The sequence below is a fragment of the Poecile atricapillus genome, chromosome 3 (assembly GCF_030490865.1).
Source record: "Poecile atricapillus isolate bPoeAtr1 chromosome 3, bPoeAtr1.hap1, whole genome shotgun sequence".
NCBI classification, from domain to species: domain Eukaryota; kingdom Metazoa; phylum Chordata; class Aves; order Passeriformes; family Paridae; genus Poecile; species Poecile atricapillus.
The window spans coordinates 11,968,428-12,112,606 of NC_081251.1; positions in this window are offsets into that span (position 1 = coordinate 11,968,428).

Here is a 144,179-nt window from a genome sequence, read left to right on the forward strand (position 1 = left end):
CAAGAGGAAAAATACAGACTTAACATGAAAGTCCCTATGAGACTGTTTATGTTGTCAACTATCTTTGAATCCAGGATCAGGTACCCTTTCATCCATTTTGAGAATCTACCATACTCATTTCATCACCTGGAAGTAGTTTTCTTTTTCCATGCTTGCAATTATGAGAAAACCTTTCATAAATTTAATATCATCTTTTTAATTATAATTTTTATAAATTCTTCTCCTTTAAGTTTTTCAAAGTAATTTCTTTCAAATGTCTAATTGCTTTGAATAGATGAAAAATAAATGGCAAGTTGCAGCAGAACTCATTGCTTAACCATGCCAGATATTTTAATTATTTAAACAGCTTCTCTCTGAGGACTTCCTTTCATTAGTGTAATGTTTTTGTAGGCAGAATTCTCTGCATGAGGATTTGTGAAAGATTGAATTCTTTATATTGTATGTGTCACAGAAATTTTATCCTCACACAGTCAATAAAAATAAATATATTAAAAAAACTAATAAAAACTACTCCAGAAATTTCTATTGCTGAATCTCATCTTCCTTTCCTCAGCAGTATGATGATAACACCACTTTTCATGCACATACTGGACTTGTTTTCTTTTATGCTTCCTCTGTTTCTGATGGGTTTCTGGGAACTTGTATTATTCTAGCTCTTGTGAAGGGGGCACAGAATCTCTCAGAGTATGGATAGGGACAGTTAATAATGTTTCTGTCTATTCCTCTGGGCTCGGTTAGAAATAAATCCTGGGTTCAGCAGTTGGGGAAACAAGACTCACCCATGAGGGAGTCCTACATGGTCTTTCCCCAGCACCTTCATAGTCCCACACAAGCAGCAGCTTCCTCCCCTTGTGCCCTCCACTGCCCTGGCTTCACACATCAACAACTCTTATTTCAGCCTTCCTAGGTGCAAGCACATTCTCACAAATCCAAACTCAGTAGCTGCCCTTTGAGACATCACTTGCATCTGTTAACCCTGAAGAGTCTGTGAGAGACTGCCACTCTGTGGGAGAAGAAATTTTCCAAATTAACCTTCCAAAGTTTTTGTTGTTGTTTGTTTTGTTTTGTTTTTTTTTGACACAGACTATGGAACATAGAAAAAAATTACCTGTTCTGAAGTTAGCAATTATTTTATTCTACATTGCTCTTTGCCCTGGAGAATAAAGAGAGCTAATTGTCAGGGTAAGGTCTGCAAAAATACCTGTAGCAGATCTTGATACATTATTTCAATACAAGAAGTACAGGATTCATGTTCAGAAACGATAACAACAATAAAGACACCAATCTTCTGAAAAGAAACAGTTTTGGAGAATCAGCTGAACAAGAATAAAGCTTATGGGAAACTCTTACAGCATTTTCAAGGGAATCCTTTCAATTCACTATTGGCTTTAAATAAACCCACTGAAATGCAACACTCTACCCCATTAATGGCCACTGTCAAATTTCCACAGAAAACTTGTCACTAAGGACCCCAAAGCGGGGAAAGAGATGGATCTGACTGGAATCCTTGCAATTGCTTGTTTCAGGGATGCAGATATGAATGTGAACCAGTCATGAATATGTTCACCCTTTACCCACCACACACTGGGAACTCCCTCATTTGCAGAAATAAACCAAAGAAGCATCTGAAGATTGGGGTGCTGCTTGGCTGAAGTCATGTGCAGCAGCTTCATTTTCTGTTTCACAGGGCATCACAGACAGGAGAGGACACAGGAAAAATGAGCATCCAATTCATGTAAAGGCAGCCTTGCACCCTAGATGTTTCTATACCAGTACTTGAAAGCTGTGTATTGCAAGCTTTTGTTTAGAACCCATAATTTTGATCAACAACATTGATCATTCATCCATTGAGTCTGAAAATAAAAATATGCCAGGCCACAAAGAGGGACTCTTGTCAAACAGGAGCTTTTGACATGGAAGGAAATGGTTACTTTATCTTGCATTTGAGATATTCTGAAATTTTCCATACAGATCACAGGAACCTTGAATTAAAAATTGTTCCTTCTGAGTCTGAACTTTCAGGTTTGAATGTCCAGCAGTATATCAGCTCTGAGACAGAAAGTAATAGTATCAGAGGATGAAAAACATATTTCACCCTTTATATTGTCTTGAAAAGATGAAAACCACTGTGAGTTATTGTGAGCATACATGGTTAAATTCAAGCATAACTTGCTTACATTTTTCAAATTACCAACTGTGTAGTTCTATTTTTTTTAACATTTTCTAAAGATCTCACTGCCTTTTTCACATTCACTAAGAGTTCAGTAATGCCCCTTTTTGACATAGATGTCATTACACATGAGTAATTGAAGATGGATAATTTTTTTGACAAAATCATCCAGCAAGCTGATAGAAGCTTGGACTCTTTTTCTCCCTCGGGGCTTTCTAAGTATAATTAAAAAAAAATAAAATATAGTCTTATAAGTAATCTGTGAATCTCTTTCTTCCTGAGAAATAACAAAATTTATAAAAGGAGTCTTTTCTTAGTTTGGCTTGTTTTGTTTAGTAACATCTTCTTTTGTTTGGTGAGTGTTGTAGGATGACAAGTACATTCTGCTATGGAGATGCTCTGAGGTTTTCTGTGGGGAAAACAGTAAATCTCCACTTCCCATCTACAAATCCTAAGCTGATTCTACCTGTCAGTACTTCATGTTTAATGTAAACAACTCCAGACTTCTTTTTGAAGCCTCTGGTCTCCTCCTGACTATTGAGGTAGGATTTATGGTTATTCAGCATTACAACTTCAGTGGGGACCTATTTGAACACATTTATTCCATCAAAAGAAAGTGCACTGGAGCACTGTGGTATAACAGACAAACAGTTGTTGAGTATTACTGAATTTTTTTTAATCTTGAAGAAACTTGTCCAGTTGGTGCAGTGTTGCAGAGACATTTTGTGTGCAAACTGGAGCACTCAACACTGTTATTTTTGAAACAAAAATCTAAATGCTGTGACAAAAATCTAAATGCAACAATGTAACACAAGTTAGGCACAACACTTTGTGGATTTTTGCTTGCTTTCTTTTGTCAGAACTTAATGAAAATCTATAATTTCCAGGTTCAACTTCTCTTATCACAACGGGGACACCAATGGACTTGGACTATTGATGGAGCTGTTCAATTGTAGGAGCAGGAAATATTTACATCACTGACTGAAATCACTTGTGAAGTATTGCTGAGTGTTTTACTTCCTCCACAAGGACAATATTTTGCTATGCCTGATTTTCTGTTTGCTTTTTAGTTTAATTTCCTACATTTATGTTACTTATACTTGCCTAAATTTCAAAATCAGACAACATGGTATTAAGAATCCTACGTTTGATTTTACTTTATTATAACTAACTTCCTTCTGGCAAAATGAATCTTGCTGCACCCCAGCTGCTTATCCTGTCAAGCAGGAGCATGGGCATGTTCCTGCTCCATGACTGGAATATACATTTGGCAGGCTCCAGACAGAAGCCCTTTCACAAACAGATGTATTCCTGAGGTGCATTACCTGGGGGCTTTAAAAACACACACAGCTGTTTGAAATTGCTGTTGTCCGAATTTCTGGGCTGATATTTTGTGAGGTGAATTCACGAAACAAATACTAAATGCATTGTGTGGCTTGTAGATTTGTGAATGGTGCTTTGGAAAAGCAAAACCTTCGATATGCATTTGCCTGTTTATCTGGACTAGATACCAATTAGCCAATCACTTCAGCATGGTATGTGCATTAAAAAGATATATTTGAAATATATAGAAAATAAATAAAGTCCTATATAATAAGCATTCAAAAATGATGGTAAAAAGGACACTTCTAAGGACAGTATTTACTAAATATTTCCTTTTTCTGTTTGGAAAAGAGAAGGTTTATGTCATTGCATCATCCATAATATGAGTAAACTCTTCTTAATTGCTGAGCACAGAAAGTATGTTAAATATCAACTATCACAATTTTCAAAAATACGATTAGATTTGACAGACCAATTGAACAAACTGACTTTTCCAAGGCCAAATAATGTCTTCTATAATGAAAAAGACATATCACATGCTTAGAATGTTTAAGTACAAATTGTACCTTATTTTTCAAAACATTGTGTGTGTTGTGTTTATTTTAAGGGAGAGCATTCAGTGAGTAGCAAACAGAACAATTACTTACTGTAACAAGTCATTGGTCACCTAATTGGAATAAGTGTCATGGGATATGGCAGATTCTTCATCACTTGAAAGCTTTCAATCAAAATAATATTTTGTTTTAAAGTGTTTCTTGCTCAAAGAATTGTCCTATGACTTTGGTTATGCTTGAACTTTCTTGAGATCACCAAAGTTTTTTTCTGAGTTTTTTTCTAGATTTCATGATAAATACTTCATGAATAAACAAACAGGTCATGGGATAAATGTGTCATGAAGGAATATGGTTTAACTTCCATATGAAAGTAGCTTTGGGTAGCAAACAAAAAACATTTCGTTCTTCTAACAAGTGAAAATTGGCTGTTCATAAATCAGAACTACTATCTTTCCTGACTTAATATGAGCAGTTTTTGGGTTTCAGGCTAGTTTTATGAATAAATATTCAATATAATGCCATTGAAGGATAAGTTGGCATTTTAACTGATAAAGTAAATTTGACAGTACACATGTAACCATGACAGGGTCATAGTAACAATGCTGGTTTTGATACAGCAGGCCTTCAAGATATTTTTACTGCTCTAGAATTAGAGAAATGGTCCCAAACTCATCACCTGTTAATTTCTTATTTCAAACGTTTTCAAAATATCCATATTAAAAAACAAAACAAAACAAAACAAAACAAAACAAAACAAACAACAACAACAACAACAAAAATCTATTAATTATACTTTTCTATTCCCAGAGAATTATGAATTACCATCTGAATCTAAGACAAATTCTCCACAATAGGACTATCTTCAAAATTATTTAGAATGTCAGATGTTGTTGAACTTTATCACATGTCTTTGAATGGAGTGGCAGTGATTTGCATTTCTTCCTGGATAAATCTGGTTTTAGTGGGAGTTTTGTCATGTGTCTGATCAATGACTTTGAATATATCTAACCCTACTGAACTACATACACTGATTTTCTTAGCATTTTAAAACATGTTCCTACCAGCACAAATTCTCTTTTTTTTTTTTTTTTTTGTGCTACCTGACACTGTACAAGCATATGGTAAGATACTGGAGAAGAATTGCATCTTATCTGACATGTGTCAAACATTTTACCTCTATTTAGTTTTCTGAATTAAATAATATTTGGGAAAGGTAAACTGATGCCACAGGGAAATAAATATTTTAAAAGTAAGAGGGAAAAAAACTGGCTGAAATATTCAAATATTGAATAAATATTCTTCTAAAATATTGACAATGAGAATCCCAAAAGAGAAATTGATTTTACTTTTTGAGAGACAGTTTACCTTTGCACAGTTACAAATCCAAGAAGTCTCTCCTCAGACTGAAAGGAAATTGTTCAAAAGGGCCAGACAAGCTGGTAACAGCACATGCATTCTCAAATAATAGTTTCCACCCTCCCTTCAAAGACATCTGAGAGAGTGTGTCTCCTTTAGCATCAATATCATCAATCACACCAACAGGGAAACAAACTTAGAAATCCAAGTGTTTGAACTGTCTCCCAGAAAAATACCCAACATTTCTTTTAAAGTGACCAGAAATGAGTTGGCAGAAATTGCTGGTTAGCTCTAGGGCAGTGAAAGAGCAGGAGGTTTGTCAAGTATTAATGAATTCCATGTCCTTTTGGAATGGTGGAGCATGAAAATCTATTTTAGATGAAGGTGCAAAATTGAAAAACATGTACTGCCAAAAGTCTGGAAAAATTATTGCATCTTCTATGCTACCATTCAAAGTATTTATTAATTTGTAGTAATAATTTTCACTCTTTAAGTTAAAAAATATGTTTTTCCTTGATTTTGTCATAAATTTTCCATAAACAGATGAACACATCATGAACTTACGTAATTAATTTTCCCAACTATTTTGCCTTTAATTGGTATTCTAGTTGTCATTACTTTAAAAATTATACGTAGTTTCTGTTTTATAAATGGAATATTAGGCAGTTCTTGGCTGGGGATGGAAGAAGTGCTGAGCAGGCTGAAATGAGCTGATTAGGAACTCCCAGAGAGGGTGGAAGATGAAAAGCTGAGTCATATCTTCTACAAACTGTTCCACTGTATGAAGGGCAATCATTCTGCCAAACTGTCAGTAGCTAAAAGTCTGTTGTTCAGGTCTGAGTTAGTTATCCCAAACCCCATTCTGAATTCAGTGGAGAAAAAGAGAATTTCTAAAATTTGTTCTGCTGACCTGTTTTGGATCCCTTTGAAACATTAATTCCTCAGTTTTCTTCACATGGGACAAATTTGTGCAGTGACCTTCCAGATGAACCCTGATCCATGTGCTCCTGGCAATTTACTAAACCATCAGACACTTCTCATGGCCAAGACCCGAATTAAAACTGAGATGTTTCACTATGTACTATGTTCAGCACTCTGCCAAAAATGGCAATAGGTATTTACCTTACATCACAGTATTTATTTACCTTACATTACATATAACAACACCTGATTTTTTTATCCCATGTGATGCTGAACCATTTTGAGCTCCTTCTTTCATAAAGCTCAAAGGAACCCTGAAAGTTTTTAGTGACTTGCCATTTAATGAATATTACTGGAGAATTCAGATGCTCATGGAAATCTGCCTTGAGAAAACTCTGCTCTGGGCTCTAAGCCGTACCTGAGTCCCACGGGGAAGTGCAGCAAGGACAGACACAGTGAGTGACTTCTGTCACAAGAGATTTCCAGGATGTGCATGCAAATGAAACCTAAAAAATAATAACCCTGTTAGTTGTTGTTGATGCCAGGACTAACAGTTTTAGGTCAACAAGGAAGCCTGAAGAATAACAAAGAGAGTACAGAAACAATGAAGGGTAACCCACATCTCAAATGCTCCAAGTGAATGGGGAAGATTTTTTCCAACTCTATTCCTCATTCTGCTTTATTTGAGTGATTGATCAAGTGATCAAGGATCAGATTTTTCTAAAGGAGAAAATTTGAAAGTAAAGTAAAGGGGCCAGATATTTCTCAAAATCTAAAATATAAATTTTGTTTGTTTTTTTTTTAATGGAGAAAAAATATTATTCAGGGACAGTTTAACCTCAGATTTTCTTGCATGCAGAATTTGAGTAATAGTTGCATTTATTTCTTTGACATAATTGGGAAGATTTGTAGGAACTAGCTACTTGACTTCTATGCACAAATTGATTTTTGTCAGGAATCTCTCACAAAATAAATGAGAAAACAAATTCCATTTTGTTTTTCTATGCTGGTATTCCTCATAGAAACTGGTTAATGTGTTGATAGAGAGTTCATTTTGATCAACACTGTAATACATTAGGAAAGATAACAAGTAGAAAATCTCTTAATGAATCCCCTTAATTTCCTGTTTGTGAGGCAGAAAATGGCCCAAAGGTTAGGACTTTTCCAGAGGTATGAGGTATTTACTTATTTTATTCCCACTTATATCCAACAAAAATGGATTTCAAAAAAAGGCTCATGGATTTTATGTGCCCTGGTTTTGAAAGTTATACATTGTTAAGGTTTCTGATTCAAACCCATTGATTGATTAAATAATTTTGCTTCCAATAAAGCAGGGCAGAATTGGTTGTCCAATAGTTATAATAAATTGTTATTTGTATATCAAATGGGGGAAGTAACAGCAGCCAAGACAGGTGCATTAGCCAGGAAATCCTCACTCATTAGGTCTAAAGCAAGCCCACAGAGATGGAGGATGACCCAATATAAATAGCTGATGCAAGACTCAAGACACAGAACATGATGTCCATTAATTAGGGTCCTAAAGAGCTGTGGTCCCAATCTCTTAACACTGAGATTGAAAAAGCTGGTAGTTTCTGTGTACTGTATCAGCAGTCAGCAGCAGCAGTGCAGTGAGAATATCCAGAAGAGTCTGGAACTGCATGGCCATGAATCAAAGCATGAACAGACCAAGGGGTGTTGGCATCACTGAAGGCTGGTCTCAAACTGACCGATGCCATCAGTTCATTATCCTGTAGCAAAAAATCTCTATCTTCTCTGAGTGTATTCTCATGGACGGCTCCGAACCTCTCCGAACCTCTCCTCTCCGAACCTCTCCGAACCTCTCCTCTCCTTTCTTTCTCACATGCATAACCCTCGAGTTCCCTTCTACTTTTTTGTGGCTGGTCAATACAAATCAGCATTCCACACTTCTTCTCCTTCAATGCTGTTCACCTGTCTAATACAACTGCACCCCGCTGGGGATGAGGCTCAGCCTCAGCCCCATTCCTAATCTTCCACAATCTATTCTCCCATAAGGAGGTTCCTCTATTTCTATTTGACTGGTACCAAAAAAGGGCTCCAGGGTCTGAGAACACACTCAGGGGCCAGCAGAAAGTTGCCTTTCAGAAGTAGGCAGGGATGTTACTGCCCAAAGGTTCAGGTTTGGAGGCTTTCATTTCCACAAATAATGCTGACTCTCTGGATTGATTGGGCTTTCCCACTTCCTGACAGAGTCATGATAGGGCAAGAACTGAATTACATTAAACTCTTAGATAGCAAAGCTGCCACAATGTCCATTGACTATACTTTTTCCATTGAGGAGTGGAAAAAAATATTTTTGTCATCTACACTAAGTTCCTAAAACAATAGGAAGCTTATCTTAATATCTTTCATTTCTCTTTAATGCCATTAGTTTTTGATAAGGACAGAGACAGAGAGAGAGAAAGACCTTGTGTGCACATACAGTGTCCTTATAGTTAACAAATTTTCTGGATTATATATATTATTATTGTTTATGTGATTTAACTAGCCATTTGAGATGCCCTCCCTAGAGTGCTCTTGACCTTATTAATAAATTAAACATTAAATTAGTTCTTTTACCCACATCTCTGTTTTCTCTCTACACCTTTCTAACATTTCTGAACCTATTTATTCTCCTGTAGGCAACACCAAAAAACGTGAAATCTTTTCTTTCATACAAAACAGTGTCTGAATTTTCTTGTATATACCAAATGTCAGAAAACTGGAAACCTGTTTATCCTTATGGAACAGCTATTTCTGAATGGCTTTGCAGACCTAAATGTATAAAAAGAAGGTTGGGAATGAGGTCTGGTACTAAAACAGCTTCCTTGGAAAGGGACAGCCAATGTAGCATTCAAAAATCAATTCAACCTCTGTCTCCTGGGTTGTTCTTAAATCTTATTAATTCCTACAACATTTTGAGCCAAATTGACCTGCTCAAAACAGCAGGCTGCTTGATGGGTTGCTCAGAAACGCTACAGCAGTCTGCCCTGCTACCTGCCTAACCTCAATCAGCACTCTCTTTTTCCTGGGAGTTGCGAGTTAACCTTAAGAATCAGCCTTATCTCCTGCAGTGTTCACTCAGAATAGGCCTTGTCCTAGGGAGACAAAGCTCTTACAACATTTTGTTTCAAAAAAAAAAAGAGAAAAAAAAAAGAGAATAATGCACTGGGAATGAAACTCAAGGAATACATACATGAAATTCAGTTGGCTGTTAAAATAAACATTTCTTTGAAGGGAAGTCTCCAGCCTCTTTTTAAATACATGACAGATGATGAAATCTACTGGGACATAAAACTTTCCTAATTTACAGATTATCTTAGTTCAGCTGGCCTTGTATAGTGATGATCTAGTGTTGTCCCTGGTGTCCTGTTGCTCCCCAAAAATAACTCAACTGCTCAACAACATATTACCTCTGTTAGCAGCTTGTGGATGATTCTGTCTGAAACCATGTGGATGCCTGTATGTAGGCAGATGAATGTAACTCTGCAAATGGACTCCAGCCCTGGAGGAAGTTTAAAGAAAGGTGGAGATCTAGCAGTCAGTAGGATCTAGAAAGCAATTAGCTGACCTGATCTGCTAAAGGCTGAATCAGTATCCTAAATTTACCTGGTCCAGTGCCATTTCTCATGCTCTTCTCTACCTGAAAATTTTGCACAAAGCTGTGAAATGTGACTAGGACCCACAGGAAGCCAGTATCTTTCCAGAACACTATCTTTCCAGAGCACTAGATGGAAACACAATGTGCTAGCCCATTTCATAATGCACTGAACATTTGAATTGAACCTGCTGTTGTCTACAGTGCAGTGAGTCCTTCACTATGTTCAATCTACTGTATTGACCTAATTGCCTTAATAGCACAATTTTAAAAAAATTTGCATCCTTAAATGACATGTAGAAGATCAAAATATATCTTAATATGTACCTAGCACACACTATAGATATTTTGTCAAGGTCTTCTGGCTTCTGAAAAGAGAAATGTGAACACAAGTTTAATGGAAATAATATTTCCATTTTTAAAAATTCATTAGTTTACCTTTTATGCCTGTTTGTTAATGTACACAAGTCCATTTTACACACTTCACATCTGAGAAGTCTTAGTTCACTTCTTGTTTCTGATATCAAATTATTGTGCAGGATTTTTTTTCTTGTATTTAGTTTCTTATTTGCCTAACTTCATCCACATGAATATTAAGGCTCTCTTAACTTGAAGAATTGTATTCTTTATATATTTCTTTGCAAAAAAATTAACAAAATATTATTCTTATGTCTGTTAGAATATCACAATTTAAAAGGGTCTGGAACATAAAGGGAAAATTTTAAGACAAGTCTGAAACTTTTAAAGTATATTTCTTCTGAAATAAAAAATAAAATGGGTTATTTCTGACAGCTCAAGGATGTCATGCCCTGGAGCATCTACTAAGAAGGCTTACAAAAAAAGATGACCTTTGAACACTTCAGACCATAAAGCTACTCATAGCTTAATACTATATCACAGTTTCTGCTAAACCTTGAAAAAAGACAGGAATTTGTGCACTGTAAAAGATGACAGAAGATGAAGAAATCACTGGGTTTCTTAATCTACTTATGGTGAGGATCATTTTTAATAAAACATCAAGGTGACGATTTTTGTCCTTCAAAATTTCAGATAGGTAATCTTTCCAAATCCATGAGCAGAAGTCTAGAACCCAAAATGTTCCAAACCCACTGTCATTAGAGGTAAGATTTTGCCAATATGAGAATACAGAATAAAACTTTCTCCTTGCATAAGACTTGCTTCTAGTAACAACCAAGCACAGACAATAAAATGTCTTCCCAGTAGGTCTATCCACAATAAGTATTTGCTAGGATTATAATTGACATTTTACGTATACCTTTTTCTAATTTTCTTTCTTTCTTTTTTTTTTTTTTTTTTTTTTTCTTTTAAATTGGCTGCAACAGTTCATTGTGGTGATGGTCATGGTCTTGAATTACATTGTGAAAAGTAATTGATGTAGAATTATATAGAATACTCCATTCTATACTCAATTATTTGAAAAACTTAGTAATGACTTTTAATAAAGACAAGTAAACAGAACACAGGTTTTGTGGTTTTGTTGTTTTGTGTTTAAGTAGGCTTGAAACAGATAGGAAAACTATAAGCACAACATGAATGTTTTTCAGGGGGCAATTGTTGCACAGTGATATCTCATTCCCAGCCTGCTTGCTGTGCCTGCAGTGACAAATCATTGTCCTACACATGAAGAATCTTGCCGTGGAAGATGAAGAAACATTTTTCTGTTTGCCACTGTCTTATGTAAAAGAACAAGGGATACTGAACAGAAACAATACTTAATTAGTGATGGATATGTATAGGAGACAAGAGTAGAGACAAATACAGACTAATGTGAATTAATTTCTGTTTCTCCTTAAATATTTCCATTTAATCCTATTAATAGTCTTCTTCTTCAATCACTAAGCAATAGCTTCTTTCGTTCCACTTTTGTTAATTACAGAGAGGCCTGTTATGCAATGTTATTAAAATATGTCACAGTAAGACAAACTTTACCAGTTAGTTCTGAGCTTCCTGGAGGAGATCCAGGCTTGAGAAACTTCCTTTGTGTTATTTTTAGTGCCAAAGAAAGAGAGGTAGAACAGGAAGAGTTTGAGAAATACAGTACTTGATACAAAGTGTTTTTTCTAGAGATAAGCACAAGATTTCCATCTGAGTCTCCTCAAAGTTTCTCAGAGTAACCAGACACCAAAGTTGGCAGAGAGGCTGTTTCCACTGCAAAATGGAAAGGGCAAAAGAGAGATAAATGCAGCAGAAAGTGTTCGAGAATATTCTCCATGATAAAAATAATTCTTTTTGATAGGATGCTTTTAGTCTGTTTTCATTTATAAGCAAGAAAAATATTTTAAGGAGAAAAATTTATTAACACTGATTATTTCCTTACCAAAAACGTGACGGTGTTAAATTTCTGGAAATCCATTTTTTGTCATTTCAGATTGTATTTTGCATTCATTGATTTCAGATGGATTTTGTTTCTGTATAACCTAGCAGTTTGCATGCCAGCAGTAACTGTAAGAAAATAGTGTGACCAATCCATCAAGTATGTGCTTAGGGAAATGAGGGAAAAGGAAATAAAAGAGCTAGAAATTTCTAAGAAAGGATTTGTAAGACATGCCTCTTCTAATAAAGAATATGATTTAGAGCACCCCAAAAACAGTGATAGAAAATTTTGGGCTATCTCCAAGAAATTTGGGTTCATTTGCAGCTTGATGCTGCTGTGTGCACTTGAAAAGCTGGTTTTAAGGTTTTTCCTTTTGATACCTATTAGTCTATTTTCTCAGATTACTGTACAAAATGTACTTCATCTGACTTCTTCCTGACAGCAATGAAACATTTTAAGAATATCAAAGCCAACTGTATTCTGAGCAACAAAGGGAATAAGGAGGGAATGGCTTGTTGAAAATGAGAAAATACGTAAAAGGTACAGGTATATTTTATGTGTTGAAAAGAATAATTCTAAACAAAACATTGATTAGGAGGGGAAGAAGTCAAGGAAATTTCTGAATTAAAGGTCTACAGGATAGCTCCCCTTTCCACTCTGAAAAGGTATGGAAAGTTTTGAACAGAAGTAAAGGTGACCAATGTTGAATGCTAATTATCATCTTTCAATCTGTTTTTTTTCTTGAGAAAAACAAATCCTGCACTATGGTGAAGTTAAAATAATTTGCCTTGCTAGATCAGTGACTGGAACACTGAAATGTGATATGCAAGCATAAGTTCTGAGCCTCAACTTCCCTTCTCCCTTCTTGCTTGAATCAAATTACTGGAAAGACCAAATGGTCTTTATCAGTGGATTGGGACTTGGGATTTACTCCTGGATCTGTCAATGAAATGCTGAAATTTTCTGAGAAGTTGAATATTGGAGCACCCATTTAGTAATCTGGGGATTTTCAAAATGTACAGGTAGTGCTGACCATGTCTTTCATGAAATACTGCTACAGTTAACATATGAAATCACATTATTTTGGAAATTTTAATACTAAGGAATGTTAGAAATGGGAATCAGTTAATATAATAACGCTATCTGAAGCACATCCTGACATGAGTCATATTTAAATCCAGGTTAGAAGTACTGAATATGGAACAGTAAAGCCAAAGGCCTCTCTGAACTTAATATTAGCTAATAAGCAGCTTAAAATAATATGTTAAGCTTTTTAATTATGGAAAAAGTGTTTTTCTTTAATCTTCATTTTATTAATTACCCTTTTTCTATTTTATTTTCTTCCCCTCTTCTTCCTGATTTAATTTTCATTTTTAAAAAGAACATAGAACCAGGAGTTTGGTCTTGGCTTGCAAATCCACAATATGAAGTAGGTTCAAATATCAGGCACCTCACTCCTTCTTAAAAGGATCGTACTGTGCAGGTAAATCTAGTGGAGGATCACAGGGCAGGACTTGCAAAGACTGACTTCCCTTTTACCCAATTTATGATAATCCTGCTCCAAATGAGACTTTTTAGCTTGCTGGAAAGAACATTTTAATCTTAGTGTTTCCCAGCCTTGTTTTGGTTTTAATTTACAAGTAATCTGAAAAGCTGTTCTGGAGACACATTATTTATAATTGTTGCTTTCAGAAAGGAATATGCTTTATTGTCATCTGATCTGATTATCACAAGCTAGACAAGTCAGAATTAGAAAAAAAAACAAGTTTACACAGTGAGGGTTTAAGTTCTTGAATGTAAGGTAGGAATTTGATATAAGACAGGCAAATTTTAAAAAAGAGTGTATATTTCAATGTCTGACCCAAACTGTCCCACCTGTCATTTAGTTTCTGAGTAACTTCCCAGAGACAATGTAGTTTTAGCTGCCGCTACTCAAATCGTAGTTCAGGGCTATTAGAGTGCCACTGTGCATTAATTAATGCTTAAGCAGTTCCTGTTCCTTCTAGTTTTCTTTTCTTCCCTATTAGATTAAATTAGTAAAACTTGCAGCTTTATTAGTTAGTATTTACAATCCTGTTAAATAAAAATCTAGTGAAATATAGTGTCTACTGAAGCAGAAATGTACACACAGAACTTGTGATGAGTTTTCTTACATCAAGGTCTTCTTCTTAGCAAGGAAAGCTGATGCTCTTGAAATATTTCTGGCTGCTTTATTTCCAGACAATTTTTCTTAATCTATAAAACTGCTTGAGGCTTCTTGCAATATTGAAAAAAACTTATGCTATACACAATTTTCATACTTCCTTGATACAAGATGTTTTCATTTATAGAGAGATCTCATGAAATATAATGATACAAATGAGATCTTGATTTTCAGCTCAAGTGCCTCACTTTTCTTCATTTGTGATTTGGAGAGTTTAAGGCTCTCACACATTCCCTCTGATGTCATGCAGCAGTTCTGATGCACACTGCTCCATAAACCTTGATTTCCTTTCAAGCCCACTTACCTGTAGTCTGTTGACACTGCACCCTTCTGCTATCCAAGACATCAATGACATATTCTTCACTTGGTAAACTATAGTTTAGCAGATTTGAATTAGTGGTTTCATTTTTTCTACAAACATTTCAGGAAAGAGTTTAGCTAAATAAGGAAAACTTCTATTGCCTGATTCTTACAATAGCACAATGTCCCCACTATGTGACAAAACATGTAGCTTGCTAAAGGTTAACATTTTTACTAAAAGAAAAGCAATGAATGCAAATCTCTCATCCTATTTCTTTCTTTCCTTCCTGCCTAAAAAAAATCAAAACACAAACCCTGAGGCAACAGTTTGCCAATCCTGTTAATAAAATGTTACTCCTAGACACTGGCCAGTTAATTGTAGCATCACCTATAGGAGATCAAGTTGTGTTCCTTGTGTTCCTTGATCATTCTTCATGAGTTATGCTCTTAAGTGAGCTGCCTCACCTGCTCCTCTTGACCATTTGGATGCTTTAACATTGAGACTCATCTCTCTCGATGTTCCTATAAGAAAATTTCCATAGGTTTTCAGAGATGATGATTAAAGCAGGTATATTGAATGTAGACAGGACTCTACATTCATTTGATTGGTCTCTGGAAGATATTCCTATATTTGTCCTAGACCCTCTCTGTCCTTCTGCATGATGACCCTAAGGGATCTGGCAGTATGTCTTGCTCAAACCCAGGGTGTGAGAGATGTAACACACAAGAGAACAAGACCAATATTTGCATAACCTTGCGGGTTTTTATCAGGTGTTCTCTCTTCTGTTCTCTTCTCCTAGATTTAGGGCCAACACCTAAGCATAAATAATGTTTTGGGTTAAGTCTCAGTTTTATTTGCCACATACATCCATTCACTCCCTATGGGATGCTTAAAAGGTGGGACTTGCATTGCAGAGTTCACAGCATAGCAAAATGCTTTATTTTTGCACAGCCTTAATAGTTTCAGTATCCAAGAAGTGGCTACTTTTTTTAGAAAACACCATGTTGTATGTACATCAATCAAAAGTCAGTTATTAGGAAAACACGGGTTTCTCCTCTTGCCTGTTATCACAGTTGCCTCTAATTAAACTCACACTGTTTGAACCTACTGAGCACTCTCCTGGATCATTTGATCACCTAAGCACTTGTGCCATTTCATTAGTTTTGTAGTCACCTGCTTTCTTGATCTGCTGCTCCTCTTAACCTTTGTGAGGTTAAAAGATCCAAGGACCACTAATTTATGCCCCAATTAAATCTATCTTCCTTCAATTCCTGTGGAGTACTGATCCCTCATTAATTTCTCCTTCTTCCTGGCCTTTATACCTCCCTAAGGTGTTTGACACAGAAAAGGGATCTTTGGGCCGAGATGCTCAGACCTGTGAGACTCTGCAGGGAGAGGGTGCAAATATTGTTCCTCTGGAGCTGTAGTGCTAGAACAGAATGGTGTGCACAGGTACCTACAGAAAGAGCTGAGACACTAAAATAATGATGGAGGCAATGTTCTTTTAAGGAAAAGAATAGGTGTGAAGAAAGTCCGTCAGGTAGCATAGTAGGAAATATTCCTTATGGTGATTTTTTTTTATCATGTTATTTTAAAGAGTCTTAGAAACTCCATGATTCTGTAACACATGATAAAGTTGTGCATCATCTCATTTAGAAGTCATTCTATATCTTATATATCTAGCACTTGATTTCTCTCTTAATAGCACAAAAACATGGAATTGTTTCTGCCATGAAATGAAGATTCATGGGCCAGCTTGGGTCAGAGCACTGTTGTGAAAATGCTCATCTTTGACTCAGACAGAATGATATTGTGTGCCAAGGCTTGATAGTTAGATTTAACACTGAAAGAACATGTTAAAAGCAACATAGCATACCACTTTTAAAACCATGTATGCTTCAGCAAACACTAAACTTTCTGAATATGCTGAAATATCTGCTGATGCCTGATACTTTGCAATACAATCTGGCACCAAATTATTTCTAGAAAATGATGTAACTATTTTAGAACTGTCATCACAAAACTCTGAATGTTCATGTTTTGGTGAAACACCAAAATAGCTGGAGAAACTAGACAGTTCTTCAGAGGAAAGGGACATTGTCTCAAAAAACTCAGTTTGCACTCATACTTAGCCTTTTACAAGTGTTTGCTGAGTATAATATATGAAATAAAAACATATAGTGAAAGTGTGATTGTTGTATATGCTGATGACTCTGAATTATGTTTAATCCACATTCTATCCTTTAAATATTGGCCCTAATGACAGGGAGTAATTCTATCTCATAGGAAGCATGGGATGGTGTACAGTCAGTGCTATGGTTTAAATAAGTTCAATTATTTTAAAATTTAATTACTAATTTCAGAAGCAAGACACCTGAGCTAAGAAATTAATATGTGGTTACACAGCCGAGTTTAAACCAATCTTATCGTAGATATTTTATAAATTAATCAGTCCTGGAATTAGAAATCATCATACAGTGTGTTTGGAGTGTTGTAATATACACATATAATATTGTTTACATTAGTATTCAGAATATGATAAGTGACTCTAGTTGATGAATACCGAGGAACAATAAAGATGACCAAGTAATCAATACAGAGGAAAGGTTGCAATGAATGTGATACATTTTTTCATCAGGCTCTCATTTAAAATTTAATTTGATGTCTCAAACTGTGTTTCAAATTCTTTTACTCAAAGTCAAGGAAGTAGCACCTCAGTTTCAGATGGCATCTTCTACGTGCAAGAAATCAAAATACTTATTAAGTTTTCATTGTCTTAATAATTTTCAGACAGCAGTGCTACAGCTTGTGGTATCTGGCTTCACGATCTGAGTCTGGAGTTCATATTACAAAACTGTATTTCTAGAAGCAGTAGAACCAAATTCTTTCCTAAAGCCCATGTTTTTAAGGATTGGAAACATGATGCAATCTGCTGCCAGCAAAAAGCTAGCTGCATTTTCCTGGTTAGGTGAAACTGATCTTTGCAAAGAATGAGACAGTCTATTCCAGTCTGTTATCATACAAGATACTGGGTTAAAAAAGGCTTCTTCACTCATGCAAGGTACTGCACATAAAAATAAATCTTAACATAAGCTAGATATATTCACAACACCCTGTTATAGTCAGGGAAGACTGAGCAGGTAGCTGAGATTCTTTCTAGGAGCAGCTGATATCCAGAGCAGTTTAGATTTCTGATGTAGAAATCTAGATCTAGTGACCTTTACTACAGTACAAAGAATTTAGCTGTTTGAGTGTTGGCCTGTTGTTAGATCTCCTATATCACTTCCATGAATATTTGTAAGAGTCTTCATTTTCTCACAAAAAAAAAAAATGTTTTTAGCTTTAATGGCAGAAATATGTTGATTCAGTAGTAATTTGGATACTCAGTAAATAGCCTAGAATTTCCAGGTTAATTGCAGATTCAGTATTTGTAATGACAGCCTCATACAGATGGCTTTATTTTCACAGAAAGATTCCAGCTTCTTACTGAAGTTAGCCACAGAGCTCTGACTGTTAAATACATTCCTTTCTGCTCTCTCCTGGTTTTATTTCTCACCTCACTAATATAATGAGACCTCTAAGAAAGTAAACAGTATTGGTTTAATTAGGCACTCAGAAGACCTACTGCCATTCCTCTGGCTGTGTCTCCCAAAGGCTTTCTGAAGGTGCTAACCATCTAGGCTGCAGATAAAATCTCAAATACTGGCTGGCCCGATGATTCTCACATTCCCTGAATTCCAGCCCAGAGAGGTGCTAACTTGATTGGAATTACATAAGCTTTATGGATAAATTTGTTGTACAAGGGCATTTCTGAGTGTAAAAGCCAGACATTTTCCATGTTCTACCTGCTGAAAACAAAGGATTTAGAAAATGTAGAACTCTGTAAAAATAGTTGTTCACTGGGCTTAGATTAGATCATGTGATCACTATACATTGCACAGGTGTTGTGACCTATACAGCAACTCATATTTTCCAACCTTGTTCCCAGCACAGGAAAATAATAGTTACAACATCAAGACAGGAGGTTGTCACCTTCTTAGGCAGCTGAAACAGGCAGGAGGAAAAGTGAAGGAAGCAGAAGGATGATTGCTATTAAAGTGCATACTGGATAAAGAAGGCTTAGAGGAGGGATAATGAATTTTTTAGGAGGGCCTTCCTTTTAGCAGAAACCTCCCAATATCTAAGCAAAGTGTGAGCTTTTCAGAGTATATGGATCTCCCTCTCCCAAAAAAATCCAACAAAACACAAGTAAAGGAAACCAAAGCAAATAAAAAGCTCCACCAGAACTGATTTTAAAAGCTCCATAAATTAATTTCAAAAGTTATTTTAAGAATAAGGACATATCCTATCAAAAATAAAAACTTGAAGGAAAAAACACAGCTGTATGACTATCATCTAAAGTCATGAAAAAACTGAGGAGAGATAAAGAAGAAATTATCATACCATTTTGCTTTACTACCTCCCACATCCTGCTAGAGTTCATTATTTTTTTGACTTCTACAAGTGTTTTTAGACTTCTAATTGCCAGAGCTTTTTGGGGGGTAAAAAAAGAGTTTTGGAAGAAATTATCTGAAATCTGCTAAATCAACTTGGCAAAATACTTTTCCATGAAACTGCAAAATTTAATTTTTTAATATTTTTAATTAAAGAACACTCTGTGTATGTCTACCAATGACAGTTACAATAAGGATGTCAAAGAAAAACACATAAAAAGTCACTTGTTTACACTGACACAGATTTCTTGCTTGTCTTTGCATTTGTTGAAAAGATAATGAGAAGAAAAGAAAAAACAATCCAGGCCACAGTTTAAATACATTAAACTATGCAACCAGTAAGATTAATATTGTCATAGGACTGAATACACAGATGAATGTATTATATGTTCCCTACATCATATAAATACACTCCTTTTAAGCTGTAATTTTATTTTAAGAATTGTAATTTGATGTATTGTAGAATCCCAGAATAGTTTGAGTTAGAAGCAGTCCTAAAGATCATCCAGTTCAAACCCCTCTGCCATGGGCAGAGACACTAGACCAGTGGGTAGATTTCCTTCTAGACTGACATAGTATCTTCACAGCTCTTGTGAAACACAAATGAACCTACCTGGGTTTCATTAGCTCTTATTAATCTTCTCTGCATGATGTTCATTATCAATTACAAAGCATAATCTTTCAGATTGTTATGTCTTCTTCCTACATCACAGTTTTTTTCTGTCAGAAATCTATGTGTGCAATGTGTCCATTTATTATAGCTAGAGGCAGAAAATATATCATGCAAGAAAGGAAAAATACTGAATAATGTGATCTGTTAGTTGGTATGCCTAACCAGCCTTTCATGATCTATACATCTTTATTCAGGTTTTTACAGAACAATGTAGTCACAAACTCTCCCTTGTCTCTTGCTGGCAGGGGCCAACTGTCTCGCTGTTGGGGGCCACACATCCTCACTTGTAATGGACCAAAGTGATCTACAACAATATTCCCTTATCTAGCAGCCTGAAAAGCTGCACACCTGCTCTGCTGGAGAGCTGCCACTAATCAGATGCGGTGCTGTGCATTTCAGTGTCTCTGAGCACATATACTCTGTTCTCACGAGTCACACACGTATCATATACAGGTTTAGCCACTTTCATTAGCCAATGTGAACTTGTGTCTTACTGGCATAAATGTCATGACTTTTATTATCACTGATCAAAACAAGCCCTGTTCTGGATTTGTTATGATGGTTGAGGGCTCACCCAATGCTCACTGGCAGTCAGCCCATCTCTGCAATTCTGAGAGAGAACGGGGTGCAAGAAGTACAGTATTAGTCCAGAAATAAGTAACTTAATTACAAGCCTGAATTTTACAGTACTGATGTTAAACACAGCTCATATTGAATCAGAAGTTATTTAACTGAAATAAACCATAATTTTACAACAACAACAAAAAAAAAACCTACATAAGAGGAAAAGAATCCTGTTTTGAGTTTCAAGAAAGGCATTGACATGCTGAAGCATGCTAAAAGAAGGGCAATGAAGCTGGGGACGGGTCTGGAACACAAGTCTTATGAGGAGCTGCTGAGGGAACTGGGGGTGTTTAGACTGGAGAAGAGGAGGCTCAGGGGACTTTATCTCCATTTACAACTACCTGAAATTTGGGGGTAAACCTCCTCTCTCAGGTAGCAAGTAACAGAACAAGATAAAATGGCCTGAAGTTGTGCCAGGGGAGGTTTAGATTAGATAACAGGAAAACATTTTTGATTGAAAGGGTGGTCAGGCATTAAAACAGGCTGCCCAAGGAAGTGGTTGTGTCACCATTGCTTGATGTCTTCAAAAGACATGTGGATGTGTCACCTGGGAATATGGTTTAGTGGTGAACATGGTGCTGGGCTAATGTTTGACGTGATGACCTTTGAGGTCTTTGTGTTTAAAAATCCACTGGATGTGGCACTCAGTGCCATGGATTTGTTGATAAAGTGGTATTAGGTCATAGCTTAGACTTGATGACCTCAAAGGCCTTTTCCAACCTGGTTAATTCTGTGATCCTGTAATTATTCCATGCTTCTAAGACCTTTGTTCTGACACTCAGATTTCACTCTGTTCCTCATATAGTCCACCAGATGCACTCAGTAGGTCCTGTGCTTTACATAACCTGTAGATCCAGAAGAGTCAAGGGGACTCAAATTACCTTCACTCTCAGGCTTCCAGACTCTGAATCCCAAGACTTCAGGTACTGGGAAATAAAAAAGATGAAGTCTGGTCCATGTAGACATTCAAGTGGCTGCCTGTTTGGATGATGTGTCATGAGCACATCAGAGCATGATCTGCATCTGTTTGCAGAGGCTGTGCAGCAGCAGAGACTGCTGCACTCCAGGCACAGCACTGAATTTGTAACGGGTTGCTTTGGCTGATACGAAAGACAGTGCCAGGGATAATTTTGCTCAATAAATGTGTCTTCCATGGAGTAACTCAGTGAATTCTGAGAGTGTCTCTATGTGGCTCATGGACAAAGCCTCCTCCATCCTCTCCCTTGTCCTTGTGCACCAGCAGCTAATCTGTGTCATGCCTAGAGATCTACAGCAGAAGTATTGGGCCTTCAAGAGCCCATGGTGCAGACAGGTGGAATATGGCACCAGCTGCTAGAAAGAATGACTACTGGGAAATGAAAATTTTGAAAAGAAATAAACGTGGTGTGGAGCTGAATGGGACTGGGGACCCTTAGAGATGCTTTTGAATGCAAAAGGGATGCTCCAGTTCAGATAGTCCTCCCCCACAGAGCAGGACAGAGGTGGTTATTGATATCATGTTCAAAGCAAGTTGAACTGAACAAATGGAACTGAATAAAGACAAATTTCATGTCTTTTTTATCTTTTTACAGTGGTACAAACCACAAACCACTAATATCTCAGACAGAAAGACTATAATAATGGAGAATGGCAGCCTGACTTCAGAATGCAGCACTATGTTATCCTGATTATTTATGAAAAGAGAGAAAGAAATTTGGATTGTATCGGTGTTCCTCAAAAAAAAATCAACAAGAAATTTACCAAGTGTATGGAATGCACTCATTTACAATTCCTCACTCCTTAGAGATTCTCTAAGAATTTTGAGAGCTCAGAATTTTCCATCTTACTGATGAAACAGTGTTCATTAAAAACATTAAGAGCTAACTATAGATTAATTTTGAACATACAATTTTAAATTTTCTGACCTCTGTGATAAATTAATATTAAGGCTTTAAATTTTTTTTAATCAAATGTGAAAAGGAATATCCAATTCAAAGTTATGACACTTCATCCAATGTGTAAGGTTGAAAACTCTTAAGGAAATGTGATTCAAAACAAATTAGAATAAATATAAAAATAAAGAGGGACACAAAGAGCTTCTCAATAGATGGAAGGAAAAACACTGTTTGAGAAGAATAATGTAATAGTCAGAAAGGAATTAATGAATAAGACAGGTACATACATGCCTAGAAATAGCTGTTAAAACCACAGAATTATGTAGTACTCAGTCATTAATATCACATTGCACCTGGCAGTTTAACAGGCAGATTTTAGTTCCTTGTGAAAAAAAAATAAGGGCTCAATTATGGATCTGAGCATGCTGAGAAAGGAGAAAGATAAATATTCTCTCGTGGTGTGGTGGGAAGCCATGTGCTTGTGGAAGGCACAAAATAGAGGCCTGTCATTACTCCTGCAACACATAAACTCATTAATCCTCATTCTGAGTGTAAGGAAAAACCTCAGATGTAAGGGAAGCTGGGGTTCCCCCTCTTCTGATGACTTCAGGGAAAATATTGCTCTACAAGAAGTAATGGTAGTTCCAAACAAAGTTTCAGTATAAATTGTGTAAGATCAGGAGCTGAGAATTCAGGTGGACATCCCTGGAGCCAAACATGAGAAAGATCTAGATCTGGTTTTAGTCCAGTGGTTTCTGAGCAGGAACTTTGAGGCATTGGTTTGCCTAAAAGGACTACTTTCAAAATAGCCAGCTTTGATGATTTTATGGGACCATATGATTCTATTATCATGTGAATCTTCTTTCAGACTGAAAACTTGTCCCTGATTCCAGTGACGAGACCACATTGTGCGCTCTGTACCTGAGTTTTGCACTGATACATCGAGCTCTGATTTTTTCACTCTGCCCTGTGAGTTGCAAGCAATTCCCGATACACCTTTAACTTCCTTCCTTTTTCTTGTATAGAATGTATTTATCTGACCCAATGATGATTCACACTGCTCTTGTTCTTGGTATGGGAAAACCTTCCCTCTTATGTATCTTCTCCCTTTTCAGTAAATGTGCAGGAATACATTTTTACCTCTGTATCACTCATCCACATGTCGACTTCTATTGTTAACAACTTACTTTTCTATATACTTCTTATAAACCTTTGTACTGATACTTTCATCTCAGTTCTTAATCATTAGATATTTTTTCATTGTTAAATAATTACAGATATTATGTATGCAATGAAGAACTATTTAAGAAATTTGACATGATCTTTGTAATTTAATTTTTTCCTCCTACTGTCTCTTGCTCATGTTTGCAGTTTTGTGAAATTTCCCTTTCTGAAGTGCTAAGAAAACACATATTGATATTTTTGCACATAATGAAAGCAATTTTATCATATACAATAACAGAATTGTATTATCACAATAACCTGTTGCTGTTGTCTCTTGGAAATGCGTCTTTAATAAGTAAAATTCTTCTAAAGTATAGAATCTTTCTATTTATGTGGTACTATCTTGTTTGTACTTATTCTTTTTAAGCAAGTCAGGGACACTTCAGTAGTGATGACAAAGGACTTCAAAATACATTTTTAATTTTATGCTTCGGAAGGAGTGGATCCTGTTGTTATTTCCTTGTGCCCGATCCATATTAGTCACTTGTGCTAAAACTCAAAGTCAGAAAATCAATCCCTGAATATTCCAAGGCCTAGCTTTCTGAAATGTTAATAACTGAGGAAACCAGCTACAACATTTTTTCATGTGGAGCACAGCCTCCCCATTTCCAGAATAGGGAATGTCCATGATGTATCAGTATAGTGAGAAAGCCTGAAAAATTGACTGATATCTAAACTTAATTATTTCATTTCCTGATGCATGAATGATACTGCAATCCCCAGGCTAATCTAAAACAGTGAGTTCCATATTTATTCCAGAATTGTAAGTGTACTACCATTTCTCTTCCTAGGTTACATTAGAAATCAAATTTCCTGATGTAAAAATCCTTTCCATTACCAAGTTTTGTAGAGTCTGTGGTTCTAGCATCACACTGATTTTCAGTTGTACCACATAGTATAACTTCTGAATGAGTGGCTCTCCCTGGTAGAAAACATGACAAACAGTCTTTATCCTGGCAAACATTCAGACTTTCCCATGAGTTTATCATCTCTTCCCTATAGGTGTCAAAATCAGAATCCTGAAAACCCCAGTTCAGGTGTCATATAGTGCTGGATATCCCCACCCAAAAAATAGCCAAAGTCTGTAAGCTTCCAGTATTTGCTTTCTGACATGCACAGCACTGCTCAGATCTTGGCAATATTGAGAACCAAGATGAGCAAAGCATTCACCTGTACAGGTCTGACTGCAGTCCTGGAGCACATCAAGGACATAACGAAGGATATATGTCCTTCATAAAGAACACCTGTATCCAGAGACTCCATGTTTTTGAGCACTTCTCTAGGATATTAGGACCCACATTTTTCTCCTATCTTTAGGGAAAAAGGACAAGCTCCATCTCCAGCTTCTCAGATGAATATTACCTAGCACAGGCACAACTGTTTTGAAGTTCTCCAAATTCCACACTGGCATTCATCCTAGATTCACCAAGATCAGAAAATACACTGCCAGGTCCACCACCAAACCAAAGTTTCCCTAAGAACCACATCTATATGGGTGTTTTGAACACTTCCAGGGACAGTGATTCCACAGCCTCCCTGGTGAGCCTGTTCCAGTGCTTGTACAGTCTTTCAGTGAAGAAATTTCTCGTAGTATCTAATCTAAACCTTTCCAGGCACATAGACTGACTTGCTTTTGACACTTCTCCCCTTTATGAAAAACACTTGTGTACTCTTGAGCCAGATGGAGAGGGAGGCGAGTGTAGCTGGTATCACACTTAATCTGGAATATCCATATCCCCTTTCTGTTGTCAACAAAGATTTCTATGAGGAGCTCCTGAATGATGGATGTGCTGTGTTGTGCTATGTGTAAATAGAAAAGTGTTACTCTTCTTTTTGAGGAAAAGTTTGGACATTTTGCTTCAGAGGAAGGTTCAGGATGATGATTACAGATTGGAAATAAACTGCTTTGTTTTTATTTTTCTGAGAAAGATGCTGAAGTCAGAGCAGTGAGCACATTTTATCTGAAGATTTCCTTCAGCAGTTTCTGTCACTGAGCTGTATATGTAGTCCTCTAGTGGTTCTGGTGATTTACTGTCCATGTATGCTGCCTATAAAATGAAAAACAACAAGATTTTTGAAGTAGTCTAGCCTTTCCATATGAGAGGGTGTGTCTGTACAAGATCTAAGAAAGGCACAAGATCAAGGCACCCTGTAGCAGCATAACCATATGGTGCTGCATTCAGGCACAATAACCATACTGACAATGCCTTTACAGCTTAAACAGCTTTGCACTGCAAGGGAAAACCTACCCTAAACATCCCACATATCATTCACAGAATGCAGTCACCTAATGAGGCCTAAAGTTTGCACTGGGACAAAAAATCTATCTCAAAATCTGCCCAGCAATTTTGAGAGATTAAGGTAACTTTGCTCTTCTACGGGTCATACTTCAAGCTGTCTTCAGAGTGGCAGCTGGAACTGTTAGAAAGATAATTCATGTGGGTGGGAAACTGGAGAAAATAGAATGTTCTTCTCACAAAGAATTCAAGACATAGCCCTAGAGATCAGACTACACTGCAAGGATCACAACTTGTAAGTCCTTACTGAGGAAAAAAGTCTTTCAAAGAATCTGATTAATAAGTATTTAATAGGTGTATAATTTAAAAGTTTCACTGTGATTGGAAAATTCTAACAAAAGACATCTAAGTCTTGCAAAAATACTTTGGTTACTCATAAATTCAGTACCATCTAGGAATGATTCTGATAATGGTGCAGATTTGGAGACATTTGCTAGATATTTTTAATGAATCATTATAAATTTGATACAAAAATTTATGTAGGAGTCAGTTAAATGAATTCATAGTCTGTAGACTAGCTTTAAATTCAAGTATTAGAATTACTGGAAGGATTAGACACAGTGACTTCAATTGACTGCATGACACTGACAATTAATTGCCATTAATGTAATTAATTTGTTGAGAGGACAAAATTTTTTTAAGCTAAACCAGTTTTCTCTTTTTCTTTTCTAGGAAAAGGAGACAGATTTTTTGTCTCATGGGATGATTTATTTTTTCCTAAAATAATGTCCCTGTAAGTTCATCATCCCCTATAGGATGCAATTTTTTCTTCTTTAACTATAAAAGGTATCTAAAAGAAAGAGTTTTGTCTTCAGTGGTTAAAATGACTGCACACAAAACATCTTTTTGGGCTTTGTGAAGGAAGATGAGGTGCCTATCATAGACTTCTGCTATGATGTGTGTTGCATCATTCATCTTTTGGTGTTTAAGTTATTCAGTGAGTATAGGTCCAAGTAGTAACCATGAGGCTCAAAAGCAGTACTTTGCTAGATACAACAGACACAGTTTTGACTGTCTGCACATCTTTCTGTGAACATGAAATTATTTACCCTTTGCCACTTGCTTAGAGGTAACTGAATTCCTGCCATGAAAGCATAAGGCAATTATTGCAGCATCCTTGAGCTACTGAAGCATAAAAATTATTACAAACACACATGACCCAGTAGTTCTAATCCTAGTCCACATGCCTTGAATGGGAAAATCAGTAACAGCATGAATAAATCTTCAACTGACAAGATCAGTAAACATATGACAGAGATAACAAAAGACCTTTAAAGACCTGTTTTGATTAAAGTACTTTTATTTCTGAGCTTCATCTGAGCCAAAATTAAGTGTTCCTACACACACTATTTTCAGCTGTCAGATGCACTAATTCATTTATTTGGCAAGTGATCTCATTCCTGGTTAAAAATGTTGTGCCCATGACAGCACTAAAGGAGTGCAATGTAGTACATCAGGCAGCAGCAAGAAGCACAGAAGAGACAGAGGAGGAAGGCAATTTTTAAGATGGTTTTGTTTCTGGTCCACTCAGCTTCAACAAATTAGTCATTTGCAGGCATTGAAAATGACTGATTACAGCTATTCTGTAGTATCTGCTACAGTCTACCAAATCAGTCTTACATTAAAACACCCCAAGATCAGATGACCACATCCCAAGGCTGATACTGCTATTTATTTTTATCCATGACCTAGTGTCAAACCCAGAACACTAAAAAATGTAAACTTTCCTGTCTAACCAGATCCCTTATCACTTAACCTCTGCTTGGGAACAAGGTACTACAAGTTGCTCTTGAGTGTAAATGAAGCTCAGATCATTTCTATTGCCCACCAAGGAATGTGCTCCTCAGGGCATGGTAACTCAGCTCCTTGGTGAAAAGAGACAAGTCATTTTTGAGTTGCTGAGAAACGAGTGTTTGAACACTGGAAGTTACCAGGGGAACCAATGTACTGAAAGCCTTTAGTTGATAATACATTTAGTTGTCTAACTATTAGTAGAACAAAAATAAAAATAATAGCACACTCTCCATGTCACCTACTTCTGGAAAGTAACCTTTCACATTTCTGCTCTGACTCTCTGTTGCAAGCTCAGCACTATCTTGGTCTCTTCACCCTTTATATTTTTGCCACTTCAGTGAGGTATACAATATTCCAAGTATTTGCATACAAAAAGGAAATTTAGATTTGAACAGATATAAAGATATGCATGGATTGTTATTTCTTTTTCCCCTCATAATCTTCTTACATAGGAACATCAAATAGAGATTTTTTTTTCCTCTTATCTCTCCAATTTCTCTGTGGATGGGGCATTTAGCAGATGGGGCCCCTGATTTCAATCCCAAAGGCAAATTTATCAACTAAATTTTACCCACAAAGTTAAAGTTAGGTGAGTTCTTCTGAATACACTTCTTTGCTGGTATTTTGTTAACAAAATAGACATTTTTCCTCCAGTCTCCAACTCACTTTCCCTGCTTTCAACCTGCTTTTAGTTGATCTAGCCTGTACTAACACTTTTAAAATATGTAAAGATCAGACAAATTTTTCCCAATTGCTTCCAGCATTATGTTCCTTCTTTCTCTAGGGAAGGGAGACAAGGATAAAAAGCTGTGCTACTTCTTCATAAACGATATCCTATATATCTATCTGATAAACAAGTACCTTTTTACTTAATCTGTTTTCTAATGTTTCATTCTCAGCGAGGAAAATATCCATCCTAGGATGCTATTCCTTATACATCCCTTTACATAGATTGTTTTCCAGCTTTATTGTTTCCTGAGTTTTCACGTCTCCAAAGAATAATGAGTCACTATGACAAGGGAAGAAAATAAAAAGTTATTCTGAAATCTGTCTTTTTTTATGCTTTATATGCTTCACTATGCAAATCCTTTTCTGTATTCAAATATATTTCAGCTGCTGGATTTTGTGTCCATCTAGATCTTCATCTCTTTTGCTTTTAATACTTGCTTTCTACTTCAAGCTTTCATCCTAGGCACAGTGAATTGGAAAAGGCACCCTGCAAAATAACTCCACCCCCATAGCTAGGAATAAATACTGCTCTGAACACCAGCTAAGTAGCTGACAGGTCTTGATTATTGCTTTTTATGCTATTTACAAGTTGTCCCTCATGTTCTGCCCATCACCTGATATCTATTTGCTGCGTTTGTACGCTGAGTGCCAGGCTCTGGGGTCAGGCACCGCTTTTCATTTTGTGCAGAAGAGAGTATGAGTGAGATTGTGTACTGCCAGTAACTGCACCTTGATGGGAGTGTGGGAAGCAGAGCCTCAGCTCCCCCTGTTTGGAAAGCTGCTGCTGTGGCCCTGATTTACACACAGCCAGATCCCACGCTGCTGTCTTTGGAAGCAGTCCACCCTCAAGTGTTTGTTTAGTTTAAAGATGAGATCTAGAGCTGAGCTCAGTGCAGCAAAAAACTATTTTATTATGCCATTTGTTGCCTTTAAAAGACCATGACAGAAGCATAAGTACCATTTCTGTGCTCTTTTCACAGTCAAAAAGAAAAGATATTTTTTTTCTGAAAAATTGAGTTCTGATGTCTTGTCTTTGTTCCTGGCAAGGTTTCAGCCTACCAGACTAGGATGGTCTCCATCAGGAGCTAGCTGCTCCTTCACGGGCTCTGATAAGCTTCTCTCCTGTGTTCATTTACTGGGAGAACTACATTAAGTCTTTTCTGTAAAATATAAAAAAATCTTGCACAAGTGTAGGAAGATGAATTCCAATCTAATATTCACTTTTTTCATCTTAAGATCCTATGCAGCTATTCTGTTAATGGACCCTTTTGACATTATGGAATAGTTAATTTTTTTAGCAGAACTTATCATGTATGAACAAATATAAAGCTCATCTACATAGTAGAGCTAATATACACATTATAACAGAAAACTTATTCACTGATGGACTATAAACAATTAAAAGCTAGTAATTTTTTCCCAGTATCTTATAATTATTTTTTCCAGTAGTAAGTTGAAAGGAATAAAGAAATCTAAATGTGTAATAAAACCTTAAGTCTGTTATCACCTGCTCTTTCAAGGCTTGTAAACAAACAATGAGTGTCAAGCAATGTTAACAGATTCCAAAAAAACAATTTATTTGGGTATGGAGAAGAGAAAAAATTATAAAAAAAATCTTTGCCTTTTTTATGCAAGTTTTAGGAAAAAAATTTATCTCATTAGGTTTATAAGTATTTCCTCTATCACTTCCTGTCATGAACATGTGGAATATATCAACATCTCTATATTGATTTTTTTGTCTTCAGAAAGATGGAGACCACAAATCTGAGAGGGAAAAAAACCCATTGAAACAACAACTTGGGAGCTTTTAGCATTCATTGAAAGATGTGGGTGAGTGTATTCCACACTACTGTATTCACCTTCTGATAAAAAGAATTCTAAATAACAAGGAGTGGAAGAAGCTTCATGGCTGCTTTGTAGCAGGAGCAGTCACCTCTTAGTGTTCATATGTGCCTGTCCTGAAGACCTCCAGGACATGAACTGAGGAATACAATATCTTCATGTCATATTTAAAAGGAACTGTCATTTTTAGGAGTTCCTTCCCACTACACTTCTGGGAAGATTGTACATTATTAACTTGGGTTAAAGTAATTTCTGCTCTTGGTTCAGACTAGGGGTTGGAACGAGGATTTTCTGTGCTCCCAGAAACAGCCGAGAGACAAAGGAACAATTTTGTTAATATCAATCTTTACTCTCCTACAAATATATTAATATTAAAATTGCATTGAACCTTCCAAATTCAAATGTTCCATGTTCCTAATGCCTTTTTTTTCCTCCCCAATCCCACTTCTTCTTTTTTTCTCAGTTTTCAACTCACTTTCTTGCTGCATTTAATACTGTTTTAAATATCCCCTGCCTTGCCACTACTGCTCTGCAGAATCCTGCTGTGCAAATTGGCACTTTAAGTGGAGGCACTTCATATAAGCAGCTAACAACCACTCCTGGGGAGATATTTAGAGGAACAATTGCACTAAACTCTACCTCTTGCTTTGAAGAAAAATTAGATAGATGAGAAAGAACTCAAGCTAACAGGAGATAATAACTCAAGCTTTATATAAAGTATGAAACTATGTAAAGCCTTTAAGAACTGTAAAACTGCAAGAGGCTTTTCACAGTTAAAGGAAAAGATTAAATCTCTACTTGGGAACCAGGGCTCAAAGTCAGTGAAGCCCCAAAGTGTCATTAAAATTTTGCAGCTCCTGAGATGTCTGCTTGTCATTGTAAAAGTTGTTCCGTACTCACTGAATTACTACCCTTGTCTATATTACTTGGAGAGGCCCTTAAAGTCTACTTATTTTTTATATTTCAATGCCTTAATCCCTCGGGATAGACAACAAAACTGTTATATAATTCAAGATTATTCACAGTTGCCTGTGATCCTTTTGACAAAGCTATTTTTCATTGGCAAAGAGCAGTTTGACACACTTCACACTGAAGGAAAGGTTTTAAATTTAATTTCCATTATGACCAGATCCTTGGGTATAGTTTTTTTGGGTTTTTTTAAGGTCAAAATAAGAAGGTATCTTGTATATCATTAAAGGGGATCATTGCCCCAGATATCAAGTGTTTGATGATCAAATCCATAATCTGAAACCAGTTAGGGAATTAGTTTTTACTTTGTGATGAACCCATTTCTGGGTTTTTTTTCCTTTTTATTTTCTGAATAACCTTAAATTTTCCCTGTTGTGGAATTAGATAGTATTCTTTATATACATCTTAGAAATTATAGTATTTTGCTAAACTAATTCCATTCTCTCTTTTTTTGTTAGTGATTCCTAAATGGAGAATGCACACAGTATCCCCACAGCACAAGCACATGTATGAGCTGGCTGCCAGGGAAGACAATCAGTTATTGCTGGGATGGAGAAAAATCTTTTTTGCTCAGGTGGTCTTAAGTGCTCCATCTCATTTTTTTCCTTTTTTCTTGGCATTTTGGGCCCTTAATAGACTTAATAAGAAGAATAGACTTTGCAGCTTCAGATATTACCTTAAGATAGGCAGAGTATGGCCATTGTTTTCATTAGCTTTTACAGACACCAGGATTGCTGTTTCTCCTTAACAACTTAAATTCATGAACATTGAGAATCCAATGGTAATGCTACTGAAATGTCAAGTTATTATCTTTGAGGTTAATTCACTTATCTAATTAAAGCCATCTAGACAGGATGAAAATGAAGTTTACCTTCTGTGAAGTAAAATCCAGGTTCCACTGAGATCTGTGGAAAAAGCCTTTACAGACTTCAGCAGAGCTATGATTTCACATACAATTAGGAAGTGCTATTTTAAAGCTATGTATTAGGGCTTGGGGGAGGGGGGTCACAGAAATGTAGGAAATTTCCTTGACCAGAATTACAATCCAGTAGCTTCATTTACAAACTGGGAAAATAGTTATTTTTTCATTGAAAAAATATATTTTAATATTAAAATTATAAATTCTAAATAATATAATATGCACCATTAAAATACATTTGTTTACCCTCTATTTTTCCAAACTGTAGAGCAAATATTTTTCCCTACAGTTTTGTGTGCCAACTAATCATCAATTGACAATCTGTTTACAATGTTTTCTAAATATATAGCTCTTATCATTTTTCTACTTCATTCCTAGCATGAAAAATAAGGAATAATACAGCAATAAGAAAGCATATCAATGGGGAAAAGCAAGATTCATACTAATTATGAATGACTTGCTAGCAATATAGTGATTTATGTGCTTGAAGGTAAGGTACAATTTCAATGTTTGTCATAGTATTATGAGGATGATGAACAACCTGGTTTTGCTGTTGTAATTTTAGTAATTGCACAGAGCTGGGGTAAAATCTGTTCCTCTGACTCACTCTGGAGATAAAGGAAGAGTTGAAATGTGGCCATTTCAACATGGCAGAAGAAATGCTGTTTTACCTTTTCATCAAAGTCACCCCAAGACACCTTTCTTTAAAAACAGGAACCCAAGCTGATTTTTGTTCAGACACCCATTTTCTGTCTAAATTAATCCAAGACTCTACATAACTTTCAAAATTAGCATCTGAGTAGCACATAGTAGACAGACCACAGTCCATAAGGAAAAGAGCTACTTTACATAGTTTTGCTTTATTTATCTAACAACAATAGCAATATTTCATTGTATCTCAGAGGCTGCCTTTTAAATGAGGGGAAGAAGGACTTATTTAAACTGTATTGTTTTATGCTAAATTGATTGCTTATTTTTAAAGTTTGTTGATCTGAAATTGAAAACTATAATAAAAATATGTTCTCCATTCTTTGTGATAAAAATGGATTTATTAGAGTAAATATTTAGGGAAAAAATCCAATGATATTTAGCATTGTCATATTAAAATTTGCAAGTTGTTTTCTAGTATTTGGCTGGCATAAATGAAACCTGGAATAAAAAGAGTAAAACTAGAATAAAACAAAGAAAATAAGTATGCCATCAATAATTTGTGATAGTGACACTAAAAAATCATTAAGTAAGAAACTTAGACAATATTTCAAGTTTTTGTTTCTTTTTGTGTTGATGCTAAAATCTTTAATTTTAGAATAATGATAAATCATGTTCAAAAGATGATGGTAATATAAATACTCACTAAAAAGAATTCTTCTAAAATGTCATCTCAAAGATCAATTTGACAAAAGTGAATAAAACTCCAGTCAAATAAGACTGTGACTCCATTGAAAGTTCTAAAATATTTCTCTTAGATTGTTTCAAAGTTACCATCAATCAAAAAAAAAGGTTCAAAAATGAAAGTATGAGAACACAGGTGACCTTTTAAAGGTAGAAGGGGGAGGATTGAGGAACAAGAGCCACTTAGCAGTATTGATTGCAGGATGGGATGTGCTTGCAGCCAGTTCCACCAGCTGGGTGCTGTACTGTTAACGTGTGTGCAATCTATTAAGCTTTTCAATATTTATTGCATTTGGAAGATACTTGGCAAGTTGCTGAAAATCCATAGTCAGTGAAAATATGGGCATGTGATTTTTCTCTGACGTGGTGGGTGTTTCTACAACATAATTTCTAATTACAGGTGTTTTTAAAGTTTCCCACCTCCTTAGCATGTTCTGTAGCTTAGAAGCAGCCAATTTCTCAGAATCAGCTTGTATTTAACAGATGACTTGAAGAGTCATAGGTATCCTTCCCTGGTGTAAATGTTCATTGACAAATGCCAAGCTTGTTAGGAAGCAAAGGGGAATTATTATGCATTAATCATGTACAATCACTTCTTGAAAACCCTCGTAAATGTCAGGAGCCCTTGGTATCCTGTTAATTCACAGAGCTGCCTGTCATTGTGCCGAACTCCTAGAAACCTGAATGAGGGTATTCCAAAACCAGGACCAGGGTATTCCAAAAGGCAGGACCTCTGCTCCTCAGCAGATGGGGAGCTGATTAACAAAGCTCTGGAGTCACTGCTGGTATTCACCAGGGCTGGGACAAAGATCCAGACCCATAAACCTCTGATGGCCCCTCAGTTCACTGAAACTCCTGAAAAGTGGGGTGGTGGTGAGAGGAAAGAGTTAAGACTGGGATGGAATTTGCGCTTTGTGAGTGTGACTGGTTCCTGTAGGAACCTGGGTCTTGATGAGGTAAGTTCAAGGGGTCCTGTTATTAGGTTTTATTGCAGCACAGCCTGGGATCAGTGGCAGCCCAAGAACTGGCTGTGGTGCCATGCTTGCTTCAGTTTTGGAAAGGGGCAGCCAGGTCAGGAGTCTGTGTTCTCTGTTCCAGGGGCTCCTCACTGAAATAGGCTGCTCTTGCCTTTCTAAAGTCTGCTAAGGAGGTTAAAATAGTTTTTAGGAGCTTGAGATCAGGCCCTAAACTTGGGGCAATGTGAAAGCATTGACTTGATAAATCGTTGACATTTAAAAAAGCCATTTTTTCACAATAAAAATATGCCATAAGTCTTGGCATTGCTGCTGCAATGATCTTGGATGGCTGGATGATCCATACACTTTCAAAATCAAGTAACTCAGTGAGATTTCAAGCTTTGTACTCTGTTTTCTATTTATTTTCATTCTAAATTTCAGTTTCTTTAAAACAAGTGCATCTGAACAGTTTCATTAACCTAAATGTTATGAATTTTTACTGGATAAATTGCAGATGAAGGCAGAATGAAAAGCAGTGAATATCACCAGGAGCAAATATCAGCAAAGAAGTACAATGATAGAATTTCCCAATAAGATCAGAGAGAAAAGGAAGAATGGATGTAATTTTCTTCTTTATCCAGAAAAAAAATGTAATCAAGCTAAGTTGATCCTGCAACATTTTTTTATGCTTAAAAAAAAAAAGTCTGTCTACTTTTTATTTACTTCTAATATCGGTTTTCTGCTGCAGGTAGTAGATAGATAGATAGATAGATAGATAGATAGATAGATAGATAGATAGATAGACACACAGACATATATATATCATCTCTTACCATATATGTAAATAAATTCAGACTGTTGAAGAGGTAACTGTAGTAGGATTTCTTATAGCTGTGTATTTTTTTTTGACATCTGCAGTATAAAATCTCCTAGAAATTGAGCTTCTTTTTTAGGTATTTCATTGCAAGGAAAATATACTTTCTCTGAAAAATATGTAATATATGCTACTGAGGAAAAATCCTTCTGAAGTAAATATGATCTTTTTCTTTGTAGTTCAATTGCAGACAGAGAGGATCATGTCCCAGTCAAGTTAATTGCAAATAAGTAAATTATAGCAGAGCATGACTAATTTTTTTTCTGTAGATGGAAATCAGTGGTTGGATAATAATAATTATGAATAGATTTGTGGTTAACAGCTCTATTAAGGCACTATCAATCCACTCAATTCCTCTCCTATGTAGTATGTAAGTACTGGTGGCAGATTGCAGTTCAGAAAAAAGAGAGTGGTTAATAACTAAAGCCATGGCAGCAGTGTTCTAACAACAAAGATTTAAACTGAAGATAAAGTTGTGTTCTTGTCCAATTCTGATTTCTTATTCACTGAATTTGGAATTTGAAAACAGCCACTGCCAGCTAAAATACAATAGGATGCAAACTTCTTCAACAGAGGCCTGAACGTGGGTATAAATTCTCTGGAATATGAATGGGAGGAGGTAATGACCCAAAAATGTCACAAATGACAGCCTACACAAGAGGTTCATGACAGAAGTCTTCTAAGAGGCAGGAGCAGTGGTAAAAAGTCATAAGCTATGTTAAAACAGACTTTCCCCTCCCTTTTAGGGGTTGTGGCCTAGTTTTTCAAACCCCTACATTTCCAATTAATGGAAGAGGACATAATGATGATTATCACCTTATCTACTGGCTCAGGAGCTAGAAGCTGCACCAGATTAAGGTACATGTTCTTATAAGAATATAAAATTAATACCACAATATCTGGTGGGACAGCTCAGGAATTGCAGATTTTGCTATTTCCAGCTCAAAAGCCATTGCTCATCAGCTCTCTCTGTTCAACTTAGTTGTCTATGTTTAAATAAACAAGAGACTTTCAAAAGCACCTGCTTTTCCCTATACATTTTCTTTAAGGAGATTTGTGCATTAGGAATCTAAAATTTAGGCGTATCTTCACTCACGGAAATTTTCCCTTCTCTAGAATAGGCAACATCTGATCAGATATTACAAGAGGAACAGTTTTAGCCCTAAACTCCTAAAGTGTGAGTGGGAAAAAAAAAAAAAAAAGCAGTTTTGCACTGTCTTGTATAGCTGGATAGAGATGACATTTTTAGCACTTACTTCAAAGACCTCTCTAAATCTCTGCACTTCATACCAGCTGCAGACATAACTGAGCAGAGCTGAACAGAGCTGGAAATTATTTCAGTGATGACAATTGCCTTACAATCAAAACAGTTTTCCTTCAGTTACTTAAATGCCTGCTCCAATTTTAAATTTCTGCAGGAATTAGAGAAAATTTTAGGTTTGCAATGTGATTCTAACCTAGAACCCTCCATTTGGCAGTTTCTCCTCCATGGTAAGTACTAGCACTTTTTTTTTTTGTCTTCATGCTGTATCTTTCTCCCAGTCTGTCAGAAGTCTGTACCTTGAATTACAGATGACCAGAACTGACTGTATCCATGGGATTTATGTGTGTTTATTCCTGCACAAAGTCCATATACAAGTTGTAGGCAAAACGTTCCCCAACCCACTAAATCTGCAGCATCCAATATCCCATGAATATGAGAAAGCAACAGAGTACTGACTCGAGGGATAAGCAAAACACTTGCTTTATTTTCAAAAACTTTCCTAAGTAAAAGTTTTCAAAAAGAAGAGATTTCAAAAATATCTTGGAATAGGATCTTGGAGAAAAGATGTTACTTCTGCAGTCATGAGTTCCACACACTGTATCACTCTGAAATGACTCGCACAGCATCTGCTGTCCTGGCAGGGCTGTGAATCAGATGCTTTCAATCAAACATATGCTGATAGAAAAACCCACACCTGCAAGAAGACACTCATGATTTCACTGGGTTAACCACAGAGACACTGAAAAAGGTGTTGAACTCCACACAGGTGTTAACAAAGTATAATTATCAACTGGAGCTAAACTAATATCCTTTATTCCTAAAAAAGGAGCTTGACAAATTTGTCTTTATTTTGGCTAAATTAAGGATGGCAATGGGAGTTCTTTCTAGTCAACTAGGAAACCAAAACAATAAAAAAATCTCCATGTGGAAGTTCTTTTAAATAATGAAAGCAAGTTACCACTTTTGCCTAAAGACCTAATCTAACTAGATTCAGAGTGTAGAAGAATGATAGATTACCAAGAGCTCTGTAAAAGGTCCCCTGTTTGGAGGAGCATGCAACAAATTACAGGAAATTGAAACAAAAGGAATATTCCTGATGGAAAAAAAAAATACAGCAATATCCAAACAAATTTGATATTCATGAATATGAGTAATTTGAAGAATCCAAGGATTTGAATCAGCATGTCCTAGAGAGATTCAGATTTCTATATTTGATATATGTTAGGCATTTTGGTTTCTCTCTTGCAGACAGTCAGTTTTCCCCATGTATAATTTGCACAGTAACTTCCATGGTATATTTATTTTACTGAAAATGTGTAGTTAAATATCACCTTTTACAGAGAATCACCAGGCTCATAACTCCTATTCTTCTTATTGTTTTGCTTACATTCTTTTCTGAATACTGATGTATTTTGTAGAACTCAATTTTAGTAAGACATGGTGGTGTTAGCTATCAAAATTTAGAGAATTTCCTCTTATTCTGGCAATAAACAGAGGTCCAAATTCTGAAACCTTTGCTTTATCTGTCACAGTGCTTTGCCAAAAATGGAAGCAATCTATATTTATCCCTTAATCTTTAGGACTTTGGGGGGCTGAGAGTAGTCAAAAGGGGTCAGTGAGATGTGTAAAATGAGCAGCCTAATTTCCAGCAGCAAAATAATTATACACTCTATATTTTGTCTTAAGATAAGAATGCTATTGTGTGCTAAGGCTTCAACAGCGTGCTGAAATTTTGTCAGATTGACCAAGCAGCTCCCTCCTACATATCATCATGTCATGATAAAGTGTGCTAAGATGCTGTTTTTAGCCCAATGCTTCAAATTTATTTTCCATTCTTTTGTGTTACACCTCAAAAATGGGACTTTGTAGTTAAAGCCCTTGCTTCTTAGGATCTAATTTAAATTTTTAAATATGCTTTGGCTTCTGCCAGTTCCCTCAAAGTTCTATTTACTCATTACTGAGAGCCCAGCAATGGGGATGGATGCAGAGCAATGGATGCAGAGCAGCACCCCAGGGGCTCGTGCCCCTGACTCACATCACAGGCCAGAACACGCTGACTGAGCTGCTGTTCACAATGCAAACAACAAAACATTGTGTGCCACAAACACGTGGATTACTTTGATTCCACAGCTGTCTCCTACTGGAAATTAACTTGGCTAATAACGGGTGTTACTCCTCTGTTCAGCCTGCAATGGAGAGCAAGGAATTTTAGCCAGCAGCTCCTCAACCTAAGAAAAAAAAGAGCTTCTGACAGGACTCTTTTCACTCAGTTGCCCTTGCTTTAGCACTTGTTTCAAACTGTTCACTGCAATAATCTACTTTTCATGCTAATTGCAGCTTACAGGTCATTATTCTCAGGGGTGTTTAAAAGAGGCTGCTGTTATAAAAAAGGGTCATTTTGAAGGAGATGCCATCTTCTACACTCTCTGTCTCACTCTTCCCAATTATTTCATTGTCATTCTAATTGGTTACTACTCAGAGATAGAAAATTTGCTGCTGTTTGATCTTTCACTCCTCTGAGGATATTCTAATGTTTTGGGTTCTCTAAAAATGGTTGAAAGCATCTACAGATCAGGAGTGACAGCCTGTTCTGTCAATTGCTGCTCACAGCTGTGTGAAGCAGGCTTTCACCTCCCAGCTTTGGAGATCACCTGTGTCTTCTCCACCACCACAACAGCTCATCACCCCCCAGTTCACTAAATCTGCTCAAGCTGGATTTTGAATCTCTCCAGCTTCCTAGATGAGGGTAGGGGGAGAAAAATCTTCCTACTTTGTTCAGTTAGCACCTAAACTCTGTGTGCAGGGTTTCAGATGTTGTATTATTCTGCATTCTCAGCCTTCTGTGAGTGTCATAATGAGGAAAATGGATGGCATATAGTGTCAACAAAGGGAATTAACTGAGCATAGAGAAGTTCCACAGCAAATCATCAGCCTTTGGGAAGAGAGTCAGAATAACTTTACAGGAAAGGACTATGACCATGAGATAAACTTTTTTTAGGAAATCTTTCCCAAAGTATGTGGGAAAGTTTCTTCTTGTGTCTCTTTTCTACACCTCCTTACATTTGGTTTAAATTTCAGTGATGCAGATGTGATGAAATGCTCTCCCATGCAGCCAGTCATTGCCAGTAATAGCACTGTCCTACAACAACATTATAATCCTGACTTTTCTGACAGCGATAACTGCTTAAAACGGGACATCAAATTTCACAATTGACTTAAGTGAGAAGTGGCTTACGGTCATGATTGGTTTTTCACATCATTAAAGTGTGCAGGGGAGCAGGAATAGGAGAGACATGAGCAGTACAAAGCAGAAATGGGGGGGACAATGCAGAGGTTGATAGAGAGGGATCTGCAAGATAGTGCTTACTGAAAAGGCACTACAGCACTAGCTCTTGCAGCCTTCCCACAGGCATAAGTGGACCTGGCTGGAAGTAGTGAATAATAAATGGACCTATTAAGACAGAGTGGGAGTGGACCACCTGCATGTCTTTTATGGTGGCACAGTGGTCACAGCAAAGTTAAGGCTCAAAATATAAACTGGTAAACCTACCTTTAAAATTAGCTATATTATTCTCCATTAAGAAAGCAAATGGGGCCTCTTGGGGAAGGTAAGACGACAGGAAGGTTTTTCTTAAGAGGAAAATGTTCTGTGTAACTTGTAACAGAATCAGAAGAATCTTGGATCAGACAAAAGCATGGAAAAATCTCTGGTGGCTCCTCTTCTCTTCAAGGAAAAGAAATATTATGGAAGAAAGGAATATTTCAAGGAAAAGAAATATTATGGAAGAAAGGAGGGAGTAGAAGTATTCAAAGCATTTTTGGAACAAAACCAGATGGGTTTTTTTTTCAGAACACTGCTCCTTTCTGAGTGAGGGAAAAAGGAGCTAGAATGTACAATCTCAGTCTTACTACCATAAAGGCACTTCAGGCCTCTCTATAGAAACAAGGAGAATGAATTTTGCAAGTGTTGTCATTCACCAAATGTTTAAGTCAAGTTCATGGTGTCAAATGATGCAGAAATGCAATGTTAAATCAGACAAACTGTGACTCCTTCCCACCCTTGCAGGTGTATGTGAAACACACATTCTCTCTATTTAAATGTCTGACAGCTACCCAATGTCATCATAAGTTACCAAACACATTTTCTAAATGATTTCTTAATAATACATTTTAAACATGTATTATAAATTCGAATGGATATTAAAAAAAAATAAGGAACTCTACTTTCAGAATTGCAAGAGAACTAAGTTGCCAGGGAAGGGCCATTTTGTACTGGTCTTTTGGTGTGATGCTTTTTAATCCTAGATCTTTCAGAGATCTCTGTTTTTATCACAGACAGTATGCTTTTTCCCTTTGGAAGTTATATTATAAGGGTGCCAAAAATTTCTTTTCTCCTGACCCAAATATCAGCACGAGACAGTACCCTTAGAAATGGATATTTACTTTAAAAAACGTGAAACCTGATACCCCCTTCTAAAAGGGGGACTACAAACAAAAATATTTTGTTAAGGTTATGCTTTTACCTGTATTAGAAGGGTCATACTGTTTACTTTCTTAAGAAAGGGTTGCATGCTTCAAAAGAGGCACTGTAACTTCTAGCTGTCTCTTACATTCAGGAAATTACTGAGATTCACCTTCAGTCCAGTATCTTCCTGGATCCACTCCTTGCTCATTACTGAAATCTTCCTTCACACACACCCACTACCAGCCCCTCTACCCTGGCAGTAGCTCTGCTCTAGCCACTTCTGAATCACTCTCTCTCTTGGCTCATTTACATCATTTTAGGTCACTTTGTAAGGTCATGGTAATTTAAAATGCATATAATCATTTAAAAAAAAAAGAAAATAATAAAAAGAAAAAGCAAAAAAAATTCTCAGGAAAAATATTGGATTGATTTAACATAACAATTGACTTTGGCAATTCGACAATATATCTGATTTCATTTACCTCTATCCCTTGATTCCCCTCTCAAAATTTATCCCACTTAGATAGGCAAGCTACCTGTGTGACATGATTTCTCTTTCTTACATAAAGGTAGTTTCTATTCCTCAGTTAGCTTTTTTATTAAAAATATATTATTCTCATCTCAGAGCTTTAGATACCTAATGAAGGCTTACTTGTGTTATATCTTTATGTAAGGAAAATAAATAGAGACCCACCAATTAATCTTTCTCCATTTAATCTGAGGAAGGTTTTTCAAGCTTAATTGATGTTATGTGTTTCTCACAAAAACAAATATCTTCACTTTTATAGTGCATGAGTGCATGAAAGAAACTAATTTCTTTCAGAAAAAAAAAACCCTATTTTTATTAGTATGAGGCTCATAGATCTACTGAGAGTCTTAAATAGATACTCTTGATTCTGTGTCTTCATTTCCTCTGTCCTGAACACTTTTGGACAAGTGTCTTAAAATCAGATTTACTTAGGCTTGGCAGAGAACCTCTGATTCAGCAGTCAACCCATCCAGAACTGATGAAATGCTGGCAGAATTGATCAAACTTTTCGAAGGCTCAGGTCAGCGAGGCCCAGCTTAGTGAGGGTAACTCAAACAGTGGGACTGGGCATGTAAAAGAGTTGTTTGCAATAAGCCCAACATGAAAGAACAGGATTTGACTGGCATCATGTTAAAAATGCTGCACCTTTCCTCAAATCCCTTAAAAGTTTCTAGGTAGTAAAAAGCGCTATTAACATTTTTCATGTGTCTGAAAAATTATTTGATTTAGAACAGGGTACTTCCCATGAAAATAGAATAATAGCAGCGGCACAAAAATACAGATTCAGTGCCCTGAAAGAGATATCAGCTTTATGTGAAGATGGTTTTGTGACTGTAGTCGTGAAACTATAGAAGAAAGCACCTTTTGAATACCACTGCTTTTGAACACCTCCTCTGTGACCCACTTTGCTCCATCTGAAGAGATGTCAATTCACTTCTGCACTTTTGATAGCTATTCTCCATTCATTTAATCTTTATTTGAATTTTGTTTATGGGCAAAGATCTGAACTGGAGCCTCCCACCCAGCTAGAGAATGCTCTAGTCACCACAGCATGGGATATGTTCAGGTTTGTTTCCTTGACTATCATTCCTTCACGGTTGTTGAAAATGTTTCTTATTCCATGCTCCTCTGCCTGACCAGCTAAGACTCCAGCCTTGAAGCTTAAGGGCTTTCAATCCATGCTGTAAAACAATGAGGAGTCTTTAAATAATGAAAATGGCAACAAGCAAAAGGTGCTAGACCATCAGTCTGCATGGCAGGATATCTTGGTTCATTTTCTTCAGGCAGACAAAGAATTTTAGCCAGGATATTCAGTACAGCTGCTTTAGCTTCTAGGCTTTTTCAGCTCCTTTCTTGTTGAAACTGCCCCCTTCATTCCTGTCTTCTGTTACCTATGAATCCATTGATATTTTCTGCTCACAAAATGCTGTTTTGGAATTTAAATTCATAAGCAACAAACAACTCTATTCTAGCAAAATAAAATAAAAAAACAAAATCTTTTTTCTTTGTTTGCATGTTTGGCTTCACTTCTTGGCCAACTGTGTCCTGGGGTGCATCAGGCACAACATCTCCAGGCAGGCAAGGGAGGGGATTGTCCTGCTCTGCTCTGCACAAGTGCTGGTGGCAGTTTTGGATGCCACAATATAAAAAATGCATTAAGCCACTTGGAGCCTTAATCCAAAGGAGGGCAACAAGGATGGTGAAAGGCCTTGAGGGGGAGCTGTGTTAAGATTGGTTGAGGTCACTTGCTCTGTTCAGCCTGGGAGGGGAGACCTCACTGCAGTTACAGCTTCCTTGTGAAGGGAAGAGGGGCAGACACTGATCTCTGCTCGGGGGTGACAGGGACAGGACACGAGGAAATGCCATGAAGCTGAAGGGGTTTAGGCTGGATTTCAAGGAGAGGTTCTTCACCCAGAGAGAGAAGGTGAGCACTCACTGGAACAGACTTCCCAAGGAAGTGGTCACAGTCCAAAGCCTGCCTGAATTCAAGAACTGTTTGGACAATACTCTCAGGCACATAGTGGGATCCTTGGGGAGGGCCAAGATCCTGTGCAGGGCCAGGAGCTGGACTCAATGATCTTGATGTTTCCCTTCCAACTCAGCACATTCTATGATTCCATGATTTGCTACCTCATCCCTCCTAATCAACCAATGCAAAAAACAACTAACATTTTTCCTGCAGTCTTTGCTGTTACCATTTCTCCTAACTCATTTTTGTAAAAGTGTACCCAGCTACCTGTACTGAAAAATTAAGCAGCCCAGTAATTTGACATTATATTCAGCTCTGAGTTTAATGCTTTTGGGTCCAAACTCTACTTGAATTTTTCATATTTTCTATACAAAACATCTCTTAGATGCAGTTTTTCATCTCCATCCATGCATACATCTAAGCATACTCTCACATTTTTTAGAACAGCCTTTTCTCTGAACTTAGCAGATGCTATACTGTGGCTACAGGCAACCTCCTCATACCCAGCTCATTTGAGCTTGTTATCACTTTCTTTAAATTACTACTCTGTATCTCTCACACTTCACATGCAATTTCAGAAACTGCCTTTTCAAGGCATCCCTGTCACACCCATCGTCTTCTAATCACAATCAGAAAACAGAATCTTGCCTCTGGTCATTCTGTGGTGTCAGGCTCCTCTGACCATGTTTTACATTTTCAGACAGGTGTCATCAGACTTTTTATCACTTTCACAGCTGGAAGGATCTCTTTGTAAGCATCAACAGAGCTGCCTACCTTCAGAGATGTGGTTAGAAAAAACATCCAGTACTGCGATGCCTACAAAAATATACAAGAGTGAGAGGCTGCTGTGCCTACTGACATTATCTCATGGCTTCTTTGTGCTCCTTAGGCATCTGTGCTTGCTCATAAATATTACCTCTTTACAGCAGGCACTGTCCCCTTGCATTCTGCAACTCAAGTCCCACGCCAGGGTAACTATGCTTACACAAATAATAATACACGTGTCTCTTAGAGATATTTCAGTCCTTCCTCTGTCCTTCTGTTGAACTATAGCAAATTGCAAAGTGTTTCCCTGCTGCCAGGTATTGGTGGTTGTGCTGGAATATGAGTAAAATGCTGTTTAGAAATCTCTGTGGCATCCAGGGATCTAGCAGTGGAATGTTATCCAGGCAATTATTTTAATTGGAGATAATCACTTGGGAAATGGATGGATGAATTAATCAATTCCAACTAATTGGGATAATGACATTATTTATGCTGTTCACCTTTTTTTTACCACCATCTGTAGGAAGATTTCCAACCACAAGGCCAAATTCTTCCATGATACAGATCCACTGAGGCTACCGCAATTAAAGCAGGAATGAATCTGGTATATTGAAAGTATGGAATAAATTGCCTCACTTACTTATTTTGGAGAAATCATGTGTGCAGCTGACCTGGGAATACAACAAATTACTCTCTTTATTCCACTGTTGCTATCCTGTCATTAGAAGTGTTGCAACAGGAGGTGTTCTTGGCACTTGTTCTAACAGAAATATATAACTTTTGTTTTGTTTACATACTTATGCAGCTCATTACTATGTGAAAAACAATCTGCAGCTTAGCATTTGTTAATGGAATATGGAACAAGAAAACAGCAGATGGAATATTGGGATACTGAATGCATAATAAGTTTGATCCTAGAAGTCCTTGTATAATTTTTCAGCTCAAGATGGTTGTCAAATTCTACTGCAAAGCTGAGCAGAAACCATGCCTGTGTTCAAGCAGTGAAGGCACTGTTCCTCCACACTAAACAGACACAAGGGTCAGGCACTCTCTGCACCTCTTAAGGGGAAGCAAAAGGCACAATTTTGCTTGTGATTAATTCTTTGGTTTCTTTTACTGTTCTGAGAGAATCTCAGAAAATAGGATGGTGTTGTGGTTTGACCTCAGCTGGCAACCAAGTCCCACAGAGTCACTCATTTCCCACAGATTGGGATGGGGAAAATAATCAGAAGAGCAAAAATCGCAAAGCAAAGCAAAACAAGGAATTCATTCACCACTTTTCATGGACAGGCAGTAGCTCAGCCCAGGAAAGCAGGGCTCCATCGTATCTAACACTGACTGATGACAACAAATGCCATGACTCTGAACAGTGTCCTGGTTCATATACTGAGCATGGTGCAGCTGACCTGGAATAAATATCTCTTTGGTCAGTTCTGGAATATCCCTCTGGTCAGCTGAGGTCAGCTGTCCTGGCTGTATCCCCTCCCAACTTCCTGTGATCCCTCAGCTTGCTTGCCTGTGGGCTGGGGGAGAAGCTGAAAGGCCCTTGATTTAGCATAAACACCACTTAAAAAAACTAACATGAGTGTGTTTTCATTATTCTTGTCCCAAATCCGAAACAACACTATATCAGCTACAAGGAAGAAAAGTAACTCTACCCCAACCAAAATCTGGACAGATATTTCAATCTCCTACAAGTGATTGAAGATAATCTTTGCTGTGATATGGTCCTACCTATTTCTGTCTTCATCTCATGAGAAATATAGTTCTGCATGTCTTCCTCAGCTCAGCTGCATGTCTAATGCAGACTGGTGCCCACAAGGCTCACCAATCTGAGAACAAGTAAGCAGGTCTATAACTACTTTGTACAGATTTCATTTAATATGTTATAGTACCTTCACAGGTCTCAGAATGAGATCTTGGGTCAAAATGATTCGTGTGATGTATTTGTCCACCTTCATCTCCATGTCAGACTGAGTGGCTCTTTAAGTCTGGTGGGATAGACTCAGATCAGTTGTCTTTCAAAGATAAAGATCAAATCATTCTGTGACACTTGGATCAGAATAGACTGAGCCCTAGGTACATCTCTGATTGCAGCATGGATTTGACACATCTGCCAGGCTGCATTGAGCCAACTCTGATTTTAAGAGCCTTTTCTGCAGCAGAATGACTCTCCAATTCATATAACACAGACCTGTTTAATAAATCACAACCTTTCATACTTCTGGGAAACGTCAAGGTGTGGCAAATAAACACTGACAATTTTAGGGTCTTCACAATGGAATCCTAAGTAGCTGCAATACAGTTTTCTGCAATTACTACATGAGACAAGAGAGTGATGGATGAGAATTCTTGATGTTTTCAACTGCAAGTGAAAATACTGTTCCAGAAAACTATGACTTTCTGGGGTGGGGGGAAAAGGTTAGTAAATGTTAGGACAGGCAGCAAACTTGGAATTTCTCACAGGCTCATGGTTCTCATGGTTCCTGTATTTCCAGGATCCTTGAATTCAAGCATGGTATCTTGTGTGACCACAAAGGGGAAAGCATCACTTGCAAAAAGTCTGTGTCTTGGGGTTCTCCTGTTTTTGCACTAGGCTGAACTCAAATCTCCTGCCTCCCTTTGGAGGCATTCCAGCAAAGACATCTGTGACCCACAGCATGAGCACCTCTGGATGGGGGTAGTGTTGGAATGGGACCCAACAGGCCGCTGTGTAGTTTTGTTCTCATATTCACAGCGATCCTCCCTGCACAGGGCACAGTGACAGGGACTGGCAAGAGCCACCGAGTCCCTGCATGCAGTCCCTGACTGTGCTAACACACAAACAGCAGCTGGGGCAGGGGGAGTTCACAGCACCACCCCACATATCTGCAAATGCCATGGGCCAGGAAATGCTTCCTGAGGCTCCAAAAGATAATGGCAAGCCACAGGAAGAAAACAGGAGGAAGTAAGAGCATTATCTGCCTACCAGATTCCTGGACCTTTGTCAATAAAATTCCCAGAGGATAATGATGATGATGATGACCCAATCTATAAAAAAAGTAAATTTTGTTTTTGCAGAAATTCTTCCTAATTAGGAGAAAAAAGTTCTATGGACCTTTATAATCTGGACTAATTACCTAATCTGATAATTAGTCTGACACATTGAGCTGGATAAGCAGCTGAACACCTGTAATGTCACTGTAAAGGTTTTTAATGTCACTAAGTTTTAAGCAGATTTAAGTCCTAAAAGCACTTGTAGTTTTAAAATTATTTTAAATTACTGAAGTTTCTAATTGTAAATAATCAGCATATCTCACCTTTAAATTTGCCTCACCAAATTAAACAAAACAAACTCATTCAGTGTCATAGTATTTTTCCAAAATAATTTTATCACTCTGATGGCACCTTCAATTTTAGGTCATTTCAGTGTTGGTGACTAGAAAAGTCTGAACTATTGAAAGTCAATTTTCATGAGTATTTGCTACAACAGTATTACTATTTTCTTGTTTTCTTTCTAAAAAAATATCCTAAAGAAGCTACACTTTTATCACTGACTTTGATGAATCCGATGGTGAGGATTTCTTTCCCAGACTTATTAAAAGACCACTTTTTTTTTTTTCCTACCTTTGGTATAGGAAGCACATCCCAAAGTTTAATGCCAATGTCTTTCTCCTATGAGCAGCTTGTTCCAGGGAGTGCTGTGGAATGAAACATAGTTCAAATACCATGACCAAACAGGAAAGTGAATACTTGCATCTCAATTAGTATTTCCTTGGGTCCAAGTCATCTCATGCTAAAGAAAACAGTATTTGTTTGATTTCAGATCTAGAAATAAATATGAAACACATAAAAAGCACAAACCAAAAAAGGGACCTCAACTATACAGAGCTTTCAAGTTTCTGCAAGCATCACTGGAATACTGTGAAATTTGTGGGAAATGCTGATACACTTGTTTGGTTGTTCCTTCGTTATGTAGTTTACAGTGCTTTAAGGTTTCTTTAGGAAATGAGGATTTGACTCCTAGCAAAATGTGGTTTCTAAAGGGAGATGCTTTTGCTGTGCATCAGCTACAAACCACAGACCCCATGGAAGGGCTGTAAGGTGCATCTTTGCTGCAGTGCTCAGCCAGGCCCTGTCTCCATGGGAACATTTCAGCAGACCTGGTACCCGCTGGTGACCAAAGATTTCCCTATTGCTCTGCAGAAAAGGCAAAATGCAAGCTGCAGTGAATACAGCATCTTTCTTTGACCCTGAATCTTTAAGCATTGGCAGGCCAAGACATCACTTTGTTGCTTACTTTTTTATTTTTCTCCCTGAAAGAGAAGCAGTAAATGGGGAAGAAAGGGAATGGGTAGTATTTTAACAGTAATAAATCTATTTACAGCAAGATGAAAAATTTTGAAGTCAAAGACACAGCTCTTCTTCAAAAGTGAAAGAAAGTTCTCAAATTAAAGCCACTCATAGTTGAGATAAAGTTGTTTTAAATTGCAGTGGTGAGCTTGCTGAATTTAAGATTGTAAGACAAAGAAATAAGAATAGTGAATACATCATGATATGAAAGAACATTAACATCCACTTTCATTTCAGCTGCTTTGAGCTGATCAGTACAGCCAAGAGAAGGTCTTTTCTCAGCATTGAAATGACAGGAGTGGTTAGTGGTTAGTGCTTTTGAATAAGGTGTTCAGCTGGAGACAGCATAGAGCTACATTAGAAGAGCAGGAAAAACAATCTGTATTAGATCAAGAAAAAATTAGGGAGAAAGAAACCAACCAAAAGGATCTTGTCTTCTGTTCCAAGTTCGAAAATAAAGAAATCAGACTCAAAGCATATTTACTTTAGCCTTTGGGGAAACTCCTTTAGGGACTTATAAGTTTGAATAAGACGAAACTAATTAATACCTGTGATTATTCATGCATTCCTCTCAAAGCCCAGTGCTCATCACATGGGATGGAGCGTTAATTCTCCTTTTTCTCCATAGTTTCTATTCATATATGAAAAGAATATTTGGTCAAAAAAGTAATTCACATTTACACTGATAAGTAAGGCAGGACCTTCTGTTCAGGTTCTGAGTATCTTTTGAATAGGGAATGGTGACCAAAAAAATTTTCCCAACAGTCTCATCCTTCTGCGTAGGAAAGATATAAACATCATCAGTATTCTGACACAAATGCCAGTACCATGCTTACCTTATGTTTTCACTACACAAAATAAATCTTGCTAAGTAGCAAGGACAAACCATTAGTTTGATTACTAGTAAGAGTCTGCAACCCCTGCATATAAAAAACATCCTGCAATTAAATTTGTCAAGCATGACAGAACATGTTTTATTTATTTTTTAAAATAATTATCACACTGATATTGTCAGCTTTGTTTACCACAACATTGATGATTATGTTTTCTTCTAATTAGAATGGAGATTTTATTTAAAGTTCTTTGCTCAAATGATTTGGAGCCAAAGCTCATCTAGATTTCAAGTGATATTAAATTGTTCCCATCCACAAATTTAAAACTATCGAGCTGATATTCTTTCTGAAGAATCCATGTTTTGTTCTTTTTTCTTAGGAGGCCAGAATTATTTCAGACCTCCACAACTAAATTATTATAATGGATATAGTGATAGCCAAAGCTGGATATGCCTGTGCTACCTCCTGGGCAGGCAGGAGCCGGCTCTGAGCTGCACTGGGGGTGGTGGTACAGCTGGTAATGCTGGAGGCCTCTCAGCTGCAAATTAATGCCACTGATGCTGTGACTGCATCAAACCCATGTCCACCCTTGTCCTGTGTCATCCCAGACAGCAGGGATTTGTGAGCATCTGCTTGCAGAGGAGCATGTGAATGGAGCTGGGTACAAGAGCACAGTCAGCTGCTTCTCACACCCACGCAGGAAAATGAAACCCTTTAAAATGCAAATGCAAACCCTGTTTTCTTAGTATGCCCCGCCTTAGCTGGGATCCTTTAGCGATTTGGCTAAGGCTGGAACCTAGCAAAGATGCTCACATTCATCTGTTAAGAAAAATTAGTGATCATGTTCAGCTTTTTAATGTGAAAGAATGAAAACATTTCATAAAACAACTTCCAGGTGTGTTTAGCTGTATCTGTGTTAGGATGACATTCCTTCAAGAATGACTTTGTTGTGCTGCCTGACCTCATGGTAGATTTGTTGCTGCCTTCATGATCTGGAAAATAAATTGCATTAACTCCCCTGACCAAGCAAGATTGTCCCTAGCTTCTACCTTCTACCGACCATGAAAGGCAGAAGTTAATTAAAAAATCCTGCTGCTTAAAGCAATCTTGCAAACAGTGACATGGCATAAAAGACTCATTTCTAAGAGTAGACTTGTGTTCATTAAGATTGCATTCCTTTTTGTAGTTACAGTTCCCAATTATTTGTTCCATTGTAATCTCCACCAAAATTTGGTTGAATTTTTGAAAATTTTATGTCTGTTTTCATCACTATATGAATAATTTTAAATCCTTATATTTTGTTGTAATCCAATGGAGAGGAAATGAGGAAAACCAAAAGTCTTCTGCTTCCACTTTTGGAAAGAAAAACAAAATATTTGATTTTATTTCTGACTTCAAGGCATTTAAATCACCATGAAAAGAGGGATATACAAGCAGAATACATATCCAAAGGAAGAAGGGAAAAAGTATTTTAATTTCTTTACTATTCCATGGTTAGCAGTGAAATTTGAAAATGTATTTTTACTTATATTCCAGATAGTTTTTCACAGACAGAAGAAAATTTTCTTTCCAAACCTGTATATATATCAAAAATTGAAACTTTTTAAATGCAGTAATATTTTGAAAAAAAACAAAAAAGACAACTTTTTGTTGATTTTTGAAAGAAAAGTCCTTTTGCATTCCCCTTTTGATATTTTTTTTTCCACAGTAGAATAGGTAAAAAAACCAAGTGAAAGCGGAGGAAAGACCAAAAACTTGAAAACAAAGTGGAATTAGAAACTAAAATTATGGAAAATTCATATTCATTTGAAACTTCTATATGCTGTTGAATTTTGTTTTGCAAATTAAGTTGCTTTGAAAGAAGTTTCATACTTTCTTTCCGAATAAGTTGATTTTGATAGAAATACCTCTTTATAGAAGAGGTAGAAATAGAAACATTTTAAAATCAAAATTCTTTGGCAGTTTTTAATTCTGCTGGTGTTTACCATAACCCAATATAAGGAGAAAATAATTTAAGTATAATTAAAAACTATGGAGTAACCTCTGTTTTCCATATAAAAAGCTTATTAATATTCATTCAGATTATTTTCCCCCTAAATGTAACATTTATTGAACCAGTAAAATAGAAATGTCCTTTCTATAGACCACAATGTGTTCATTGGACAGAATTTACATGAAGCCAGTGAAGTCAATAAGCCTTTGCTGAAAATATCTTTTTACATTGTCCTTGTTTATTTAGCTTTAAAAAGTATTCATTTTCTTGAGTCATATAGTCATATGGAGGAGACATTTTAAATGCTATTCTTCTAAACAAAAACAAACACCAAAAGACACTAAGCTACTAAATATTTAACTACTTTTTATTATTTAAAACAAGCAAACAAACAACCCTCAAACAAACCCCCAAAACTTTAAAACAATAAGTAAACTTAAACATCTATATAGAACATCTACTGTGCTACAGATCAAACAGTAAGGGCAGCCTTGAACTTCATCAAGTCACAAAGATTTTTTAAATTCTTATTTTAACTTTTCAACAGAAAGAAAAAAATCATCTTCAAGTTCAGAAATCAGCATGTGCACTGTTCCAAGCTTACCTAAGTCCTTACAGAGGTGAGAGATGTGGAACATGAATTTTCTAAGCTTTCTTAAATATAAATCACAAAAATTTGTTTAAAAGTAGCAGACTTTCCAAGTTCTCTGTGCCATGGAAAGGCTGCTACCCCTTTTATTTCTTTTCCCTGTTCTCACCTCTTCACCCCACCTGTGACTCTTCCTTCCTTACTGAATTCTAAGGAGCCTTTCATGAGTGCAGGATAAGATTCTTGTACCAGAGAGCTTTTCTTCATTCCATAAAATCCATTCTTATTTAACTTAGATAACTACTCATATGCCTGTAGTATTCATATTCTATTTCAGCTGAAGGCAGAAAAATCTTTAAAGGCTTTTTTTTTCTAAAGGATTTCATACTGAAGTGATTAATCTTCTGGTGAAATGTTGTGATATTTTCCCATGAATTTTATGTGACATTGATTTGAAAGCTAAAATACCACTAGTACTCAATGTATTAAAGACTGGGTTCCAGTGTATATGCATCCATAAATAGTCAGCATCTAATGTTATTCTTAATGAAGCCGACATTAGAGATTTGAATGTCCTCGGAAGGGCAAAGAAAGTTCTTTTCCGGGCCCTTGCTGTAGATGAAGCCATGATTTTGTTGTCCTGTAAATATGTTTAGCCACCTACAACGAGCACTCCTATTATTTTTTTAATTTGTCTTAACTCCAAGTGACAAACACATTTTCATATGCAGGCATTCTGCATGTACAGCTTTAACTGTTCGGTTAGAGTGGCATCATTAATTTATTACCAAACTCTGAGAAAGGTGATTTGGGAAAGATGTACAGGACATGTCTTGCTGATGGGAAGATAGAACATCTATAAATATTGCATATGATACTTTGAACACCGTTAAAGTACTTAATGCAGGTTTAAAGCCTTTTTTAAAAAATGTATCAAACAGAAAATATTTAATTTATGCATTGTGTTTCAAAGATGCTGTGCCTGAGTTGTGAGACAAATACTAGTCTAGAGTCAAGTAACTCTGTAGAACTCTATAGATTTCAGAACACGTTGACTACATATCTTAGGCTTCTCTAGAGTTTTAAATGTTTATCTCTGCAATGGAAAAATGTCTTTTTTTTTTCCATAATTTATCCTTTGTCACTGAGCCATAATAAAATCACAGAAAATCTCAGTGTTCAAAAATTATTTGGTAATGGAGATGGAAGTTGCTATCTACTAGTAACCTGGAATTTAACATAACTGGGAATGCTTCACCACTACTCTCTTTGGTTCCTTTTTTTGTTTTTTAATTCACAGACAAATATAATCATATTCTCTGGGTTAAAAAGTTTTTGAAGCTATAGTTCTTCTAAAGCACACTGAAAGTTAATTTCCTCTTCCATTTTCTATTTCAGAATTCCTTTTGAAATGAAGCTTTGTACATTTTATCTTTTCATCTACATCCTGAGCTGAAGAAATTTGAGGCAGAATTGAGAACTATCCTAAAATTGAGAACTATCCTAAAATAAACAAGCGTTCTCCTGAAGATGCTTTGTTCTCTATTTCACTGAGGCTGGAAACAGCTATGTGTGAATGAGATACAGTGAAATGAACCTGTATTTTTCAGTAGCCAGAATTAGAAAGAAAGGAAAATTACTGGTTAAACAGTCTTTAGTTCAGAATTGAGACAGAGACATGCACTGTAAATAGGCAAAGACTATTTTTTCTATTTTTTGTGGAGTATTTGCTCAGTTGATAAATTTCAAGAACACATTTGTTAAATCCCAGAGTATTTTATGTAAATTCTTATGGCATTATTCACACCTGTTATCTGAACAGTTATTTCTGGTTTTTCCTCCTCTGACCAATTACTCTGATGAGAATTTGGGGTTGATCTCATCCTGGATTGTCTAATTTAACCTTTATCAAATGGAGCCACCTTCAGGAAAGCCTGCAGATCTGTGAATATTTGTCATTCCACATGACCAGAGAAGAAACTTGACATCTTCAGTTGTGAGAAATATTCAGAGACTTCAGACAAAAGAAACAATGAAACACAATTACTAGTTCATAAGGGTATTTCATATATCATAACTCTGTTTATGTACATTGCAGTAATTTTAAAATAAAATTCCACACATTTTGTTATTCCTTATTATGCAGGCTTTGCTTTTACAATACTTTTTTTACATAAATATAATTTCTTGAAGAAAATGGAATATAATACAGGGTTTACACAATAAGAAATTAAAAACTGTAAATTTTCAAACAAGATGCCAGGATTGTTTTTACAACAAGAGTTTTATGTTTTTACAAGTGGAAAGAGTGAAATGGCATTCTACTCCTCCATAAGAAATATACAGAAAATATTATGTTGATATAGACACAGTTATAAATTTTTAATAGATTAATATCTTTATACAGTCTAGCTCCTCCTGCATTTCACAGAACAACCTCAATATTTAGATAAATGTTGCCTAAAAGAATGATTTTTATTAGCACCCCCTTAGCAATTGGCAGTGAATGGCTTCTTGGGCCACTGAGTCATTGGATAGTGACTAAGAGCTATTTATTAAGTAAAAGCTTTCCCTGTTCACAGTTGATTTCCTTGGAACAAAGTACTTCATGAAAACCTTTCATATTTTTCTTTCTAAATACACATAATTAAAACTAAGAAAAGTATTGCTCCACCACAAGGTGTAGAGAGACACTGATGGGATAATATATGGTGCCTCTCCTTAGTTACAGGAGCTTTGTTGTTTTTTTTCCTCTAGTTAAAGTTGGTTTTTTTTTTTTCTTTTTTAGCCACAAAAGGGCTGTGATTACCTTCCTGTAGCTCTAAATTTAAAGAAGAAAAACATATGCCTTCCAATACCTTTAACCCTGTATTTGATGCCTGTGTGCTGCAAATTGGCACAAGTTGGCATTATGCAAGGAAGAGCTGAAAGAGACAGAAAGAACAAGAATGGGGAAAATGGGGATCTAACCTTAAATATGGACAAGCAGTATCTCAGTCATTGCAAACGTGGCAAACAATGGGATTAGTGGAAGACTTACAGCAATTCTCTAATTAGATGACAAAAGCATAGCTTGATTCCTTATACCTGCAGGGGATGGAGGAAGAAACTTGATCAGGAATTTCTTAGCATTGTAAAACTGGTAGAATTAAGAATCCAGGAATGTGGCAAAAAATGTCTTGGTTTACCAGAATGCAGACCAGGTAATACAGAGGAAGTTTTGAGTGATTTCCCAGAAAACATGGCCAAAAAGAATATCTGCATATTATTCTGCATTATCTCTGCTTTTCTTCATATTTCTGTTGTTTTGTAGGGATGCTATAGAAAGAAAATGAAAGGTCTTATATCCCTGAATGCTTACAAACAAAACATAGCTGAAAAACGGAATGGGCAAGCAGAAAATACAGATGAATCCAGTGAATTACTGAAATAAAGTTAATCAAAATTAGACAACAAAATGGACAATGACTCCTGCAGGATGAGGATTGTTTGTTGCTGTATGGCCTGGGCACACATTCTCTGCAGAGCTGTAGTGCATGAAGGCTCACACAAGGATTTTATCGCTCATTCCCAATGATTTCTCTATCCAATTTCTCTATCTGACAATGTGGGCAGTCAAACTCAAAGGAAAGCTCATTGATGTCAACACTCTCTGCCTTCCACTTCAATTTAACCTAACTGAAAAGGGAGAAAAGAAGCTATCAAAATCTCTAATTCATCAAAAAACAACAGATAGGTCTAAAAGCAACAGTTCCCTTTAAAGACAAGAGGATATGAGGAAACATTAAAACTGAACAAATGGGAGCAGTGTCATCAGTAGCAGAATTAGAGAATTATAACCACATCATTTCATGAACACTTTGCTATTAGAATGAAATTGCCAATTTAAAATACTGTATCTGAAGGAACTACAAATATAAATGCAGCTTTAATACACAAGTAATTCAGAAAGTTATTATCTGTGTGTACAAGCATTGACCAAAAACTTTTTTGTTATCTCTTTGTCATGCAGTATGAAAAGTATTCCAAAAGATTATGGAACAAGAAGCAATAAAAGTCTCTTCATTCTTTAAGATTCACAGAATTACAAAATTGTTTGGTTTGGAAGAGATCTCAAGGATAATTTAGTTGCAACCTTCCTGCCATGGGGGGCTGTATTGCACGTTTCATAGATCACTTGAAATGTTTATGAGCAATATTACTGGTTTTAATGGCCCATTTCCTACCTGTTTCCCTAATCTGAGAAAATAAGTAATAGCAAATGCTCCCCATCAGACCCATAAAATACTACAAACCTTTCATCCAAGGTTATGATGATAAAGTAAGCATGGACACAATCCAATCCAGAAAGTAAGAAAAAAATGTGTGCAAAAAGAGTATCAAATACTAGTCTGAAATGGACAGTGAATTAGTTGTTCTGTGTATAAGCTGTGCCTTGATAAGTGTGTAATTTTGTATTACAAATGTCTTTTAGCTTTCTGAGATATACTATCAAATTACTGTATTATGTTGCAGAACACGATTTTGTCCTCTCGTTTGCACTTGAACTGTATTAGTACCTTAATTAGCCTCCTGTTAAGATGCTTTTCTTCCTTGATCAAAATTTCTCTTCTACCAACAATAGAAAAATATAAAATTCTGAATTTAAAAATAAGTGATCTGATTACAGCTAACAAACAAAAAAGCAACTAATTTTTTCTTTTTTTCAGTTCAAACTATTTTGTATGTTTCCTGCATAACATCTTCCAACATTCAACTGAATGATACTCTCAAATCTGGTGTAGATGACCAGAAGTAATTTCACACAAGAATTATTTCACAGTACAGATTGACACTATAGTTACTCTGATCTTTCTTTTTGAGCAGGTGTCTTGCCCATGGATGGTGACTCGCTGAAAAGAAAGCACAGCCAGATGAAAACAAAGTGGTACCTAATGCCTGAATGACCAGCTAATTGAAGAGGTTGCATTCAAGAAAGACCTTCAGAGAAACCAGCACAAATAATGCCATAACTTATGGCACACACTGTGCTCCTAGAGAACACAGCACACATCACTGGAGTCTGGATTGTTGCATTACTCCCACCAACTCTTTTCTCCATGTAGAGTAAATCTGTGCATGCATCACACTGACTAGAGACTTAAGCCTGGTTTATTAAAATTCTGTCCACCTGCCTTGCCTGGTATGGGCCAATAGATTAAGCTTGTCTTCTGCAAAATGGTGTCTGGATTTCTCTTCCATCCTACCAGACTGAGATTCATGGGTTGGGTCCATTCATCACACAAGAAAATTAGAGACCTCTGAAGCTTCAGAGGTCCTTTAAAATAATGCAGTTATACCCTATCACCCAAACAGACCACTTTGCAGAGGGCTGAGTTCAAAAGTGCTACAAACAAAAGCAAGCCAGGTAATTTAATGTGGCTTATACGGTGCCTTAGGGTAAATAAATATATTTGCTAAATTTTCTTCTTTCGTGATGAGTGGTACTTCATACTTCTCAACTTTCACCTATTTGCAGGCAAAATCAAGGTACAGTAAGAGGACTGATCAGTGAATTTCCATCTGCCTCTTATTGCCTGCATTCCTTCTTCAAGGTCCAGAGCATTCAAGAGCAAGTGAACCTCAGCTGGCTTAAGGTAAATTCTGGAAGAGGTTCTCATGGCCTCCTAATTTCAGCTTACATACCTATATTCTGGCCACTATGTGGTTCAGCCCAAAAATATTTTGTGAATCTGGCCCAGGTGTGTTTTTGATAGATCTGTCAATACTTCAGGTAGAAGGCAACTGCAATTTTAAAATGACTGAAAATGTGATAAAATTATTTTTGCAGCTCACCAGCTTATTAAATTCATCAATTTCCTCCAAAAACAGACCCATACAATATTTTATGCATCACTTCCAGCTAAATTGATAATACAGAAATTATGGAAAATTGGCCAACTGAAAATTGTATAAACAATACTAAATATGAAACCTGATGCTCTCAAAACAGGAATAATTGCTTACTTTGAATGGGTAGCCTGCAATTATTAAAGAGCTAGTAAAGTGAAGAAAAGGAGGCTGAAAACCATCCTCCTTTATGGATGATGGAAATTTCTTTACAGCTGAGAATACACAGTATCTACCTTCTACTTCCAAATCTTTCAGCCCTTGTTGCCTTTGTTGAGGGACTAAAGAAAGGGAAAGGTATATTAAAATCTAATTTATGAGGTGCCTTATCTGGACAGACTAAATCCATTCCATGGTCCTATCTGAAATTTTGACCTAAATTCTGAAGATCAATTAAATAGTAAATCTAAATAACGGATTTGTTTCTTAGTTAAATTCTTAGGGAGGATATCATAGAATCTAGAGGTTTGTTTTTTTTAGTGACAAAAATACTTTAGTGGCATGAAATTCTCACAGAAATGTTATTTCACCTGAGGTTTCTGGCTTGTTTATTTTAAGATACTGGTCATATTCCCTAAATTTTTTTCATCTTAGTCCTTCATAAAATTTGACATTCTTTCCTGCACTCCTACATTTGCTGTTCCCCAGCCTTAGGCATACCATGTCCTTCATCTCACCCTCTGCATGTATATTTACTCTACATCAATCAATCAAAGAATCAAGTAATAACATCTTTCATAAACTCCCAGAATATCAGTACAAATGGCCATCAAAAAAATCTCACTAGACAAAATGAATAGGTAATTTCTCTATCTGACAAACCCTTTAACTGGCCTAACCTTTACTAGAAGTAAATTATTCTTACAGGTAAATGCAACCTGAAAAAAAAAAAAAAACAAACCCAAACTAATAATTAAATAATCAAATAGAGTGTGTAAGAAAGTAATTGGTGAACACCATCTCTGCTCAAGTCATCAGCACTTTCAGACACATTTTTCTTTTTGTGAAATGGAAATGTACAGGAAAACACACTATTCAGCAGGTAAAAAAAGATTAAAACAGTCCCAAAAGTTCAGCATTTTATGCTTTTATGTGTTGTAGTCTGGCAAGGACAAGACCATTCTAAATAGTATTACTAATACTTATCATCCAAACACTGAGTCCAAAAGCAATTATATTTCTTATGATGAACTTCATATAGTCCTGGAGTGTGGGAAGATGCTGGTGGAGATCCTGAGTAAGACATTATACTACATAAAATTGAAATTTTTTTTATAGTTCATTCAAAAATATGCATGAAATAAAAAAAAAAATCAGAGCTATGTACAACACCAAAACTATTTCTCTCTCCTTTCATACAAAAGGGGGTGGCTATCCATAGGCTTGCCATTTTTTGACTTTCATGATTGGAATAAGAATGGATTTAATTACATTATCTAGCTTTCATTATACTAGCTTTCCTTTGCTGCTTCAGTTTGAGCTTTTTTGAGTGAAAAGTTGATAAAAGGAAGCTAAGTAAACTTGCAATTTAAAGTATGAAAATGCTCTGTGTCAAGAGATTGGACAGGAAATCTACAAAGAGAATACTCATTAAGAATACATAAGCCCTGAAGAAGTGGGAGTTTTTCTGAAAAATGGGTACCAGTTAAACCTGCAATTAACTTGCAAGTTAGGAGCAGATGAATATAATGATGTCTAATGAATGAATGTCTGTTTTGAAATAAATTACTGCATTAAACCAAAATAGTTGTATGTATTTTCTAATTCGTGCAGTACAGATACATTTTCTCTTAGAAAATGGACCAAACTTTTTATTTAAATCAAAGGCCTTCTTCCTTTTGATGAAACATTTCTCTGAATATTTATTAACAGGTGAAAGGAATGAGCAAATCAAATGACAGACACAGCAAAGTAGGTACCTCATTACAAGGGCTGGAAGTGAGGTCCTTCACAATAAACCTAAATCAGATAAAGTGCATGCTGCAAAAAGAATTCACTGAAGTTATCTAGTCAGAATTTAGATGGAGTCAATCAAAAGTAGTTGTTCTCATTTATATTGGTTCCTTTTCCTTTCCTTAGAAAAAGATAGAAGATCCAGTAAAACTGGCTACTTTCTAACTTCCAAAGATTATTGTTAATTTTGAAAAGAGCACTATGAAATAAGGCAAGCATATTTTGCTAAAATTATCTCTAGTGGGCAATTTTACTCCTTTGGAAAAAAAAATTCAATTTCACAGGATGGAATTTTTCTTAATAGAGGAAAAAAAAATTCAAATTTCTATGTGGTTAAATGGAGAACCAGTTTTTCTGGGTAGTGTATACAAAAGCTGATCAAACTACACAACTGAGTCAGATATCATCACGTGCAAAAGTTCAGGCCAACATGCAGGGGATGGGAAAGAAAGGACAACACAAACTCAAGAAAGATGATTTGCAGATATTTGTCCATAAAAATGTGAAAGGGCTCACACTGTCAGAGTTGTATCTTCCAGGCAACCACACCACAGACAGAACGGCAACAAGCACAAGATCCAGCTGCTATATGTGACATATCTATGATACTCCATTTCTTTATTCATTAGCCTGGCTGGAACATGTATTCTTGCTTGAAATATGGGCATGGTTCATAATTGCTTAATATTTATTATCTGCATATAAAATACAAATAGAACTCAAGCAGCTGTATACAATTTGTGTATTTTTTGTCTGGAGGAGACACTCGTGGCTGGGTTCTTTTCCCCCTTGGACTGAGATGGATGAGAGAGAGGCAGTTTTCTCTTGTTTGGACTTGGTTGTTTATTCTTCTCTTATCTATATTACACATATACAGAGTACAAGGAGCTACGTGCACTAAGATAGAAAGGTGCAAAATGGCTAACAAAGAACTTCTTCAAGGTCTTTTGTATGTTTATTTATATAATTAACAAATGCCAAGTAAATTATTTTTCTTAGTGACCCAATGACCTAATACCTCTGCACTGCACTGCAGCATTCTCTATCCAATCACTTATTACTACCCAAAAACCTTTAGAAGATGAAGAAGAAAGAAGGAAGAAGAGACAACACCCTAAATCCTCGATCTTGTCTCTTGTTTTCTAAACCAGTCTATACCTTAAACTTTAACTTTTTCACCTAGTGACTTAAGAAAACTCTCTAACTTACACACTCACATTCCTAGTTTTTCTATTTAACAGTGGTTTTCATGGTGTTATATGAAATTCAGTGCTTTCTTGGATGTCAGAGGCAGGTATCAGCGATAAGAGCACACACTCTGTGCCTCTGAATCCAACATATTTTTGTTATAATTCCCTTAAAAAACTGCAATCCAGTTCAAAATGTAAATGGGACAAAATTGTATAATTCATATATATATATATATAGATAGAGATGGAACAATTAATATAATGTGAATCTATAAATATGTACTTCTGTAAACTTATTCTGTATATTTACAATATACATATATCTGGGATACAAAATTTTATATACATAAATATTTTCACTTCGGTATATGCTCATTAATGTTAATCATGTCTGTTCATATATACACACATGTACACACACACAACTCCTCTATATATATATATATATATATATTTACCACATAAACACAAAAAAAAATGAAGTTGAAATAACAATCTTCCCTCACAACTCTTTTTCAAGCAGGGCTTCCCACAACCAGTTGATCAAGATCATGTCCAGATGCTTTTTGAATACCTCTAAGAATGGAGATTCCACCACCTCCCTGAGCCATCTGTGTCATCCTCCCAATGGAAAAGTCTTTCCTGACGTTCATACAGAACCTGCTGTGTTTCAGTGTGTGTCCATTGCCTCTGGTTCTGTCTCTGGGTAGCACTGAGGAGAGCCTGGCTCTGTCTTTGCACCCTCCCTCCAGGTATCCACATCATGAGATCCCCCCAGAGCCCTCTCTTCTCCAGGCTGAGCAGCCCCAGCTCTCTCAGCCTTTCCTCCCAGGAGGGGTTTTGCAGCCCTCAATCACCTCTGTCACCTTTCAGCAAATTCCCCCCAGTGTGTCCCCTGTGCTGTACAGAGCAGGACACAGCACCCACGTGTACCTCAGGGCAGGGCAGCGGGGAAGCACAGCTCCTGCAGCCTGCTGACAGCGCTTTGCCTAATGCAGCCCAGCTTTCCCTTCACCTTCTTCACTCCAAGGACACCTCTGGCTCCTGTAAATACATACCAATTTACATACACATGGACTGATCTATCCTGGTCTTGACAGAAAGGACTAAAAGAGGACTTAAAAAAAGTAAATCTCTGTAGGATAATCTGCAGTATTTTTCTATTCATGAGATATAGAATTGTTTAGTATGCCCTAATTTTTTTCAAAGCACCAGTTCATCAGTGTATAGAGATATTTTTATTTCACCAATTTTTTTATTTTACCAAATAAAAGTATATATATATTTATTTCACCAAATTTTTATTCATTGACAGTATAAAGTTAAATAAGAGCTTAAATATTCTGTTTCCATCAAAAAGGATAAAACATCCTTTGGGGAATGGAAATCTAAAGGGAATGGTATATATCTATCAATTTTTCAACCTCTCTGGATCTTGGAACTCAGCCCAGATTGATAGTCATTAATTCTCTGAATCCAAAAGTGTCTAAGCTTCACTTTAAATAAAATTAAGGATTCAGATTCTCAATGGCACTCAGGAGCTTTCACCTAGTTTAAATTAAACATAATGGAAGTTAGTTACTTTTTGAACTTGTGTGGAGGTACATAATGTAGAGACCAAGCTGGTGAAATTTCTGCCTTCCTGCCTAAATGTCCCAGCACCAAAGACATTGTATTACATTAGGAAACTTCACAGATTGAAGTTCTATTACCCCTTATATTTTGAGACTTATCAGCACCTCAGTTTATTAAAGGTTTAAAAACCTGAATGTTTTTCTATCAGAATTCCCCATTAGATTATCCCTGTGCACACCATCAGTGCAATACCCCTGAGTCTGGTGAGTGAAATATGAATGAAGGAGCAAAAGACCTAGATTTTAGAGTCTCAGCAGCAGGCAGGCTTTGAAGCATCTTCTTCTCCCTGAAAAAATTCACCAGGATTGTGGATAGAGAGTGATTAGTAAGAAAAGAAAGCTTGATTCAAGGTTGATGTCAAAAGGGACAGTTTTTTGGTTTTTCAGGTTTTGTAGGGGAGCCTGGATGTTAAATTTCTTTTGTGCACTTGGACTTTTCACCTCCACTGCCTCAGGAAGCCAGGATAATGTCAAAACTCACACTATAGGGGACCTCTGAAGCCCTGTTGGGACACCCATGAAGACATCTGGGATCAGGGAGAGATTAGGCAAGGGTTACAAAGCTCCACAGAAAAGGGTGGCTGTACCTCTCATCTTCCAACTCTGGGTTACAATATCTCTCTAAAAAAAGAGAGCCGAAGACTTTCTCACCACCAATCCCTTAGTAACTGCAACTGGCCTTGACACCAGGTTTATTCCCTTTCTTAAGGAGCACAATCTCAGTTTGTGGTAACTTTTGACCTCTAAGGATCTGACAAGAAATGTCCTTATCCTATCTCTTTTGAAAGTCTGATAGTTGATGCTGTGAGAACCTCCACAGGGAAATTAGAGATTCACAAATCTCAGGCTGAAGTGAATTTCTTCTGCTTTTTTTCTGGATATCCAAACCAGAGGATTTTTATGTAAAAGATAGGATCTGATGCTAAAAGTAGGTAACTAACAGAGGTAACTATGTTCTAAGGTGATTTCAAACTGATTTATGTCTTTAGTGCACTGTGTGTAAACACACAAATCAAAGCAAGTAGCGGATTTCCAGATACAACCTTCCCATCTATTTTTATTCTACACCTACCTACTTAGTATACACATCCTATATATCCTCTTCAATAAATATTTAACTTTCCTCACCTACAGAAGAACTGAAAACCCAACATAAACATTTTGATACCAGTTCTAAAGCCAGATGTGCGGTAATATTCAATAGGTAAAAATCTGCACTGAAAAGCTTTTACTCTGTGTGGAAACTTTATGTGACAGGAGATGATGAATTTAGCTCAGCTCCTGGAAAATACATCAGCTCAAAAACAACATAATATTTGTTTTCCCCTTCCTCATTACTCAGTAAGAAAGGCCTATTCATTTTCCAAGTGTCAAAGAGAGATCATGGGTGAATTGGATTTACCAGATGATTCTTATGCAAAAATCCACAGAAGCTAACTTTTTCAGACTGCAACCATTAACAGAAACCATCCTTATCAACTCCTTTTGTAGTTGAGGTTTTTTGTTTCATTCAGCTGAGTACAAGGTGAATGTTCTTGTTTCTTGTTTTGACCTTTATATTTTTAATAAATGGAGATCTGTCAGGTGTTTTTCTAGCCAAACACAGTACCCATGGTGTAGTGGTGTGTTAGTTAGCTTTCATGGTTTAAAGTCAGGTGAACCTGCATATCTGCTTTATTTCTATTTGTCATTCTACAAAACATTCATGAGTGACCAACTATGTCTCATGCCAGGTTTTTCTTCTAAGTGGCCTCATGTAGTTTGTTCTGAGTGAGTGCACGATGAAGGAAGGACACAAAATCAGGGTGGTTGCAGTATTAATGACCATGGTTGTCAAAACAAAAACCTGACAACTAAATAAATTGACAAATGTTGTCCCCCTACTGGCTGAAAACTCACTAATATGAAGATTTCCAACAGGATAGATATGCTGGTTTTTATTTCAGAGTACAGCTCGAGTGAGATTCATGGCAGCACTGGGCTGCACACAGCACAAGTGTGGAGGAAAATGAATTCCAGCATCACAGACTTTTAGGTCTGGCTAAGGCCCTGCATTCCCTAGTGAGCACGTGTACAGCGTGAATTTCACAGGACAGGTAACTCTGGTACTATCATTACTCATCTTCATACAGATATGGGAAAGAACAAACCCTCTTGAATAAATGTTACCTTTAAAAGATGCAAGGAAACATCTACAGCTCAGTGGAATATCCCAGCGCGGTTTAGTGCTCCTGAGTATTACCTGGGTGTGCCAGCTCTTGTAGATAGAAACTGGAAAAAAATGTAGAGACCTGTAATATGGCCCTTTTAATCATTTCTTAAATAAAGTGTAGGAGCATCTGAAATACCCTTAGAGAGTCATAGGATTAAATCTACTCAGGGTCAGTAACCCCAGACACAGCAGTGAAAAGAGAGCACACTGACAGAGATGTCCAGTCCTGTGCCTCCCAGGACCTCTTGTGCCAGTGCTGGCATCCTGAAAAGCTGGATTCCTGCTGCTGGGGACAATATAGACCTGTGGCTATTGCTGAACTTGGTCCATAAAGAGAACTCAGTCTCCATCCCTTCAGCTCTGTAATAACATTAATCCCTGGACATTTCTTTAGCATTGACCCCTCCCATTACTCAGACAGCTCAGTCCTGTCTAAGCTCTTGCTCTTTAGAACAACAAAATTCTTGGTCTGCAGTGCTGAAAATGCTGAACATTTTTTCACCCCACTGAGTCTGATAGTGCTTTTATTCACAGCACAACGTTTCTATTTTTTTTTTTTTTTTAAATTTTCTTTTGGTTTTAAAGCATAGCAGCTTTGACAGCTACACAGCTACATAATATCCCTAAGTGTTTAAAAGTGCTCATTATAGCGTTGCTTTGGGAATTGCAAAGTTTCGTTCTTACTAGTCATTTACCAACTTTAAACATTCAATATCTTTTGATGAAAAGTGGTTCTTTGAGGTAATGGGAGGAAAAAATATTCTCTCCAGCTTATTTTGCAACTTTCTTCCGTTCTTCAAGACATCTTTACAACTTTTCACTTCAAGTGTTTGAAATCAGTTTTTTCTGTGATCAGAAATGAAAAATAAGGATTCACATTATTAAAATTTGCCAATATATTCGAGAGTTCCACAACAGGACCTTTATTTTTAAATGAAGCTCAGGAGACTTGGAAGAATCAGCTTCTTATATGTCCAATGCTTCTTCCCCCAGTCATTTTTTCTTGCCTTTTACTGGACTCTCCAGTTTCTCAACAGCTTTTGTGTACTCAGAGTACCAACCTGGACTCTTCCAGGTGCAACCACTTGTGTGTTAAATAAAGGTGAAAAATCATGTCCTCCAGCCTTCTGTCAGCTCACCACATATTTATTTATTGCTGTCAGGGCACACTGCTGCCTGCCACCCAGCAGGTCCCCACACCCTTTTCTGCAGATTTGTCCCGGAGTCACTCAGCTCACAGCCCGTATCACAGCACAGGGTGGCCTCTGGTGCTGTTTGTTTATGTTTGTTCTTAACTTTATGTGGTTCTTGCTGGCAACTCCTCCAGCTTCCTGAGGTTCCTCTGGGAAAGTCAATGTGACCCTAAAACACTTTCATAAAATATTTAGAAAGTCATTATAACCTCCTTGATATTTTAAATACATGAAAATATAAAGCAATTGAAGTTTAAGCAGACAAAAACAGAGACAAATTATATTGCATGGCATGTAAACATGAACAAGCTGCATAAATGAATGTATTAGAGATCTTGTAATATCAATAGGAATTTTTGACAAATGGTTCTTTAATATTTTTAGCAGATATATTTGGGAATATTTACATTTAACACATGCTAGTCATTTTATTTTGCTGTTGCAAAGAAATTATAAGTGTGAACCAGAAAACAAACAGGCAGTATGGTTTTGCCTTTTGGGAGCAATAAAAATAACAATCTTTGCCATTAATTCAATGAAAATGATCTTGCAGCTTGGATTCATGAGTAATAGTCCCAGTAACTAAAGAGAAGTGGTATTAATGAACTTTAATATAACTTAGAAAATGCTTTTGTTTCATTATGCTCTTTCTGTTCACACTGATTAATTACCAAAATTTTGCTAATGGAGTTTACTTTGGTTATCTAATCAAAACCTCTAATTTTTTAGCAAGACACTTGGGGAAGATATATATATATATATATATAAAGGAACCAGGAAACTGTTAAATTGGATCCATTAACAAATCAACACTATTCAGCTAAATAGCAAAGGCATTTCCACACATGAAAATAACTTTAACATAGCATCTTAACACAACTCTTAACAGTAATGCAGAAATTGTTGCCTCATTCTTGTTCCTCCGAGATGATGCAGCAGGGATCTCAACACCCTGACAGGGAGCAGTACACTGAGTTATGTTTTAGGAATTGTACAGAGTGAAATACAATCAACTCTTTTATCTATAATGTCACTTAATAAAATATAGGTTTATTTCAAGATCCATTTTCTAGAATGGAGCTTGTCAGTCATATTAGGTTATGGTACTCTGGAAAATGTCAAACAGAAATTTGAATATGCCAGAGGCATGTTACATGCTAAAATGTCTCCATTATAGTAGCTAGGGTAGGGGTTTTTAGAACAAATTTTACTAATTCCCTAAGATTTCAAATGTCCTTTTTAATCCTGAAATTATAGACAGTTGGCTGTGCCATAGCCGCATATTCCTTCATCCACTTATGAGGATTAAAATGAATATATATTGCATGATAGTTATTTCTACAAAAACACTGTGCATTTATTAATGTGAAATTGGGTGCAAATATCAGTTTGTATTGTCACTTCATGTTATGTGACATTCATTGACTCATGTGGTATATGAAATCCACCATCTGTGAAGCTATCATATTTATTTAAAGTACTGCCTACTCTCCATTTTCATCCAGGAAATATATTCCTTCTATTGTCAGTACATCTTGACAGCTGTACAAGCAAGACAGATGAGTTTTGGGACCTTTTTGTTCAACCACTTTGCTTTTGCAGAATCTTTGAAACCTCTTGGGTATCTAGATTTTAGGAGCCAAACATCTTTGCTGTATTTAAAATAGGAAAGCTCAGCTATTACCGCAGCCTGCTGGAATTTTCATGTTCTCACAAGCTCAGGACTAAACTGCACATGTTTAGATCCAAAATATTTGAGCTATGAGAGCTAGAAGAGTCTCCCAGGGCACCTGGTAAAAAGCATGTAGCAATGTGCACTGCCTGACAGCATTGCCACTGCTAGAGTGGTGTCACCAAGACTGTGCTCCAAGAGCACCAGTGGCCTCTCCATATCCACTGTCTCAGAGGGATTCATTCTCCTGCAGAGCAGCTCAGCAGTGACTCAGTCAATGGGGCCAGGAAAGCCTTTCTTAATGAGTAAATATCAGAGACACAATTTACATGTTACAATTTCACATACCAATTAAGCACACGTATAGCTACCAGCATGTGATGGAGCCTGAGGGCTTCTGTGTAGATACCAAAATGAAAATTTTCTCTCTTAATTCTTGAAACTTTTCTCTGTTGTTTAAGCTTTCTGGTTTACTCATTGTTTTCTAGTAGTTGACAGATTTGAATTACAGTGAATTACAGTCAGTGCCTAAGAACCTAAGAATTGTTCATCTGTCACTGTGATGAGTAACTGTTATCGCTGTCAGTGGTGCCATACACTGGCACTTTAAAGCCAAATCTCTCATACAGTTTTTCCAGTCAAGGTGGTATTTGCTAATCTAGTCACAGAAATTAAATCCATTTTTATTCAAGGTCTCATTTTTCTTGTGTGACCAAATGGCCTCGATTTCTATTTCTTCTAGAGGAACACTGCACCTGCTTTCCCTCTCTTTCCAGGTTTTATGTTTCTGATAGAAAAAATTTATAGGCTAGAAACAAAACAAACCAACAAAACCTTATTGAACATTTGACTAGTAAAAAGAAATTGGATTCTTATGTATGCTTCTATGAAAGAAGTTCTTAGAATTCTTCAGTTACTGTGTACTGTCATCTTTTAGAAGGCTATTATGACAAGAAAATCTACACTATTGACAATGTCCATTAATTTTCTTAATGTCCTGCCTAAATTCCCACCCTGAGCAAAGACAAAATGGCCAGTGAGTGTTCTGATCTACACAGAAATCCAGCAGCTGCTGACAAGGAGGAAAGAGAGTATTTTGGACACAATGAAATTGTGTGCAGCGTCCCTTGGAGCCTAGACTCTTCCCAAGTAGGTATGGGCAAAATGTTGTCTGAGCCTAGAAAGACATTTTTAATGACCATCACTTTGTATATCTTAATGAGAGTTAATAAGTTTATTTATCCTTTGGTTGTATTAAGATCTGTAATGGATCTCTACTCTCTAGAACAGCATTTCTTATCACAATACAAAAAGGAGCCTTTGTCACAGAATATCTAAGCTGTACATTCCTGTAGCTTTCTTTACTTTCCTCTTCCACAACACTGAAGTGAACAGAATGAAAGCTAATCCTTGTTTTCATATATCCCAGCATGACAAGTAGTCTTCATTTGCTTTATGTTTTTCCCTAAGAATGAGGTTATTTTAGTTACATTTATTTTCTCACGCTTTAGTCATGGAGGAAAACATCTGTCCTAAAACAAGTGTGTCTTGGTCACAGTTCTGATGTTTAATCAACAGCCTAAGAAAGAGACAGTCTTTAGTAGGAAGGTTAAATTTACAGAGTTGGCCTGAATGAAGGTAAGGAAAAGTATGTTATGTAATTGTTCAAGTTATGAGATGCTATAACTCTGACCATGCCAGGGTTAGGGTTTTTTGTATAGCAATAAGATGATAGAGAGGGAAAAAAAAGTTTAATTGGAGATAGAGATCCAGGGAGTCTCTAATCCAGAGTCTAATTAAGAACATGAAAATACAAGCTTCACTTCAAAAATAAAATAAAACAAGATATTATATAGCTCATTACAGCATTTTAAAATGCCACTTCAGGAAAAGAGACAAGAGAGCAAAAGTTTAGCCTTATGGTCCTGTATTTCAAAAATCTTTACCAAAAATCTTCACCAAAAATCTTCTTTAAGATATTTTTTAAAAATTTTAAGGCAAATCATAAACACACACACTCACACAAAGAAAGTCTTGATCCCTAGAAGAAATGGTTGATACTATGTGTTATGAGTGAAAGGTATTTGGAAAATAATTTGGATTTAAGTTGATTGTATCATTTTGATGAAACAACTTAAGCTTGGTGTATATATACATAAAAACATATCAAATTTTGATATCAAATTTTCCTTCATAGAAAAATGAAAAATTCAAAACACTTTCAACAATTTCTATCTTTTAAGTCTTTAATATCTTGTCACGACTGTTAAGTAAACTGATCAAAATATTGATCAGTAATGTCAAAATTTTTATTTTAATTTTGTTGTTTCTCAGATGATAACTGCATATTCACCTCTTGAGGCTTCTGCATAGCTAATATTAAACACCATAAGAGAATGAACATTTATTCTTCCCTCAGCACCACTTTGACAGAAAAAAAATTAAGTCAGACAGATCCAGAAAGGAAGGAGTATAGTTTCCTCTGAAGGCTCTTGGTGTATTTCATGCCTTGTGATTGATACTTGAGCTCTTGCACCTGAGGTTGATATCCTTGGACTCTGCAATGTAGACAACAGCAATGAGGGGAGGAACACAGCTTCTTATCACACAGTAAATAAACATTTTAAAAGTACCCTTCTTCAGAAATTGTAACCAGAACTTAATTTTATATTTTTATCAGTTTGGCAAACAAGTAATAATAATAATTTTGTTACTATTTGCCTGCATTGACTGCAGAAAGGGCCCAGAAGACTTAACGTAGAGGATTCTAAAAAGAGCTAATGATCCAACCTGTACAGTTTTATCTTCATCTAAGCAGCAAGATCTCCAACTTTCAACTTGAGTCCCACTTTCATCTACAAAATAGGTAGTGCAGTGAGGGGTTGTAATATACATTAAATTCCTATGATTAAAAGTACTATAGAAGTGCAAAGCTGTTATCATCCTTGACTACACATCTGCAGCTGCTTAGAACATATTTGCTATGTTATTATTTCTAATGTCATTGCTCTTTTAGTCCCAGATGACATCTTTGATGTTCACATGATTTACTACCACTGTTGTTTTATTTATTCTGTGTGTCTCTGTGCTACCTTTTTAAAACAACTGATGGATTTAATGGTGTTCTTTGATCAGTATTCTTTTGTCAATAGTTAAACCATTAACTTTCACAAACCAATTAGTTTTACAATAGTTTTAAATTCCTTCTTCATTCCTGTCTCTGTTGACCTGTTAAGAAGTTCTATATTATCATCAGAATATATTTTTAAAAGTCTGTCATGACTTCAGGCTAGAAGGGACAGATGTTACAGTGAGCAGAAACAATCTTTCACTGTATTTTCAACTAGATATTTCAACTTGTTTTGAAACTGTATTTATGCCAGATAAGAAAAAGGACATCTTGAACATCTAGAAATGCTTTCAGTGCACACAGAATACTCTTTAAGGACAGATTATTCACTTCTATATTTTGCCCTGGCATTCATTTCTCATAGCATTTATTGGGTTTTATGTAACTTTTAAAATAGTCTCACAGTAACAAATATTTGAAAGTTTAAAGAGAGATGGTTTCATCCCAACATATCAGTACTTTTCAAAAATTTTAATGTATAGGCATTTTCAGGCAAACGTTAAGTATTTATAGAGGCTCCATGTACACAATACCCAATATAGATTTTTTTTTCCTTTTGATATTAATTCTGAACTCCATAAAAAATAATTCTCAAAGTGTCAGGGATATAGAAAACCAAAACTGTAAATAAAGAAGTTCATTGTCATTGCCCAGTAGTGGATAGAATTTTTTTAGACAGTTATTGAAGAGTTAACTAAGGAGGTTTTTTTATATATTTACTTTATTCTTGACAGGGATACTACAATGGTGCTGTTTGATATATTGTTGTACTTCAGTACAGCTTGCCAGAGTTTGCTGCAATGTAGAATTTATACTCTTCAGAATAAGTGGACTTAAAATTTTAATGACCTATGTCTCCAAATTGTGAGAAAAGGTCAAAGCAAATTAAATAAATAAACAAACACCCCCCAAAAAAACAAATAAACAAACAAATAAAAAGAAAAACACAAAAAAAACCCAAAACAAAACATAACAAAACCATAAACAGAATTCTAGTTATACAAATTTATTTTAATTTTTATTTTTGCTTAAATTTGCCTGCCAGGGAACCAACCTTTAGATAGTTTAAAAGCCAGGGAGCTTGGAGACGTGGATGTATGAAGTGCCAGGAAACTCCTGAGGGAATTCCTGCACACTCTTTCGTCCCCAAGGGTCTGGAAGGTGGTCAATGAGGAAGTGCCTGTGAGGAGATGTTTCCATGACACCCAAGGAAAAACAACAGAAGGTAAATCAAACCATTAACTGCTTTTGAGCAACTTTCAGCAATATACTGTGTAGGACCCTTAATCTATCACATTGTTATGCTATGGTGGGAAATATTCAGTGAGCATTGAGTTTTCATGTTTGAATGTTGAAGAACTTTATGATTTCTGAAGTAAGAGGGACAGGTTCCATCCTTTTTCCATTATGAAAACTTTTAAGTCTTTTACCAGCCACAAAGACATGAAATTATCATTACTCACATAATACTATCTAATCTATAAGTGGTTACCAAATTTGACATCCAAACATAACCTTGAGGACACAATACTCACATTTCACATGCAGAAGGAACAAGATAAAGCAGTGGAATTCTGCTTATTCTTCCCTTGCAGGATTTATTGCCCTTTCACTTGAAATAGTTATGGTTAAACTATGACTGGACAGGTGAATGCTGAGATGTCTTGGTGATATTTGAGCATATGTTGATCTCAAAAATTACTAGGTATTATTCATTAAAAAAAAAAAAAACACCACAAACACAAAAAAAACCAACCCAAAACAGACAAACCCCACCACCCAATATGGAAAGATTGTATGATTGTATCCAGGAAAAACAACAAAGCAAAGTAAAAATGCAATATTTTGACTACTGCTTATGACCTAAGATAATGCAGCACCAAATACTTTGCCCCCATTGAAGCAAGTTAAGAGTTAGATCAGGCTGTGAGCAATCTTTGATTTGGCTCTTATTCACTGGATTGCTGACAAGGTCAAGCATGCTCATTAGATGAGATTTACAAAATCACTGAGAAGTGGGAGATATTTTTATGGTGGACACATTCATTTACACATTTCCAAAGTGGAAAGAGGTAAATGCAGCTTTAATTATTAAACATTGCATCAGTTTGTAGAGACATGGGGACCTGGAGTCAAAGCAGGGAGCAGAAAGGAGGAAAAAGGGCTTCAGGACATTTGCAGCACTGTATGGCAGTCATTTCACCTTGCTAATATTTTGAGAAAACATATAAGAAAATGATATTGCACAGTTTGGAAAGAGTGTAGTGCAGAAGCCAGTGACTTAGGTCTTTAAATTAGAATCAATAATTAATTTTCAAGAATAAGGGTCTGATTCCATCCCATCTAATTGTATAGTGTTAAAATAGTGCCTATTAAGCACTGTCATTTCTTACAGATTACCTCTAAAAATGGAAAAAAAGGAAACATTTCAGCTACTATCTGGATATTACCACTCTGCTCCTACAAGCATAGGATCATCTTAATTTAGGATGTTACTTGACCTTTCTCATGACAGAGTATAATGCTGTGTAGATTAATCCACGTCTATGTTTCCACAATGAATCTTATTTCTACATATCACATAGCTTCCTGTGCTTCAACAAACCACACAGAATAGAGAATGTCTCAGAAGGGAGGGCTGTTCAAACTCATCAGAGGTTATGTAAGAACTGGCAATTGATGAGGGAGACTAAACCCACGCTAGAGGAGAGGGTGATGGTGCCACCATCCCATGAAGACGAGGGACCATATCAGTGTTTCCAGCTTGGGAAAACTCAAGCCCATGTCTGCTCCCTGCTAGCATGCTCCATCCATCAGGGTGCAGAAAGGACAGGGGGACTGGGGAAAGGGGCCTTTGACCAAATCTCAAGGCTTGGAATCAACAGAAAGCTAAGCCAGGAAAATCTTGATGCAGGGAAAGCAAAAGCAAACCAGAGACTGTACCTTAGAATCTGCACTGCAGCTCCTTCAGAGGGAAAGGGTTTCTCCTTCCTCCAGAATTTTGTATAATTTTATTAATCAAACCAAAGTCCAAAACAGACCTGCAATGCAGAATTATGCTAATAGCATAGAGAGACAGGGACCTCCTCCTACTTTTGGTATGCAATAGCCATTTTTCAGTACTCTCAAACCACAGGGACCTGAGTTCTGAGAAACTGAGGACTGGCATAATTTGCCAGCACTGTGCCTTAATTTTGATTTAAATTTCCTTCACTCCAGAAATAAAGGGAATTTAAAAGTGATAAATGGTTGCAATATATCAAGGTCTGATTTTATTTTCTGGAACACTCTTTTCTTCTGTGGAATATTGTGAGAAAAATTACAATTATACAGGCTTTAAACCTTGCCTGCAGTGAACAGCCTTTTTGAATATTGATGAGAACACACACACACAAAATAAAATTTCAGGCAGAAGTTACAACTGGGCTAAAATGAAAGAAAACAATTCTTTTGCTACCAACAATGATCAAGCTGATGATCTTCCATGGCTAAATAAATCAAATAAGAAGATGCAATAAATGACAGATTTTGGAAATATTATTTAGAAGTAAGTAGAAAACACAGGCAAATAGGATTATGTTATAAAAAGTGATATATTACTCCTACCAGAAAAAAAATGAACCACGAGAAAGAGTTTACTGAAAAAGAAACAGGTTCATATGGTAAACATGGTGACATTGAATCAGGACAGCAATGGCACATTGCACAGAGCAGCAAACTTGCTTTTTAAGCAGATTAAGGCAGTTCATTTAGTCTCTTTGCTTTTCCTGTACATGTAGATACTGCCTGGGATTCCAAGATGCAATTTGATGAAATTACAATGAGTATCAATTTTGTGGAGCAGCTGTAGAGAGCCCTGGGGTTACATTTCCTGTCAGAAGTGCTGAAATTCCTTATTTTGTGAAATTTCATAAATTTTCATTTCAGTCTGATTTGGACAGGTAATCCTGCTCTCTTGTCAGTCATAACCTGTCATGGCATTCTGGAATACATCCATATCTTCTTTGCTTTTTGTCAGTAGAGGTAACATAGGGTTTTGAAGCCTGTGAAAGATAATGCAAGTTAAACAGGATATTCCCATGCCACTTAATGCATGATATCCTGTAAAAGATTTGATTTATCATAGAGATACTGTGCAATCTGATACATTTATTTTATTTATACAATTTTGTACCATTTTTCTAATCCTTGTCTACTGTGGATAAACACAAAGGTAGTTTGGGCATCTGTATTTTAATGTTGACATGATTCCATGTGACTACAGTGAATGAATTCAAGGGAAAAAATGTTGTTGATATTAAACAAAAGAGAAATTCCTCTAGCAACATCTGGGACAAAGCGAAGATTGCATAACTTAGAGCTGCCCATGGTCACATTGAATTTCCATTCTGTCTGCTAAACACATTTCATCACCCCACAGTGAAGTTTGTGAATCCTGCTCTGTAGAGTTGCTACAGACGTAGTTATACATTTGTCAGCAGAGTTCATGAAGCCAAAGATGTAAATCCAATAGAGAAACACCCCCACACCATGATTATCATCTTCAGCAACTCATTCTAATACAGACAACCAGATATTTTTTATTCCTTCATATTGCTTTAATAATGAAGATTCATATCCCTGAAGATGTCAGTAGCTGCAGTAAAACTTGCCTTTCCAGTGCAACTCACTATATTTTGCAATGTTAAGAGCTACTTCACTGGCTTTAGGCCAGTAAGTTGTGTTCTTTTAGGGAAAATTCCATTCTTCTGTTTGTTTTCTTTTTCATTTCTGAGCCATTTTTGTAAGTATAAAGTTGCTAAAAATAATACTATACCAAGAAATAAAAAGAAAGGTAAAATATCACAAACAAAAGATAAATATTCTCATGTAATGAGAACATACTTCATTTTAAATCAAGACTCTTGGCTTTGAAAAAAGACCCTGAAAATAAACCCAAAATATTTTCAGTGTTAATCCAGGCACTCTATTGGTGTTATTAAGCTAATTTTACCATGGTCCTTGGTTGATGAGCTAATTTATTTCTTTCACAGGAACAGCAAACAATAGAGTAGAAAGGAAGCATAGAGAGGGATAAAATTCAGAGATGCAAAGTATGGTGTGCATAATGCTTCATACTTTGATGGCTGTGTACCTTGGCAATTCATGGCATGAGAGCAAAACTGAAGACATTGCTTGTTTTACATATCACAGAATCATAAAATGGTTTGTGTTGGAAAGAACATAAAAGACCATCTAATTCCAAGGCCCCACCATGGGCAGGGGCACCTTCCACTAGACCAGGTTGCTGAGAGCACCATTCCACCTAGCCATGAACAATTCCAGAGATTAGGCATCCACAGCTCCAGGAAATCTGTTCCAGTGCTCACCACTCTCACCGTAAAGGATTCCTTCACAACCTCTAATCTAAACCTTCTCTCTTTCAATTTAAAAACATTATCCCTTGTCCTGTCATTGTCTGCCCATATAAAAGGTCTCTCCCCAGCCTTCTTGTAGGCTTCCTTTAGATAGTGGAAGGAATGACGTGTCCCCAGAGACTTCTCATCTCCAGGCTGAATAAGCTCAACACTCAACTCTCTCAACCTATCTTCATAGGAGAGGTCCTCAGAAAAACCCCTTGGAAGAAAAACCCCAGAGAAATTGCAAGGGTCAGTAGTTAATATTGAGAGTTAATATTGAACAGTCATTCTGCTCCAATGAATCTGCTCCAGACCAACTTTTAAACGTTTGGGCCCCACTGCATCCAGAAAACACAGATTTATCACACTTCTGCATGGGAGCTGACAACTACATGAAGGAGGAGCTTCATTTTGTTATTCTTTCCCTCATATTAGTGAAGAGGAGATGGAGAGTCTTTGAGATGACTAAAAGTGCAAAGAGGCATCATATTCACACAGTGAGGAAGAACAGAACTCCTAGGAGTCCTACTTACTGGGTGGCTTTACTTGTGGGGTGGTCTTACTTTAAAATGAAAATGAGATAGTCAAGGCTGGAGGTGCTTCTGCAAAAAATAATTGTATTAAAAGAACGAGAAGAACTAATAGCAATTGTAGTCAGTGATGTAACTTCCATAGTTTAGTCAGTTTTCTCCCCATTTGTCATAAAACATGGCAAAATTCACTTTTTTTATTTGTGTGTGTGAGAAGTATTAAACCTGTTGAAGTCTAGTTATATACCTTAAGTCTGGGGCTGGGAAATATCCAATAACAAGTAGCTTAGGAGTAAGCTAACAATGAATATACAATAATAAGAAAATAACCTGTTGCTTGATTTCTTTAGCAGCTACTCATAATCCAGGAGCCAGCTTTGTGCAGTGTGTGATCAGCACTGCACAGACCTGCTCCCATGTGTTACATGGAAAACAGTTTCTCCCTGGTCTTAAATGTACAGTGCTCTTTATGTACTCTTCTAGTGGCTACAGAGGAGGACTAGGGGCAGGGAGGGTAAATCACAGTACTCCTTTTAGGTGGAGGAAGGAAAAGATTAGAGTCAGGTTTGCTGAGGAGAGAGATGGGCTGACACACAGTGTCACAGGAGCTCTGAAACTCCCCTGAGTGCGTTGGTGCAGAACCAGCCTCCTCTCTGGACACTTGGCACATTTACAAACACCTCCATTTAGACACAGCTGCTTAGCTGCCTAAACTAAACTCCCTGCTTTAACTTAGGAGCTAATGCCATTGTAAATATTTGACAGCATCTCTCCAGGCCTTCAGCAGCCTCCAGGAGAATTCAGGCACTCCACACATCCAGCCCCAGGGATGCACCTGTGTTGCAGCACTTGAATTGAGCCTTTTGTCACTTTTGGCTGAAATGAACACTGGCCTCATTAACTATATTAATCATTGACTGGTAACTTGTGAATGCTGATATCTGCTTCAAGTTGTCCACACACACACCTGTAATGGCACGGGAAATGCTTTAGGATGTGAAACCTCTCTGGGAGGGACTCCCATGCATAACACAGGATTTGTGGGAAATCAGCTAGAAGCCAGGTGAGCTTTCTGACACAGACCAAGTGACACAATGTGACTGTACACAGGTGCCCAGTAATGCTTCCAGGTGCATTCACAGGGAGATAAACCCTACAAGAAAAAAGCCAATATTATTATTCATATATCTTTTTGTGTCTTTTCATGGAAATTGAAAAATTATACTTTCATCAGCACTGTCTACAAGAATCCTCATTTTAGATGCATAGTTTGCTACCAAAGACTGGTATTTCTGGGTAGCAATGAATTTTTGTAATGAACTACATGATATGCTATTTTAAATTTTTAGTCTACTTTGAAATTAATATGAAGGAATTCTGCCTAAATATATATTTCAAAGTTTCTAGTATGGCTGATTCAAAATAGCAAAGTTAATGAGATCAGCAGTACATATTGCAGGGTGGAAAATCTTTAACTGAAATGAAGATTGGTATTTTGTGTTTGAGAAAATTCCTGATTGACTCCTTTTGTATATGTCAAGATTGTCAGAGAGCAGAAAAACTTTTTGGTCAAAAACTCTGGGTCAAATCCTACTCATAGTATTGTATAACAAAATAACACTAACTTTAACCCTCTTTCTTCTGTTGTTCACTTACAGTTTGCCTAGAGGTCTGATCTCAAATTATTTGGTTCTTTGCATTTTGAACCAATTAATCTATTATGCAGGGAGATGTGTTTATTTACTTTGAATTAACGCGCATTGTTCCAATAAATTGAGTCGCTTTCCTATTTAACATTTTAGGATTTTTGTTTTAGTGATCTCAGAGCCCTCTAGGCAATGGAACAAGTTGGTAGAAAGTAAATTATTAACATACATTCAGTCAGGCATATATAATCAGCCCAATTTAAAGTCATTATGTCTTATATAAACAAGTACTGCATATATTTAAATATTTATCATAACAATTTATAGAGTGGGTAGGATGCAGAATACCCAAACTCTTTTAAAGGGTATCTGAAATGTTACATACAACTTCAGCAGCTGTAAGCACAACATCTCTAGAAAGGGAAGAGTGAATAGGTGGAAAACCAATTTGTTAATGAGGAATTGAGTTGTGGTGGCTGAAAAAGGGCATAATCATCTGTTGTGAAGATGAGATTCAAAATTTTATTCCTCTTTAGGCATTTAATTTCTAATTTGAACCTTATTAACCACTTTTTCCAAAATGAGTTTATTGACCAGGTGATAAGATAGAGAGGATGTAGAGCTTCTTCCTCATTTGGTAAAATTTACTTTTGTTTAACACTGGGTCAAATAAATGGAAAGAAAGAAAGAACATTTGGCAAAAATTTCTCATGGATATATTCCAGAGAAGCATATCAGTTCCAATTTTTTTTTCCTGAGAAAGATGTTGCAAGGAAACATGAATGTATGACTGCTAAAATTCTCTTTAAGGTCTTCTTCAGAAACCATATTTTTTCAGAATAGGTTTCAACCTGTAGTAGAAAGAATTTTATGCCAATAATATCTTCCAAGAAAGAAAACCAAAGTTAACAGAAACTATAACAAGTCAATGCTGGAATTCACACAGAATATTCTGAGCTGGAAGGGAACTATCAGGGTCATCAAGTCCAACTCCTGGCCTCTGGCAGGACACCCCAAGAATCAAACCATGTGCCTTAGGGTGCTGTCCAAACTCTTCTTGAACTCTGTCAGACTTGGTGCTGTGACCACTTCCCTGGGGATCCTGTTCAGTGTCCAGCCACCTTCTGAGTGAAAAATCTTTTTCTGATGTCTAACTTAACATACCGTGATTCAGCTTCAGGCCATTCCCTCAGGTCCTGTCCCTGTCACCCCAGAGCAGAGATCAGTGTCTGTCCCTCTCTTCCCCTCACGAGGAAGTTGTAACTGCAGTGAGGTCTCTCAGTGTCCTCCAGGCTGAACAGACCAAGTGACCTCAGCCTCTCCTCACACGGCTTCCCCTCAGGGCCCTTCACCATCCTCACAGCCTCCCTTGGACACTCTCTAACAGTTTAATGTCCTTTTTACACTGTGGCACCCAAAACTGCCCCAGCACTGGAGGTGAGGCTGCCCCAGCTCAGAGCAGAGCAGGACAATCCCCTCCCTGGCCTGGCTGGTGATGCTGGGGCTGATGCCCCCAGGACAGGGTTGATCCTCCTGGCTGCCAGGGCACTGCTGGCTCCTGTTCAACTTGCCATCAGCCCCAAGGACCCCCAGGTCCCTTTCTGTGGGGCTGCTCTCCAGCCTCGCATTCCCCAGTCTGTGCACACAGCCAGGGTTACCCCGTGCCAGGTGCAGAATCCACCAGACCTTGTTAAACTCCATAGGACTGGTGAATGCTCATCTCTCTGATGGGCCCAGGTCTCTCTGAAAGACCTCTCTGCCTCTTCTATTTGTGAAATTCACTAATTTACAAATATTTTTGAAAATGTTCATCAAATTTTAATTTTTATATTTCAGCTTTAAAACTGAAACAAAAATAGCAAGTCTTTGTGGTTTGGGTGAATCTGTCTTTGATCCCACTTTTCTCTACCAATTTGATTTCAGTTTTCTCTACCTGTATTTTCTCCTGAGTAAAGGACAAAAAAAGAAAGAAAGAAAAGGAAATTCATAGCAAACTTTGAAGTAATTTCAATACTTTTCAAACTGACAAAAAGCTAAAAATTGTTAAAGTAGAATTTCTAATTTATACAATTATTTCTTCAATTAATTTATAGGGTTTAGGTTTGGTTTTTTTTTGCAATCATTTGCCCTCTTGAAATATCTGAGAGCTTACTATTATTTAAATACTCTTAACACAAAATCTAACACAGAAACAGAATGATAATCATGAATAATGAGAAATCATTATTCAATATAAATTTTTATACTGGTCTCAAAATGGAGCTTTAACAGCCTCTTTTCAAAATGTCTATAAACCTCAGAATGACAGATATTCATGTAATATTGCTAATGCCTCTGCAACCATAAGTTTTATTCATGTTGTAAAGCAAGATATATATATATATATATATATAAAATTATGCTAAAGTATAAAATAGTAAAAACTGCTGTGAACCCTCAGATTTATGAGATATTGCTAACCTGAAGGAACTGAAAGGCTGGAAAAACTTCACCAGCTCTCCTTTGTCTTCCAAATGTTATTACAAAGCTAGGGCAGATGACATGATTAAATAAATCCAGCACATACCAGAAGGAAGACCTCTCCAACTCAGGATGTGATTATGTTTTGCCTTGGATGACTTTGCTCAGTCAACAACGATAAAGCTTTTAACACTGAAGTGTGGCATCAGCTAATCAAAATATTGGCAAGCTCTCAGACAGAAGTATCAACTTCATATGGATATTGTAGAAAAGTATAATTATTAAAAGACATTTTTGAAGATACTAACGTCAATGACATTCTTATACGTCTGTTCTTACTAATGGAACATGGCATACATTTATTTAACTGTCTTCACAGTTTAGTTGGGATTGTGTGGTAGCATCTGCAGGTTGTAACTTTTGTACTTTCTATTCCCTGTATTTTCATATCCAGGTACTTGATTTTAACATTTAACTATACTATTTGTATTATAAGTAATTGCTGGTAACTATTATCCAAAATTAAGAAAATATTTTTATAACCATTTAAGACAGCATCAGCAAAGCATACTCAAATGAAATTCTAAATTCTGTTCAATGCTCATCTTTGTACCATTTTCCTGTTAAAAAAGAATAAAAGTTGACAGTTTTGACACAATATTTGTGAACTCAGTTTATGTATTATAGTATATACAACAAGTAATATTTTACCAAAGACATATCCTGGAGATTTCAGAGTGGTTGTGAAGGCTTTTCTCACCTGAAAAGTCTAAGAATTCTTTTTCTAGGATGACAAAACCTTTCCTGTGGAACATGGGAAAACAAATATAGCCCTGGAACAAGATTCATAACATTTGTTTTAGCCACCTATGTAATCTCCTAGAAATTCTCATCCTTCTATAGAAAGGTCCAAAATTATGTGGCTTAGACTTGGTTAGCTCAAATTATTTAGTGCTTTTCATTTTTATGGTGTTTTTGCTGAATTTTTAAAACAAGGCCAAGTAAAGATGACCTTGAGATATAAATGTGAGAGTGTTTTTTCCTTTACAAAATAAATAAGCAGCATTACTAAGGTTTGGCCCTGTGAGGTGCCCCTGCCCAGGGAGGTAAAGATTTAGTTTCAGATAAGCATTGTTAAAGTGGGAGGCTTTATTGGGAACTAAATGGTTGTAGTGACTGTCAGTTTATGGAACTGAAAGAGGATTCTAAACATCACCTATAGATATATTTTTAGTGGATGCCTTGTCTAATTCCAAATGTACATTTAAGCACTTTTTAAATTCATGCTTCAGTGATGATAAAAATTATGTTGTGACATTTATAGGAGAGTGTTTATAAAACCTAAAAAGCTTTATTAATAATTTCCTTGGTCAAGAAGAGTTAAAAAAAACTTGTATTCCGCCACACACACAAGAGAACATACAAGAGACTTGACACTTGAAAGAAGATACTAGGAAGGGAAGATAAAAATTGTTTGTGAGGCCAGACCAGATAACAGGAAAGCATAAATGGAGACAGGCTTTGGAGATGTCTTTGAAGTCTCATAATGATAAAATTTCCTCATTAGCCTAGAAAGCTCAACTTGAGCAAGTAAACAAAAGTCATCAGTGGTGACCATATCTCTTGACCAACAGTAAAGAGACTTTAAATGATTCTCTCAGAAGGGCTCTGACCAGGCACCAAATGTTAACATAAATATTAGAGAACTGTGGAAGGTGTCAGGGAGATGACACCTGTAATTTTCTGTAAACTCATGAGTGGTCCAAACTATCCAGAAACCACAGTTCAGATGCAGAATAAGTACTAGGTCTGTTTGCTCTCCAAATGAGAGACACACATCACATAAGGCTTGACACTAAACATTTCAGAGTGAGTAAGTAATTTCTGCTACCCCGAGTAGACTGTATGCCTGTGGAATAATAAAAGCTGCTGCAGATTTTCCTCTTCTTATTTCTGGTTCTTGTTTATTAACAAAACATGAGAAAGAATTAAATATTAGATTGGCAAAACTGAGTTTCTAATTGCCTTAAAAGTTTATGCATCAATATTTTACCAAGAGAATTATAATCTCAGTTGATTCTTTCATATTGCATAGACAGGACATTCAAGACCTTAAAACAAGTCACTCTGGCAAACCTTGCAAAATTAAACAAGACACAAGAATGAGAAATCCTGCTGAGGGCAAAATGCAAATTTCATAATTTCAAATTTAAAAGTACATTCCATTCCCTATAATGGAATAAGCCATGTCAGAATTTTTTGTTGTGGTTTCTTTCACTCATTAGGGAACCATAGACCAAGACAGGTCTATGGGTCCCTAATGAATGAAACAAACCACAACAAAAAATTCTGACATTACAAATAGTTTGAAAGGCTAAAGAACAATTTAGATTAACCTCAAAAGCTTTATTGTTTCAGTAAGGTTCTTAGAAAATATGATCCATATAAGTCTCATTTTAAAAACACATTCCTTATCATATTTGCTTAACCCTTAACCTAACTACTGGGAGCCCACCCACTGAAAATATTTGAGCAAATCTGACAGAAGAGGTAAGAAAGGTTGTTCACTTGTGGGTTATATTGACTTTTTGTTCCCTCTGCAGTATTGAAAGGAGTGTTTGGAGGTTTCTGCCTTGCAAGATCAGAAAGCTGACAGAGAAGGGTAGGGAGTGCATTTATTATCATATTTTGTGAGGTTGTTTGCTCTTGTATTCTTCCTGCAGTTCTTGAAGTGCACAGATAAAACACTGATATGATTCTCTGCTCATCCACAGTTTTTTGCAGTGTCAGCCCTAGAGGAATATGAAAACAAAATGAAACCCCCCCCAAAAAAATCCAATCTGATAATGTTTTGTTGTATATATCAGGTTGCAGTAGGTCTACTTTTTTTCTGAGACCCTATTTTATACCACTGGCAAAAGCTGTGAGAAAGGAAAACACATATTCCCTCTAATACACACTGTAAACCTGCATAAAACCAGGGGAAAATTAGGTCTAAGAGTAGCAATTCTTTTATCTATAAGGAGACAAAATAATCCAGCATCTGAGCTGTAAAAGGATTACCTGTAAATTTCATACATTTAACCTGATAATTATTAAATTTGTAGCTCACTTTCCCAGGGCACCAGATTTGCCTTCCAAAACTAATTTTTGGGAATAGCCACCTCGGTCTCTTCAGTCTTCCAGTGCAGGACAGCAGATTACTCATTCAGAGCCTGGACTTTCTGGGCACGAAAGGGAGATGGTAGCCAAAGGGTAAAATTAAAAGCATCTCTAAACAGAATTGTTAACTAAGAGCAGTGATTTCTCCCTACTCCTGCCCACCTGATATTTCCCCTAGAAGTGGCTTATACTGCTGTAGTTGACAACTTCTACATAAAAAAGATCATTAATGAAACATTCAGAAGATATAGTTCCTTTTTTTCTTTTCAAATTCCCTTTCAGTTTCAGACAACTATTCTCTAACTGTGCTCCCTTCTCCAAATACTTGAATACCTTCACTTAGAGCAGGACTTGTATCCTGAAAAAAGTCATTCAACCAGGCCTACCTTGCTGGTTCTAATAAAGCAGGATTTACATCTTCCATCAACTAATCTGGTTATAACCTCCAAACACATGAATTGAGATAAATTTCTCTCCACTTTTTCAATTAGAGCCACAAAATTTCCCAAACTTGGTATAACTGATTAATAGTTCTCTTTTAATTAAAAAGGGCTATTTAAAATGTATTTGACTTGCTGTAGAAGTTTTTCCCATGATAACTTGCATTTGAGCGCGAGGAAACAATCAATCAAAAATTAATCCCTAGCAGCAACAGATTAGTGGAAATAAATTAAATGAAAATAAGTTGCCTTTTGAGTGAAGAAAACTACTAAAAATATAGCTATTCAGGCGGAACAAGAAACATTAGTATTAGGCAAGCAGTATTCTCATTTTAAGATTATGCATTTTGTAAAATGTTTAAGACTAGCAATTTTTTTTCTGTCTTAACAAAGCAACATATGCAACAGGAGGTAATGCAAGGATAATGCCTAGGTAATCCATAATCACTGTCAGAATTTGTCATAAATGTAAGTGCTAGAGCATTGTCTCCTTTGCCATTATTATTATTTAAAAATTCAAGAATAAAATTCTACATATAATTGGAAAAATATGTACTAATTCTACCTCTTTGATTTAAACTTTTCAAGGATTTTTATCTTTCCTGAACACCTTGCAAGACAGTCATTGGTTTCCTGATGAGGCATAGAGTTCAACATCTAAAAAAAAATGTTCATACTTTCAGATTTAATTTATAAATACTTGATAATAAATACCTTCTTAGAACAAATGGACAAATAAATGCCTTCTAAATAGTAAATTATTCTAAAAAACTGTATCATATATTTGCATGGTGAATAAAAAGGGGAAACAGAGTCTCCTTTTTTATTCTTTAACTTCTCTGTTGCCCCTCCTGGTTGATCTAGATTATGTGGCAAATCTAAGATAGATTTTCAGGCTGTCTTGAAGTGTTGTATAGGGTCTTTTTACCTCAGTCTTTAATAATACAGATAAACTTGGGCTGCTCAAGGACCACAACTACAAGAACAATAATTTTCCTTTTGTGGATGCTGAAATTGTAAATTTCATCAGTTAAAATCCTGACGAAATTCATGCCAGAGTACAGAGGCAGCAAAGAGAGGTTACAGCAGAACCTCCCTCAATCATCTGTCAAAGCCTTGGGTGTCTGGGGAGGCCTGCAATTGCAACCTGAGGTGCATCAAACACAGCATAACAAGCCAGTAGAAAGAGAAGAAGAGGTGATTTTATTTCTGTATTCAGTATCTGTGTGACTTTTCTTGAGCACGTTCCAGCTCTGGCCCTCACTACGGAAGTGAAATATGAAAGTCCATGAATGCCTCCAGAGGGCAACAAAGCTGACGAGGGGCTGGAAGGAAATGTCCTGTGAGGAGCAGCTGAGGGCTCTGGGCTTGTCTAGTCTGGAGAAATGCAAACCAAGGAAGAGCCTCCTTGCTCTGTGCAGCTTCCTGAGGAGAGGAGATGGACAGGGCAGAGCTGAGCTCTTGTCCCTTGTACCCAGTGACAGGATGTGTGGGAATGGCTCAGTGCTGCACCAGGGCAGGTTTAGACTGGACATTAGGAAGCATTTCTTTCTTTAAAGGATGTGCAAACACTGGAAGGGGCTTCCTACAGAGGTCATCAGTGTTTAAGTCCTCAAGGACGGGCTTTAACCTTTGGTCAGCCCTGGCGTGGTCCAAGTAGATGGACTGGATGATTGTTGTAGGCCACATACAAAATTCTACTCGACTCTGTTCATTCACATTTGTCAACTGGTATTTGAAATAAACAAGATGATGGTAAAAATTCTTTCTTTGGAACATGGGCACTTCTAATTATACACTATTGCTAGGAAAGGAGGATCTTCTTCCATGTTTGGGATAGGGTTGCCATTCTGCCGTTCTGATACATGCTGTAAAAATTACAAGTAATTTTAGGAAAATACTAAGATTGCTTGTCAGTCTCTTCTCATAAAATATCATCACAGAATCTGTATTATATCAATATATACAAAACATTGAGGTAGTAAAAAATGGACTCACTCTTACTAATACCAAAATTATAAAGCTGCATATGAAGCCAGGTAGATACCAACAGTCTCTATTTTGCCTCATGTTTTGAAAAGAATGCATAACATCCTATATAAAACCTTGTTTCTCTACAGAATATCTCGATCCAGCCAAAAAAACCCCACCCATATCTACCATCAGGCAGAGCTTGAAGGGTTCCCTTGGAATTGACAGCAAAATACTCTGGGTTTAGAATCAGCTGCCTGAGGTAATGTGACATCTGTTGCTACTAATGTTGATAGTATTTGTCCATATACATCCATCAATAAGGTGTATATAGTTTAATTTTTAAGTCTGCAAACCAATTCATAGTTCTTAGAGAAGAAAAGCAGCTTTAAGCTAATTATTCATGCTTGATAATAAGTTTATACATTGATAGAAAACAGTGCTTCCTTGATGCAGTACTGGAAAATAATATTTTCCAGAAATTTTTTACCTGTAGAAACTCCAAGACCCAAGAAGGAGAACTTCAAACATAATTAGGTACTTAATTACCCAGTCAACTGTCTAGGAGAGGCAGAAGCTCCTAAGATCTTCCTCTTACTGAAAGATATGTGACTAAATGTTAACACCTTGTTAAAGCAAGACATGATAGATCTCTCCCTTGCCAATGGAGGTAACAAGGCACTGCTGGAGGGCTGTTCATCTTGTTGGACAGACATTTCTCAGTATGGAATGATCTTCCTGTGCAGTATTTTATTTATTTTTTCCCTTCATTGACTCAAAAGAAAACCTTTTAGCAAACTAACTAATTGACTCAACTCTTGAGCTAGCTTAATTAATGCCAGATCTCACCAAATTCAATGCTTTATCCAATTCTTAGTGGTCTTGGAGAAAAAAGATAAGCTCCTTTACTCTTCTGTTGATATGCAAGCAGTGTGTTAAAACTATTAACTACAAAAGACAAGTTCCCTCAGGGAGGGAGGCATTCCCAACACAAACTAGGAATTAAATTAAGTGCAAAATGATACAACTTTAGAAAACATGCAGTCAGGTCTGAAATATTACCTTTTCTTTTCACCTCCATCCACAATATTTTGCTTTTTGTCACTGGCCCAGTGACTGCAGGATGTGTTCAGTGCTCTGCTTTAAACGAGGAACATCAGAGCCATTATCACAACTCTGTCCAGCCTGTAAAGACTGTGTCCAGTTCTGGCAAGACCTATGCATAGCTAGAAGATCCACAGTTTCAAATTTTCACAGGTAATTGATTCATTATCTTGTTTTTCACCACTACTTTCAAAAAATATACAGTTATTTCTTACTTCTTGGTTTTCTGCATATGATCTCAGATTTTATTAAGAGGACCAATTTGATAAAAAAAACTATTTTTCAAAGCACTAGATGAGAACAACCAAATAAGAAGTATGCAAAATATATTCAAGACATGAGAAGCTCACTGAGATCTTTTCTTGAACAGCAAGAGATTTTTCGTGAAAACGTAATTTTCACGTATAGAAATATCAAGCATATATTAATTGTTCTGCATTTCATTCACAAAAAATGCATCTTATTGCATCTTTAATAAGATTTTTGTTAGCTTTCAGAGTGTTGTTTTTTCAAACATCACAGACATACAGTTCATCTTATGCAACATTCATAAAATATCAGTATGAGGTTGAACAAATGAATAGGTGCATTATAGAGAAATCTGACCTCCAGTTAGAGAAAATGAATATAATGCCTGCAGATATTTGGAACTGTGTATCTTTACAAATGATTGGTATAGTTAGTGATCTTTTTTATTGACAGTACTGATGGTTTTAGATTATATTTATTTCTGTGTGACAGTTATAAATAGTTGTTAGGGTTAACCCTGGTGGTCAGCTGAGCTGCTTGCTCACTTCCACCCCCATCAGCCCCAGTGGGACAGGGGAAGAAAAACGAAAGAACAAAGGAAAGAAATGTTGGAAGGTTAAGAAGAAAAAAACTAAAAGAAAAATTGTTTAATGAGTGAAGGGTAAGTGGAATAAGAGAAAACAAAAAAAAAAAAAAAAAAAAAAAAGAGAAGAAAAGGCACTCGCATATAGGTAGACTCTTGAAAAGACAGTTCCTGAGGAAAAGATATCTAATCATGCTAAACTTCTCTATTTTCCCATTTATTGCTGGTTAGGATATATGATATGTGATATGGAAAAAGTCTTTGGTGAGTTCAGGCCATCTGCCCAGTTGTGCTTCCTCCCAACTGGTTGTGCACCCCCAGCCTAATCACTGCAGGGGCTGAGAGAGGAACAAAGGAATTGATGCTGCATGAGAACAAGATCTCTCTGCTGGGACCTAATGCCTAAATAAAACAGATATAAATATTTTTCTTCTCTTTCAGTAAAGGTTTTTTATTTTGAAAATGTATAAAGTTTTGACATTTGTATTAAAATCAAAGACATGACCCTGTGACTAAGTTGAGTAGTTGATCTGACATAAATGTAATAACCTTCTTGTGGCTGTTATCAGGGAACTTACTGGGAAAAGTACAATTTATAATCTCAGAAAAGACAGCAACACAAGTAAGGTCTAGCATTCATTGCCAGTTAAAAAGTGGCAGAAATAACAGGGGCTATGATCAATGTACTAAAATAATAATTACTTTGTTATGTTGAAGTCAACCCAACTGGTCATATTATTTTATTCCACACAGCTATAACTGATAAGGCTTAGGATTTGAAGTGCAATTTAAGATCTGGCAATAAAATGACTGACAAGAATAAAGTATATCAGCTATGAATAACTGCATAGTATGTATTATGAAGCTAGAATCAGAAAGAAAATGACTAAATAAAAAGTCTACATTTTTAAGTGCTTCTCTGATCAGAGAGTGAAAAATTTGTTATGGAAGTCTCAGGCTTTCAGAACTGAGTGTGAGACATAAGATAGCTTTATTTAAACAGGTACAACAGCCAGCAATAGACAAAACCAGCGAGTTACTTTTTAATTGCTGCCTCATATAACACAGGCTGGCAAAGTGGATGTCCTATTTTGTGTCTTCATTTATTCAAAATTTCCCAGTCAAGATACATTTTACTAGTTAGAGTATTGAATACTTATATCCTGTATTGGGGACTTGGGCTAGAGTATTTCTAGAGGCCTCTTCCTACCCAATTCATTCTATGATTCTATTTATTTATTTACTTATTGCTTCTTAACACTCTCTTAGAGGTACAACACAACCTTGCAAGTGACAAAAACTGAAAGCATTTCTAGAAAAAGACCCAAACTTCCTAAATTACTTAATCTTTCTGTTCTAATCAATACATTTTCTCTCTAATAGGAATGCAACTTCCAACATCTGCATACACACACATTAATCTACTTGTTTAAAAAAACCTTTTCCTCCTTGTAGAAAACTGAAGTGTCAGAAGCGTCAGCAATAGCAGATACATTCTAGGCCACCTTTGCATGTTTTGCCAAAGATAATTAAACTGTCCTGATTCAGCCTGTACTTCCTAGTGACAATGTTCCACTTGATTTTCCACAGAAGAATGTATCTGACAAGAGGCTGGCAGGAGGAAGCACTCCCTTAAGTGTAACACTTGTCTCTGTTCCCATATACCTACGGGCAAAACAGTAGAAACCATGAAGACCCTGAAGATGCATCTGTATATTTGTTTTGCAGATTACATATGCTGATGGCCAAAAAAATTCAAGTGATTGCATAATTTTTAAGGTATGTATCTCCAGACTAAATCAGAAATACTTCAGGTTTGCCCTTGACCTTGAGCAGGGGGAAAAAACATCTAAATTAAGAAAGTTCCTATTTTCTTATAACTCTCTGTTTTTATTTATTGCCATTCATATAAAAATCAATAAAATCATTTGACTTCCTCTTTTAGGCAGTATCTCCTGATGCTCACATGTTGATCGTCATGTGCTATCATTAGAAAAAAAAATTTACTGAATATGAAAAACTAAAAAATGAAAAAAAAACCAAACCTTTGAAAGAAAGGGAAAATGAAGGTCTCATCCTGGATTTTTTATCCTGGAAAACTAACTTTTTTATTTTTATAATCCTTTTAAGGTGTAGATATAGTTTTCTAAGGCTTTAAATCAGATAAACAGTGTTCACAGTCTGCTGATGAAATGAAACTGCTGACAGTCATTAAAATGCAGGAGAGGCAAAGATTTCTGATTCAATTAGATTGTTTTGCACACCCAAATTTTAATACAGGGTTTCATCCTGATTTGTAATACTTACTCTTTGATTAAGGTTAAAAATGAACACCTAAACATTTAATATATTTGGGTATAAATTCATGGAATTCTTTTTATATACATAGGTAAAGACTATGAACGTACATCTAAACTATTAATTACACAATTCTAAGTGGAATAAGAGGCTGTTATGTAATATTGAGCCTTCATCTGACAGCTAATTGAATTATGCAAGAATTAAATTAACTGCTTGCGTGCACTGGGTATCACAGATATTTTTATTATCCACATGGCTGTTGGATATTAAATAAAAATTGAAAATGTATTGATCAAATAATTTGACATACACCATGGGGTTTTGCTTAGCCCCTTTTTATGTTCCTGCTATGACTGCTCTGAGTGTGGGCAGTGTTGGGGTTTCTCACTAACAAACTGTTTCCTAGCATTCCTTCGGTCAGTGCTGCCATTTCCACTGAGACAGTGTTAATTACCAGTGTTAATTGAAGTGTACTTTCATCCCAGAAGTTGCAGCTACTGCAGCAGAAGGACAGAAGATACTTTGGAAGACCTCCACAATTAAGATCTTGGCGACTTCAAGCTCTACATTTCCCATGACATTTTCCAAAGCGCAGAGAGGCCTTAGCTTGATTGTCCAGCTGAACTGTAAATATGTAATGAGATTTGGCCTCATTTAAATTCTTCTGTAACCACAGTCTACCATGTACAACACTGGGTTTGTCTGCAGTGAATTAAAACAACAAAAATGTTCAGCTTTATGTCTGGCATTTTTCAGAAAAAATCAGGATATGTAAGGTGGGGAGTATGTTTTGGAAGGAAATCACTTACTATATTTAAGCTATTGTCAATACTCCCTGTTAATTCTAGAGCAATTTTGCAATTAATAATATAGCTCAGGAAAATGCTGAGACATGTGGCCAGGTACAATCAACTTAAGCATAGCTGAAAGCATTTAAACACTCTTCAGAGATAATACTTCCATTGAAAATGTAAACAGAAAAACAAAGGGGAAAAAACACACATTGTGGTAAATTTTTACATCTAAAATCAGTGCAGAAAATAAATACTGCTCTGAATTTAAACTAAACAAAATCTCTGGAAAAAACATAAAATATTTGAAGGAGGCAGACTACAAAGCAACAAGGAATTAACACTTGATTTTAATTACAGCTATTTGAGTTTTACTTTGAACACTTCACCTTTCACTCTCCCAGGCTATACAAAAAGAGTATTTGAATTTTGCTCATCATTAACTTGATTTTTGAAAAGAATGTGATTACCCTGGAGCTTTTTTGGCTAATGTATCAGGAATTTTGTACTCATGTTTGTAAAAGGCAGAGTGCAAGATGAGCACAAAACAAATTCACATTTATAAATGGTTCTAAATATAGTTTATTGACAATATGTTCTCTGCATGATCCTCCAACACCAGAGGCCAATGCAAGCTGTTGCTGGTAAAGCTGAAAATGCAGAGCAAGGTCAGATGTTGCATATTTCAGGCAGCATATTTCTCCTCAGGTAATGTTGCCAGAAAGCTAGAAAAGGTTGGAAACCACTGACTGAAATAGAAAACATTTCTTTTTCTATTGTAAGGTCTGCTTCTGCACCTATTTCAGTATCCCTTCCAGCTAATGGGCAATCAAAACAAAGTCAAAGTTTAAGGTCTCAAATCCTAGTTACAAGGCAAGTCTGGTGACTAAAGAGGACCCATGTTTTTTCATCATAACCTAGACAATATTTGCTCTCTGGTAGCCCAGAAGCACAATCAGAACATTACAGAATTAATGACTGAAGGATGGTTGGTGAAATTCAAGATAATGGTACACAGCTGGTGTTTGGCAGAGAGAGCTGTTTTGTTCTGGGTGGTCATGTGAAATAAAACACGCTGCATGTAGAGGAAAAAACATTCCCAAACTTTTAAGCTATTTTACTGATATTTGGTATACAAGGAATTACTATTTGTTCTTGATATACAATTTCACCCAAAACTAATATGCAGTCTACTTTTTCTCCTTCACATCATATCCATATATTTTCCCCTTAACATGCAAATTAAGAAAAATATTTCATTTATATGCTTTAGCAAAGGTAACTAAGCCTTTAGGCTGTCTCAGAAGAAAAGGGAAGGGAAAACTGACTGATGTGATCACAACAGAAAACAACAGGTTGTGTCTGGTCTAATGTCATAGTCCCTGTAAATATTAAATTCCATAGCATTTAGATAACCTGTGCTTCTGTAGGGTACTATTAAAGCCTTTTCATTACTGCTGACTGTATTCAGCAAATTTTCAAATGTCCATAGATTACCTCATTGAAATGCAGACAAGGACTACAGACCTTTGCAAGATGGGTAAACAGGAGACACGAGATTAAAGTTTTGGATGACATGGAAGACATAAAGAGAACAAGAAATAATTTGAAATAAAAATATGGTACTGTTTTCAGTATTGTGAAGGACTATATAAAACAGCAGAATTAGGTTTTTTTCTTAATAATCTAGAACACAGATCTTTTTTTTTCCTCCCATCCTAATAAAGAATATTAACTACACAGATACATCTCCAGAGGGATTTAAGTACAGCTTTGGGAAGGCTGCTGTCTTGTGTGCATATATAACTAATCCATGCAAGGATTTTATATGGGATGCACGACTGTACATATAAAAATTCAGGCAATCTAAGCCCTCACTAAGATATCATTAGCACATTAATAATTGTCTGTTCAGCTTCCTGTCCTCTTTGCCATTTGTCTGCAACGTTGTAGAGACCTCTCTGCCCTGGCCTTCTGCTCCACACGAGGTTTCTCTGAGCCACTGCACAAACCCCTGTGCAAGTGCACTGTGCTTGTCACTTTGTTCTAACAGGACAAGCTGGATGAGGGGGAGAGAGAAAGCTTGTTGCAGCCTGCAACCTCAGGATCTCGTCCAGAGAAGCAGCAGGGTTCTGGGGATCAGCATGAAACACCAACGAGACGGGCTCCCGTTCATGAAACCATTTATTCAGCATGAGAACAAAGTCAGGTCCAGAACAGAGAGCCCCGAACAGAGGCACAGCAGGGGTTTTTGAGGGACAGAACCGAGGGTTTACACCTTTGAGGGTGGAGTTCAGGGTCAGGGACCATTAGAAACACACCAAGGGAGAACCCCCCAGGGACTCAAACCCAATCAGAACTCCTGGGCCGCCCTTCACAAGGGGTTTGGGGTGGGACAATGTAACTCTTTGTCTCCCTGAGGCCGCTGCAACATCTGCTCCTTTTTTATTATTTTTTTTTTGTTTTTCAAATTTTAATTAGGAGCTTAAAATGTTTCCAAACATACACCTTAAAATCTCACCTCTTCCACAGAGCACCCACTTTGCTTTGTGGGACACCAAAAAACTCAATCACAAAACACATTAGGCAAACAGAAAAAAAAAACAAAATTAAAAACAAACACTTAAATCTCGGACCACGCCGGGCAAATTAAACGGTGATGGTACTTAATGCAAACATAATTTTTTTTTTTTTTTTTTTTTCAGTCTCTTCCACTTTAGGATTCTCTGTTAGGAAGGGTGCAGCTCTTAGATCTCCTCTTACGAGGGGCAGAATTCTTCGATCTCCAGCTTCGGCTCCGGCTCCCATGTGGGCGTCGCCTCTTTAGATGATCTCGGTGAAACACTGGCTTTCGGAGCTCGGTTACAGTTTCGATTTCCCCAGAGGAGGTGTTGCCCACGATGGCAAAGCACAGCCCCCAGGGGTGGAGCACCGAACAAAGGGATGGGGCCAAGCAGGAGTTACTGGGAGGTTCGGGAAGGGAAGGTTCGGGACCGGAAAAGAAGGAGCAAGGCGGGAAACCAGGGATCCCAGACCGCGTGGCCGGCGCCATCTTGGGATGGGGGGGGGTCCGGGACGGACTTTCCCGGACAGGGAACGGGGAATATGGAAAGACAGGGGGTGAAGGAGGACACGGAACGGCGGGCAGACGGCAGCAACCCCGAGCCATCTTAGCTTTTTTCACCCTTTGTCCTGCCCTTAGGAACAGAGGAAAGGGGAAGGTACAGGGAGGTATACACCAAAAAAGGAACTCCACAGAAGACAAAAACAGCCCACCGGAAGATCCATACCGTCCATAATCGTCCATAATGTTGATATAATCGTCCATAATGTTGATATAATCGTCCATAATCGTCCATAGTGTTAATAGAATCGTCCATAATGTTGATATCGTCCATAATACGTCTCGTTGGGTGATGTTAGGTGCTTGTCCCAGCGTCTGGTCTCGGCTCCCACACCTCTGTAATCCCTTTTCTTCCCCCATGCCCGAGGCACTCCCAACCCAGCTTCCCTGCCAGGTACTCTCGAGTCCTCCTTTCCAAGGCGGGGGTCTCGCCGGCTCTCAAACCATCAGCCGGGGACTTACGAGGTGTCCATGGAGCCGGGTCCTACTGTTCTCCTGGATGCCACGCATTCTCTCACCATTTGTTGCAGCCTGCAACCTCAGGATCTTGTCCAGGGAAGCAGCAGGGTTCTGGGGACCAGCATGAAACACCAACGAGACGGGCTCCCGTTCATGAAACCATTTATTCAGCATGAGAACAAAGTCAGGTCCAGAACAGAGAGCCCCGAACAGAGGCACAGCAGGGGTTTTTGAGGGACAGAACCGAGGGTTTACACCTTTGAGGGTGGAGTTCAGGGTCAGGGACCATTAGAAACACACCAAGGGAGAACCCCCCCAGGGACTCAAACCCAATCAGAACTCCTGGGCCGCCCTTCACAAGGGGTTTGGGGTGGGACAATGTAATTCTTTGTCTCCCTGAGGCCGCTGCAACAAAAGCTATTACCCTTCTACACAGGAGGCAAAATGAAGAAATATGAAGTAGTTAATATGAGGTTTCATAAGAAAACTTTGGCTAGCAGAAATTAAATATGGATCACAAAATCTTAATACTCTGTCTCCCTCACAAGGCTGCTGTCTCCACTGGTAGCCATAAGTTCTAAGATTCTTTCATGAAGGGAAATAACAAAATAACATTAAAGTACATTCAAAAAATATATTCCAGATTCAGTATGGTTCATGCATGAAATCTACTTCCACAGGAGTTTAGATCTGTATCCAATAAAGTTTTCATTCAATGCTATAAGGACCAGCAAGGAAAAAAAAAATGGATTTTGATACTAGAATAACTGTCCTGTTCACATGTGCTTTGTTTGGGGTTTTTTCCCTATTTTCATGGCTTCCCAGAACTGTTATAATAAAGTCTCTGATCAAAGTAATTAAATATTCTAATTAATAGGGGAAAATCACATTTACATATGGTATTATTCCAAATTTCAATTAATTGCTCTAGACAAGAATTTACTCCAAATTCTCTTCCTGACAAGCTGAAAAAATCATTACGAATTAGGCAGTTTTTTTCAAACATGATAGAAAACTGATAGAAAAGTAGAACTCATTATTCTAACACCAGTTAATTATCAAATTTTAAATGAAATAATGTGCATATGACAAATCTTTAATACCTAGGAGTGAGTTTAGTTATCAGTAACGGTTCTGTCATTTCTTCAGATAACTCTTGAATGGAGAATCTGAATCCACTGGAAATCACAATGCTGTTCTTTGAGAGTTGAAACAAATAATGAATTATTTCAATTTATACAGTTACTTCTATCATCACATTTATTTACTTTCCATGAGCTTCCTGGAAACATTCTAACCCTGTTTCCCAATAAAACAGGATCTGCACCTGTGGACATTACAGGAAGTTGTTTAAATAAGACTTGCTCAGATATTCAGGGATCATCCTTTCTGCATAATAAAATGAATATGTAACATATGAAGATGAATTTGTCATTGGTTTTGTTTGGGTTTTTATCAAGAAAACTGAAATTAATCCCCTGTCAGTTATAATCCCCCCAACATTTTCAGACAATCCTTATTCATTGATAGAATTTGAGGCAGACCAATACAAATAACATTTTCTGTTACTGCTTATGCAAGTCTAACAGACTCCATTACATAACTTAGTTTCTGGGCCTGCAATTAATCGAACTTGATTGAAGTCACATTATTTTCTAGCTGTGTAGTTTCTGAATGAAACACTGATTAATGGTGATCCATGCTATGTTTTTGTTTCTGGTCCATGTTCAGCCCAGGATACAATTCACTAGAAGCTGTTTCTAAGCAATGATTATAGGAGATAGGATAGATGTAAGAGATCTGCCTGCTCTCACAAATCATCTATCACATCTCAAACACTTGAATATTCTTTGACAATCTGCCCCCAAGCATGTGACTCTTCCCTGATTAACAGACCATTAGTTTTCTGATCTCTGATAATCACTCTAAATCACTCTAAATTCCACCACAGTCAGTGGTGAGAACAGGATATCACCTAAAATGAGATTAATCTACCATTTTTAGGTTAAGGGAGATTCTTGTAGTTGGTTTAGGCTTTGGTCTTGAAATTACATAAGATAATTTATTTGCGACTACATCTGTTCCACTGGTGTATCCATAGAGTAAATAGTGCCAGCCATCTGGACTGTTCAATTATTACAACAGTCCCTGTCACAGCACTGTCTGTGGGCAAATCACACTGTCCCAAATGGTTTCTGGAAAGATTACGGGCTATGATGGGTAAGGAACCACTCTTAAAAGAAATCCTGCATGCAGTATATCTTTTTCAGGAGGTTAAAAGAATTTATCAGCGTGGCTGTGGCCTGCCTGTGCCAGCTGGCCCAGGGAATGGGTCCCAGCCCTGCTCAGCTCACTAGGATAGATGTAGCCTCAGCCTGCAGGCCAGTTCTAAAGAAGGACTTTAACAACACCCCAGGCTGAGTGCCACAGCAATAACCTCTCTTGGGCTGTTCATGGCACTCTTCCTCTGGCAGCTGAAGATGCTGTTGACCACCTGTGCCATGAGATCACTCTGCTGGCCCTCAGTCACCCTTTTGACTATCACAATCCTCAAGTCCTTTTCTGAAAATCTTTTCCAGTGGGCTAGCCTCCAGCTTGCCCTGGTGCCTGGAGCTATTCCTTTTCATTATTTCATGACATTCCTATTTGTCAAATCCTCCAGCTTGTCAAAATCCCTCTAAAGAACTGCAAAACCCTCCTGTGGATCATCAGATCCTCGGAGTTTTGTATCATTTGCAAAACTGCCGAGGTTTGTAATCAAATTAATAATGAAGATCTTAAATGGTACTGCTTCACTATTGACCCCTCAAGTGAACCTCTAGTGACTGAATTCCAGCTGGATTTGATGCTGTTGATCATAACCCTTTAAGCCCAGCAGCTGAGGTCACCTCACTGCTCACTTCCCTAACCTGTATTTGAACAGCTTCTCTGCATAATGTTGTGGGAAATTGTCAAAAGCATTAATACAGTGGAGAAAAAACATCAATTTCTCTCCCATCCTCCATCAACACAAACGTATCAACATAGGGAGCTATCACTTTGGTTAAGCATGATTTCCCTTCCATATATCCATGCTGACTGCTTCAAGTCACCTCTGCCAATGTCTTTGTTTACAGAATTGCTACTGAGGCTGGCAGAACCTGACCCATCAGTGAGGACCTTGTGATTCCAATGGAATCACATTCAATCCAATTGGATGGTATGCCAAATAACATCAGGCAGCAAGCCAAAGAAGGGAAGCAACAAATAAGGAGGAGACCGGTAAATTATGAGCAAAAATTATAGGAAGGAGTTTGTCACTAGAATTACAGCATTAGGAATACAGAGCACACAGGAGACATCTCCCATGCATATGTAGGCTGTCAGGCACCACTAGTTCTGCTTCTCAGAGAACGATTTGTTCTGATAAAAGTGGATGACCCTGAAGTTTTTGTGCTGCAGTGAATGTTAGTACTTAATACAGACTCTTCAGCAGGCAAAGGTGTCACACTGCTTAATTTCTCAGTCTCTGTTTGCTGCCTTACTACAGCATGGGGTGACTTTGAGTGTAGCTAAATGTAAAACTGCAGAGGAAAAGTGTCTTTTCAACATACTCAGGGAGATACTTTGAGAGTTCACATACATTAAAGTTTGGGAATTCATATTACAAAAATGTTATGAAATACAATTTTGGAATACAACTTATGCTATGGAACACAACTTTATATTATAGAAATATTCATGTAAATTTTATTGTATAGGCCTATTTTTTATCTTCTCTTTTTTTTTTTTTATTCTCACCTTGATACCGTCATTCACATTAGTTTGATATTTTGAATTAATATGATATTAAACAGATCTGGAAGTGGACTTCCTAAACATCATGAACCTTCCTAAACAGTCATCTAGTTTTAAAAGGGTATCAGAGCTGCATAATGCCATACCACAGGCCATTTGAGGGGCACGTGGTCAGGTTGTTCAAGGGACTCTATTGTATCTTCATATCTTCTGCTCCATTAAGTATCTACTTTCTCCCCAGCTTGGATAGCTCCATTTCTGTACTGGAAAATTTCAACATGTGAAATTGCTGCCGCAATCCAAGTTATGCCTATGGAAAGCTTGATCTGGCCCTGCACACAAGAATAACACCACAACATAATAGGTGTCATACACAACAGTGTGTAGGCATATCATGCTAACAGTAAATAATAAAGACCATGTTTAAAACAAACTCAGAAACAAGGATTAAAGTGCAATTTTGACCGTGACCAACTTCTTGGCATGCAGTTCCATGGTACTTTGGAACTGCCAAGCTCACATACAACAAATAATTTTAAAATTCTGGCATTTTCTCTGATGTCCAGAATTTTCAGAAAAAGAGAAGGAAGAAAAATACCCTTTTATTTTCAGCAATTTTCTCTGTCTCATTCAGTTTTCTGTTTCATTTAATACGTTCTTGCTGGCCTTTTAGACCTGATTTACTGCACCTGACAATGTTCCTCAGGATAATGCTGTCAGGATGATGCTGTCAGCTAGGGGAAAAAAAGAAAGAAAAGAGAGGCTAGGAAGTGAATGCAAACAAATCATATTTGATTGCATGGCTTTAAAATGTGAATGACCTTTTCCTTGTGTTAATTGTATGGCTTGGAAAACAAAAGCAAAGATATGTGTGGCAATAGGTAGAAGAAAAGTATTGTAAGTACAGGTGAAACTCATCAAAGAGCCTGTGTGCTTGTGGCAACAGCTCACAATAAGTGCAGAAATACTGTTTAGAGATTCTGCAGTCATGATACAGGTTAGTGCAAGTTAGTTCTTAGCAGTTATAGAACATTTGTGACGCAGAACAAGAATTCGTACTTAACCAATTGTGTGACAGCTAACAGATGTCAAGAGACAAACTGACCCTGGAGAGGGTATGAAAATATCTCTATATATGGATACAGTTTTGAGATCAGAGGCAAATAACAGCCTGTTGTCAGAGGACACAGAACAGTTTATCTTAAACCCCAGACTTTTTTAATCAATTATAATAGAACATCTGCCCTAGGATTTATTTATTCCCAGGCTGGGGATGTGCTTTGTCCAGCAACAGGAAGCACCATCTCTTACATTTGTTTTACAATGTTTAACTAAAGTAATTGGAAAATATTATCCACCATATGCTACTTCATGTCAGTGAATTATAAAATGTACAGTATCACAGGCATAGAAATGATTAATAGTTAGGCCTGTTTCAATGAATATAGATTCTGGCATGGTAAAATAGAATGATATCAATGCTGCTGCAAGGTTCCTTGCAGCATTAGTACCAGTGGAGCAGTAGGATGTTAACACCTCAGAGGAGAAACCTGATTTCTCTTTTGGTAGTAGAGGCAATCTTAAATAACATCTCCTTACTTACCAGCATATGTAAAACTAGCTCTTTATCTTATCTTATACCCTTGGCCTTTGTTTCACACTGTTCAATTATCATCTACCACGCCCTCTGCACTGCAGTTTTCTCACCTGCTCCTTAATTTCAACATGTCTGTTCTGAGGCACTTGACTTCAGCTGGCCTCCAGCTGATGAAATTTGCCTTCAGGTCTGTGGGTTTCACATCCTAACTCAGTGGCCCAACAGTCCTGTCTTTGTTAGGCATTGTCCTACATTCCCTTTCAATTCATTTGTAAAAAGAGGCTTTGTAATCTGTACTGTCTGTATAGCCCTGTCCTGTCTTTGGGCAGCACATAATGCAGATGCAGAGGGGTTTCATTCTCATTATATTTTGAGATCCACTAATTAGCCTGCAATTTTTCAGTTTAAGATTTATATATCTACTTCCTTATGGAGCTAACCTAATTTGAATGTTGTGGGAGTATCTAGCAGAAGTGCAGGCCTGTCTAACAATCTCCACTGCTAATCCCACGTGCTTTGTGGGCACATTGTTACACACATTGTGAGAATTGCTTTGTTACTGTAGTCAACAAAAATACTTATTTAGGAAGTATATGAATCAGTGCTTACAAATAAACATAATTGGAAAGTATATATTTTATAAAAAAAAAATCTGTTTATCTGTAGAAAAATAACGGTAGTCCATCATTTTTCCAACCACAACTGGAAGCTGGAGCATCTGGCACCTCTTTGTAATGTGATATAAATTAAATTAGATTCTAAATTGGAAGTGAAGGAATCCAGCATAATGCAATTGTATTGTCAAATATCTATTTTGGCCCTACATAAAAATAATTATATGCATTTTTATATTTATTGATATTACATATAATTTAAAAAACCTGCAGTGTGTCCTTTTCAAAAATACTGGATTATAATTTTGTCTGTAGAAACACATAACTGCTTCATCAGCATTTTTGACAACACTTTTATTTTTCTTCCACAGGTTCATCAGACGAAAAGAACAGAACAGCTCTTTCTGGTGCTCTGCTCCTGTTATCCATTTCAAGCCAGATACATTATTTACCCTTTACCTAAGAAGCTTTTACAGCCTTGTCTCCCTTAATAAAGTGAAACAAAAGACATTACCAGAGCTAACTGCAAAGACTGAGCAGTGGGGATGACATCTGGTCACTGTCTAATTTTCATGCAGCTGTACCAGGATTTTTTTCTGTTGCAGCTGACATTCTTTGTGTTAGGTTGCAGTGAAAAGCCAGCAGAAGGAAGGTGGGAGACAAAAGTTGAGAAATAGCCAGACACAGTTCCATTCTTCAGGATCCAAACAAGTAAAATGCTTCTCTCTAGATTTAAACACAAACACAAAAATGAAACAGGAACCTTGCTTATTCCTCTTTCATATATATACAAATCAATATGCTCTTCGTAATTGCCTTACAAATATTCTGTGTCATTTTGTTAGTTTGAGAGAATAAATTGCCTCAGAGCTCTCTGCCCTCTTACTTTTGTAGTTTGTTCTCTTATTTTTCCACCTATGATGGCAAACTTCAATTGATGTGAAACATGTGACTCTGAAAGTGACAGGGGATTAATTTCTTTAGTGAGTGGCTTAAAGAAGAAAAAAACCAGGAGCACTGAGAGTCAAAGCTAGCTGTTTCAGTCCTGTTTCAGAGGACTACTTTTCCCTGTAGTACAAGAAGTATTTCTATGAGCTTTATTTCTTTTCCAAGAGAGCACAAAGAGGTCAGCAGAAATCAGTAGCTAATATTAAATTGCATTTCAAAACCTTAAGCTTCCTGTGCTAAAGATTCATCATTTCTATGGAAAATTTGGTTCCTTCTGGCAACATTATACATCACTCTGAATACTGCTGCAGCAAACTGCCGAAGGTATGGAACAAATGCACCATTAAGGGCGCTGTATATTCACATCTTTTGCTATGGGGAAAATCAATGCTAACAATTCTTCTGTCAAAGGCCAGAAATTCCTCTGAAAATGCTTTCCCTGCAGGTCTCCTAAGACCATGCAATTGCATAGACCTTTGATGGATTTGGGAGTGATGCCTGCTTGTGCTAGTGGGGCGGAGAGGAAACAATGATGTATTTTCTAGGCTGAGTCCAAGCAGTGGGCTCATTGCTTCTGACTACAAGAGGAGAGAGAAGAGCTGACTTGTGCTTGTATTTATCAACAAACAAAAAGACATGACTGTGTATTGTTGGAAAAGTAAAGGCTTTAACTGTCCCCACACACAAGCCCACTCACCTCCCATATTGCATCTTGAGGATGAGAAGATGGTTGAGAACAGGAGGTAGGAGCTGATCCTGATGGGCTTGGATGATTTTATGTTTCAGCTGATCTTTTGCTCTCTTGTGATTTCTAACATTTATCTTTGTATCCCTTTGGCAATCATAGAATGGGTAAATCCTGTTCTTCCTACCCAGTGTGATTTTACCTGGGTTTGTACAAGCATATGGTCTTCTACATTGGATCTTCAGTGATTAATCATGCCTTCATTTACATTTCACTCATATTAGGGTAATGTGTGAATTTCTACTCTGTCCAAACAAGATTATGAAATTGTACAGGACCAGAGAGACCATGTAGTTTTATTAATGACATTAGTGTGCTGGGAGTGGGGATGGTATTATGATCTGTGGAAAAGAGATCCTAATTGTGAAGCCTCTTTTTGATCTCTGATTCTTGTTTTGTCTTCTTGTCTCCCTTTGTGAGACTAGAGGTGTCAATATCAGAAACATGAAACATTTATTAATGACTTGAAGTTTCTGGTAGAAAGTGGAAAATTTACAAGTGATGAATCAACTTGTTTTGGTATTCTACTGGAGACTACACTACTCAGCAGGCCTTTACAGTGCTGAGAGAATTTCTGGCCATTGTGAATGAGGAAAAATGGGAGGAAACAATACAGGGAATAAATGCATATTAATTATATGGTGCATGTATTTTTTATATATTTTGAGAAAAACATAAAAAAACTTGAATTGTGTCTCAGATCCTGGCCTTTCTGTTTTAGTTATGGTCAGGGAGATGATAACAATACTGCATGTTAAGACTATAGACTTTATTGGAAAACAGTCTTTAAATTGTTTAAATTGATACTGCTGCTTTCCAAGATTACAAGCATCTATTATTTCATTAATAAATGCTACTTCTCAGGTCATTATCAGCATCTCTTCTTAATTGCTGAGAGGTGGTTCAGTCATGCTCCTTGTCCCTGTGCATGACCCTCATAAAAGGTAAATCCAGTCTTGTCAAATGCCCTCAGGATTTTGCCAACTTTCTGCTCTGTTCGTGTTCAGTCACACTCAGCTATGAAGAATGATGATGATCTAGAGGACACAAGTGTCTCCTCAGTGGCATCTATTATTGAGCTGCTGTGGTCCCTGGGGCTGAATTTTCTTTTTTCCTGACTGACAAGAAGAGCCTTGGTCTGTTCCAGCCTCTCAATTCCTTGATCATAAATATGAGAAGGCATCGTGGGTCTGTACCTTGTTATTAGAGATAGACAGTACTGTCACCTGTGAGAACATACATTCACCTAAGACAGCTGAGCACTTGAAGAATTGCACAACAGATGCAAGGAATAATCTGAAGAAGTTTCCAGTAACTGATTATAGCTAAGTTTTTTCTCTCCTCCCACTCTTCAGTTTGTAGCATAAGTTTATCCATATTCCAGGCAAATTACAAACACTGAGAAAATAATTCAACTAGAAGAGACACTTTTTAACTTTTTGGGGTTTTGAGTTTGGGATTTTTTGTTGTTTTGGTTTGTTTTTTTTCTCGTTTTTCTGTTTGTTTGGTTGGTTTTGGCTGGTTTTTTTTGTTTGTTTGTTTGTTTTATTTTGGTTTGTTTGTGGTTTTTTTTAGTTAAAAGGTGTTAGTAAGTTTCTTTTGCCTGGCAGTCACTTGCAATGTTGCTATGTGTACATATTATTTACAGCACATCTTTTTCAAGAAAACTTTGTACTGCTCTACAAGTATATCCCAAGACACTGAGTGCTATTTGTCAGAAATATGTTCTGTCAAGAAGGGCATCCCAACACAAGGGGACAGGAGCAGTTGCACTAAATCTTTTGTGGTACATGTACATCCTGTCATTTTTTGTGGAGTAATGATAAGGGCACAAAAGTGCAGCAGTGAGAGACAGTGACAGACTGTCAGGGCTGGAGACGCCGTGAATGAATGAACGAGCTGCTTGCTCTCTGCAGTTACTTCTGTGTGTGCTCCTATAGCAGCTGAACAAGGCTGACATTAATATTGATATGACTTTCTGGCTGTGGAGCTTCTCAGAGAGTTGCTCCCAGTCTCTTTCAGGGGGAAGGTTGCAGTGAATTGTTCCATGTATTTGGTGAGGTGTGACATATGCTTTAATGGGGTTCGATGTGTGCCTGCATGTTTCTCCAGCTTCATCCTATCAATGCCTTATTTCAGAATGCCATCATTTTACTTGCTTCTCAAAGTCCTGGAGAAGATTAAAGCAGTACTGGCATATACTTGTTTTAAGGATGAGAATAATTTCCTCTGCCTTCAATGTCACTATTCAGGTATCTCACATTAAATGTACGCCTGCTCATCTCGACCTTTTTGTGTGCATTCCTCAATTTTCACTGAAGTTAGTGTGAACTTTTACATTACATTTGATAAAGCTTTGGATAAAGCCTTTTATATACATACATGGGAAATTAATGTCTATTAGTTACATAGCTTTCAAAGTACTGTAAAGAGTCCTAGAGCTCTTACAGGTGATGTACTTTGAGTTAATTATCAGTCTTGCTAAATCTGTCTTAAAAGCTTGATACAAACAATATATCAAACAATAGAACTTTTACAATGAGTCTGTGGAATTAGGTCCAAATTTAGATTCCATATCTCAGGGAGAAAGATAAACATATATCTCAAACTGCCTTGAAAGCTGGTGAAAGTTAAAATGGATCCCATTTGTCAAATCTGAAAGGAGAGGAAATCTTATTAAGTTTTGATTTATATTACACTTTTCAGTTCATCTTAGATTAGTTTGTCTGATATAAAAAACTCACATTTTGTAACCTGATTTTGTTATTGGTGCAAGACCACAGGGCAGTAATTTTTTATACTGATATTATTTTTTAAAAAATTGTGATGAAATATGTACAGAACACTATGACTAGGAATCAAAAACAAAAAACTTTTTTTAATTGTTTCATTAATTAAATCAACCATAAGTCATGTATCTGCATGCAATAAAAATATTTTTTAAAATTAAGACAGGTAATTATGCTACTTAACTCAGTATCAGAGATTTTTAGACCAAATTTTGGTTAAAGATGAATTGGTAAACATTAATTTTAGATTGTATTATGTATCTTTCAGCCTAAACACAACTTCTGTTACAAATAAAAACTTACTTGATTGGTTGAGCATTTATTTTACTTATAAAGGATTCAGATGAGGACTTTTCTGTATATCTCCTGGGAAAACAAGTTTTCTCTTTTATATAAAATCAACCTTCATTTCAAGTTTCAAGATAGTAAAACCTATATTTTTCTCATAAAAGAAAATTTGATAAATAACAGAAAGTAACACAAGGTTAACTCAAGACTGAGTTTCCTTGAGAACCAGGTGCAGTTTTGGCAACCATAATATAAAGAAGATATTAAGTTATTACAGAGTGTCCAAATGAGGTTCACAGGGATGGTGCAGCACCCAAGAGGGGAAGCCGTATGAGGAGCAGCTGAGGGCATTTGTTCTGTTCAGCCTGAAGGAGACTGAGGGGTGACCTCAACTGAAGTCTTCAACACCTTCACAAGGAGAAGGGAGGGGAAAACTCTGATCTCTTGACTCTTCTGACCAGGGACGGGACTCAGGAAAGTGGCAGGGAGCTGAGCCAGGGGAGGTTTAGTTTGGATATTAAAAAAATGTTCTTCCCCCAAAGTGGGACAGTCTGGGCACAGGCTCCCAAGGGAAGTGGTTACAGCACCAAACCTGACTGAGCTCAAGAAGAATTTGGACAAGGCTCTCAGTCACGCGATGTGACTCTTGGGGGGTCCTGCACAGGACCAGGAATTGGACTTGATGACCCTGATGGTTCCCTTCTAACTCAGCATATTCTGTAATTTTACAGTTCTGTGATTCATCTGGACATAGTTTGCCTTAGAATGTGGAATATAAACTGCTGAAGCATGAAAACTAATATTTAATTCCTTTATTGTAAATTGTTCTTGCCTGCAAGTTTTCTACAAGGGAGTCATGAAGCAGAAACATGAAAAGAAGGAAAGATCAGTTTGTCTTCCAAATGGTAATTTTACCAGCCAAAGAAAGAGAAAAATAGGAAGATAAGAAAAATAGTACACATAGCTGTTCATTAAATACTGGTTTATCATTAGACACTGTGTCTTTTCTCGAGGACCCATATGTGCTTGGTGACTAATGCAGAAGGACTGGGAGGTCCAGTTTGTGCCTCTAAGAAATTTAAGCTTGGGGGGAAAATGTTCTGTGATGTGGATGCCCTGTTGTAGAAAATAATGTAGCAGGAATAACTCAAACAGATGCAGAGTGAGCTTTCAAGGAACTGGGCAGGTGGACTCAAGCCAAACTGGAGTTTGCACCCAACACTTGAATATGCTGCTTCTTCTGTGCTGATCACTTGCCTTGGCAGATGAGGTCTAAGCCTTATAAACATCTAGGAGAGTGGTGGAAGCTCATGGAATGGGAGAATAGTATCTATCTGTTCAGGGACGGGGGATAGTAATGGATGAGAATTTATTAATCTGTACAGAGACAGTGTAGTGTAAATGTCAGTAAGAAGGTGTCCTGGGTTGACTTTACCTTTAAAATAGCTTTGGGAGCTAGGGAAGTTGAAGCTGCTGGAGGCTGATGGGAGTTTTTTCTCCTGACCAATTATCGGTCATTTCTGAGAATTAGCAGTGGCTTTAACCATTGAGAAGTGAGATCAACTTGTGAACACCACCTTAAGATGTAAGGCCGGGAATTTCTTGCTCTCTTTGGTTTCCGGCTTTTGAACAGGTCACGAGGCTCTGGCTCGGCCTGTCCCCCCCCACCAGGCCGGACGAGGCCGCGGGGGCGGGGGGAAGGCGAGCGGGCCCAGGCTGGGCCAGGCCGGTTCCCCGGCTCAGCTGCAGTTTGTGCCGCTGCTGAGTTTATCAGAGACTGTCGTGTAAGGAGAGGAGTCATCGCAGACAGCTCCAGCCACCGCTCCGGCAGAGATCACAGAACCAGCTACAAAGCCTGGGCAAGATTTTAACCCTTGTATTACCCAGATGAGACTTGCAGATTAATCCTTTTATCCAGAGAGAGAAAGAGAGAGTAATCAACATGTAAAAAGACTTTATAAACTATCAGAGACAGTAAAGAAAGAATTAAGCTTCAGAAGAGGTAGAGAATAAAGAGATACTTTAATAAGCTGAAAATATTTTTCTGTTAAAGCTATGGAGATGGACAATAGTGTCCTGAAAAACTCCTTTAATTCATGACAAAGTATATTGGGAGGAATGGAGTGTTCAAAGTGTGGATTTTGAGAAAAATGTTGAAGTGGTTGTGATACTGTGAGATACTGACACAGAGGAGGAGAAGTAATAGTTGAAGATTTGTGGCCTTGAGAGGCAAAAAAAAACCAACTTCTGTCTCCAGAAAGGCTCACAAAGATAGATGAAAAGAACTTTTGCTTTTGAATAACTCATCCTTAAAAAATGACATCCCTAGACTCATTTGATCCATAACACACCTCAGAGTGATGTGAAATGGGAAGAATAAACTGATGACAGATTTTCGGGCAGCTGGCATCAGAGAAATAGAAAGCTATGAAGAAAACCAGTTTTCTTGTGAAAAACTCCATAGATTAGCAGAAGAAAACTTCTGTTTCTCTACAAAGACTGATGAAAAGATTCTAGCAGGAATTGGGACTGTTTTAAACACCAAAGTTCCAAAATTTCTGTCTCTATGTTGTCATGCAAACAAGGGAATGGTTGGGTAGTGGGGGAGAAAAGGGTTGTTCTGGAAGTTTTATTCTGGTTTCTTATTCTTGTAGTTTTTGTTAATAAACTTTCTTTATTCCTTTTAAGTTTTAAGCCTGTTTTGCTCTTGTTCCAATTCATATCTCACAGCAAGAAATAAGTAAGTTTTCTAGTAATTTTTTGTTACTGCTTTAAAACCACAACAGAAGGGTCTACATTTCTGAGACAGATGTAACATATGCAGTGTCCCACTGAATGTTCCTCATGCCCCACACACATTGGTCTCCACAAAAGACTGCTTCCCTGGTGTGGAACCAAACCAGGCCACAGCAATGAGAGTGCCAAATCCTAACAACTAGACCACTGGGGAATACAGTGATTTATTAAAATAAATTACATTAGAATATTTTAGATTAGATTATATTAGAATAGACTACTTATTTATTAGTCTCACAGGGAGTGATTGATCTTAGCTAAAATTAACTACTAAATTTTGTCTAATTTAGGGATTTTAGTTCCCTTAATAGTCCTTGGAGAAAGGAAATTCTTCTCACACTTCTAAAATACATATCTTCATATGAGATGAGTCACTCACCTGATTTACCTATTTCTCTACCAGTTACTGTCTAGGTGACCAGGTTAGACTAGTTGTCTTATATTTAAATGTCCAGAGGTATATTAAATTATTCTTACTCTTGGAGTTGATTTAATTTGTTTTAAGACAGGTATCTAATGGGTGTAGGCATCACTCCTGTCAGACAAGGGTGTACTGGAGGTGGCTGTGGAAATCCTTCAGAATTCTGGGAGGTTAAATCCTGCTGAATACCTACCTTCAGGCAACTAAATTCCATAATAATGCAAAAATAGGTCTTAGCTCACACAACTGGAGTGCTGCTATGCATAGCTACAAACTCTTCAAAAGGGGTAGCAAGGAGAGAGGGATTGCGGGAGAGAATTAGGGAGTGTTTTGATCATCTACAGCTTAATGATGTGGAAGAATAGAGTTGAATGTTTATGGATAAGAATCAAGGCCAACAAAGCAGATCTTGTTTGACCAGGATGTGAAGGAGCTTTTAGTGAGATAGGGATCAGACTGTTTTCCCATGTAAAAAGTGCAGGATGAGGGGAAATGGCCTCAAATTGCACCAGAGGAGGTTTCAATTAGATATTAGGAAATATTTCTTCACTTCAAGGGTGGCCAGGCATTGGAACAGCCTACCTGGAGAAATGGTTGAGTCTTGGTCCCTGGAGGTGTTCAAAAAATGTGTTGATTTGGTACTTAGGGACATGGTTAAATGTTGAACATGGTTGGTGATGCTGGATTGACAGCTGGACTTGATGACCTAAAAGATGTTTTCCAACCTCAACAATTCTATGGTTTTATGTGGCACTTGAGGACATGGTTTTGTGGTAGTAGATATGGCAGTGATAAGCAAGCTGTTGGACTCACTGATCTTACAGGCTTTTTTCCAATCAAAATTATTCTATGATATCTTTATTTCATAAAGTTAACAGTTTTTGGTTTAATTTCATCTATATCTTTTCTATATTTATTTTTCATTAGTAAAGCCAGATCCAGCTGTGGTTAAGACCCACTGTATCTGAGGCATTCACACATATTTCAGTGGAAGCTGAATCAAAGTCTCTGTTGAGATTTTCTATGATATCAGTCCAGCCTTTCAGACTGAATTTGTATGGGTCTAAAGGAGCTATATTTTTTGGAATGTTTCAACTCTAATACCTCAAGTGCTAAGCTTATAAGAGTAATCTTCAATCTCCATGTGCCTTTACAAATACATCTGTATTTGCAATATATATTCAAGTCAAGTCAGAGGCCATGTGGAACTCTTGATTATCTATGTACATTTGTGACAAGGAACAATCAAAAACATTATGCACTTCCCTTCTGAATTTTAAGAACTATTATAGGAATGATGACTGTAAAAAATAGATAACCAATATTTTCCCTCCCTCACATCAGTCAACATGCTCTTTTCCAGAATGAGTTTTACCAGTCATTGAACATATTTTCTCAAATGGAGCAATTTGTCAATTACTCGAATGCTGATTAAAGAAAATCATAAACATTTTACAAGTAACACTAATCCCCTTCAGTTTTGTTTGAGACGTATTTGAGTCATTAAGTCTTAGTTTAATAAATGTGCAACCATTAGTATATTGCAAAGGCCACCAATCTGTCATTCATGCACTGAGTGATTTAAACACTTTCTCTCTCTTACATTATGACATAGATGAAAACTTTTTGACTTGAGAAACTGCTTCTGAATACAGCAGTTATTCACTCATTTTTTTTTCATTTTAATTCTACCATGCTTTGTGTTGTAAGAGGCAAAAAGAAGCAAGAATTACAGGCAAAATTCAAGCTATATAAATAACTGATATATGAAGAATTTAAATTAGTTTCATCTGGAAGAATGTTCCTTTGCATCCTTTGTTAAAAACTGCAGGTATACTTCCAAGATATGCACAGAAATATATGTTGTTCATTAGAAGGTTGCTTTTTTTTCTTAATTAGCATGAGAATTTAAATTAGTAAAGTTATTTGGTTTTAATCCTTCAGTTCTAGATATGTAAATACTATTGAGAATATTTTTCATGAAAGGATAGACAGGCATATTGGAATGAATCAATTTTACAAGTGTAACAAAAGAACATATAGTTTACAGCTGGAAATATACTCTGAGGAGCTCACAAGGGAATAATCCTTTCTCTGGGGAGGCAACATGGTGCTAAATGGCTTTTTCAGTGTTTCGTTTCTTGGACATAAGAATGCTGAAACAAACTGAGCTATTTAATTTATCTATCTACAGAATAAAACTGTGGGCAGATACAAGAAGATGTATTTATGCTGTGCAATAGTGACTACTGCAAAACCTCACTAATTCACAGAAGCTCTAAGGGGAGAGTCATCTAAGAACAGAGACACTTTCCAGCACTGAAAATAGGGAATGATTTCAAAGGGATTCAAAAGAGCTTTAGCAACTACTGTACTAGGATTTAAGCACCTGCTCTAATGTTGTAAGAAGGAATAGGGATTCATCTTCTTCCAGAAAGGTGAGATGGGGGTTTGAGTCCCAGCAGGCTCAAGACGGGAATGAAGCAGCACTTCTGAATTCTTTTAATCACTGAGTATATTGGACAAAATATATCACCTTCATTCCAGTCACATGTGTAGAGACTGTTAGGTATGGAAGCTCTAAAAACCTCTCTTCACTGAGTCTGTCAGCAAATTTGGGCAGAAAATATACTGGTGTTTGTAACTTTGAATAGGTGAGCATGAAGCTGAGGCACACCATCAAGAGAAAATATGATTTCACTATCAAGAGCTTATATGATTTCTATGTAATATTCTGGAAATTGGAGACCTTCTGCTTCTATAATTGAATGGTAGCTGAAAATAATTTTGAATTATTTGAATAATTTGAATATAATAATTTGAATATAATTTGAATATAGCTGAAACTATAGATACAGGGCTATAAAATGACATCTGAAAACTTCAAGATAACGTTGCAAACCTATTTCCCAAACACTAATTTGATAGTGAGCTCCAAATATTTTGAATTTCATTATTTCTATACAATTCAAGACACCAAGAACAAATGAATGCAGTCTGACCAGAAAACTTTCTATAATGTCTTGTCAGAAGAACTGCATTGGACTAAATTCAGACATTTTAATTTTGAACTGAATTCTGCCATTAAAGTCTGACACTGAACATAAGTGTAAAGGGCAGTATTCATATATCACCTTGCAGATGATATCTTTTCTTTTCAAGAACAATGTTGCTATAACCCTTTGGTTATAGCAAACCTCTAAGCCTCTGAAGACTGTACTTATGTGGAAGCTGCAACAGATGTATCAGACAAAAATATAAAGCATGAAATTCAAAAGACATGTCTATGAAAAGAAGAAAACCACATTTAAAATGCTTGTGTTCATTTATGTCTGATGTAAGAGTAAAAAGGAATAGAAAATGAAGTGATGATTCAGCTAAATTTAGTCAACAGTTTTTACAGCAGTATAAGTTCTGTAAAGCATTCATTGACCTAAATGCATGTGAGCATATCAGTTATTCACTGGGGATTGCTCTGCAGTCTTTATTTTTGTCTCTGAATCCTGAAGCACTGCATAAATTAAAAAAAAAGAAGTGCTGAAGGATTTTTGAATTAAGACTATCTTAAAAACAAGTTGATTGATTTGTCAAGCTTGCAAGATAAAATAAGACTTCCTTTCCATCGTAACCAAAGTTTGCTGTTATTGCATAATTAGTGTGTAAGGAAAAGAGAGCTTCAAGAGGATGTACAGCAGTCATGAGAAGACTGTTTTGATATATGGCAGTCATTTGTGCTGCTATCTTCTGCTTGACTGTCTAAATTCATACATTATTCCACCCTTTCATGTTGAAATTATGCAGTCACAGTCTTGCATTTTTATTGTATTTCATCAGACTTGTGAAAAATTTTGGAAAGAGCATGAACAATTTTATTTTTTTAACTTTTTGAAGTAATTGATTTTTATTCTCTCATTCTATCTTCCTTGATACAAAGGAGATATATGTATTTTACAGGCATAGATGCATTTAATGTTAATTTTAATTATAAAAGAACTTATTCATATAGGAGATGGTATTGATAAATAAAAGTAACATGAATTAAACTCAAAATTGAATATGCATAAGTTTTACAATTTCTGCATATTTTGAAGAACCCACAAAAGAAAATCGTGATTATCAGAATACCTTTCTACATTGACAAACACTTTCACAGGGACAAGATATGCAAAATGTCTTCAACATTTTAAGACATAGAGCTCTTGGAAAATTGTGCATGAGAAGTGGTAAAAAGAATGTTACTCATGTGAATAACAGCTTGTTTCTGTTCCCTCTAATAAACCATATTTTATATTTTATATTTAATTGTATTTGTGTGGTGACAGATGAGACCACCTGCTGTTATTAGGTTGTGTTTAAAATCTAAACACTGTGGAAATAAAGACTCAGCAAGCATCCAAGGAACAACAGAAGGCCAAGGCACCCAGCAAGTAACCTGATAAGTGAATATGGAGCAAATCAGATGTCTCAAGATTGTCAGAGAAGAACAATTAGGCCATTATCCCTTGTCCCTACTGCCAAGACAACTCAAGGAAAGATTGAAGCTGTCTTCCTGGTATGATACCTTCCTTTGTAGCATACAAACCAAGGGGGATGATTTTCCAAAGGGGTACAGTACTTATTTTGAGATGCAGGCAGAAGACGGTTTTGAGGGAAAACAGAGAGAATTTGAAGTTGGTATAAAACTATGGGTTGACTACAAGAGAATTGTAAGAACATGTGAAACATTTAGAGGAAGGAACAGAAGCAGTGGAAGAGAGGGATCAAGCTGGGTCAGCAAGAAAAAAATGGAATAAAAAGGAAAAGTAGGCATAAGCCTGGTAAATCAGATGATTGATTACCACAGCCTGTCGTAACTTTGTATTAAACACATTCTAATTATTTTCTGTTTGCGTAACTCCCTGAGCCTCTGGGTGAAAATTGCTCTTGAACTTCAGATTAAACCAGTGTTAGGTAGGAAGAGATCCATATAGGGAAATACCCAAGGCATCAGTCAGTCTGTGTGTGAGAATGGACCAGGGATATTGGATGGATTTAAAATGTGTGTGAGGATTCAAGATGTGTGTGTGAACATCCAGAGTGAGGCTGTGTATATACCCTGACTCCAATCCCAGCTGTCCTGGAAGAAGGAGCAGGCGAGGCCATCTCTGACCTTCATGTCAGTGTGAGTGCTGTGGGTGTAGGTGTGGGGGCTGAAACCTCTCTCTGTGCTGCTCTGCGTGCTTGGCCACGCGTTCATGTGTGAGTGTGCAAATGCACCAGCTGGGAACACACGCTCAGCCCCACTGTGACAGAGAACATGGACCCACAGCAGCGTCTTTTCTCTCCCACTGGGAAGAGAGGGACCCTGGAATAACTCATATAACCCTGTTATCACAAAGTATGACTACATACCATCTATTTCTAGTCTGCCTTCACAAGGTGCTGTGCAGATGCAGCTCCACAAGCTCATTCTTAAGTACATTTAAATCCTCCTAGTAAGGAAATGAAAGCATTAACTGAAAGCCAGTTTTCCTCAAACTAAAGGTATTATTCCTTTCCATTTCTGAGAAGAGTATGATAAGAAACTTGGTGAATTGGTACATTTCATTGTCAAAAGTGTTGGCAATGAACATGCATTGAAGCAATGAGAAGTTGGTCTCGTGGGTCTCATAATCAGCCAAGGTGCCATTATGTGTTGGTTACTCAGATGAGTAGCACAATTTGTTGCACAGCAAAGGACCTAAGAGACAGCTTGTGTAAGAGAATATGTTCCCCTGCAGATATTTCTTGTGAAGGCTCTCCATTTTATTTTTTAAATCATGGTCCTTTTTCATGCTGCAAAGAGGTTGGGGATTAAAATGATGAGGGTGTTTCCATCATTGCATCTCTGAAATGAGATTGCAGAGGGGTATTTTGTGCACAGATTGGCCAGCCAGAATGAACCCTGCTATTTCACTGCACATCTGTTACTGCCTCCAAAAAAAGGAATATCTAAGCAGCTCACACCACTGAGTTGAAGGCTCTAAATTCTTTATAAAAAGTCTGTCATTAAAGCCCTGTCTTATACCATCCCTGTTTAACTGAGGGGACCAGATGGGATGATATATGTTTCAGATCACACAATCACAGAATCACCTCAGCTAAACCATGGCACATCCCGTCTCTTTTTTAACACATCCAGGGATGGTTATTCCACCAGCTCCCAGGGCAGACAAGCAAGATATTCCCAGCACGTGTGGTGCTGCCAGAATTAGCAAGTGTATGTCATTCCTGCAGTTACACTGTTGACAGAACACTGACACTCCTGCTAGTGACATAGCAGAAAGTGCTCTTGGAATTAACTTATTGACAGAAATCTATCAATTAAAAACAGTAATAGCAATATGTCATAAAATGACGTGGTGCTGACAGTCTACTATTTGAGCTGTAATTGAGAGAAGAACTCCATAAAGCTCTGTAGTGTACATACTTAGCATGTTAGAAGGAGCCATGAAAAGCAATCCTTTTCCTTTGATCTATTTATCTACTCGTATGTTTTCTGTTGTCAGGGAGGGCTTGCTGAGTTTAGTGTGAATTTCTTCTTCTTCATCCCTTAAAAGTAAAGGCCAGATGTTATTTATTTTCGCTCCTCAGAATTCATCTTCTCTACATGGCTTTTAATATAACTCCTGAAAACCTGGAAATAAATTGTTGATCATTCTGAGTTAGTAGATTTTAGGGTGGGTTATTAAATACCTGCCAGTTTGGGGTTTTTTTCCCTCAGACTTCAACACTCCATCAGATTCTTTCACCTCTATTTCCCACTTCATGAAATTATGATTTTGAGACTCTTCAAAATTATGTTATCAGGCCTCTAACAGCCCACCCTGATTTATCCTTTTATCTGCTTTCTTTCCTAATTTTTCCTGATTTACAGATTTCTTCTCTGGTTTCAATACTAGTGCAGCTATTGCTGTAGCAAAATTATGGAGCCTAATTCTAAGGACACAGTTATATATTCTCTGCGATCATATTAGCATGGGGAAAACTTCAATAGTTCACAGTGTCCTTAGGACAATGCTTTAGGGCAGGACTGAGCAAGGCAGGGGGTAATTAACATGTGTGTTACAGTTAATCAGGCATTTTTTTAATGTGCAGGAAATAGCAGTGGTAGGTTTATTTTCTGAATACAGTCGCAGAACAGAGAGGCCATAACAGCTGAGGGAGTAGAGGCACAGGTCTGGTCCTTTAGCATCCTAAACCCTGCTCATGGAGCACAAAGCAGCTACAAGGCTGTGCTGGAAGTATAAAGCAGGTCCATCTCTACACTACAAACCAAGACAGGATTTCTTTTTCTTTCATTGCCCTGCATCCCTTGGCTATTTGGGTCACCAAGACAAACATCTGTGAGCCCAGTGCAGATACCCATGAAGTCCTATGAAATGCAGCTGCTGCACATAAGCTTCTGTAAGCAAGCCAGAAGTCAGAATTGAGAATACAGCACAGCATCAGAACAGAAGACTGAAGAATAGAAAGGAAAAATTCCAAAGAATGCTCACGTACATTCAAGACATTTTGAAATAAATTAAGATTAAAAGCTGCGCAGTAATTCACCATGCACAGGATGAGAGATTTACATTTAAAAATTAAGTTGGTAATGTTCTCTGCAATAACTTCATGCCTCAGCATTTAATCCTGGAAATATGCTCATTCTCCCAGATAACAGCAACGTAAATTATATCCTACAGTTGGCAGCAGCAAAGTGATTCTTTATTCTCTCAGGTCAGTGGGAATTTCAATACTTTCACATAAACCTAAAACAGAATCTTGAGTATTCTAGGACAAATTTGGTGCATCAGTGGGACCATTTATTAGCTTTTATAAAGAAAAAAGAAAGCCTTGAATAAAAAAAAAAAAAAAAAAAAAAAAAAAACCTAAAAAAAACCAAATTAAAGTTAACCAAAATTTACACTTTCTGTTGATAAAAACACGAATCCTGGTAGAATTTTGCATTATCATGAATTGCAAATTGCCAGGTTTAGGTGAAAAGCCCTGTCCACCAGGAGTTTAAAAGGCAGAATGAATTATACTTAATGTAATTGAAAACCATATGCTCTTTATTCTTTACTATTACAAAAACCTTTCAAGTGTCTTGACTTTGAAGACAGAGAAAGAATATCACTCCATCAAATATCCTTTACTTTCCTAATGCCTCCCACATGCAAATGAGCAATATCAGGGTAGTATTTATCTGTCATTAATACATGCAGGAAAAATCTTAAATTCAGAATCTGAGATACATTGTGGATACATTTGTTGAAAAACCCCACCTCATTCCATAAAAATAGTCTTTGTATTTCACTACCCAAGTTTTACTGACATGATAATGAACTTGACTAAATCTAGAATAGATTGAACTCATCAGGATATTTAGGTGTGTGAATGTACATCTCAAGTTAGCTTTTGATCAAAAAGGTGGAGTGGGGAGAAATCAAGTATCAATAGCTGGCAAAAGACTCCACCCACAGAACAAGAAGTCAAGGAGTTTGGTGAATCATTGTGTTGATATGCAAGAGTCTTGGTGACCAAATCATGACTCACACAGTCCTCATCTCCCACACAAATTTGTGTTTTCAAGCAATTTTCACTACAATAAGAGAGTCAGAGAAAAAATAAAATAAATTAAAAAAAAAAAAAAGTCAGAGAAAAGTAAGTCAGACCTCTCTAGAGGGAAGAAAACACTGAAACAGATCAAGAAAAATGTAACATTTTTCCCCCCCAAGGTTACTCTGATGATATGGAAGACAGCTAAAACCTTTATCAACCAGCACTGACACCGCCAACTCCACAGCAGGATTTATAGCAGGTAATAATTCTGAGAGCCACAATGTGCATCCAAATTAAGCACCCAGCACAGGGAAGAATGTCATCCTCCTCTGATGAAAAGTTCAATTTTCTAGAATAAAGCACACTTTTATCTACATTTCCTTGGCCTGGTGAGAGTAAGAGAGAAAATAGATGGCAAGCAGTAGTTAGGCTTCTTAAAGAACGACTGGCAGGAACTTCGATGCTGATAGTGAGAGCAGAACTAGAGGCAATACAGACATGGTAACAAAACTAATCCTCATTACATGGCCTAACCATGACAGGAAAGGGGAAAAAGGGTTCTGTGAAAATTAATTTCATGATTAATGGGATTCTGTATCCATTCTGCTTTTATTCTGTGTGTGTTGATTAATGCTATCAAATCTTTCTCTTCAAAGACTGTGGCTAGATTCTCCCTGTGCCTAGTGAAATCACAGAAGGGCCCATGCTCACTTTATGTGCAAGCATGTGCAAGACCATGCTGTGTCTTGCAGTGTGGTAAAAACAATAGTGAAAATGGTGCTATAGGTTACTTTATTGGTATTTTAATTGCAGTCATATACTTCCGCTGTCATAAAATTTTAGATACAATTTAAACTCGGTGGAGCTGTGAGACATGGACTAGATAAAGGGGGAGATTTATAAGTAAATTCAGCACTGAACTGGAGGATTAATGAAAAATGAAGCATTCTGGTTGCAACATTAGTCTCTGGAATGGCATTAACAATGTTATAGAGGGAAAAATTATATTTTATATTATAATCAAAATTTCATTAGCATTTCAATAAACTGAAAGTCAGTGCTTAGAACACCAGCAAAACTAATCATTTTTAAAGTCCACAGTAGGTCTGCAGGCGACTTGGTTCATTTATTCTAAATGTGCATCTTAATGGTCCATTTTGCCTTTGGAAAAACAAAAACTTTGACAACTTCAAAATTAATCTTTGCAATTGAGGGTGCTGTAAATATGGAAGAAAATGAAACAGCATAAAATTTCCATTTCCCTCCTCTCCTTCTCCCTCCCCAATCCCCCTGCTGGGAACTACACATGAAAACAGGACCCCATTTTATTTCTAAGGTAAAGTGACTGTACATATTTGTGAAGAAAGAGTAAAGGAAAGAATCCTGATTATAAATCACTCAAATAACAGGTCCAGCATTACTGGGCTACTTTTTAGTGCGTGTTGGTCTGACCCTGTTTGGACAGCAGCTGCTCACCAAAGCTGCTCTGTCACTGCCCTCCTCAACTGGGCAGGGAAGAGAAAATACAACCAAAGGCTATGGGTAGAGATAAGGGCAGGGAGAGATCACTCAGCAGTGACTGTCATGGGAAAAACAGACTTGACTTTACAATATTTAAAAACTGATTGCCATGTTTAACTCAGTTTTAGATACACTTTTCATTCTTCAAATCATCAGGAAACTCATAAATCAATCAAGGTCTGAACAAAAAAAAATCTGCTATTGAATATTGAAGTCCAAACAGATTTACCTTTAAATTTAGTAGAGAGAAACAGACATTTTTGTTGATGATTCACCCAGTCTAACAGATGTCTCAAATGAGAAAAAACACTCCTGGAGTAATTCAGACACCACAGTATTGATGACCACATAGAGAAAATCCTCTTTAGAAGGTGGTTCCTGATCACCTTTCCTCTCTCACCTGGATGGAGACATCCACACTGAGACCTCCATCAGATATTTGCCCTCCTCTATGGCTCCCTGGAAATCCTCTTGCATAAATGCCCCAGTGAGTTCCTATGTGCTTCTGTTCCATCCCTCATTAATGCAGAGGGTCCTTAGGCAGACAGGAGATATTTCCAACAGCTGAACACCCAAAGGAATTTACTGATGGGGAAAAGGGAGGGAAATGGTGGGGGGGAGGGAGGAGGGGAAAAAAGGCTGCATACAACTGCCATAAACACTTGACTGAGACAAAAAAGGCTCACCAGGACTCACTCAGGTAATATCTCCAATCACAAAACTGTTGGAGGATGTGATTTGAGTCAGAGGACTGATTACATACTGAAGTTCATCAAATTAAGGCCAGCTTTCAGAATGATTTTTTCCTAGATTAAGTGTTCTTTATGGAAAATATGAAAGTGGTGTGGATCAGGAAATCATTTACAGAATAAAATGCCTCAAGGATACCACTGGTCTCCAGCGTGATCAGAATGAGAGGATTATGCTGAAAGACACCAGACATCAATCAGCTGTGTAAGGAATCCTCCTCTCCCCACTCCTTTCTTCTGTATTTTTCTTGTCACTCCTGTACCTCATAACACATTACTAAATTAAAAATAAAATTAATAGCATTTATTCTGTTTTTTTCATGCTTTCCCCTTTGCCTACAGTACATAAAGTCTGTTAATCTGATTTATGTTTCTACTCTTTTTCCTTTGTTTTTATCATCTGTGGTTTCCCCCAGGCCAGAGAAGTTACAAGGTGGTAGGGATAAAGTTCTAGTTTATTTATGTGGAAGAAATAAAAATGCACTTCCATAACTGTAATTTTTCTCTTGCAGCTCTATGAACCCCTGAAGAGTCACATCATTCAAGTTACTAGTTTTCAGTAAACAAGCAGCTGGATTTTGTTGTACTTATTCCTTTCTGATAATTCAGTCTCATCTACTATAATGATGTAGACGAAAAATAAAATCTTGGGCAGTATAATTTTAGTGGAAAATGTCATGTAAGAGACCTCTGAGACCACTTTTAGTGACAACTTTATAATATTTTCCAGGATTTAGTTATGGAAACATCCACAATATATATAGAAAATGATCCTGATTTACAAAAGCAATGAATGTTTTCACACAATTAATTTGCAATGAACAAATTTTTTTTTTCTGGAAATTTCTAGGAAAAAAGCAAGCTATTTATTTAAATTTCTTATATCTGTTTAAAGGAAAAAAAAATATATATAACACAGAGGGAAATAAAAGCTGTCTTGTGATTGTATGTCTGAACTTTGCTTCAGACACGAGACTTCAACCTTTGAGGAATGTGCTGAAGTGACTGGTAGGTAGGGAAGACCCCAACTGGTCCCAGCAGCTTGACAAGTTACTGCCTTCACCCAGATCCTGTGGGAATCACCTCCCTATCAGTGGTTCCTCCCCTGCTGCAGTCAAAACAAGCTGAGCTACCAAAGAGCTGTTTATTCTTCCAGCCTCTTCAAATGGCAGCACTTGCTCAGGTCAGCAGAGGTGGCACCAGAATGCACTGAGGAGGAGGAGGAGGAGAGGCCAACAGCAATTGGCAAGGGAAGGCTACAGGCTGCAGCCTCTGATGGGAACATATTTGCAACCCGAGGAGTTTTCTCTTTAGAGGAGTAGCCACCTCTAAACTCTTGCTCCCTGTGTGACTACAAGTATAATCAGTAGTCTTGCACTAAGCAGTTTTCTGCAGCTGACTAAAACTGTGTGAATTTATCAGTTACCATCTATTTTCTGCTCAAGAGATGTGTAAAGCTAGATTCTCTTCTCATTAAATTAAAGCCCAAAACTATGTCCTCTGCTGCTAGATGTATAAAACTACTCTCTTCCCTCCAAACTAAATGAGGCAACTAAAAATACATTTCATTATTTCACCCACAGACCTCTAATTGCCATCCCCATGAATTTATGATCAAGCAAACATTTAATTTCATTTAATGGAGAGGTGCACGCTTACTTCAGAAATCTGAACACATTATAGGTTACCAGATGATAAATTTGATAACACAGCTGCTGTGTTCTGCTTAAATGGGAGAAGAAAACTGCCATGAGGGTTTTTACTCACTGATTTCTCCTGGTATCAGATGGCTCTGATTGGAAACAATTTTCTTTTCACAAATAAACGGAAAGAGTTTATTTGATCTGGCTTATTAATAAAAATTGAAACTCTTACTTATTATTTCTGGGTTTAGTCAGGCTTCATTTCCCTCTATTGTCAGATTCAAATTTTCCCTAATTCTTGTCTCCTAATGGTCTGTGATATTCCTAAAACTTTTAATCTGCTGTGCTTTTCATATATTTCTTTTTTACACTTGGAAAATATCTGAAGAGACCTATTTTATCTTAAAACTAGGTATATGTTCATGAAGAAACAACACAGCCTGCGGCATGACACCTCAAGTTGTTAAGAAGTTTTTTTCCTATAACTGTATCTTATTTTTAGAAGGGATTGGTTTCAGCTACTTTCTCCACATCTTGCACCAACCTCTGACTCTCGTGAACCCAGGTCTGTTCCCAGCTCAGCGCTCCGGGTGATGAGACGCGGGATTTCAGTGTTCCTCACTCTGCTGAACGCCAAGAGCTCTGACTGCCACGCATGGACCTGGCTGGGACAGGGTGATGGGATCACACTCAGGGGCTCAGGGGCTGTTAGGAAAAGAGCAGCAGGCCAAGAGCAGATTGAACCTATGTCAACAAGGCAGCGCCGGTGCCAAGCGTGGTACAGCAACCCTTCAGAGGCGGATGGGAGCAGAAACAGAGGGAGGGATGGTAACGTCTTGGTTTGCCACTGCAACACTTCAGTAAAGCCACCACATCACAGTGGCTGCGCTGGCTGTGCTGGGGATCACACCAAAAGCCATCAGTGCAGCCTAGGGCTAGAGCCAGGGCTAGAGCCAGGCCCAGCCCAGCAGCAGAGGACTGCTGGTGGCAGCCTGGCCTGGGCCAGACACCCATGTCCCCGAGCAGGGACCAGGGCCAGGCAGGGCTGGGCTGGAAGCCAGCCCTGCTGCAGCAGCACTGGGACAGGGGCTGACATGGGGTCTGGGACAAGGGGGGGGTCCAGGGCAGCTGATTCAAAAAATTGCTATTTCAGTGATAATTCCTGCAGGAGCTGGTATTTTTCCAGCTTTGAGTTTAAACTTCTGAGCATTCTTTATTTTCTCTATATTGTTGCCCTGAGAATCAGACCTTTGATATTGTTTTCTACAAGTTCTAGCCATTTTCCCAGAAAAGTAACTATAAACATAGGTGTTTATACATTCCATTAAAGATATGCCTTTTGATAGATGTCTCTCATGGCCAGTGCAGTTAGGAAGATGTTAACCTGACTATCCAATCCCTAGTCATGGTTGGAAACCTATAAATACTGAAAAAACAAATAAACAATTCTTTTTTTCACTACACCTCGAGCTGTGTCCGTGTGAATCATTTAGTGTCCAACAGTGACACTATATTCTTTATATTTTTTATATATTTATATATATCTATATATCTATATAGATATATCTCTATATATCTACATCTATCTATATATATTCTTTATATATTCTTTTATTTTGGAGTAGGTTTTTCCTGTCATGCAGACCCTGCAACTGCCTGTAAATGCAAGCAATGACTATCTTGAGTTGTTGGTCTCTTGCTTTAGCTTCACCATTTTATATATTATTTTAACAATACTCCCTTACATATAAAATAAATGCAACTGAAACATAGATGTGCACCTGCTGAATTATGTTTTTTGGAAGTAAATTATAGTATTGGCTGCAAACTATTAGCAGTATTTTCAGTATTGAGGCAATACTTTTTTTTTTCCACTTGTTTTAGATTTTACTAATTAAATCTTGGGGTTAAACACTTGAACTTTTTGTTATCACAGGTTATGTACATTTGCATCAAACACTTGGTATGAATCGCTGTGCAAGAGCTACAAAGTAGATGTCTGAAATATAGTTAAGAAAACACATAGCTTTAATTAGAGAAAAACAGAACTTAATGCTCAGGGAGTGCAGATTGTATTGAAGTCACAGCAGAATTGCTTCTCACCATTATGAAATTCTTTTGGGGTAATTTAGGATAAATCGTACTTTGTTCACTGACTGTAGAACTACTTCTGATCAATTTTCTTTCTCCATTTTTTCTTGACTAGAGCTCTTTCTCTGATGTTTAAAATACATTTCTCTTTTTAGCAACAGTTTCTGCATGTGTTGCATCTTGAAGACAATTGCTCATATCCTAATTGCTTGTATGTGACACTAAATTTATAGCTTCTAAACTCAATACACAGGCTATATATATATATATGTATGAATATATTAGTTTATTATATTTTGTGTAAATATCCCACATTTTGAGAACTCAGACTAAACAGTCTGTAAACCTTTTGACATGAGTTGACCTTCTGACCATGAACTTGTGTAAAATCTGTTGAATAATTCACCATAAGTAGTATTCAGTGTGAGTTTTGACACTATTGCAATAGACATACTCCAAATAATTCTATTACCGGATATTTTAATAATTAGTCTAGAGCTTTGACTTTTAATTTTCACTCAATTCTTTGGCCAGAGTAGGGGCAGGGATGTTCCTTCCATGACAGGAGATTGCCTCAAGTTCCAATGTGTGTCATGACTGAAGGATTAGCTGCAACTGCATCTTTTTCTAGATAATTTGATTACACTGAGGGCTTTATTTTTGTCAGTACATTTATTCTATATCAAAATTAGGCACGGGGCAGAAAGACTTCCTTAGAAACTCTGAATATAAAAAAAGCTGGTGATAATATGTGTTGTCTTTTATTGCACCTTAAGTTTGAAATACCTCCCCCAGGAATCATGGCTAACTGTTCTCAGTCCCTCAGCTCTTAAAAACTCAATTTTTATTACTTTTACTCCAGAATTGCTTAGGTAGCTGTAAAGAAGCTCCAGTTCCATAGGAAACAATTCAGACATTTTTCTCCTGGAAGGCCTCAGATGTAATATTTTTAAGTAATATTGTGTAAAATTTTACTTTTAGAATTTATACCTATTAGATGAGGACTCTGATATAATGGATTTTGGTACTTGAAAAAGAAAGATGCTTTAGTACAAATAAAAGAACTGAAAAAATCCCATAATCTTTATTCTGAATCCCTAGGTTTTTGGCTATGACAACTACTTTTCCTAACACTTCCTTGTAAGAGGAATATGTGATCCTGGATTTTCTTCCTAATGTTAAACTGAGACAATGCTAGTTCTGGTCAAACATACTCAGAACATAGAAAATCAATTATTTTGACAGATTTTTAAAACTTTCTTCTTTTTATTTTTCTTCTTTCTATATTTCTTTCTCACCTACTGCAAATTAAAATACGTGGTTAATTGTTATTACTGTTACTGTTCTAGTCAGCCCAGCAATCCCCAAAATGAGGACAGAATAATCAGTGGTGTCCTGAGGAAAGTTACTGAATCACATAACTCTGATGTTGTTTGTACAATACAATTCTGAACTATTTCTCTGCCTGGTCCAGGTGTTTTCACATCACAAGTGGAAGGGAGAAGGGATCACTGGAGAGATGGCACACCCTGAAGCTGTTACAGAATCCTAGAGTTCCAGACTTGTAATGCTAGCTAAGATCTGAAGTACAGTTATGTAACACTGTAAAAATAATCAGCAATCATGAAGAAATTTGAAAGGATATGTAGCAACACTGTGTCCATTATCATGTTCTGTTTATTTGTTTCATAGCAGCATAAAAGATGAAAACATTCTCTGTAGAAACTATTCACATCTAAGCAGCATTAAAACATTGTTGTTTGCACTTAGGAGAAAATCTCAGGGGTTCAAAAATTCTTCTGAGCTACAGAACTGATCCAAATGTTCATCTAGAGACACCTCAGGGGAACTGGCTGAACTGTATGACTCTGCAAGGGCTTTGACCTTGATGAGACAGACCTTTAGATAAATAATAATAATGAAAGTTGTACATTGCTAGTAATTGGAGAAGAGCTAGCTTTGTGGAACTCTAATGAATGTAAATGTAATTAAACCTTTTATGACAGCATCAGTGCCTGCAAATTTCTATTAAGTATAAACATAATAAAGTTTCTTCAGATAGTGTCATTTCTAAAAGTGTTAGCCACTGCCTCATGTGAATAGCATGGACATAAGGAACATTTGTGACACATAGCCTGTTAAAAAGTCCCAAAAGGTTCCCAAAATATAGCTAGGGTAGGTAATGATGTATTTATCAGGACTGAATGGGAAATTGGAGCTTATTAAATGAGAACTCATGTGTGATTTAAACCTAGAAATCATGAACTCTGAATTCTGTTAACCAGTCTGATAATAAGCCCTCCATACATTATTTTATTAATATTGGTATCCTATGCATCCTATAGCACTAGAAAATGAGAATATGTGGACTACTGTTGAATTTCTTAAGAACCTTAATGGAAAAAACTAAGGTCACTAAAGTGACAGTGGTCAAGATTATTTTTGTTTTATGAGTAGGAACTTACACACCTTCTTAGAGGAGAGTAGCAAGTTAGGACCCAGGTTCAGAAAAAGATTTTGTTTTTGTTTTACATTCTCTAATGAAAGGTTAGAATGAAGACAATCTCTATTTGTTAGAATTCTGAAACATAATTCAAATAAAGTTCAGAGAGAGGAGAATGTTATCACTGTGTTTGCTGCTGTGCATCTTCACTGTGAAAGAGGTGTTCTTGTTAAATATAAGTTTTGAGCTGGAAACTCCCATTAGTCTGTTTTCCTAAAGTGAAATAATACATCCTTCCTGATCTTTAAGAGTTAGAAAATATTAAGAAAAATCCTTTTTCTATAAATTTTCAGTTCGTAATAGGCCATAGTAAATTATTTCTATTTTATGACTGAAGGAAGATGGACCGTTTATACCACTACAATTTCAACTAGATCTGAGCATTTAAATGAGCTAGATGCTGGGATCTAAATGATCATTCATTTGGTCCACCATTTCTTTAATCAAAATAGAGTCCTGCCAGATTTCAAATGGGAATGTGTTTCAATGGAATATGTTTATTTCAGTATTTGACAAGAAAAGTAAAAAAATTTCCATCTCTTGTTTACCATTAAAACTCATTTGGGGAGAGGGGAGGTTAGATGAAACATTATCTATTATTTTTATATAAAAAATATATTATAAAATTTATTTATTATAAAATTTATTTATTATAAAATTTATTTATTATATATAAATTTTATATTACATATAAAATATATAATTTATATATAATTTATAATATATAAAATATATAACATAAAATTAATTTAAAATTATCGAAAATTATAAAGTCAAAATATATAATCCAAATTAAACATTTCAAATCAATGGGAGGAGAATTCCTTTTCTAAAGGAGATCTTAGTCTTCCTTTACTGTGTGACCCACCTCATCTGCTGGGTTTTCCAAGTGCAGGGCACTGTTGCCCACTCCATATGTAGCACAGGAATATGTAGCCAGGCCTTCCAGCACATCTGTGTGAAAGTACTTGATGGGTGCCAGAATAGCTACAAATTGTGCTCTGACTATTATAGAACTTCAAAGACTGTCAAGATCATATGTGATTTGCCTACGAGATAAAATGCATATTTTTTTTTCACATCAAAGCAAGTCTTATTTGTTCCCTTTAATTTACAAACTAAGTATATAAATATATATAGATACATATTTGTATATTGCATATTTTTCATTAAAAATAAACCATTCTCCTCTAGTTAGTCTCAGTTTTGACCTCTGTGAAGTCAAAAAATCATACGTATTCCTTAGAACATATTTCTGTATATATTTTATGAAAGCATTTTGTCCTTATGGAACTGATAAATTAAGTATATGCAAACAGCTTTGAAATAAATTTAGTAAGGAACTATTTGTTTATTACTGCATAGATCACTTGCTGACAGTAAGCAAGTTTTTAGATAAAAGAAGGTTCCATTGAGGGTTAAAGCTAATTGCCTTTAGTTTGGTTGGGTTTTCATTGTAAATCCTTAGCAAGCCTAAAAACATTGCTTTAGTTGATTTGTTAAAGAAGGCTTTCATTAGAGATACACTGAGCAGTGCTTTAATCAGTACATAAATCCACCAATTTCAGATAATTGGTGCTAATCATAATTTCTCAACATAAAAGGACTCGAGCAAGGATTTTTGTCAACAGCAAAGTTGAATGATACATGAAGGCACAAGGCCTTTCAGTCACCTTGCAAGCTCAACCTCAGTTGTAGAACAGAGCTGTTCACTGTGCTGAACTTGTGCTAGATGTAGCAAAGGCCACAGACTAATAAAAATCACATACCTGGAATTATGAATTTTGGCCACCTTGCAAGAAATCTGTTGTCCAGTGTAAGCACCCACCTGAATTTTCATAACAGGACAACAGGGCAGGTAGCACCAAGTGGCTTGTGCTCAAGCAACTATGCTTACTCTCTCCTTACAAAAGCAGGATAATTTCACCCAGTCTGATTTCTTTTGGACTCTCAGTCCCTCCTCACCCTTTAGCAGTGACCAAGAAGTGTTTGGATAGCACATGGGTTTAGACTGGCCACAGTTTTGCCATGGACTTTGCCAGCAGTTCAGCACTGTTTTGTGTTCTGTTACAGATGTGGCCCCTTTATACAAAGACTGAGGTGCCTGACAAATCCTGTCCATTCAGAAAAATGGGAACTGGGGAGGAACTGGAATCTATTATCTTCTACAATGTAGTAATGAGGCATAAGGATGAGAAAGTCTTGGGTTTTTTTTTTAAGAAGTGTTGGCTATCATGTTTGAAGATATACTATTTCAAAGATTATTTGCTTGAAAGGAATACTGGTGAATTTAATACCTTCGATAGCCCTGAAAATCTCAAAGGCCCAACACTGTCTATTAAAGACTATGCTTCCCACAGGTCATTCTGGAATGAAAATAAAACCGGAGAGGATTATCTCACCTTGTTCTCACTAAAAATGGCCAGTTGTACAGCAAAAAGATTTACTCATATGTGACAGAGAAGAAAATACTGTGTTTCTACACAGTGGAACATCAGATTGCAATAGGACAGCTGTGAACTAACCAACTGTTCTGGAATGCAGCCTCACCACCCACTCACATGGAGAGCCAGAAGAGAAGGTTCCAAGCACACCTTGTACCTTGTTGCAGACCTCGCTCATAAGATTTGGGCTATAATTGTCTAAAGTGGTTCTCCTCACCTGACCCAAACAATAGGCTTTTGATTTGGATTGTTACCAGCCATGGAAGCATTCAGGGTTTAAATCCCTTCAAGGCTGAAAAGGGAATTCAACTGGTCTCTTTTCTTCAGGATAAGTGCTTTAAATCATAGTTTATGATATAAAAGTTGGGAACAGTATATTTATGTTGTGTCAAAGGTAGATCCCTGCAGTGAGTTTTTCAGACAACTAAATCAAATGAAAGTTTTCTAGGACAGGTAGAAGAGGTCTCAACAGACTTGGTAAATGAATGCTTAGTTACTAGACATGTCTAGTCCATGAACTTGGTTACTGAAAGCAGGTTTTTGAAAACAAATATGTTACATTTTAAAATGCAAGTAATTTTTCATGTTTGAGATTTAAATTATTTAATTCTCGCTTTATACCTCTCAGATGGCTTCTATGAAACATGGCATAAGTTTAACAATAATGTACAGGACACGGCTTCTCTTTTTAAGTAATTTTAAAAATTTCAGTCACAGAACTCAAAGACTGGCAAATGTTGTACCAGCATTTTCTAGTGCAACAACAGTTTCAAGATGCTTCTTGACAGGATAGGAAGCATTCTTCATCCAGATGTCTGAATTTGAGATATATTTTAATGTTAAGAACATAAGAATCACCTTCTTGGAACAGATCAGTATTCTATGCTGTCTGCCAGGGAGCAGTGTTAGAGTCAAAATGTTGCATCTGAAAAATCAATGCATAATCATTACCAGTGCAAAATCATGCAGATTTTAGCTATATAGTAATCTAATATCATATTCCTCTTATGTATCATCTTATACATGCTACATTTTTAATTATTCAGATAGTAAAATATAAATATAGTTTCTGAGCAAAATACCATCTTCCCCAGAATCAGCTTTTCTTCTGCAAGATGAAGTAATCACCTCTCCATGGCAAATATGTCTGAAATGCTAGGCTGGGGAAAAAGATGGTTCAGAATAGATGGCCATTGTGGTGTTTTCTGAAGCAAAATCTATGTTACTGTAACCATGAATTGTGTGATCTTAGAACTACCTGAAATCCACGTGGTCTTCACTAAATTAATGCACAGGCTTTATAGCCTATGTCGTCTTCAATTTTGCAAAGTTCAGCTGGCAAAATATAAGATGATGAATTTAGGGCTTTGTTAGGCGTATCTGAATGGATAGAACATAATGTTTTTGAAGTAGAATGTGGAGCTTTTGCCACCTGTCTCCAATTATACTCAGTGTGACTGCAAGATTAAAATGCCATCTAGCTCACTGTGAAAATATGTCCCATAGCATCTCCTTTTAGCTCAGAAGCATTAATGCTAATAACAGCCCAACAGAGAATCAATTTTATTTTGATATTCTCAGTGTTTAAATATTTTATACAGAGCTCTGGCAACACTTTCAAGACCTCTCAAACACAAAATTGGAGTTGAAAACATGTACTGGCACTGACAAAAACTGCATGTGAAAGAGTTTTTACTAATTGAATGACTAGCACAAATGGTAGCTAAGAGAATTACATTCACCTGAAAAATTCATGTGAAGCAGAATATGAAATCAAAAAAGCTGTGAAAATCAAAAAACAAGTATTGATTTCAATTTAAATTATCAGACTGGAATGATATTGTTGTTGTTGCTGTTGTTATTGTGAGTGCATGGCTACTTTGCCATTTGAAAAATCTATGCAAAACTGGACAGTACTTTGGTTGCTACTATACAGAAAATTTTGTAACTGGTATTGATGCCAGATTTATTTCTAGACTTCCTCTGTTCTTATTCTCAGATACAAGGCTCCAAGGTCATTCTCATGAGGAGAACCACTTTAGACAATTATAGCCCAAATCTTATGAGCAAGGTCTGCAACGAGGTCATTTACTTTTGAGAAATCAAGTGCAAGCCATAACATAAAAGTCATTCAGTCTTTCAAGTTGATAGTTAAGTATTACTTCTGACAAACTCACAGCCTGAAGGTAAATAGATTAGCAAACCTGGGCCATCCTGACAGAAATGTTAGCTATGGAGATACTGCTGAAAGTATCATTATTATATTTAGAGTGTTTAAACATGTATTTCCATTTTAAGTTTCAGGTGTTTCATTTCAAAATACAAACACGTACATTTGCATTAACTACACTTGTCTAAGATTTTCTGTTTTGTTTAACAAATGCTCCTGTTTAAATTCCTTTATAGAAAAAAAGGCCAAAACAGACTATGAAAGAGTAGCCATTGAATCAGACTCAGAAATTTCTTCCTCACATTTTTCATGCAAGATTCTGATCCTAAACAGGACAGTTTAGACTGTCTTTACTACCCCATACAGTAATATACTTTAGAGATGTTAATTCTGGAGAAGGTTAACAACCCAAGTACTAGACTTTTTTACAGCAGGGATCTTTGAATAACGTTTACATCAATGCCCTTTTTTTCAGAAAATAATAATTCAAAATCAGTTCATGGATGAAATATAACAGTCTGCATTTGGTATACAAAGCACTACAAATGCTAATTTTATAGAAACACTTATATTACAAAAAAAAAGTTATTTCCCTTTCTGCTCCTTAGTATTGAAGCATTTAATCTCTTATTGTGTTTGGAAAAGTAACATCTTCCATTTTCAAATGGGGCAGATCAGACATGCAGAACTGAATCCCTGAATGTCTAGAAAGTACAAAATTAGGCTTCAGATCTTGTGATGCCCTGTTCCAGTTCTGCAAACAGCAAAGACTAAAAGTTACATGATATGTTGAGTTATAATATGTAACCTCCCCCCACAGCACAAAAACACTGTGGCAGAAACAGACCTCACATCTTTTCTATACCTTTACATCATGTTTCATCCTTCAGCACTGTACTCTACATAAAAGAATACATTTCAAAAGAAAAGGACATAAATGATCTATTTGTATTACCATCATTTTGCAGAACAACATAACCCAATGCCATTCCCTGTTAAAAAGAAACTCTATCATATAAGTCAGGACAGTATTTGAACAAATGGATCCAAATGATCAAATGTATGAAATATAATTCAATGCAGCACAATTTAGGTCACTGAAAACACCACAATATAGAGGACCCTGTACAGATGACCAGGACAGCTGTGTTTTGACCCAGATGAATGAAGGAGTTTTTCATTTCTTCTAAATGCTAGTGGGGCTGTAGAGTTACTCTTAGTGCAGACCTTTGCATTTTCTTTCAATATTCTTTGTGTTTGTTGGACTTTTTGTCATGCCAGCCCACTGCCATCTCCTCTGCTCACTCAGACAGCTTTACTTTTATCACTCATCACCTGAATTTTGTGCAGAATCATCAGTACTGGAAGGATTCTCATACTCCTGTTGAGAAAAGGAACTTTTTGTTCTCGTGCACCTGCTGAACATTTGTTTGCCTTTCTTTACAAAAGATTTATACCAACACTGAAGAATATCAACACACTTCAATTAAACTACATAGGGTCATAAAATCTCCTGAGTTGGAAAGGACACAGAAAGATCACTGAAATTCAATTCCTGGCCTTCCTCAGGACACAAGAGTCTTACCGTGTGCCTGAGAGCATAGTCCAAACGCCTGTTGAGCTCTGTCAGTCTTGGTGCTGTGCTCACTTCTCCGGGGAGCCTGTTCCAGTGCCCAACCACCCTCTGGGTGAAAAACTTCTTCCTATTATCCAACCTAAACCTGTCCCTGGTCACCACAGAGCAGAGATCAGTCCCTGCCCCTCCTCTTCACCTCAAGAGGAAGTGTAACTGCAATGAGGTCTCCCCTCCATCTCCTCTGGGCTAAACAGCCTCACACAGCTTCCTCTCCAGACTCTTCCTCATCCTCATTGCCCTCCTCTGGATGCTCTCTAATAGTTTAATACTTTTCTGATATTGTGGTGCCCAACACTTCACACAGGGCTCAAGGCAAGCCTGCATCCACACAGATGAAGTCTGGGGTTATTTTTATGATTTTTTTTCAGAATATATTTCATTATTTTTCTTAATCCACTGGTTTTATTATTATGAAATTTTCGATATCAGGTGCTCAAATGACAGAGTCAAAAGTGTTACTGTGATCCCTCTTATGCTTTTTAGTATTACTTTTTTTTTTTTTTTTTTTTTTTTTTTTTTTTTTTTTTTTTTGTGAAAGAGACAAATCCCCTGGCATCTGTGCAACTCTTGTACTTGAAAACTTAAGTAATAATCTTGAGTCTGGACTTATGTATCATGGCCCTGACTAAGTCACTTCACTCCTGTTTATCCTTCTGTATAACATGAAGAGGAATTTGTTTCTCCATTAATTCATTTGATATACAGGAGTACAGTAGAGTGATTCTGTGTCACATATACTGACCAACATCTGTGTCATTACCCTCTTATTGGAATTCAAAGAATAAATGTTAGTGGTAGACAATTCCTAGACAATAAAAAGATACACTATTCACCATACTTCAGTTCATACCATTTTTCTACATTCTTGTTCATCTCTGTCTAATCTCATATTGCTTTTTCTTATTGCACTTTTGAACAATGGAAAAAAAAAAAAAAAAGCAGATCATGTCTGCTTTAAATATTTATGAGTAATGAAAATATGAGGCTTTGTTTAGGATAAAGCACATAGAAGAGCAGCCTTTAACTAAAATTCAAAGCTAATTTTAGATGAGAGTCCATACTGTGGCATCTTTGCATAATTTCAAACCTACCCTTGCTACAAGTCACAGGGACTCAATGCCATGACCACTTCCCGAAGCTGCTAAGGTTTGCCTTGTGCTTTACCTCACAGTCATTGGCATGTTTACCTGCAATATCTTGGAGAATCCAGATGTTTGGGAAGTAGTTAGCTCACATACTTCTGGAAAAATGTGTCCTTTGCAATGATATATCACCAAAACCAGGCAAAAAAGCTGTACAAGTTATTTCACTGAATGGCATTCAAAAGAAATAATGGGGTCTGTCGACAGGGAGAGCAAAATCAGCTGCAAGGGCAATGACTGGCTGTATAAACTCATATCTGGCAGCTCTAAACTCATCTCTAACAGCACTGACCTGCTAGACAAGAACACATAGTAATTTTTTCAGTTTGAGGTTCTTTTACTAGGATACCTAAGTGGGATGCATAGCATATGTCTCTAGCTTGCCAAAAAATATGGACAAAAGCAGAAATATTTAACAGTTTGCCTTTCACTTTTTTTCTGGACTTTTGCTTCAAATTTAAATCAGTTTTTGCATTTACCTGGAAATATTTTGGAAAACACTGGTATTTAATATTTCAGATGTTCCAGTTTTTAAAGGGGGAACCAACCAACCATACTAAAGCCTATGTGTGAGGTTTTTACTGTTATCTTCCAACTTCAGTCTCTGCTTGTGGAGCCTCAGCTGCAGACAAGGGGGAAGTGTGTGCAGGCCAGAGACTTCAAGTCAATAGCTACAGGACAACTGGTTCTGGGAAAAGGAAACAAAGACTAGTAATAGCATGGTGGTACATCCAAGGAAAATTTGTAAAGCCTATTTCCATCACCATGGCATCGTGTGGATGTCAGAGTGGGGTTGGTTTGATCTTGTTGGAGCAACACTGTGCACTGCAGACACATTTCATTCTAAAAGAACAGTCTGACCATTTTTTACCTTAAATTAGAGGAAATTACAAGAACACAGAGAAAAAATTGATATTTTTAGCTTCTCCAGTACTATACACTTTTGCAGCCCTCCTGTTATGAAAAAAATAGTTCTGCTTTGTTATCCAGCAGTTACAACTAGACATTCAGGTTTTTTTCACTCAAGGAAAGCAGGTAAAAAAATAGTAACATTTTCAGCAATGGAGATGAAATTCTCACAAAGGTTCCTTTTGGTAATGCCATAATCCTAACAGATTTGCCTCATTTACAGGTAAATATAAATCCAAATAGAAGATAATTTAATGTCTGAAAAATGTATCAACTGCCCAAAGGATATTTATAAAATAGACAGGCAATGGCAATTTTGGAGGCTTTTTTCTGACTTTCTGGGCTTTTAGCCATTTGCTTCTTTCTGCTTTCCCTGCATCTTGCTGTGAAGTTATATGTGCCTCAAAGTTGGAAAGGACTGGAAAGTGCACTTAAAAGAGCTGTGTCTGCTGGTTTTGAAGCTGAAGCTAAAATACCGATTTTTTCTTCCTCAGCAAGTGAAATGCTAGTAGTGATACAGTTGTTTTCTCAAATCTAAAAGTAAGAAAGAAAAATGGCAAAGCCAACCATTGTAAGTTTTGGTGACAACAAACCCCCAACCAATTAAAGAGACCTTACTGCTGCAGGGGTCAGCACTTATAACTCTCAGGTAAATTCACTTGTGAAAGGAAACTGTCAGGTCAGATTTGGCCACTGTGTGGAGTATCACTGCTGACAATAGAACAGGAATAGTTCTTTTTTTATCCGTAATTCAACCTGATTTGCATCAATAAAGTCAGTTGTACTGTTAAGACTTAGTGTCCCATTGCTTCAGAATGAAATAAACATTGTGCTTCATGAAACATCTCTGTATAATGTTATATTTAGAGATCTTCTTATTCCCTAGGCTCAGCCACTGGTCCAGGATAGACTTGCAAAATGGATTATATCATCTGTATGTCAAGGGATCAGGAATAATAACATCCAGTTTTGCAGTCTTTTACTTTATTTTTTTCTGAAACTGAAAGAGAGATATAAAACATTAAAAAATATCAACAAAACAAGTAAAAATACCCTCTAAAGCAAATAAATATCATAACAAAATACACAAGATGAGCTAAATATAGAGATAGATGACTTGAATCCCTGATAACTAGACAGCCACTCCATCCCTTGCTGGAAGTTGTTCCTGGTTTGACCCTCACATCAGAATAAAGAATCACCAATTCCTTTAACTTTATCAGGCATTTTCCAATTTGCAATTTAACTCTTCTTCTGTGCACTGATGCCTTGGTATTTTGCTACTTTTTATATTCTTTTATCAAGAATTATTTATGATTTATAAGATGTTTTTGAAAATACAACATAATTGAATAATTAAGGATTTTCAGCCTCTTAAAAAATAGGATTAGCTATAGGCAGCTGTTGCTGCATTCCATTTTCAAGATCTATAGTTTGCAAACATGAAAGGGACCTTTATATATGGAATTGAAAATTAATGCTATTGAATGAAATGGGTGACAGAGTATCTCGAGAAAGGGAGATTTATAATAATGGTTAATATTCCAACAGAAAAAGCCATAATGAAATCTAATGTTTGAAAAATGAAGCTGCAGGGATTCATATTAATATTGAAACATAATCAAAGACAATTAATTTCACAAAGTAGCCCTAAAACATTTGTTGTAGTTTTAAATCAAAACTGATCATCTTTCAAAAGTCCACAATGTAGATACAATATTGCAATTATGTGCCTGAGACAGATACCTATCAGTTCTTCTGTCCTGGGAAATCTAAGAAACAACCATTAGTTCTTACAGTTTCTTACAATTTAAGTAATTAAAACTGTCATTGATATTTTGATTGATAGGGATTTAAAAATTCCATGAATTAAGTAGCATTGTTACACGTTTGAGTGCTCAGTTACAAAATGTCAAAAGCCAGTTTGCCAACATAGATTTGGCAAAACATAAATTGAACAAATCCAACTACATTTTTGTGTCACCAGTCAATGATATCCCTCAGGCTAACCAACACAGTGCAATATTATATAGATGTTCCTGATGAAGAAGGCAATAGGGATTTATTAAAAAAATCTTGACTGACTGTTATATATATATATATATAAAGAATGGAATATAACTTTGTAAATTTAATTTTAGACATATCAGTTTTTTCTTGGTTGAAACTTCAAAAATACTCATGGGAAATTTCAGCTTACATCACTAAGGTGGACTAAGAAGCAGGTAAAAATGCTTTTTTACAGAGAAAAATATTGATCAGTCTTATCTTTAGATAAAATTAGCTGCAAGGTTTTGCTATTTAACATTTACAGAAATTTGTCTTAATTCAGACTGAAACAAGATTATTTATTTTAGCCAACCATGTTTGCTCATTTTGAGAGGGATCAGTCTTACCCATCCTCCTCTCTCATACAGCCTAGTCCAAGCAAGTCATGCATCCTCAACAGGCAGTGATAGATTTCAGATAGATTTTCAGAGATTGATTTGTCCTGTCAAGGTCTAGAGATCAGGATGGCAAGTATACAGCTTCTAGAAGAGCTTCTCCCTTGTTTACTCTAAAAACAGCATCAGTGATAAGCCTAAATTGAACTTCCAGCTTTAAAGTTGCAAAAGTGTTATGTGAAATTCCAACAGTTTACGATCTTTCTTAACAAGCCATTCATAAGAAATATTTGGCAGATCACAGCCCAGTCCTCCAACATATGCTTATGTGAATAAATTCTAATTCATGCAAATGTGTATGTACATGAGTGTTTGCAATGGAGCTGTTCCTTCCGTAGTGGAATGACAGTGGTGGGTGGCAGAGCCAGGACTGTAGCAGTCCTCACCTTCCCTCTCAGACCCAACAGTGAGCTCTCTGACAGAGATCAATGTTTTCTTATATAAACAACTTTTGATTTTATCTGCATGCTTCTCTATGAACTAAAGTGAAACTGCACTAAGACTCTTCTACAGTAAGTTCAACAATAATGACCGGCATCAGATTCACAGTGAATTGTTGGTTTGCTGGTAGCATATTGAGCCAGAAGCCCTTCTAAAGTCAAATTAATTAATCTACAGTGTTTTAAATCTACCTGTGTTGCTTTGAGTTATCCTGAAATTTTGCTGATAAAATAAATATTTGTGTTCTCTAAGTAGATTGCAAAAATAATTAATGTAGTCCTTCATTATTGTACTAGCAGCTGCTTATACAAATGCATTGGAAGTGGAAGTTGTTCTCCAAACTTTTCATAGCATTAAATAGAAACTAATTGTCATCTAAATTCCCCATTGGCAGCCACTTTATAATGCAAATTCACTTGTTAGTATCCCCAGTTATGCACGAACAGAGTAACAGGTGGAACAGTGCAAATTTAGGAAATATCTAAAATAACTCCAACACTTTGTGAATGGAAAATACTGCTGCAATTGAAGCCATACACTGATTAGATGATGAAGGAGAAGGTGAGAGGCATGTTAACCTTAGTACCCCAAATGTATTATTTCCTTTACTGAAGGTGAGTCCAAAATATCCACTAAATCAATCCTCTCTGAAAGGTAAACCCGTCATATCCTAAAGGGAAAAGTAATTAACTTTGTTTGCATCAAATATCTGTGAGCAAATTAACTAAAAATTATAATTCAAATCAATCAGCAATGTACAGAAGAATAAAGGAATAAGGTGCAATTTTTTCAGTAAGTTTTGATCAGGAATTACCACATTGAAATTTATTCAACTACAAATTTAAAATTTGATTTAGTCATTTATTATTTCTCTCTAATCAATGTATGGAAATTGGCATTTACTAAGAACAAGCACCTATCTTAATAGGAGGGAAGAGAAACTTCTCTTCCTGTGTTGACTCTGAAGAATCTAACAAACTAAATACCTGACTTTGAGACAGCTGCTTCATTTCCTCAGCACCAAGAGTTATTTCTACTGATGAGACAGGATCTTTCAACCATGTCTAATATACAGTCTAAACTTCTCATCACTCTCTTGTTTATTCACCTTGCCATAACTACCAGAGTTTTAGGTGCTTGAAGGGATATGGCTGACTCCTGCTCAGGGTCACTGCTCTGCAGCTGCACTCAGCCCAGCCTGATGTGCAGAGAAGGTGTTTGCCAAGGATAACCTGCTGGAAATTTGGCAGTGATAGGCAGTCTCAGGCTTGCAACACCACACGAAACAAGAGAGTAAAACAATTACATCTCCTTCCCTCCAGACTGTTTTTTCTCCATGTTAAATGTCAGATGAGCTAGAAATGTCTTAAGAAGGGATGGGAATAACTGGGGGTTTGCTTTGATTTCTTTGCCATCATTCAATACAGTATCTACTGATATTCTTAGAAGCTCTGAAAATTAAGTATGATTACTTTTCCTTTCCTCTGCTAGCATATTTTTGGGAGCTACAAAACTAACATTTTTTTTCTTAAATCTTACTTTTAAAGTTTAATTTTACTCTGTAAATGTATTTTTCTTTCATAAATCTCAAAACTCTAAGAATCCACCCACCTCAGACAGTTGTCCAGAAGGTGATAATCCTCAAAGTATGTGCTGTCCTACAACATCAGCTGAAAATAAAAACTATCATCCATGATCATTCCTGGGCCCTAGTCAAAAATGACTCCTTCAATTTTTGATGTTTCCCCAGGAAACATGAATTAATATGTTATTCCTTTTCATTCATGTTAAGCTAGTGAGGAACATTCATACTTCATATGGATCTGCAGTTTCTGTAGGTATCTACAATATGCCTGTTCCTGAATGGTATTTTTCCTGAAGATAATTATTTTTTTAAAATAAATTATTTCCCCTGTATGAAGTGAGGGGAGATGATGCATGAGAGATCACATGAGAGATCACACAGAGGGAGATACTGAAATGTGAAGTAGCAAGTATGTATTTGACAACAAAAATAATTCAGAATTAAAATATGTTTATGCTGTGCTGAGAGCGAGGGACTTACAGAAACAGATTCAGGGACAGAAAAATAAGGAAGGGAGTAATTTATATTTATTTAGGGGGGATGATGAAAGGCATAATGTGCATTACTTTGATGAACTGGCAGTTGCCTTAGCAGATCTGTTGAGTCATCTGTGTGGTACCGTGTTGAGTGTATTGTTAGGTGGCACTGCAATCACAGAAAGACTTACTGAGCAGAAGTAGATTATGTAAGAGAAGAAACTAAATCCCCATTAGAATTCTGCCTGAGACAGTAAATCCAGGTTGTGTGCTCACTGTTTGGAAGTCTCGAGTGAGCGACAGCCTTGGTGTGTAATGCAGTATTTGGGGTAACAGCACTGTAGGGAGCTCAGCTGCTCTGTGTCACACAGCCTCAAGTGTGGGCTGGCTGGGGCAGTGAAATCTGCCCTCCTGGAAATCCTCTCAACACACAACACTGCAGAGCCAGAGTGAACAAAATACAGCAGCAGAACAATTCTTGGTATGTGTTATGATCCAGTTTAATGCACTGTCTACTGAAAAAAACAAGCAAGTTTTTCTTTTGTTTATTATTAAATGTGGATTATAGGTTAACTGAGATGATGACATGAAGCTGAATTTGGACTAATTTTCAGTGGGAACAGAAGCGCAAAGGAAATCAAGCTATATGAAAACAGTAGGCATAACTGCAGCCTTTTATTGCAGGAAATCAATGATTCCTGCTGAATTAAAATGTTTTTATTATTCTCCTTTGAACAAAGATTTTGTAGAAGATTAAGTAGACATGTAGGCATTGCCTCAACTTCTTTGAGGGTAAATTTGAATTCTGACACTATAGTCAAGAAAATTTATCTGGTCTAAGGACAAGACTTCCTGTCGATACTAAATTCACGACCCTTTATCTGGATAAAGTAATAAATTATTTCAGTGGAGACAGCACCTGATTCTTTAATTAAGCAGATCAACAGTATCAGGCTTTTCTATTCTTTGGTTTCAAAATAAATTTGTACAGGCTCTCAGAATAAAATCTTTAAAATCTTAACCATGATTCAGTGAGATTGCAAATCAAAAGGAGTTTTGTCTGAGTTAGAGTTTAAGCTTTAGCATATATGTTTAATCCCTGTATTATATTACTTTCCTTCTTTTTTAGGTTTGGAGTGACTGTTACTTGACTGCTAAACAAAATTACCCTAAAGGTTTTGTACTTTGAGAAAAAAAGATAATTAGCTTTTTCTGGCTTCTCTACTCACTGAGCTCGGTTACTATGACAACCAAAATTTTACCACTTTCTTAATATCAGTTCTTTTAATTTCTACAGTTTAAATAAAAAACTCAAACATTTAAACTGTGTAAAAAAATCTATCATTTCAAATATTTAGAACAGCATCGTTCACCTTCATTAATAGTGACCATGCATAAGAATTTTCTTAATGTCTTCTAAAGTCAAAGAGGTCTTCCAAGAACTACTGATAGCTCAGTGAAGCAAGTGCTTGTAGCTCACCACTGATCCTACTTACAAAGTGATAATACAGACATTACAGTTGAAATAAATAATTGCTGTAGTTCTGATGTCAGAAAATGGCATGCAGCACATCCTAGTTTTGCAAACACAGAGCTTTTATTATCTGATTGCACTTGGGAAATACAGGTAATGAGGCATTTTTGTGATGGTGTGACATGATGCTCATTTTTAAGATACAGCTTCTCCTGGCTGGGAAACTTTCAATTTGCTTCCAGCTGTTCTTCACACTACTGTAAAAGCAATTTTCATTTCCTTTTGGGAAAAAAACCTCCTTTTATAAATAATAGACCATATGATCTTTCATTGAAAGAGAATAAAACATTTATGTGCCAAAGGCTAGGAAACAGAGGACTGTGTTGTTCATCACTGAAGATTTGTGTAAGATCTTGTAGATTTGTGAGGTGCAGATAAAGAAAAAATTAGAATGGGCATCATTCTACTCCCCACTATTAGTCAGTTATTTGGAGAGCAAACCAAAGGTTGATGATTCCATACCTGCATTCCCTGAACATGCTCTGGACAACAAGAGGTACTTCAAAGGTACAGCTACATTTAAGTGCATAAAATCATAAAATAATTTGAGCTGGAAAAGACCTTTAAGGTCATCAAGTCCAAGAATTACCCCGGCAGCACCAAGTCCTTCACTACACCATGTCACTAAGCACCACACCTACACTTCCAGAGATGGTGAATATATCATTTCCCTGGACAGCCAGCTCCAGTGCTTGATGACCCTTTCCATGAAGAATTTTTTCCCTAATATCCAGTCTAGCTCACGCTGGCACAACTGGAGGCCATTTGCTTTCATCTTGCCATGAGGCTGACTCCCACCCCACTACAACCTCCTTCCAGGGAGCTGAAGAGAGTGGTGAGGCACCCACCGGAATAAACACCCCCAGCTCCCAGAGCTGTTCCTTTCACACTTGGGCTCTGCCCTTCAACACTCCATTGCCTTTCTCTGGATATGCTCCATTGTCCTGGTTTCGCATTGATTGATATTTGGTGAGGAGCTAAGAAGCCAACCACGGAAATTATTTTTCTGAGAGAAAAGCTTCCTCTGTGCCTAGCAAAACCCAATAGCTGGCTATCTCTGAGAATTTACAACCTGTTAAACCATTTAGGACCTAGATCCCCCTCTGTGAAACTCACATTTTAAAAACCGGCAAGCCCGGGAAATGTCTCTCTTCTTTCCGGCCTTGAAGAGGGAGCTGGGTGCGGGTCGGGCCGGCCCCGCTCCGCCGTGGCCCGCGCAGGCTGGCGGGGCCGGGCCGGGCCCCAGCGGGGAGCGGGAGGCTGCGGGCCCTGGCCGGGGCTGGGCCGGGCTTGCGGCTGCTGACACCGAGCCCTGCCCTGCTGCCGGCCCATGCCGAGCCAGGGTCCACCGGGCCGCGGGAGCGGCTCTGGGCTGGGACAGGCCCCCTCCGCCACGGCCCACATGGCCCCAGCAGTTGTTCGGAGGGGAAGCCGTCGGCCCACAGCTGAAGCTGAGCACCGCACGGGCTGGACACCGGCCATGCGGCTGCAGCGGCCGGCGCCGTCCTGGCCCCGGCGTGGCCTGAAATCCATCACTGTGACTGCTTCGGCCACTGCCCAGCAGAAACCATCGTGACCACAGTCCCTGGGCAAGATATTAACCCTTTCAGTGCACAGATGAAACTTGCATTTGATCCTCTCTCAAGTGAGAGAAAAAGACAGAGTGAAGACATGTAGAGAAACAACATGAAGACACCAAGGTCAGTAAAGGAGTCAAGTCCCAGATGGAAGGACACTGAGGACATGCCTTAGTATTGGGCTGGAATTCTTCTGGTAAGGCCATGGAGATGGACTATGATATACTAAAATATCCCCTTTAATTCATTAAAAAAGTATGGGGCAATGGAGTGTTCAAACTGGAGATGTGAACAGAGGCATTCCTAATGAAGCAAATCAGATGTTGAAATATTTGTGATTCCATGAGAAGTTTGAACAGAGAGGTGTGAGTGATGAAGACCCTTTGCCCCTAGGGAAAGAAGAAGGCCTCTGTTTCCAGAGATGAAGATGATCTCAGAAATAGATGAAGAGACTTTTGCTTTTGAACACCTCATCCTTAAAATAGTACCCCATAAATAAACATGGCCCATAAACTCATCTGTGGGAAGGCTGTGAAAGATGGGAGGAACTTAACTATTGCAGATTTCTGGGTGGCTGCACTCTGTGGAAATTAAAAAGGCCACAAGAGAACTGTTTCTTGTGGGGAAGTCTCCATGGCATGGTGAGAGAAACTCCTCTCCCTACAAGAACTGATGAAAGACTATTGTAGAGGTGGTAACTGATTGAAAATCCCAGGTTTGTCTCTGCGTTGTCAGTGGGAAAGAAGTGGGGAGGGGAGAAGTGTTCTGAAGGTTTTATTCTGATTCTTATTATTCTTTTAGTTCTATAAATAAAGTTTTCTTTATACTTTTTAAGTTTTGAGCCTGCTTTGTCTTCCTCCTAATTCATATCTCACTATAGGAAATTAGTAAATAATTCTAGTAGGTGCACAGGCGATTTTAGCCAGCGCTAAACCCACTACATCCATCCCCTCAATATGTTTCTTGTTGTGAGGGGCCCAAAAGTGAACACAAGATTTAAGGTGCAGCCTCACCAGTGCCAAGTACAAGGGCACTGGAAATCACTGGTCAGCCCTAGTCCTGTTGAACACACTATTCCTGATACATGAAACTAGGTTATAAAAATGGTTGACACAAAGTTATTTCTACAAGTCAACTCCCTTGAACTTTCATACAGAAAATGAATGGGAAACTGAGGAAGTTATCTGCCCACAGAGGTTGAAAATGTTCTGCTAGAGAAATATCCATGAGATACGTCTTTTGAAAAACAAAAATGTGATAGCCCAAAAATGGTGACAATTTGGCAGAACTGGAAATGTTGCTTCATGTCTTCCAGTTCTTGTTCTGGAAGAGATAGAACTGTTAGGAGGAACTTCAGGCAAAGCAGCTCTTTGTGACTTTTTAACTGTATTGCAATAAAATGGATTCAAATCTTAGAGCTACACTATGTTAAGCAAGGGCACACTTGAACACAGACACAATTGTCCATATTGCTTAATTTGTACCCAGTTTCTGTTACAGTTTT